The sequence below is a fragment of the Echinops telfairi genome, unplaced genomic scaffold (genome assembly GCF_000313985.2).
Source record: "Echinops telfairi isolate 266 unplaced genomic scaffold, ASM31398v2 ScPeMD7_6;HRSCAF=24_0, whole genome shotgun sequence".
Lineage (NCBI taxonomy): Eukaryota > Metazoa > Chordata > Mammalia > Afrosoricida > Tenrecidae > Echinops > Echinops telfairi.
In genome coordinates, this window is record NW_022103902.1 from 13254083 (window position 1) to 13398261 (window position 144179).

At 41.6% G+C, this 144179-nt stretch overlaps 3 protein-coding genes and 1 long non-coding RNA gene across 6 annotated transcripts in view; 2 read left to right on the forward strand and 2 right to left on the reverse strand.

The window, feature by feature from the left end:
• Positions 1-54756: 54756 nt before the first annotated feature.
• ATG3 (autophagy related 3) lies at positions 54757-88391 on the reverse strand. Its single transcript, XM_004706396.2, has 12 exons — positions 88148-88391; positions 85019-85060; positions 77217-77266; positions 73468-73538; positions 71706-71813; positions 67280-67329; positions 64237-64315; positions 60819-60853; positions 60383-60538; positions 59494-59621; positions 56838-56906; positions 54757-55030 (listed from the first exon to the last, which is right to left on the reverse strand). Exons 1-12 carry the CDS (start codon positions 88217-88219, stop codon positions 54949-54951), a joined length of 942 nt encoding a protein of 313 aa, XP_004706453.1. The 5' UTR covers positions 88220-88391; the 3' UTR covers positions 54757-54948.
• A 399-nt stretch (positions 88392-88790) lies between these two features.
• On the forward strand, positions 88791-110138 carry SLC35A5 (solute carrier family 35 member A5). 3 transcript variants are annotated; one of them, XM_045286163.1, is made up of 8 exons: positions 88791-88958; positions 90541-90671; positions 92419-92567; positions 95348-95446; positions 96529-96662; positions 100194-100261; positions 105456-106236; positions 109114-110138. In XM_045286163.1, the coding sequence occupies exons 3-8, from the start codon at positions 92438-92440 to the stop codon at positions 109180-109182; spliced, it is 1281 nt and encodes a 426-aa protein (XP_045142098.1). In that variant the 5' UTR covers positions 88791-88958; positions 90541-90671; positions 92419-92437; the 3' UTR covers positions 109183-110138. The 3 variants fall into 3 exon arrangements, with proteins under 3 accessions (XP_045142098.1, XP_030740300.1, XP_045142099.1); XM_030884440.2 differs by lacking the exon at positions 90541-90671; XM_045286164.1 differs by lacking the exons at positions 88791-88958; positions 90541-90671 and having other exon boundaries at positions 92490-92572.
• A 2020-nt stretch (positions 110139-112158) lies between these two features.
• LOC123521239 lies at positions 112159-114693 on the forward strand. Its single transcript, XR_006679712.1, has 2 exons — positions 112159-113968; positions 114324-114693. It is a non-coding gene; the product is annotated as an uncharacterized LOC123521239 (long non-coding RNA).
• An 8377-nt stretch (positions 114694-123070) lies between these two features.
• The window catches only part of CCDC80 (coiled-coil domain containing 80), a 38916-nt gene continuing 17807 nt past the window's right edge, over positions 123071-144179 (reverse strand). Inside the window, exons 4-8 of the mRNA XM_004706398.4 lie at positions 134044-134180; positions 131844-131992; positions 128070-128173; positions 124798-124878; positions 123071-123572 (exon numbers count right to left, since the gene is read on the reverse strand). Coding sequence (XP_004706455.1) covers positions 123226-123572; positions 124798-124878; positions 128070-128173; positions 131844-131992; positions 134044-134180 — 818 coding nt within the window. The 3' untranslated portion in view covers positions 123071-123225. The remainder of the gene's footprint in view (positions 123573-124797; positions 124879-128069; positions 128174-131843; positions 131993-134043; positions 134181-144179) is intronic.

Below are 144179 nucleotides of genomic sequence, written 5' to 3' on the forward strand. Positions count from 1 at the left end.
TGCACCCGATGCAACCATCACAAAGCAAGAGACCCGAGAACTAGAAAGGCGAGGCTTCACCACCCATTTATCCCTCCGCCTTTCAACCAGCACCACATGTGATTATCGGCCAGGCTGGCACAATTAACTAACTCAGTGGGGAATATTAGTGAAGCAAATAGTCTGTTTCCTTGGGGATATTGTCTGCGGAAAGGGAAAAGCCACACCCCAAAACCTTTCCTTTGTGTACAAAACCGTCATCTGGGAAACAGAGAGCTCCCTGGATCATCAGAGGAAGAGCCTCCGGTGGAATGAACGCATTTGGAATCCCTGTCTGAAGCAGTGGAGACTAAAACCAGGGGCAGGAAAGGCTGGGGCATGGACACCAGGGGACAGAACAGAGGAGCAGCACGGAGACTCTGACCCTCGGAGGCCGAGCAGCAGGCTGACTTCCTGCCCATGGAGGCAAAGGCCAGGGGACCATGGTGCTGTGAGGCTGAGGACCAGAGAGAGATAGGGCTACTGGCTGAGAAAGAACCCTGCTATGGACCAATCGTTTCATCATTACTGTTACTGCTCCGACTTTGTGGTACCCTCTTAACTTTCCTAAGACATCTCCATGATTGTGAGCACTGTCTGTAGTTTCTGTCGGGCCATTACAAGGAATTGGTGAACCCAGGAGACAAGTAGAGTGCTGTGAGAAGAGCGGTCGGTGTCAGAATAGGTAAAGAAGTATGGAAGGTGGAGGCATGCCTGCCCTCTGCCTTGCGTCAATAGGGAACCCGGAGGAGATTAGAGATAGCCCCTGTGCTGTTTTTGCAACATAGCTTTAGGAAATGTTTGGTTCAGTTTCTCGTGTATGTGAATATAATTGGTTTAGAATATACGATGTATTTTTTTATTATAGGCAACTGTTACTTTGTATGTAAACTACTGGATTGAGATATTCCTGTTATGTCTATCATTTGCCTCCCTAGGTGCTTTGGCGCAAATATAGACAGTGGCAAATGGAGCTGGATATAAAAGGGCTTGATGGTGCATCGTGAAAGCAAAGACTATGTTGTCTTTTGTAGCTCTTGCCTAAGTTGGGCACCCAGGTCTTGTCCAGAGGAGCAAGAACAGCCTTCAGGAGGAGGGACCTGAATAGAAATGGGGGCTAAGGTTCCCAACACAGCCTAACACAAAGATAATCTACCTGGTTAAAATCCAACTCTTACTGCAAGGGCTCCAACCAGCAATTTAGTTGCCTTAATTTGATACTTAATTTTTAGAAGGTATTTGGCAATATCTTGAGCCCATGCTGAAAAGGGAGAACAAGCTAAAGAATTTAAACTGGTTGGGACAGCACTAAGGGTTCACCCTCAAGCACGTCCGAAGTTGAAGCTCATCTCTAAGAGGACTCATATTTACACCGCAAGAGATCATTCACTATTTTAGCCCAAAGATAGTTTCTGTAGTCCAAGGACCAACACTTTGAGATCAAGGGCACAGAGCAAGTCCCTAGGTTCATTTGAAGTCTCAAAGGAAAACGGCATAGAAACAACATAACTGAGACAGGTCTACTGTTTTTCTTCTTCTCCCATTTACGTAGGATGACATAATGCAGCGGGCATGACACCTTCCCGCACTTGAAATAACAAAGTGCACATGGAGCCGGTGCTCAGAGTGAGCATGGAAGAAGGCAGAGGTACATGCCGGGCACTCAATCGGAAACAAAGCAGCGAGGGTCTCTTCCTGTCCGTTCATCCAACCTCACCTTCCTGCACAGCTAACCATCACCCCCAACAAGGAAGGAGCAAGCGTGGGTGGAAGAGGACACAGCTGAAAGTCAATGCTGCCCAGAGACCATCTTCCAGCTCCTTCAGTTCCTCTCTAGGGGGTTGTGCAAAGAGATTGACAGAACACTACAGCTCTGTTACTCTAATTTTTAAAACGCAACTTTTGTTATCATAGTACTCCTCTCTGGATTTCTTTTAGTTGTTTTGTTGTAAGGCTTCTAGTTTTTTTTACTTTTTTCCCTAGGGGGTCTCTCCATTTCTTATGCCCATTTGTTGGAAGTATCTGACTGACCATAATTCTTCTGAATTCTTTGTCTGGTAATTCCAGAAGCTTTTCTTCCTAAAAAAAGGTCCTTTGGGTTTGGGTGTTGTTCACTTGCTTGTGTCGATTTCTCAAGTATTTCTGTGGTCTGACAGTGACTGCTGTCCCTCCTGGTGCAGGTCTCAGGCTTGGGAGTCAGGCTGGGTCATGTGGAGGTAGTTGACTCCACAAGTGGATGAAGGAAAGGGGTGAGAGCAGGCATAACACAAGAATAGGCCTAGGAGGGAAAGAAGAAAGAGAGAAGAAAGAAAAAGAAAGCCCTTTTTAAGGTAATGATAAAAACTATAAAAGTAATTAAAAAGATGCGGTTTTATTGGAAGATGACGTGAACGAGAGAGTGAGACCCTGGGAGTTTGCAGGGTGCATAGCAATGGAATGCGCTGGCCTGGGTGCATGTGAAGGGAGCTGTCATGGCACCTGGGGCAGTTGGAGTTGGCACAAGCAGGGTCTGGGGTGGGCGGCAGTGAGGTAATGCATGGTGTGTGATGGCAGCATGGGCACACCTGCTGGGGCTGGCAGAGTGGGTGTTTGTAGCAACCAGGGGTTGGCAGCCAAGCAGGCACACAGTGACTGGGGCAGATGAGACAGGTGTGAATGGAGGCTGGGTGTCGAAAGGAGTGTGGGTGCATGTGGTGGCCCGGGTCCAAGTCTGCAGTCACAGAGTGCAAGGCGGCCAGTAAGGTAGCTGGGAGAGAGGGCTGGTCGCCTTGTGGGCATGTTCACACTTTCCTCCCCTTTCTCTGCCCATTATCACAGTCTCTGGGATTGAGAGGTTTGGGATTACGTAGCTGTTGTTTTCCAAGGTTGCTGACCACCTGTTTCTGTGTCATAATGTTCTTCTACTGATTGTTATAGGAGGATTTATTCTTCTTGTGTTCAAGTGGCTATCTTGAACTGGAAGGCCTACAATCATCTTTAAATTATCTATAATAATATCTTACTGTAATAATTAGATCAATTAATACATTTAAATGCCACTAATATGGTACTATTGTAATATCAATGCTATTGTTCAATACCTTCTGCATTCTTTTTTTTAAATCATTTTATTGAGGATTCATACAACTCTTATCGCAATCCACACATCCATCCATTGTGTCAAGCACATTTGTACATTTGTTTCCATCATCATTTTCAAAACATTTTCTCTCTACTTGAGTCCTTGGTATCAGCTTCTTATTTTTACCCTTCCCTCCCTCATGAACCCTTGATAATTTATAAAAAATTTTTTTTCATGTCTTACACTGTCTGATATCTCCCTTCACCCACTTTTCTGTTGTCTGTCCCCCTGGGAGGGGGTTATATGTAGATCATTGTGATTGATTCCCCCTTTCTCCCCCCCACCTTCTCCTTACCCTCCTGGTATCACTACTCTCAATATGGGTCCTTGGGGGGGGGTATCTGTCCTGGGTTCCCTGTGTTTCAAGCTCTTATCTGTACCTGTGTACATGCTCTGGTCTAGCCAATTTGTAAGGTAGAATTGGGGTCACAATAGTTGGGAAGGAGAAGGCATTAAAGAACTGGAGGAAAGTTGTATGTTTCAATGGTGCTATACTGCACCCTGATAGTCTCATCTCATCTCTTCTGTAAGGGATGTCCAATTGCCTACAGATGGGCTTTGGGTCTCCACTCCACACTCCCCTTCCTTCACAATGATATGATTTTTTGTCTGGGTCTTTGATGCTTGATACCTGATCCTGTTGACAGCTCATGATCACACAGGCTGGTGTGCGTCTTCCAAATGGACTTTATTGCTTCTCAGCTAGATGGTCGCTTCAAGCCTTTAAGACCCCAAACACTATATCTTTTAATAAGTGGGCATCATCAGCTTTCTTCACCACATTTGCTTATGCACCCACTTTGTCTTCAACAATTGAGTTGGGAAGGTGAGCATCATGGAATGGCAGGTTTATAGAACAAAGTGTTCTTTCATGAATAAAGACCCAATGTCCATCTGCTACCTTAACACTAAACCTATAAATATATGTACATGCCTATATTTAGACCTCTAAAATGCACTTTGCCTCCTAGTTCTTTCCTCTATTTCCTTTTACTTTCTTCTTGACCCACTATCATGTTTGACCTTCATTTGGGTTTCAGTAATGCCTCTCGGTTACATTGCCCTTGATCAAGCCCTACCAGGCCTCTTATGCCCTCCTCAACATTGATTTTAGATCACTTCTTGTTCCCTTGTCCCTGGGTTTGTTAGCACCCACTTCCTTTCTCCCGCCTCCCCCCCTCCCCCTCTCCCATGTCCCATTGCCCCAACGCCAACTGTCCCTCCTGTTGTTTTCTCCAGATTGTTTATTTCCCTGCTCTTATTTAGATAGACATGCAGAGACAATAATAAGCACAAAATCAAGACAGAGCAGAAGAAAACAAAACAACAACAAAACCAATGACAAAAAAAAGCCTATAAATAGTTCAAGGCCTGTTTGTTGACCTTTAGGAGTGTTTTCCGGTGGAATCCAAGGAGTTCCATGCCCTGGCCCCACAGTCTATTTTTGGTATTCCCTGAGGACTTTGTTGCTCTGTTGCCCTTGCTGTTCTGTAGCATCCCCTTAGAGTTTTGCCTCAGTGTGGTGGGGTCAGATCAGGCACAATTCCCAGGGTGTCTCCAATGTTGTCCCCATAGTGCTGTGGGTCAGTGAAGAATGTCATGTCTCGTGGTGGGGCTGGCCCTATGGTCCTTTGTGTGCATTGGCTGCTCTGGGCAGGAATATCATCCTCGGGGCTTGGTGACCCAGGATGTGCTCCACTCTCTTTTCCTCCCCCCTCATTTGCTCCTGTGTGATCTGATCAGACATGCCCCTCTCCCTGAGCTGCAGCTTTAGTGCTGTCCTCTGAAGTAAATTCTTCCGGGGGCGTGGGGGGCGGGGCTATCACGTAGTTGGGATTGGGGCTGGCCCCTCGGACCTCTCTATTGTTTTCTGACTTTCTGCATTCTTTTCAATTAACTTTCTTTGATACGTTCACAAATGTGGATCAAGTCAGTTGGCCAGATAACTGTCTTCCAAATATCTTGACACAGGCAAGTGCAAATTGCCAATGTTGCATCTGGTTATTGAAATATTTCTAATAGATTCTGTCAATTCCTGGAGGTTTTTATATTGAATCTGCCTGAGGGACTAGATCACAGAGTCCGAGAGTATTGATGGTGAAGGACAGAGAGTAGAAGGCCAATGGAAAAGTCCTAGTGAATCTCCAATGAACAGGGGCACTAATCACAACGTTGCATGGTCTTAATTAGTGTTCTCTATTTTATGTATCTGGGTCCTAATGTCCATTGTTATGACTACACAGAACTCACAAACAAAATTCATTATTAAAGGGTTTATAAGAAAGTGAGCAAGTTGTATTGACCGTCAGAAATGCTCAGGGTTGAGTTATCAGGACATATTATAAAGTTCCATCAAATCTGCTAATAAATACCCGAAGAGCACCCCACTGTACTATAAGCCTCAACTGAAAGGCATTCAGCTTAAAGGTCTGGGTCAGCAAACCCAGCTCCCTGAATTAAGTGCCCAGAGGCACCCCACTCCAGTAAGGCTCAGATCAAAGGCACTCAGCTCCACTTCCCTGGGTCAGCAAGCCCAACTTCTCCAATTAAGTGCCCAGTGGCCCTGAACTCTGCAAGCCAGCCTCCTGCACAAAAGCACTCCTCTACCTGCTCCATAGGTTGTGAAGTCCATCATGCTCTGGCCCCTGGTTGTGGTTCTGTACCTCTGCTGTTGTAGCTGTCTTCTGGACCCAGGAGGTTTGTTGTGTGGGAATTTTTGGCTCAGAGGATACACTCCATTCTTGGCTCTTGATAGTAATGAGATCCCTCCACCCTTCTGCTTCTCAGAGGGCTCACATTATACATAGCAGGATGGCACTTCAGGGAATTCTGCCCACAATTACTCACAGATGAACCCTGGCAGTATCTTCCACCACCTTTTTACCAGATCCATGCACAGAAAGATTATTTTGTGGGAGCTGGAGACTTTGGCTAAAAGAGCCACTTTGGATCATTCCCTACCCATGCACGTGTGATAAGAAAGTGAGGGATAAGGAAGGTAGGCATGAGGAGAGAATTGGAGAGTCCAGCCTAGTGCATTCTTTAGCAACTAGCCACTTGGAAGGCAGTCAAGCCCGCATTCAGTGCACCTCTCACACCTGGTGTTTTGCTCAGTCCGCCTTAACCTCTGCCCCCGGCAACACCTCCTCCCTATGCACACATCATCCCACTCCTTGGCATCCTGTACCATGGTCCAGCAGCTGATCCTCGGACATCTCTGAATGGAACTTGCACTGGTGCCAAGCCATTCCTTTTTCCTTTCCTTTTCCTTCTCTCTTCTTCCTTCTCCAATCACCCACCCCTTCCTATTCCTCCTCTTCTTCTTTCATATTTGCTCATTTGATTGGGAAAAAAGTTGTAAACACAGAGGAAGGAACAGTAGTTGGTGGAAAATATAGTCTTGGTGATAGAAATGAAGCTGGAGATCGCATGATAGAGTTGTGCAAAACCAACAACTTGTTCAGAGAAAGTATCTTTTTTTCAACAACACAAAAGGGAACTATACAAATGGACTTGCCCAGATGGAATACACAAAAATCAAATGGACTGCATCTGGGGGAAGATGCAATGGAGAAGTTCAATATCAGCTGCTAAAACTGACCAGGGGCTGACTGTGCAAAGACCATCAATTGGTATGTAAATACCAATTGAAATGTTTGAGCTAACCAAAGAAGCACTGTAAGCACTCACTGGTTTGTGCCAAGAAATTTGGACAACAGCGATTGGGCCAAGTTACTGAATGACATCCATATTTGTGCCTGTGGTAATTACATAATCTGGTATCAATTTAAGGATTCAGACTGAAGGGGTGGAGTCTGGCCTGTCAATCAGGTCATAGCTCGATAAGCTCATTTGGAGGCGCTAAGGAGATAAAGGGCTTGCTGGAGGTGGGACACGTGCTCACTCCCTGAGAATCATCCTGATTGACAAGCCACATGGAGACAGGCTGATGGCAGCCGAGCCTCAGAGTTGGAGAAGCCACATGGAGACCACTGCCAGTGTTGAGATGCTTATAATGCCACTGGATACACAAGACTTCCCACCCACCAGCCTATGATCTTTCTGCATTCAGCATCATTGCATGTATTTCATGAGTCTCAAGAGGATTTTATCAATTGGTATCGGACATATGAGCTAATATTGGACTTATGGACTTGATCTGGACCAGACTGGGATGCTTTCTTAATGTACAATTACTCTTTATATAAAGCTATTTCTTGTACACATCTGAGTGTCGATGAATTTGTTTCTCTAGTCTACCCAGACTAACACATTGCCCATTCCAAAGAAAGGTAACCCAACTCAAAAACGGAACACTATCATTGCTAGCACACAAGAATAAAACATTGCTTAAGATCATCCAACAACGTTGGTTACAGCAGTGCATTTTAAGGCGATGGCTGGAAATCTAGGCCCAATTCAGAAGAGAACAAAGAACAAGAGATATCATTACTGATGTCAATGGCACTTGGCCGAGAGCAGAGAATATCAGAAAGATGTTTACTTGTGTTTCATTGACTTTGCCAAGGCATTCAACTGTATGAATTATAACAAACTATGGATAACCTTGAAAATAATGGGAACTTCAGAGTGCTTCATTATGCTCAAGAGGAGCTTGTGTAACCAGGAGGGAAATAATAAAATGGATACGAGTTAAGTATTTACACTGATACTAGTTTTATAATCACTGACTTATAGGAAAACTGGTGTGGAAATCCTCCAAACTTTTTGCTGCACAAGCCCTCTTTAGAATATTGAAAAGCAAGGATGTTATTTTGAGGACTCAAGTGTGCCAGATGCAAGCCAGGGTGGTTTTCATTGCCTCATATGCATGTGAAATTTGGCATTGAATAAGGAACACCAAGGAAGAATTGATGCATTTGAACTGAAGTTCTGGAGAAGAATATCAAAAATACCATTGTATTAGTCTGGGTACTTTAGAGAAACAAATCCACAGAAAGTCATATGGTATAAGAGAGAGTTTTATATAAAGGTTAAGTGCACATCAAGAAAACACCCCAACCCCGTGCTCCCCAAACCCACAAGTCCAGCATTAACCCATATGTCCAACACCAATCTACAAAGTCCTCCTCCAGCTCACAAAACAGATGCAATGATGCCAACTGCAGGAGGAAAGCTGAGTGTAAACATCTCAGTGCTGGCGTGTCAGATGGCAAGAGTTTGTACCAATGCTATGCTGTTATTCCTCCTCTACCCTTTATTTTTGATTCCTTTGTATTTCCTCCCTCTTGCCAACACTTTTTTTTGGTTTGGTTTTGTCTCTACATTTTATTTTATTTTTAATAGTATTTACATAATAGTATTGTATTACATAATAGTATTTTATTGTGTAAATATCTCATTACTTTTTTTCAAAACCATTTTATTGGGAATTAATATAGATATATCATTCCATAGTTCAACCACACCAGACAATATTGTATGATTGCTACCAGTCAGTTTCAAAATATTCTTTTCATTCCTGAACTCCTTGACATCACCTCGGTTTTACCCCACCCACCCTCCACCACCATTACTATACCCCCTCAGAAACCATTATTCTACTTGCTGTCTCTATCGGTTCATCAATATTGGGTTTCATATACTGAAAAACAGAAAAGCATATAAAAAAATCCAAGAGGGTCACCCCCAATGACATAACACATCTGAGATAAACTCATCTGAGATATGAACAAACAAAAAAATACACAAAATGTTGAAAACCACATCAGGCCTAATATGCATCAGAGGTGGATCAACTGACAAGGTATGTTAGTCCAGGTAGACTAAAGAAGCAAATTCATGCACACTCTCACATGTTATAGGAAAGAGATATATATATATAAAGAGCAGTTGAATTGTGAGAAAACATCCCAGCCCAGTCCAGATCAAGTCCATAAGTCCAATATTAGCCGATCTGTTCCATACCAATCTCTAAACTTCTCTTCAGACTCACGAAGCACATGCAATCACCCCGAATGTAGGAAGATCACAGGCCAGTGGGTGCAAAGTCTTGTGGATCCAGTGGTGGTAGAAGCATCTCAGCACTGGCAGGGGTCTCCACGTGGTTCGTTCAGCTCCCAAGCCACAGGGTCTATCAGTATAGCACTATGTGTCTTATCAGTAGAGCATCTCAGGGAATGAACAGAGAGAGAGATTGTTTCCTGCTTCCAAGGAGGAAATCCCGAAGTTCCCAGAATTCTCAGGAGAAGACCGTACCCACACAGAGGCTTCTTTGGCTATGACCCGATTGACAGACTAGACTCCTCCCCTTCACTCTTAATCCTCTCACGTCCCAAATTTACACCTGGTTATGTAACTACCAGACAAGGTGTCAACCTTTCAAGTCAGGTTTATCCTTTTGACCTTCTTTAGTCATCTCTCCAATGCACGCTGTTCAGTAACCACTTTCCTCCCACCCCTCAAGGATGGACAGAGGGAGATCACCAGAGGCTTATTTCTTAGGTAGAGCCCACAAATGTATTTTGGGCTCCCACTGTTATCCATAGCCTTCTGCAGACTGGATTCTCACAATATAGACTCCGATACTAATCCCTCCTTTGAATTCAGGTTATATGATTTGCAATCTGTCGTTGACTAATGATGGTGGACTTCTTCCATGTGGACTTAGCTGACTTCTCATCTCACTTAGACAGCTCCCTATTTGGAGACAAACCTCTAAGACTCCAAACACGATTTTATCTGATAGCTGGGTATCATCTAATTTATTCACCACATTTTGCTATAGGACCCATATCTTCTGTGTTCCCTTCCTGAAGGTGAGTATCAAGCAGGGCCACGATGCAAGAACGAATTGTTATTTAGTTGGAGTTAGGATTTAGTGTGAGCCCAAAACTCATTCCTGGATTTATGGTGGCTTTTTGGTTGTTGTTTGTTTTTTATCTGCCTTTGGCTCCCTATCAAAACCTCCTTGTTAATTTATGATAGTCTTATCAATCATTCCCCTGGAGCATAATGATCTTCTGTTAGTACTGTCTTTGATTAGCTCCTGGTATTAATTTTTAAATCCCTGTTGAAAGAGGGATATTGGACCAATGTAGGCTAACTCCGTATTGCAGTACCTAAATTATTCACTCGTACAGAATCAATCCTTTCATTGCTGGATGCTATTTACACAAACAAGGAAGGTCAATTGTCAGGGAAATTTACAGTAATATTCACTGAGAATGTCTGTCACAGGATTGCTGGAATCATACATATCTTAATGCAGCACCTAGGGCCTGATGTAGCAAGACCACGCTTGTCTGACCAACAGTTCAACAATCTTGGTACAGTTGTCTTCTGCTTTCTCAGACACCATGACTTTTCTGTCTGAAGTTCACAGATTACAAGTGTGTCTGACTCAGAGTCCTGTTCTCCCAGTGGAATTTCCCTCCTCAGATTTCACTGTGACAGCCTCTGGAGCATGCCGTGTGCCTTGCAGATCCAGGGTTCAATGTCTCAGTGTTCCATGGCACCCTGACTGGGTCCCCAGGATGGACTCAGAAGACCAGACAATGTGACCCATTCAGTGCATACCACCAGGAACAGTCCCCCTCCCAGGGTCCCCAAGAGCATTCAGTCATTCTTCCTCCTACCTGGAGGTCAGTCCTCCCTCCTTTCCTGCCAACAGTCACACATTTGTATTCCCCTAGACACCCACATTTTTGTTTCTATTTTTACCAATTAAGCAATCTGACCCCTACTTATTTCTTTCCACTTTTCTCCATTATTCTGAAACAACTGACTCTCCCCAGTCATCTTCACCAGTCTGACACCTGACCCACTGGTAAACTGATACTATTTACTCAGTACCACTGGATTATGACAGACAGCATTCAATACTCTCTTAGCATGCTCAGCTGCTGTACCTGACCAATAATCAGAGACCTGCACCTGCACCACCCCTGATAGGTATTGAGTGCCCCAGTACTACCAAAATAGCCAAAAGTCTAGCATGTCCAACCCATTGTCTGGACATATTAGAACAACAACAAAAAAGAACAGGGTGAAGTCACCATAAAATCAACAAATCAATACAATCGTACCACAATGTCTTAGTGACTAAACAAGGGCAAATAATAATTTATATATTTGGATTATGGTGTTGGTGAAGAATGTTGACAGTATAATGGATTGCCAGAAGAGCAAACAGGTCTGTCTTGGAAGAGGTACAGCCAGAATGTTCCTAAGAAGCAAGAATGAGGAGACTCCTTACAAATGTTGACCATGTGAGAAGACCAGTCATCTTCCAGGAGCAACCAGTCCCTGGGAAAATGACATGGATTGACAGATGGAGAGGCCCAAACCTAAGAACAATTGTGAGAATGGCTCAGGGCTGGGAATGGTTCCGGATGTTGTCACTATAATTCAGAGCCGACTTGATGGCACCTAACAGCAATGCACAGTGAAAAGAGGGAATGAACGGGGCTATTCCAGAACTTCCAGATGGAATAGAAGTCAAGACAATATCAAGTTAGAATAGACTGCCTTAAACTTGAATGATAATAATAAATATCAGGGTAACTTGGGGGCAGCGAAAAAGAAGGAGGTTGTCAATGAGATTGACACAATGGTAGTGGTTGGGCTAAGGTATCATTGTGAGGGTGGCCCAGGAACAGGAGGTATTTCATTCTGTTCTGCACAGGGTTGCGAGGGGTTGGAACAAACTCGACGGCACCTAATAAGAACAATCTCAAAGAAAATTAATAAACCCACCCCCCTCATTCTCAACAATGTGGTTTGCTTGTTTATTTGTTTCGGGTCTTCTGATGCCTGTTACCTGATCCTGTTGAAACCTCATGATCACAATGGGACATCCCTTAGAGAAGGATCACAAGGAAGGGATGAGTCAACGAGGGCACAGTGTAGCACTGATGAAACACACAATGTGCCTCTACTATCCCCCACTATCAGGACCCTAGTCCTACCTTTCACTCCGGGCTAGACCAGAGCATGTATACTGGTACAGATAAGTGATAAGAGCTCAGGACACATGGAATCTAGGAGCAGGAATGGAGGAGTGATGCCAGGAGGGTAGGGGAAAGGGAGGGACAGGAGGGGAGGAAGGGGGAACCGATCGCAATGATTGACACATCACCACCACCACCATCACCCAGGGGGATGAACTACAGAAACCACGGGGAAGACAGCAGTCAATCAGAGTAAGATTTGAAAATAATACTAATTTATCATTTATCAAGGGGTCACGAGGGTCAGGGGGAGGGGGGGGGAATGAGTAGCTGATATTAAGGGCCCAAATAGAAAGTAAATGTTTAGAAAATAATGATGCAACATATGTACAAATATTCTTGATACAATTGATGTGTGAATTGTTATAAGAGCTGTTAGAGCCCCAATAAAATGATCTTTTAATTAAAAAAGTAAAAAAAATAAATCTCAACATAAAAACATTAAGAAAATGATGCAAAAACCCATCGACAAGATGAACTCTACACAAACTATATGGAATAATTAAATCATTGGCACATCACCAACAAAAACAAGCAAACAAACCAAAGATCACATACATGGCAAAATGAGAGTAGTAAATCTACCAATCAAGAAACGGGGACTAGTAGATCAGACAAGAAAACATGGCCCATAAATAATGCTGTCTGAAAGAGACACACCTCAGACATAAAGACAAAAATAAGATAAAATCAAAGGATAGAAATTTATATATCAAGAAAAATGTAACCAAAAAGGAGGAGTGACAATATTAACTTCTGAAAAATTAGGCTGTAAAACAAAAAACAGTAATAGAGATAATAAAGGACATATTATAATGATCAAAGGGTCAACCTAATAAAATTACCATAATAAATATTTATGCATGCAATGAAAGAACCTGAATCAAACCTTAACAGATTTGAGAGAAATAGAAAACTCCACAATGATTGTACAAATGTGCTTGACACAATGGATGGATGGATGGATGGATTGTGATAAGAGCTGCAAGAGCCTCCAATACATTGATTTTTTTAAAAATCAACAGAAAAAAAATCCTTTCTTCCAGGACGATATTCATTATGCTATTAAGATAAAATTAGAGGAATGTATAATATATATACATATACATATATATAAATTAAACAGCTTCATCGAATCCTCCTTCTTTTGAAGAGATGTCTTTTTGTACAAGTTTGAAATGATACTGTGTGCACTACAGTAGGACATTTTCATCTAAGTTCAGCCTTCCTTCATGGGAACCCCAAACTCCTGTTCAACACTGACAAATTTAGAGTGGGTCAGAGGCATGCTAACACCATGTCACAAAAGTATCCCAGGAGGATTACAGTTTCTGCCCTTTCCCATATTTGGGTTGTCCCATAACGATTCCACATGGTGGTAGACTCTGAATAGTGCACTGGAGACAAGTGAAGGCTGAAATGAGAATCAACAATCTGTCTACCCTGGAGGGAAGCGGGCTAACTCCTGAGGTGATGTGTTTATTACAGTCAGAGTAGAACAGAATGTAAAGGAAGAAGTGATGGGAGTGGAAGTCTAAAGGCTAAACATGGCCTTGTAAATTTCTCTGATATTTTCTACTCCCTACATTTTTTCTATCCTTTTAAATGTCTACTGTGATTTGAACAAAAGCATATCATGTAAATTTGAATTATGGGGCTGGGGAAGAATATTAAAAATATTATGACTGCTAAGAGGACAAACTGATCTGTCTAGAAAGAAGCACATCTGGAGAGTTCTTTGAAGGCAAGGATGGCAAGACTTCACCTCACATATGTTTGAGCTGGGTCCAGACTAGGCAGCGCCCATCTCCTCTCAGGCTCCTCAGGAAGATAGAACTTCAAGGACCCCACTTCCAGCCTCTCGGGAAGATAAATGACCTATTGAAGTATGCATCTTCTGCCCCAACATTCCAAGGAACTTATCTCTCCAGACCAAGGTTGTGCAGCCCCTGTCCCAGAACTCCAGGGAGTAGGTTAGCAAACAACAAAGGCACTTCCCACGGATAGCATCCTAACTCCAGGTCCTGCAGCTGCAAGCTAAAAATCTCCCTTCTTGTTGTCAACGTATACCTCCTTAGCTTGAGCACGATATAGCTCCCACCGCCTCACGGACAAGCTGCAATTTCCCTGACCTAACTCGTTGAGTCTCGGAACCCACCCAGGAGCTCAAGATACTCTTGTCCCTTTCTCTGTTCTCCCTTCCCTCCCAGGAGATCTTTCCCGACCCTAATAAAGCCGCTCTTGACCTCACGTTCTTTGTCTCAATTCGTTCCGTGTCTCAGTTTTGACCTCTCGACATACTTTGGGCATACTGTTAGAAGAGACCATTGCCCAGAGAAGGGCATCGTGCATGGAAAGGAGAGGGGCAGCCAAAAAGAGGAAGGCCCTCAGGGAGATGAATTAACACAGTTGTAGCAACAAAGGTTTGGGCACAGGAACAATTGTGAGGATGTTGCAGGACTGGGCAGTGTTCCATTCTGTTGTGCACAGGGTCAGAATGCATTTGATGGTCCCTAACAACAACAACATACAGGGTAAATTGGTTTTCCATTCAATCATTCAGATTCATTTTGTTTATTGATGTTAATTGCAAGCCCCACAATGTAGCCACACTCTTCCCATTTCCCAGTTGTGTTTACTCTTTCCATTGGTCCTTCTTTCCTATCCATCCTTGCCTTCTGAGCTTATCCTTGGGCTCATTCTGCTCTTTTGATCTCGGACCTTTTGAGCTCCATCAGTTGATTGTTCAAAGGAGTGCATGCACCTGGTGCTATTATTCACCTGATAAGCCTGTCTGTTGTTTGGCTGAAAGTTGAATCAGGAAGAGTGAGTTCAGTTCCAGGCTTGCGGGGTGACACAGGACCTGGACTCAGAGGTTCCACAAATCAGACCAATAAATCCAGTCTTTTTTAAGACATTGAGTTTTGTTCCACATTTTGTCTCATTTTATCCAGAACCTTCTTCTACTGTGACCCCTTTCAGAGAGGTTGGCATGGTTACTAGGCACCAGTTCTGGTCACATGATCCTGGGGGCTGAGGTTTGGACTAATTGTTCCCAGGTGTCTTTAGATTCCATTACACTTCTTCCACTGCCAACACAAATATTTAAGACACCCCTACACCCTGGAGAGCTTTGTTTTGCCAATTTAACTGGATGTTGTCCTTGATTATGGTTCTAATCCTCAAGACCTCATTGTTAGGGAGAGAAGAGGGAACTTTTTCCACTGGAAAACACTCTAAAAATAAAGGAATAGTCAAGAAAAATTTAGCTGATAAACTGCAGTAAAACATACTAACTCAAGGAACCCACAATCAGAGAACTCTTCCCCACCTTGAGCATGCATAGTGGGAAAAGAAATGAACTCGAGAAAACCCATTGTCCACTCTAATAATAAAACCCACACACCCTGTACCATGACAGTTTATCTTTTCCTAGGAGACCACCAATTCAGACATGACCAAAGAAGGCAGTGAGAGATGAACCCCAAACTTTTCAGAAGTGCCCCTCATTCCCCACCTCCCAATAAATATCACGAATATTCCTCCCTTTAGTTATCATACATTTGTAAAACTAGAATAAATACAGCTATCCTGTACCACCCTTGGCTCAGTCTCCACTCTGCAGAGATTGATCCATTCTTTCATCAGAGAGTACTTTTGCTTTGAAATGGATGCTTAGCTGAGGGAGATGCTGTGGCCAAGTGATACTTTTCGGCGTAGCTTGGGCCACTGACTCTCTGATTCTTTGGCTGGAAGTGGAGTGGGAGGCCTTGGTGTCTGGAGGGGAGAACACATGCTAAGGCATTTGGTTATGACTAAGAAGTTTCCAAAGATTTGGTCCCTCTCTGTGTGCTCTACTCTATTTATGAATGTCATTACAGAACATAAAATATACATCTGAAATACCCTACCTATATTAATATTCATGGATGTTGTCCCATTTGTCTTCTTACTATTCAGCTGACATGTTTGTGTATCGATTCAAAGGTTATTGCTGTTACTACTGCAGCAGGATTGAGTATGTTATAGTCTGTACCTCTGTTGCCTTTAATGCCTTGTTCCTCTCAGCGCCTTCCTTTGCCTTGATGGTTGTGTGTGGCACTCCCCCTTATTGTAGATTGCCTTTCCTTTCATCCTTGTTAATATTTGGCTACCTTCCACTGTCGGTGAGAACTGAACTTCTAAGTTCAAGGTCTAGGGTGAAAAACGACTACCAGAAGAGGTTGTCTGCTTCAGTGAGATTTTAAAAGCCTGGGGAACCCTATATAGGGTCATTATCCTGAAAAATCAACTCATTGTCAATGGGTTTACCCTCTAGTTAGTGCTTTATCCACCCTTCTCCTCCCACCCCTGATGTCATGGTTAGGTGCCTCAAGTTGTGTCTGACTCACAATGATCCTATGCCCAACAGAACAAAACATCACCAGGTCCAGCACCACTCTCAACAATGGTTATGCTTGAGGGCATTATTGGACCAAGTTTGTCAATACATCTCCTGAGGTTCTTCTTCTGTTTCCCTGCTCCTCCATTTTATCAAGCACGATTTCCTTCTCCAGAGACCGGTCTCTTCTGATAACATGTCCAAATTTGAGAGGTGAAATCTTGTCATCCTCACTTCCAAGGAGCATTTTGGCTACATTCTTCCATTACAGATGTGTGTTCTTCTAGCAATCCAGGATACTTTCAACATTCTTCACCTGCACCACAGTTCAAATGAATCCATTCTTCTTCCTTAGTCTATGCCCAATTTTCACAGACATGAATGAGGTGAATGAAAATACCATGACTAAGGTCAGGTGCACCTTATTCGTAACATTCTTGTTATTCATCAGGTTAAAGAGGTCTTGTGCAACATATTTGCCCAATGCAATATGCCTGTTGATTTCTTGACTACCACTTCCATGAGGATGGATCTTGGCTCCAAGCAAGATGAAAACCTTCAAGCTTCTCTCTGATTATTATGATGCTACCTATGGTTCCTGGTGTGAAGATTTTCGTTTTCTTTACACTGAGTTGCAGTCTGTACTGAAGGATGAAGTCCTTGATCTTCATCAGTAAATGCTTCAAGTCTTCCTGGCTTTCAGCAAGCAAGGTTGTGCATCTGCATATGAAAGGCTGTTAATAAGCTGAGTTAGTTAATTGTGCCAACCTGGCCGATAATCACATGTAGGGTTAATTGAAAGGCGGAGGGATAAATGGGTGGTGAGCCTCGCCTTTCTAGTTCTTGGATCTCTTGTTTTGTGATGGTCGCACCAGGGTGCAGCTGCCTTAGCAGGTCCCTGCTTCAGCTTGCAAGATTAACTTCCTACAAGACATCCCCAAGGAGAAGCCACATGGACCTATCCCGATGCAGCCTGGGTGCTGGAGCAGCCGTGTGGAGACCCCTGCTAGTGCTGAGATGCTTATTCGTTCACTGACTCAGCTTTCCTCCTGCAGTTGGCATCATTGCCTCTGTTTTGTGAGGTGGAGGACTTTGTGGAGTGGTGTTGGGTGAATGGGTTAATGTTGGACTTGTGGTCTTGGGCAGCATTGGGTTGGGATGTTTTCTCGATGCACAGTTAAGCTTAATATGAAACTCTCTCTTTTACATGCGTTTCTGTGGATTTGTTTCTCTAAAGTACCTAGACTAATACATAAGCCTTACTCTGATCCTGATTCTGCCTAATTCCTTATATAGTTCAGCTTTTCGTATTGTCTGTTTAATGTACAGATCATATATGTATAATGAAATTATACAACCCTGATGCACACCTTTCCTGATTTTAAACCACTCAGTGTATCCAAGCCTACCTCTTTGTCCAAGCAAGAATAAAGGTTTAGTCTTTCTCATTCTTTGCAATGTTATCCATAGTCTATTTTGATCCATGCAATTGAATGCCTTTGCATAGGCAACAAAACACAAGTAAACATCTTTCTGGTGTTCTCTGCTTTCAGCCAAGGTCCATCCAACATCAGCAATGATCTCCCTTATTCCACCTCCTTTTCTGAATCTGGCTTGAATTTCTGAGAACTCCCTATTGAGACACTGCTCCAACCATTATTGAGTATTCTTCAGCAAAACTTTACTTGCATGTTATATTGATACTATTGTATGATAATTTCCACATTCTTGGGGATCACCTTTCTTTGGAATGGGTACAAATATGGATCTCTTCTAGTCAGTTGGCCAGATAGCTGTCTAAACACTTTTCTTAGCACAGACTCGTTGAGTGCTTCCAATGCTACAGCACTTGTTGAAACATTTCATTTGATATTCCATCTACTCATGGAATCTATTTATTACTCACCCCTTGTAACTTTGTTTGTTTTACTGGGAAAACATTTAGTAGTGGTGTCAAGCACTTTTTCTGATTGAATACCTTGTACTCAGCACAATATTCTCCAGGGTCATTCATGCCATGAGGGCTTTACAAAGAATTATCATTCTTTTACACAACATTTTATTCCACTGAGTATATGCTCTATATTTTGTTTATTGATTCATCCATTGATGGGTTCTTACTTAGGTGGTAGTTTCCTTTTTTATTTGCTATCATAATTGTGTTATGAAGAGCACAGGTTAGAAAAAAGAGCATAGGTGTGCATATATATTCATGATACAGGGTAATGGGATTATTGGATGATATAGTATTACTATTTGCAGTTTGTAATGAAGCAGCATACCATTTTCCAGAATGGTTTCACCACTTTTTAGTCTACTTACAAACAGTGTATGAGGGTTTCAATCTCTCTAAACCAGACATGGGGAATCTTCTTTCTGCCAACGGACATTTGGATATTTATAAATGTGGCTAGAATGTACCATTTGCAGGCCACAGTATTTATCAGCTTAAAAACTACCCTGCTATAGTTGGTCATTTTAAAACCAAAGTATAGCAGGCTAATTTTCAAGTTGATAAGAACATACAATTAAGATGACTTCAGCTTCCCACTTTGAAAGGAGCCACTGGGGAAAAAAGCTTCAAACTATTGTCAGATACTGAAGGCCTAATGAATGGAAGCAGAACAATGTCAGAAGCAGTGCCAGAGGTGTTTGAATTGTGACTGGGGAGGAACTGATTTCTCAGCGTGCAGTCGACCAGGGTGATGTGAGTCGGGGACCGTCTGTGGGAGTGGAGCCTTCAGGATCTTCATTTGCTGAGGGGGCAAGGCAAGGGGGGAAAGCTGCGAAACATCTACAAATGATGGGAACTTTGAATGTGTGAAGTATGAATCTAGGAAACCTGGAAGGGTCAAAATGACTCAGAATGCATAAAATCAATATCTTAAGCACAAGGGAGCTACAGTGGGCTGATAGTCACCATTTTGAATCAGGAAGACATATGCTTTACTTTGCCGGGAATAACACAATGAAAAGGAGTGCTGTGGCATCCCTTGTCACAAAGGACATTGCAAAATCCACCATAAAGTGCGATGCTGTCTGTGATAGGATTGTATCCATCCCCCTTCAAGGGATTAAATAGACACCATTGTTATTCAAATTAATGCACCACCCACAAAGGCCAGTGATGAAGGAATTGAAGAAACTACAAACAACTTCAGTCTGAAATTGACCAAACGTGCTATTAAGATGCATTTATAATGCTTGGCAATTGGAATGCAAAATGTGGAAACAAAAAAGAAGGAACCGTAGTTGGAAAATATGGTCTTGGTGATAGATTTGAAGCTAGAGATCGCATGGTGGAATTTTGTGAAACTAACAACTTGTTTAGCGAAAACATCTTTCTTCAACAACACAAAAAGATGACTTTACACCATGAACTTCCCCAGATGGAAGACACAAAATTCAAATGGACTATAGCTGTGAGAAGATGACATGATGGAAAAGGTCAAAATCAGCAGCTAAAACGAGGCTAGCAGTTGACAGTAGAACAGACCATCAATTGATCATATGTATGTTGAGGTTAAAACTGGAGGAAATTAAAAACAAGTCCACCAGAGCCAAAATATGACCTTAAATCTATCCCACCTGAATTTCAAGACCATTTCAAGAAGAGATTTGATGCATTGAACAGGCAGGACATCAAAACCACCGTTCATGAAGAAGGCAGAAAGTCATTAAAAAGACAGAAAAGTGGATGTCAGAAGATACTCTGAAACTTGCTCTTCGTAATACTCATGCACATGGAAAATAGGGTGAAGTCAAAGAGTTGAATAGAAAATTTCAAAGGACAGCTCAAGAAGAGAAAGCCAAATACTGTAATGCAATGTGCAAAGACATAGCATTAGAAAACCAAAAGAGCAGAATATGCTCTACATAACTGAAACTGGAAGAACTCAAGAAAAAAATTCAAGGCTCAAGTTGCAATCTTGAAAGATTCCATGGGCAAAACAATGAATGATACAGGAAACGCCAAGCGAAGATGGAGAGAGTACACAGTCACTGTACCATTTCAGGAGGTAGCATATAAACAAGAACCAGTGAGTGGTACTGAAAAAAATCAGTTCAGGCTGCTCTGGAAGCACTAGCCAAAAGCAAGGCTCCAGGAATGGATGGAAATACCAACAAAGATGTTTGACGCTGATGAAACACTAGAAGTACTCACTGGTCCAGGCCAGGAAAATTGGAAGGCAACTAATTGGCCAACTTACTGAAAGACACAATATTTGTGTCCATTCCAAAGAAAGGTGACCAAACAGAATGCTCAAACTACTAAAGGGTATGATTGATGTCACACGCCAGTAAACTTTTGCTTAAGGTCATCCAACAATGTTTGCAACAGTGCATTGACGGGAACTGCCAGAAGTTCAGGCCCAATTCGGAAGAGGATGTGGAAAAGGGCTATCATTGCTGATGTCAGCTGGATCTTGGTTCAGAGCAGAAAATACCAGAAAGATGTTTAGTTGTGTTTTATTGACCATGCAAAAGCACTAGGCTCTGTGGACTATAGCAAACTGGGGATAACTTGAGAATAATGGGAATTCTGGAACACTTCATGGTGCTCATTTGGAACTTCTACATGGATCAAGAGGCAGTTATAGGACATGGACAAAGACATACTGCAAGGTCTCTAGTAGAAAGAAAACATTTTGGAAATGATGATGGCAACATATGTACAAATGTGCTTGATACAATTGATGTATGGATTGTTATATGAGATATAAGAGCCTCGGATAAAATGATTTATTAAAATTAAAAATATATAAATAAAATCAGGAGTGGTGTGAGTCAGGGTTGTATCTTCTCACCATCCTTGTTCAATTTGTATGCAGAGCAGATAATCAAGAGGCTGACTTATATGAAGAAGAATGTATCACCAGGAGGGGAGGAGGAAGTCTTGTTAACCAACTACAATAGGCAGATGACACACCTTGCTTGCTGAAAGTGAGACTTCCTACTTTTCAGTGACCCTCTGCTTTTTCAAGCATGATGACCTTTTCCAGAGACTAGTCTCTCCTGCTCACAGAATGCCAGGTGATTAGAACAAAGTGTTCTGCGTTGAGGGAGTACTTGAGTAGAGGCCCAATTATGGCTGTGTTATATGAGTCAACATCTCACCATCCCCAATTCTAAGGAGCATTCTAGCTGTACTTCCTCTAAAACAGGTTTGTTTGGTCTTCTGGCAATCTACAGTGCTTTCAATATTGTTTATCAACACCGTAATTCAACAGCATTAATTCTGCGGTAGTCTTCCTGATTCATGGTCTACCTTTCACGTGCATATTGGACATTTAAAAATGCCACGGCTGCAGACCTGTGCTCCTCCCTTTATCACAATATCATACGAGCATCTACCTCATCACACAGACCAGAACCATCTTTATCTCATTCTTCACTGGCCCACACAATCAGCTAACAAGTTAAGCTGACTCAGTATCCAAAATATCTTTCAAGTGTGGTTGGTCCAAGCCACTGCTTAATTCAGGCCTCATTCTATCTCACTATATCGTTATTGCTACTGTGTGACAACTGGCCTTCTACTCTCCAAACTTGGCAATGTCCCCTTCTTTCCAGACTCTAATGCATTCTCCATAACGATCTCACAGTTCCCATTCTTAAAATAAGATTTTCTACTTATAACTCTCCAGCTACTCCCCAAGGACGATCCCCTCCCTTCCTCATTTTTTTTTTAAACGGACTTCTTCAAATACTATTTATAGCCCACATTCTTATATAAACTGACCCTCCAGAAACCCTTGAAAAGGTTCCATGCTGATTTTTTGTGACCATCATCAAACTAGAGGACAACTGAGAATCTGTTCATGCATTTGTCGTCCCCTCTTCTCTGAGAGGCCAGTGGCATGCTTCTGGTCGCTGCAGGAGGAGCTGCCCCCGTGAAGATGACAAGATGACACAGACTCAGCACCAACAGAAGAAGCTTCAGGAAAGCTTCACAACCGATGAGTACTCCCTGGGCACCTACGTCTGAGAGACGGGAAGGCCAACAGGCTTTGAAATGAAGGTCGTGGCTCAAATGTTTCCATGGTTAAGTTGGACCCACTGAAGAAAAACTGGCTCTTACATGTATGCAGTGTGGGAAGGCCTGATTTATGGCCATGCTGAAGTGATGCTCAAGATATTTAACAAGTGATAGTCCTTGGCCACCCAGCCACCCAATCCAGCCACTTGATCTGAAGACAACCAGAAAGAAGCACTGGCCACAAGCAGCTGGTCCAGGCAGCTGAACAACCTGCCATCATGAGCTGAAGAAGGGAGATGATTTGTGAACTATCTTAGCGACTATTGAAAAATGAAAGGTTTGTGTTTATGATTCCTTTGTGACATATAATTATTTATTGTGTTTAAAGACCGCACGCCAGATTATAATTACAATTGTGAGAAAAATCCCAAAGAGGTTTGCTCTCTTTTGAAAAACCCCTAGAATGTTTCTCGAAGTTCAAAATGGCCACATGCACTGAGGGAAATTAGGGGTTCTGTGAGGCAGTAGTATTTTATATCACGTTGATTAAACTAATTACTATAAATCAATGAGAAAAGAACAGATGTTACCAGAAATGCTAGGAATATCTGAGTAAATTAGAAGGTTCACACACAAAGAATGACTATTGTAAAGAGGGAGCATTTTTGTCTTTAGGATAACCCAGAGACTTAATTTTAGGTGTAAAATGAAAGCATCATTCAAGGCTAAATCCTTTCTGCAAAATGAAAATAGACTCACATATACCTTACAAGCAATGCTTAATGGAATATAGATCACAGCCATGGAATTAATATGTAATAGCAGAGGTCAGTTATTTTTCCCTCCTGTGGATACTATCTGATATCGGTCTTCAGCCAACTCCTCCCTACCTAAACACACACACTCATTTGACAAATAGCTGTTGTTGTTGCCATTGTCAACTACCTTGAGTGTCCCTCGGACTCATGGTAATTCCAGACACCATGGAATATCATGCTACTCGGTCCTGCACCTTTCCCATGATTGGTTGTGGATAGGCTTGTTGTAACCCGAAGACTTTTCATTGGCTAATTTTCAGGAGAGCTTGCCAAGTCTATTTTCTCAGTCCCTCTCAATCTGGAAGCCCTGGTGGCTGTGATGAAGTCTACAAACTAGAGTCTCCTTCATGAAAGGCAAGAAGTCTATCAGTGAACTGCCTTAGCAAAAATGGGATTGGAAAGAATTAACCTCACATCAAGGGTTCACATGGTATGATCTATATTTAATTCTCATTACTTAAAAAACAAAGACCAGGAAACAAGAAAGCTGAGAGGCTATTCACAATCACCTATGATTAAAATCCTCTTCTCCCTGAAGTATACCCAATTAAGACCTTTTCTTGCGTCTGCTTTCCAATGGTACAATTCAAAGTAAATTTTTTGAGGCCCAAATTTCTAATATTTAGTGATATGACTATTTCCTGGGCGTTAGAATTTGAAGAGTATCACTTCCATCAATTTGTATTGAGCAATATATGACTTTAGGTCTAGATCTTGTCTTTACCCAGGTTGGAATAATTCTGAAATCCTTTGTCTAAAACAGTCATTTTTGTATTTTCCATAGATGTTTGTAAAAAAAGTTTTCTGAATGTCTGTGTCATATCCTCTTCTGTATATATTTTAAAACAGGACAAGCTGGTGTTTTAAAGGGTCATCAGGTCAAATAACAGATGGACCATTTAAGTCACACCTGGGAAGTCGTCCCCAGGATCACGGCCTCCCATTGTTTGCTACACGTTCAAAACTGCACTGTACCTCATATCATCTATAGGTAGGGGTCTCCTCTGGGCACCATGTTGGCAGGTCAAATGATAAGTGTGACTACTATTTTGTTTAAAATTCTAATTATGCACTAAGCTCTTTGGGGGTTCCAGAGCCTGTATTTACTCATTTGATTCTGACAGCAAACTTATAAGGCGATGGAAAATGTTATTTTATGCATAACTTGAGGAAACAGATTCCTAGAGAAGGAAAAGGGTGAGCACAGTGTTGGGCTCATAATAAACGCCAATGACAGCCTGGAATTATTACAGGGACACCTATGGAAGCATTGCTTTTCCAGGTCACGTGTGTTTTCCATCTGTGCCCAGATCCAGTCACGACGTTTCTATTGTTCTCAATTTAGTGGAAAATATTTGAGTTTTCCTTCTTACACAAGTTTCTGCCTTACCCAAGTTCTCTTCACTGAGAGACAGGTTTTTCTTAATTTTTGTCTTTGAGACACACACACACATAAAATCAAGCATAATTTCTTAATACAGAAGGCTCTTAGGCAGGATATTTAGCGAGAATATTGTCTTTCCCCCCAACCTATTATAGAGACATCCTTGGAGAGAGGCACATAGATCTCATTGTTTTCAAGTCAGAAAAAAATATTCCCATTCAAATGATCTTTAAGTACTTTGAAGCAATACCAGTACAAAGAATGCCATAAATAAGTGCATTAGAGGGAATCCCTATGAGAGCATGGTTACAATGAATGTGATTTCAAGGAACAGAGCCATTAGCTTTGTCTGGAAGAATACATCTCACGAAATGCCCTTTCACAAGCTTGTGTAAATGATTCTATAAATGGAGAAGAGGTTAAAGTTGTCAAGGATTTTCTCTTACTCAGATCCACAACCAATGGTCATGGAAGCAGCAGCCAAGAGATGAAAAGACGTGTTGCACAAGGTCAATCTGCTGCACAAGACCTCTTTAGACTATCGAAAAGCAAGGACGTTACTTTGAGGACTCAGAAGTGACTGACCCAAGCCATGGCATTTTCTACTGCCTCGCGGGCAAGTGAAAGTAGGACACTGAAGGAGGATCAGTGCACTTGAATTGTAGTGCTGCAAGGATCCGTGCATTGAATTGTAGTGCTGGAGAAAAATATTAACAGAAATATAGAAAAAACAAAGAACTATTCACAATACCATGGGCTTCTAAAATGGACACCATTGGTCTTGGGAAACATATAGCCAGCGTGCTTCAAGGATGGCAGAACTTCAGGCTACATACCGGGCTCCTCAAACTTTTTAAACAGGGGCCAGTTCATTGTCCCTCAGACCGTTGGAGGGTCGGACTATAGTTTAAAAAAAAACTATGAACAAATTCCTATGCACACTGGACGAGTCAGCTGCTAAGCAGGACAGGCAGTGGCGCAAAAACACCCAGCAGGCCGGATAAATGTTCTCGGTGGGCCGCATGTGGCCCGCGGGCCATAGTTTGAGGACCCCTGCTTGTCAGGAGAGACCAGTCCCTGTAGAAAGACATGATGCTTGGTAAATTGGAGAGGTAGTGTAAAAGAGGAAGGCACTCAAGGAGATGGACTGACACAGTAACTGCAACAATGGGCTCAGGCATGGGGACAATTGTGAGGCTGGTGCAGGACCCGGCAGTGTTTCAATCTGCTGTGCACAGGGTCACTATGGGCCTGAACCTACTTGATGGCATTTGATAACAACAACAACAACAACAACAAATTGATGATATTAAAACCAGATCAAAGGTTTACTTAATGAGGATAAAACTAGTAAAAACACCATTAACAATTACCTAGCATTTATAATGTGCACTATTATTATGTGCATCACTATGCTATATACCCTTAGTGTTGCATGTATCATATTCACAATAATTTACTATCATAATCTCTATAAATGAGGAAACTGAGGATAATAGAGGGTAAGAATCTTCACCAAGGTTGCACAGTACATGGAAGAGCCAATAAAAGAGCTCAGTCTTCACACCCAAGTTAATTTAGTAGTCACTTAAACACACTCTACCACACACCCATATGCAAGTTTGGGTTGAAGCTGGGGGAAAATGAAAACAAGTTCATAAGAGCCAAAATACAACATTGAGTGTATCGCATATGGATTTTGAGGTCATCTCAAGAACAGATTTTTTGCATTGAACACTAACGACAGAAGCCATGATGAGCTGTGGGAAGACGTCAGGAACACTGTCCACAAAGAAAGCAAAGGGTCAAAAACAAAAACAAGAAAAGACAGGAAAGACAGAAAGATCAGAGTGGATATCGGAACACACTCTGCAAGAAGAAATTGCTCTAAAATCGATTGTGGTAAAGATTGTACAACTCTTCTTGATATGACTGAACAATTGAATTGTATGATATGTGGCTGAAGCTCCAATACACCTGTTACTAAAAAAGGAAAGAAAGCTGTTTCCCATAGTGTTTCCGTTGACTGACTTTTCAGAAATAGATTACCAGACATTTCTCAAACTGCCAACCTTTCAGTTAGCAGACAAACACGTTACCCAGGCGCACCACTTTAGGGACTCCTATAGTGCAACAATAGGATCCTGGAAACCGGAGTAAATGAGAAAACCAAAACTTGGTAGCCATTCAAAGGCCTTCCTCCTTTAGGACATGTGGGTATTTGTGTCAATGTAGGGAAGCAAGTGGCCTCATCGTGAATTAGAAATTGTGCAGAGTGAACAAATTTATGCTATTTTATGCTAGAGGCCAGCTGTTTCCTATTTCCGTCATAGGAACTAACACTCAAATAGGAACCATTCACATGCAACAAAATATGAGCGTGGTGGAGTGCTTGCTATTCAGGCTTCTCAAAGCACACATCCCACTGAACCAGACAGCAAGCTCTTGCTTAGAAACAATACAGCCAGAGTCACTCTGGAGCTCGGCATCACCCTGGCTGCCCAACACCATCCTATTTCACTGAACACACCACTCTTTTCTGGACTTAGCTTTGTGTGGGAAACAAAACAAGCTACTTTTACCATCAGCATGGCAGCTAAAGTATTTTCGGTTTTATAATGATAGCTTTGTATGTAATGATTTATCACACCTCACCTCTTTTCTTACCATCATCGCCTACCTTTTTAAGCAAATCCACCAAGGAAGTGCCTGCTACTCAGGCTGGTGTTATGCCACGCTGTCGTTGGTTTTGTGTCCTAAAATGTCTTCAGGGAGCAAATCTGTTTGGTTTGACACACCATTATCTACTTGGATGAACTTCATATCATACTGACTTTTGCGAATGAAAATAGTCTCTCCAATACACCCTGTGAAATAAAACCAGAAATAATCTAAGCAGGAACCTTAACACAAATACTCCAGATGTCCACATAAGGGATTAGGAATTCAATCCCAAGCATGGATCATGATATCTTCACTTGGAGGTGCGTCTAAGGGAAAGGAAAAATGCTAACATTAATAGGCTTCCTTTCCCTCCTGGATTCTTTGGGGCTGAATCAAGTCACCTAGCCCAGGGGTGAGAAAGGAGGAGGAAGAGGACAAGCAAGAAGAACCCAAATGATGTAGTGAAACAAAGTGAACAGAAAGGCAATAAATAAACTATCAAGGGCTCATGAGGGAGGGAGGAGCGGGGAGGGAGGGGGAAAAATGAGGACCTAATGTCGGGGGTTTAAATGGAGAGAAAATGTTTTGAGAAACGATGTACAAATGCGCTTTACACAATTGATGTGTGTATGGATTGCGATAACAGTTGTATGAGCCCCTAATAAAATGTTAAACAAAAAACAACAAAAAAAATAAAGCAGCTCTCCCCTGACACACTCGCTCTTCTGTTCTTCATGCCCTTTAGCCCCACCTTGACGTTTTTCTTATTTAATGTGGGATTACATGAACCATTTTAACCTTTAAATAAATTGAGGTTGACAGTTTAATCAAACGAAGATCAGGACATTTATGGTAAAATCCCTTGGTAAATATACACGCTCACCCTTCTCAGAGCCTGTGATTATGAAACGTCTTTTCTGTGAACAAGTTGACACACACACACACACACACACACACACACACACACACACACACTCCCCCAAATAATCATCAGTGAAAGACCGAAAACATGGAGAAAATGAGTGACAGGAAATGCTTTCTGAACACATGACCTCATTGGTGGAACAAGATCACTGCTAGCATTGGCAATATTTTCTCTCTAAATGAGCATCTTGAATATCAATTAAAGGAAATTTCCATTTCCAATATTATTTTGACAGTTGTCATCTGGATGAAGTAGAATCGAAACAGGAACTGGACAAAGATAAAATCATCCCAAAGTCGTTTAGCTTAGGATAATCTAGTCATTGTTTTCTACAAGGCTTTTCATAAAAATTAACTTAGTTTATAACCAGAGAAGCTAATTTGATTTACCCAGTACTTGATTATTCAGGTGAGAGAAATTCTTGGCATTTGTGATCACAAACAGAGGGTTTTTTTGGTTTTTTTTAAGTATTTACCTCAGAGGTTGGTGATTTACTTCTAAGGACCAAATCAAGCCATTGTACATCCATAAGGCTAGAAAATAGCTACTATGTATTCAACGAGTCAAAGAAACAATGCACTATGGTTGGAGAGAAAATGATAAATGAAGAATTCCAATGCATTCACAACCAGTATTGTAATTTCATCCCCTCAACCTGTGGTGCTGATATTTAAGATATGCTGTGATGCATCTCAACGCACACAGCCCCTCTACACGCCTTCTCATGAACTTCCAACCCTGATCAAACAAGCATCTCCTCTCTGGGAACTGTTCATATGTTCGAGGTGGAGTGTAAACTTCCTGCAGCTGTTCAAGCAGAGCTCACTCACTGAGGTCAAAAGGCACAAGCCATATGGTAAGGAGTTCAGACTATTGTTTCAAACCTGAAAGCAGTTGGATTAACCTTGTACATGTCAACATAAAAGCTTTGTGATTCACTCCCTTAAAGATTTTTTTCATATTAAAAAAAAAAACCTATGCTTTTAGTTGAAAATTGGGGGTAGGAGGCTAGGTAAAATGCCATGTATGTGTTGGGAGTCCCTGAGTGGTACAATTTAATGCACTTGCAGGCTATCCAAAAGTTTGGAAGTTTCAGTCCCTCCAATGGTACCTCAGAAGGAAAGTCTGGCAACCTGCTTCCAAATGATTCATCACTGAAAACCCCAGTGAGCTCTTGGAAGTCATCTTTAAATGAGAAACAGTTTAGCCTGGTTAGTAAAAACGCCTGCCTTGAGGATCATGCTCTTTAAACAGTTAGGAAATCAACAATAGCTACTCAATAGGTTAGATAAGCAGTTTAAAGGGACAGTGAGTTTATGTTAACGGCAGTGAAATAATTAGGAGAAAAGGGGGCGAGATGGTTGCACAGCTTAAAGAATGGAATCAAAAATCAAATCAATGTCACTGAATTGTAGATGTAGAAATTGTTGAATTGGTATATGCTTTTTTGCTAAAGGTACTTTTACCGCACAAAATAAAATTAAAAATTTGAAAATGCGTATGAAGCACAAGTTTACTCCAACACACATGGGACACCCAGAGGTAGCATTACCTATAAAGCAACTTTTTCAAAGGGTTTTGTTTTTTAGCTTTTAATGTGAGTGTATATATTTCCCTAGTGCATATATTTTGTTACTTTTAGCAGCAGACCCGGCGCTTTTCCTCCTCCACAGCTGGAATTCATGAGAAAGTCCCAACTTAGATAAAATCCTACCTGAGAATCAGGCCCCTATCTTTATTCTAGAAAAGATCATAGAAAAATCTGGCTCAGAAGTCTGGTAGCTCAGCAATGAGTGAGTCTTGGTTTTAGCTCTTACCCCACCCAATAATTAGGTTTCTATCTTGGCTTTTGTTGTATGATCAGAACATTATAACTTTCATTTAAGCATGCAGATGTAAAATGTTCATGATATTCTCTGAAGTCATTTCATGAAACATTTCAGAAACAATTAAAAATGTAAATCTATCTCCCAACTTATGGTGAAATGATAAAAGCTGCAAAGCAAAAGAGAACTTGGCATCCTCAAATTCACTCTATTTTGAGGACAAATGTTTCCATTCACTTACAGGCTCAATTGTTTTCATAAATCAGGAAGCTGACCTGCTCAGCCAGAGGGATCCAAGAACAAGCAACCACAAAACAGGACGCAGGGTTCTGGAGACATCTTGCCATTGACATTGGACAGCATCAATCTCAGTGAGATGAATTTTACTCCTGGGTTGGTTAGTTTGTTTAACACTCAAAAACACATCCACAGATTCTACTAAAAACAGAGTCCAGCATTAAAAATTATTTTCATTCTTTTACTGGAAGTCATCCCTTTGCCAATATTGTTGATAGCAATCGTTTGAATTCGTGACTCTACTTTAGGATTGTCTGAGTTCATTTTGTAAAATAAAAATCCTTCAGTCCCCATTTCCTTTGAGTCAGAAACTGGCAGGGCAGTAACCAGATATCCTTATGAAAACAAAACAAACTTCCCAAGGTGATACAGCTAAATTAAATTGATACTTGTAAATCAATTACGATTTGGAAGAGGACGTGCAATTTTTGAATTGCAAAATATATGGTGACAAATCTTTGCTAGTGGCTAGCTGTGGAACCTTTTGAAGATTTCCACAAATCTTAGTGTCTGTGGTAGACACGGAGATGAACCTCAAACTTTAAACTTTTTAAACAGTTCACTGTCCCTCAGACCGGTTGGAGGGCCGGACTATAATTTAAAAAAAGAACTAGGAACAAATTCCTATGCACACTACACATATTTTATTTTAAAGTAAAAAAACTAACGGGGCAAAAATACCCGATGGGTCGGATAAATGTCCTCGTCAGGCCGCATATGGCCCACGGGCCGTAGTCTGAGGACGCCTGCCTAAGATGCTTCCACAAAACCTTTCTCATCATGGTTCTCCCAGTGTCTTCTCCTTAACACCTGACTTTCTCTCACAGGCATTTTCCTACTTAGATCCTTGCACATTCTACCCTATTTTGGCATCTGCTTTTTGAAGTCTTCTTCAGAGGGTGGATTTAGTTGATAGGAGGCAGTGTTATGTCGTTAGAGGCAGAAACCAGGGGTTGTCCCTCTACATGCCAAGGCCTCCCTTTACAGGAAGTTGGAAGCCAATAAAGGCTAGAGGGCATGCACAAATTCAGGCCTTTGAGACAGGAAGCCAGTACACTTAGGAGGGCCCCAATCTAGGCCAGGTGAGCTTAATTCATCCATGGGGTCCACCAGTACCATTGACCACGCCTCCCAGCGGAGGACCCTGAGAAAGCCAGAATCTGGAGCCCTCCTCCATCTCCCGGCTGCTCCTCAGCCATGCTGCTGTTTCTCCGGCCTCAGGGGCGTCAGGTGGCTGTGCAGTGCCCTGAGAGTGCCGGTGTAAAACCTGAAACTTCCTCTAGAGAGAGAGAGAAAAGAAGTCTCCCTTATCTGTGTTGGAGAGCAGGTTACAAGCAGGAGGGGAGGGTAAAACAATAAAGCGAGCGGTTAGATGGCACGTGTGCAGACAAGGAGGAAAGGGGCAAGAATTGCAGCTGCAGGGGCTCTAAGCCGCCTCCACCCATAAAAAGTCCTTGATCTTTCCTCCTGGTGCTCTGGCAGATGGCTCATTGATCTGGGGCCCTTTGGAGTTAGCCGTCTTGGTCTGATAGGGGCAGACAGGCTTTTTCTAAAGTTGTCCCACTAGTACCTGAGCCAACATTTACGAGTTGAATTCTTCTTCACTACTCCCTTATTCTTAGGTTGTTTTTCAGTGGAATTTTCCAGCTTCCCTGTTCTTTCCCTAACATTCTTCCCTTAGGGAGAGGAGCCTCAGAGTATTTTAGGGTAACGGTTGATGGCTCATCTAGCTGCATCCTGCTGTAGTGGGTGGTAGTGGGTGAGGCTTCTCTCCATCTCCTATCTGGCCCTGGCCTTTGACTGGACATGCTGTTGCGTGTAAAGGAAAGAAATGGCCTGATCCAAGGGGTCCAGTTGAGTGGGGATTAAAGCATAGTTATCTTAGATTTGACCACCTGTATCCAGGTGGGCTTTATTTTCTCATTGTTCCACTCCCGATGAATGCCATGCCTTATTGCTGCAGGGCAGGCATGTGGAGACTGCCCGTGTATTCTTCCCATCTTCTTTCGATGCTTCTTTTGTACGACTCAATATTGTGTCTATAGAATCCTTCACTATTGGAAGCCAAGGCTTGAACTTCTTTTGCTTCAGCTCTTTCAGTTTAAGATAGGCTATGTGTTTTCTGCATTTTTTGTTTTCTACTTCTAGACCTTTGCACATTTCAGGATAATATTTTACTTCATCTGTGGCACTCCCCTTCCCGCCTTGGGATTCCAAGAGGCAGTCAGTTTACCTTGTGTAGCAAGAGCTGTGAGTAATGCCACTTTTTTAAACTTCCTGTGGATATCAGGGGCTGATGGGTTAATAAAATGACTGTTCGCAAATAGAGCTGCCTGGGGGAATGTGAGTGCAAGGTCATATATTTCTGCACTGTCTCTACTGGTCTGCTTTTAGGCACAGTAGCATTTCATGCTTTTCTTGCATGAAGTTCATGGGTTTTATTTGTACAGCTGTCCTTCCTTGTAGTAAACAAGTGTGCACGTGATTCCTTGGGGTGACTCCCACTTTCCCATGTTCTTATCCCTTCTCTGGGTCTTGGCTGGGGACTGCTTGATTTCAAGGGGGAAGGTAAGATGGTGAATGTAGAGGTGGCCTCCATATGTGAGGTAGTTAGTTTATTGTGTCAACCTGGCCGATAAATACATGTGGTATTAACTGAAGGGCAGAGAGATAAATGGCTGGAGAGCCTCGTCTTTCTTGTCTCTTGCTCTTTGATCATCGAACCATTGTGCAGCTGCCTTGCTTGTTCTGTGCCTCAATCTGCAAGCTACACTACCTGTGGGACACCTAACCCATGGACTGTGTCGCTGTAATTTAAGGTTCCTACAAGACCTGCTTCGTCGCACTACTGGAATTTACATCTCTTGAGCTGGGGACTGTTGGACCCTGTCATCTGGCTGACTGTTGGTGACCTGTCTTGCTGTTTGCTGCCTGTGCCCGGATAGCCTGAATTGCTCTACAGAGAACTACCCAGTGGCCCTCAAGACTTGAAGGACTGCCAGTGTCTCACAACTGTCTCATGGGAGTGAGTTGCACTGAGCCATTTGTACTGCTTTATAATTTAATTAACTGTTTATTTCTTATCTATCTGTATAAATATATATATATAATTATTAGCATTCTGGTATTGTTTCTCTAGAGGACACTGCCTAACACAATATGCCTGCTCTTTCATCAGGAGTGCAACAAGGAGGAAGCACAGGTTTCGCCAGGCTAAATCAAAGGCCCAGGTCACATGTTCAAATTCCCTAATGAAGGTAGAAGAATCAACTGAGAAGCTTCCCAGTTTTTCTTTGCAGGCTTCAAGGTAGGTCCCCCTCCTGACCAGGGCACTCCTTGCAAGGGTAATGAGGTTGCCATGAGTGTGTAGTTGGTAGCCCAACAGGTTTGGAGAGGGATTCCATCTGGCAGGACAAGGAGCAAAGAGCTCCATTTCTCAACTTATTGAAATGGTGCTACCCCCTGTGGCTTCCTTTCTAGAAAGCATTTTTCTATACGCCCCTCACATATTTGAGGGCTTTCTTACAAGACAGTCTGGGCATATGAAACCTCTGGCCACTTTATTTCTATTTTACTAAACACATCTGATTGTGAAATGGAGTTAAAGTTTAAACTGTCATTAACTGACCACTTCTCCCCGTCCCATAGTTGATACCCAGGCCAAGTGGGGTTAACAGAAAAACACCACTTTTAAAGCAAGCATTCCAATGGAGAATTGGCAAGAATGGAAGTTCCTTGTCCCCTGATGCCAATGGGGAGAAAAACCAAAGGGTAGGTGGCTTGTCCTGAGCAGCCAATATCAATGAACGGTAACTGGTCATTCCTGGCCTGGCCCTCTCTCATTCCATTCCTGGGGTCTCTGCGCACTACTTCATGGCCACGAATCCTCCTTGGGTGAAGCTCCCCAGTTCTCTGTCAACAGTTGCACACTGTCCAGCTGCCAGCCTCCTCCTTGTGACTTTTGATTCTCCAAGGTTCGTGACTAATGTAGCACTGACCCAGGTTAAGACGGCTTGCCCTGCCGTGAACATCTTTAATACACCTCGCACGATTTACTGATTTACCTGGAAATAGGTTTTGCCCCACAAAGCTTTCAGGGGGGAGAATAGAGCTGGAGAGCTCACACGAAGGAGGCCAGGTCATATTAGGCAGCCCACAGTCTGCCTTACCAAGATTGTTGATGAGAGGATGGGAGCCTCCTATCAGAAGTTTGAGTGCAAGAAGACAGATGGCGCCCTCAGAGATCTGGAGGAGAGGTAAAAGGAAATGCCTGAAGGGGCGCACAGGGGCAAAGGGGACTAGATAGTGCACTCACACCTAGGTTGAGAGACATCGGAGGGAAGCCCATATGTGAGACTGCAGCAAGGAGAAAAGATAAGTCCCAAGTAGCTGAGAGTAAACCTTCACATAAAGTCATGTCTGCACCTGGAGGGATTGCCATTGAGATCAGAGAGACTTCTGTAGGACTTCCTACAGCATCAGATGCTATCCTCTCTGGACGTTCTCGATCCCTCCTCCTCTTCCTCGCCAAAGAATGGGAGAGTCAGTGACCCAATCGCAGTAGAAAAGCCCGATGCGAGCACAGCACCTCGCTTTGTCGCACATTTATTTCAAAGCAAAAGTATGTTCTGAAAGAGGAACGAGTCAGTCTCCAGAGAGTGGAGCCAACCTCGGGTGGTGCAATGCAGAGATGTACATCCCACTTTTTCAAATGTATGATAACAAAAACCCAAAGCAAACTCACGGCTACTGAGTCTATTCTGACTCCCAGTGACTGTAGAGGACTTGGTAGAACTGCCTCTGTGGGTTTCAGAGGCTTAATTTAAAAAAAATTTTTTTTCTATTGGCATATATTTCACATATCATACAATTCAAAAGTTCAATCATATTAATAAAGGCTGGGCAATCATCACCACAATCAATTTTAGAACAATTATGTCTTTCTCATACTCTTTGTCATCAGCTCCCCACCTTCACCCAAACTCCCCCACCACAACCCGCAAGGAACCATCAATGTAGTGACTGTCTCTAGAGCTTTACCCATCTTGGATTTCATATATAGAGAAAGAGAAAAAAGCAAAATACAACAAAAGACCACTGCACATTGCTTGCTAGCAAGGCAATTCACATCCCTGGTCTTTGATCAGAAGAAATTCACTGGAGGCTTAGTCCATGTGAGGACCCTGTGCATGTATTTTGGAATCCCACAGTCATCCATAGCCTTCCACAAACCAAGTGTTGACTATTTAAGCTCTGCTACTATTTGATCATTCACACAGGCTTGGATCACACAGGCTGATGTGCTTCTTCCACATGGGCTCAGTTAACACCTCACTCTTGTTACTCATTCCCTGCAAGCTATGCTTCTTAATAGCCAGGCACCATATAGTTTGTTCACCACACTTTACTATAAGACTCATACTTTCAGTGATCTCTTCAGGAGGGCAAGCATCAAGCAGGGCCATGCCATAAGAATTAATTGTTGTCAGATTGGGGCTACAACTACCTCTAAACTCAAAATCAATTCATATACCATTTTTATGCATAATTCACTTTAGAAACATCATTTTATGTTAGAGAACAAAATCATCCTTCTGAGGCATGTGATAATTATATTGATAGTGCCATTGATTTAGGCAATGGTGGGAATTGAAAACACTGCTGAGATAAGGACATTAGGAAATTGTAGGTGGGCTACAAACCTCAATACACAAGTGATTAGAAACTTTATACAAACAATGGGAGTTGCTGATACAGCAAAACTTCCAGTAATATTCATTCACAAAGGCAGAACCAAGCATACCAGATTGGTACATGTCATAATAAAGCAAGGAGAGCATTAAAATTGTAAGTGTTTGAGAGTCTTGGGCCACCATTCATTGGGCACTGTTAAGCAAGGCAAGAGATCCGTACCAAAGTCCAGCGATCACCGGTTCTATAACCTTGGGGTAGCAGTCATCTGAAGGCATTCAGCCTTCAGACCCAGGCTCTGGGTCTATTCGAGGTAAAGCCAAGGTCATTTAGTGGGCTTTCCACATCAATCGTTCTGGTGTGCACCTCGAAAGACGGGAGTCTAAGGCCCCAGTGGTATGTATTGTCCCACGGTCAAGACTGTAACTCTTTATGGGAGTAAAGAGGGAGTGAGGCCTCATCTCTCTCCCTCAGAGCATCTGGTGGTTTCAAACTGCTGGCCTTGTGGTTAGCAGCCCAGTGCTTGACCATTATGCCACTGAGGCTCCTGTGATAATTAAGGGGAGGAATATGATTATTAAAGGGGAACTTCTGATAAGTTTGGGGTCCATCCCTCCCTTCCCCTTACTTGATCACATCAGAAGAGTCCTGGAAATCTCCAAAGTAATGGTAAACTGTCATGGTGTGATGATGATGATGATGATTATGGGCAATGAGGTTTCTTCGGGTCACTTCTTTTCCCACTGAGCATGCTCAAAGGGGAAGAGAGTTCTCTCATTGCAGGGTCCTAATTAGTAAGTTGTATTGTGCTTTGTCAGCTGAACTCTTTTTGACTACTCCCTTATTCTTAAAGGTGTTTCTCAGTGGAAATTTCCAGCTTCTCTGGTCTTTCCCTAACACTACCACTGAAACCCCAGTGGGCTACAGTCTTCCACAGGACCCAAGGCCACTGTATAAAAAGAAATTCCCTTCACCTTCGTTTCAGATGTGAAGGATTAGAAGAGATCGGTTGCGTCTCTCATTGAGTCATCTTAAGTTCTGTTTTAGGTCACTGAGGCAGTGTGTTCTTCACTTTCTGTGGTGTAACTTGTGGCCTTTGTGTCAATTCTTTGGATAAACAGCTTGAGAAATATTTCCTCTAAGCCCCGAGGAGACGTTTCTTCACCCTAGTTCTTTTGGAAAATCACTTAGGGGCCTCCCACGTAGCTCTCTAACCCAGAGTCATCTCTGCCAGCGGAAAATGTTCCTTTTGTACAAGACATGAGTTGATTGGCATGCCATGGATGAATAAGGATTGGCTGAATTTTAGTCTGATGAAGATTATAATGATGAGGATTGGCCTAAAGAAAGGGGTGAACCACAGAGGTTTTCTTGCTCTCTCATTAAGACAGAGATATTTGCCAAGAGCTGGGCTGGCCAAGATGCAAAGGCACTTGGGAGCTTAGTGATTCCCAAACTGCCACATTATATATAGCTGGCCCAGTCAGGAGTGAAGACTTCACAGTGGAGAGACCTGGTGGCAGAAAGCAGCTAAGAACATTGTGCCAGGTGCTCCACTGACATGCAGTTGGAGTGGAGAAACCCCAATGGCAGAGAACTATCAGGTTCTGAAAAAGAGGTAAACTCTAAATGCCGCATGATGTCATTCTTTACAGACTTGTCCCTTATAATAACATGCCCAAAGTTTGTGAGACAAAGTCTCACCATCTTTGCTTTGAAGGAATATGCTTTCCTATACTTCGTCTAAAGCATTTCTTTTTCTTTTCATTTTTTTAAAGTTTGTCTTCTTTTTTTAAAGATAATTTTATTGGGGGTTCTTACAGCTCTAATCACAATTCATATATCCATCCATTGTGTCAAACACATTTGTACATGTTGCCATCATTTTCAAAGCATTTTCTTTCTACTTGAGCCCTTGGTATCAGCTCATTTTTTATTCTTTATATTCATCAGATTTCTTTATTCTTCTGACAGTTCATAGTATATTCAATATTCTTCACCAACATCATAATTCAATACATCACACCTTCTTACGTCTTCTTGATTCAATGGTTGGCTTTCTTGGGCTGAGACCATTGAAAATACCCTAGTTTACGTCAGACACAGGTTAGTTCTCAAAGTATCATCTTTTTAACACTTTAAATCTGTCATAACACATCATACATAAAAGTAGCACTTACATTTCTACCTCAGGTTTCTTGGGGGAGGGGGACCCCCATATATAGTATATCCCAACAGCAGGCTAGAGACTTGTACAATTATGTGAAACAAAAAGAAGTTTGTACGTATTGAAGACAAAGTCTTGCCATCCTTGCCTCTAAAGATCACTCGGGCCTTTCTTCTTCCAATACAGAGTGGTTTGTCTTTTGGGGACTTGTGATGGTTTTCTCCAGCACCGCAATTCAAAGGCATTTGTTCATCTGTGGTCTTCCTTATTCAGTGACCCACTTGTACGTGCATCTGATGCAATGAAAAATACCGTAGTCCTCACAGTGACATCCTTGCTCTTTAATACTCTAATACGTGTGCAGCAGGTTAGCTCATTGCAACACGTCCTTTGATCTCTTGACTGCTGCTTCCATGAGCACTGATTGTGGATCCAATCAGGACAACATTCTTGACAACTTCAAGTTTTTCTCCATTTTCATGATGTGACCTGTTGATCCAGTTGCGAGGATTTGGGTCTTCTTTACATTGAGCTGTAATCCATACTGAATTCTACAATCCTTGATCTTCATCAGCAAGTGCTTCAAGTCCTCTTCACTTTCAACATCCAAGGTTGTATAACCTGCATATCACAGGTTGTTAATAAGCCTTCCACTGAAGCTGATGCCTCAATCAATTTCATATGATCTAGCTTTGCTGATGCTTGCCTCAGTATACAGATTTAACAAGTATGGTGAGAAGGTTACAACCCTGATGCATACCTTTTTTGATTTTAAACCATGTGGTATTCCCTTGTTCTGTTCACACCACTGCTTCTTGTTCCAGGTACAAGTTCGAATGAGTACAATGAAGTGTTCGGGAATTCCCATTTGTCTCAAAGTTATCCACACAGTCAAATGTCTTTGCATAGTCAAGGAAATATCTTTTTTGCTCTTCTCTACTTTGACCCAAGACCCATCTGGCATCAGCAATGATATCCCTTGTTTCACAGCCTCTTCTGACTTGGCCTGCATTTCTGGCAGTTCCCTGTCAATGAATTGCTGCATTAACTTAACTATAGCTACCATAATCTCTTTTAAAATGCCCTCTGTCTGAAAACAAGACTCTTCACACGGTCAGAGGGGGCTCACCATAGGCTTAATTCATGTGTTGACCCTGCAAAGGAATTTTGGGCTTCCACTGTCATCCACAGCTTTCTGCAAACCAGTTGTTCACAATTTAAGCTCTGATACCATTCCCTTCTTCAGACTTGGATTACTAATTTATTATTTACAATCCTTGGATCACACAGCCTGGTGTGTTTTTTTCCAGGTGAACTTAGTTGATGCCTCGCTTAGATAGCTGCTTCTTTAAAGACAACCCATTAAGACCACAGATGCTAGTCTTTCTGATAGCCAGTGTGCTAGGGCAGGTTGACTAGAGAAACATACATACGCATAAGAAAGAGCGTGCTATCAAGAAGACATTGTATGTCAAGAATACATCCTGGCACAGTCTAACTCAAGTTCACAAGTCTGTTACTAGTCCATAAGTCCTTCCTCCAACTTACACAGCCACATTCAGTGATGCAGGATTCAGGAAGATCACAGATCATTGTGCACAGTCATGTGGATCCAAGTCCATGGAAAACACTGCAGGGCTCCAGCAGCTCTCAGGGTGGCCAGTAAGGAGAAAGGTCAAGGCAAAGAGAGGAGGAGGTTCCCTGGACCCTCCTTATGAAAAGGCCACTCTCACAAAAAGCAACTGTCAGGCTGCTACCTGACTGACAGGTTGAATACCGCCCTATGCTTTTGTATATCTTCAAGTGGACATGAAAATACGTAACTACCACAGCCAGGCACCATCTCATTTCTTTGCCACACTTCGCTGTGGTCCCCGTGTGTTCAGGGATTTCTTCCTGAGGGAGAGCAGCAAGCAGGGCCATGTCATCAGAACAGTTTAGCCATTTAAAAATTCAGTCATCACCACAACCAGCACAACCAGTTCTAGTACCATCAAGTTGACATAAAACCTAGCCAACACTCTTCAATATTTTCCACATTGTGTTGCATTGTCTTCCTTTGAAGAGGGCACAAATATGGATCTCTTGCACTTGGTTGGCCAGGTAACTGTCTTCTACCTTTCTTGGCATAGAGCAGTGAGTACTTCCAGTGAGCACTACAGAGACTTGTTGAAGCGTCACAATTAGTGTTTCATCAATTCCTGGAGCTTGGTTTTACACTAAAGCCTTCAGGGTAACTTTCACTTCTTCCTCCAGTGTTATTGGTTCTTGATCATATGGTACTTCCTAATATGGTTGTTTTACTCAATCTTATTCTGTTTTACATGGCACCTAATTGCAACAACATCTCTGATGGATTTTGTCATTGGGGGTAGCCATCTTGAATTCTTGTTATGTTTTTCTGTTTTTCAGTACATGACACCCAGGACTGATGAACCTATAGACAGCCAGGAGAATAAGGGCTCCTGGGGGATTCGGTGGGGAAAGGGTAGTAAAGGGGAGCTGGTATCAAGGAGTTCAAGAAGAAAGAGAATGGTTAGAGAGTGATTGTGGGAGTCATTATACAATACGGCTGATGGGATTGAACTACAGAAGGATATATCTTTTTATTAGTTCCTAATAAAATGGTTTTGAAATTTTTTTTAAAAGTTGAACATCGAACACTTTTTTGGTACAGTAGCTGCATGTTCCTTCTATCTTCTTTTGATGCTTCCCGTGTTGTCCAGTATTTTTGTTCATAGAATCCTTCAATATTGTAGCGCAAGGCTTAAGTAATAATAAAAATTTTACTTTTCTGTTTAGGAGAGGAAAGAATGGAGAGAGGAAGACAAGAAAGAGGGGGAGTGACAACAAAAGTCCCAGGATCTATCCCAAGATATTGTTAGCCAAAGAGGAAGACAACACTAAGACCACAAAAGACATTTGTGGTCAAATGTCTCTTTGAAAGACATTTATTAAAGGAAACAAAATTAAAATTTTAGAATTTCTATTCTTAGCATGTGTGGTAGTTACATAACCTGTTGTCAATTTGAAGATTAAGAGTGTAGGGGTGGAGTCTAGCCTGTCAATCAGGTGTAGGCAATGTGGCCTCTGTGTGGAAATGGCCTTCTCCCGAGGATTCTGGGAACTTCTGTATTATTCCTCCTTGGAGGTGGGAGACACCCTCTCTTTCTGCTCCCTCCCTGCCAAGACATCCCTGTGGAGAAGACACATGGAGAGAGGCTGATGGAGCCAGACATCTGGATCTGGAGAAGCCAGTGGAGAGCCCTGCCAGCACTGAGATGCTTACAATGCCACTGGATCCACAAGACTTCTCACCCACTGGCCTGTGATCTTCCAGCACTCGGCGTCATTACAAGTTTTTTGTGAGTCTGAAGAGGGCTTTATAGATTGGCATCAGACTTAGGGACTTGATCTGGACTGGACTGGGATGTTTTCTCAGTGTTCACCTGCTCTTGTATATAAGCTTCTTTTTTCTTTCTTCAAAGATTTGACTTAAATTGTATTAGAATACTGTTCTACTGCAATAAAATTGTCTTGAATTCAAATATTTTACTTAGAATAAATAATGTAAGAACAATATTATAGTCAATGTAATTTTAATGGTGTGTCCCTGTTACTTAGGACTTCACATACAAAAATAGAATGCTTCAATATTTCATAAACGCAATAGCAATATAATTTTATGGAACTTATATTTTGCTTATTTACAAAAACTAAGTAATTTTCTGTTTTTAATTTTAGAGGTGTTTCTTCTCCTGCTAAAAATGTCTCTAACACATTGAGCTTTTAATAGATGGAATGGAGTTGCAAATTTCTGCTCAGTAAACAACCCATAAACTTCTTTCTTATACACACATAAGTGTCTATGAATTAGTTTCTCTAGTCTACCCAGACTAACACAGCATGACTCCAGAATTCATTGCTCATTCCAGGAAGCTCGTGGTAGCCATGGCTTGGTTTCTCATTCTCTCCAATCCCTCATATGAAAACAAACAGGGCAAAAGCAAAGTCCTATGAATGACGTACCCTAAAACAAACCACCACGCACTCAAATCCAAATGAAGCCACGGATTCCCATGTGTCCTTAAACACAAGCAGATGAGATGAGCTACCACCAGACATGTTCCTGTAAGGTATCAACATCTGTGTGGAAGGAAGCAGAAGACCACAGCAAGGCATCTGGCAGACTGAAAACAGGATAACCCAAAATAGTCAACAGAAACCTACTGTTAGGCACCGGGGTCAAGATGAGGACAGCAGTGGACCCAAGAAAGAGAAGTGTCCACTCAAGTAGCAGAAAATTACATGGGCTGTGCTGTCAGGGGCTGGAGAAGCCAGTGGCTGTTAATATTCAGGTGGAGCCACCAAGGCTACCTTTTAAGACAGAGTCCTACATTGAGTAGAAGCTATTGCTGTTGTTGGTAGCAACCGTCGAGTGGATTTCGACTCATAGTGACCCTGTGTGACAGAGTAGAATTGCCTCTTAGAGTTTTCTAGGCTGTAAGATTTATGAGCGCTCACCAGGTCTCTCACCAGTGTAGCTGCTGGAGGAGCTTGAACTGATAGACAACCGCTTAACATTTGTGCCACCAGGATGCCTTAGATACTGAAGGGACACCAAAATAAAACATAGCAGATTTAGAAAGATGAGGAAAACAAAGTTTATATAAAACAGGGGAGGAAAACAGTTCCAGGTGTAAGTCATGGTATTTCAAACTATAAAAACAAAACAGAAATTAGACATTGGAAAGCTAACCTGAACCATCCCTACATCTGAAAATCTAAAAACACAATTTTACCTTAAATTAAGAAACAAATTGACCCCATGGGAAGGACTCCACAGAGACCAGCACAGAGGGGTGGTGGAAAAGGCTGTCCTACCCTCCCAGACACTGTGATGCTCAGCCTAAAGATAAGTAGACACACGAATTAAAATTAAAATGCTAACACCTGCTGACAGACTTCCTTTTACCAGTTTGCCCAGACATAAGTTGGAGCAATGGCAGCTTCCCAACTGTAGGGGTCATAGCTCCTTGTGAACAGCCTGGGGCTAATATAAGCACAATAGCCCAAGCCACGGGGAACCCCCTTCTGACCCACCAGCAGCAATACCTCCCTGACAGCAGGGATTGCACAGAGCAGCAGGGATAATGCTACAGGGCAGCCTGGAACAGACACAAATAGTGAATAAGCTAACACTCCACATAAACCAGAAATCTCCAGCCCTACATGCAAGGTTAATCTGAGGTACAGCCCTGCATGGCCCTCTTTTGAGGCACCCCAAAAGCAAATTGAAACCCTAATGAAATATCAATTTACACCCACCATGGCAGCCCAATTAACAAAAAAATTGGAGAGAATGGAACTTGTATACACTGTTGGTGGATCTGTAAATACATATAATCATTATTGAAAATGATCTGGCGATACTTAAAGCAACTTGGAATTGAAATTCCATATGATCCAGCAATACCACTATTAGTCACATACCCCCAAAGGAATAAGAGATGCAACATGAGTGGATATATTCTCTCACATGTTTTTAGCAGCACAGTTCACAATAGCAAGAAAGTCGAAACAGCCCTAGTGTCCAACAGTGGAAGAATGAATTAAAAAGCTATGGTACATACACACAATGGAGTACTATGCAGCCCTGAAAAATAATGATGAAAGCATGAGACACTGCATGACATAGAAGCACCTGGAAACCATTATGCTGAGAGAAGTTAAGTCTCACAAAAGGGCAGATTTTGTGTTAGTCCACTATTTTAAAAAGAAACACCAAGTAAATAAATCTTAGGGACTAAATCCCAAACCAAGGGGTAGAAAGGTAGTCTTCTGGTCATGAACTGTACATCACCCCCTTACATGTACTCCATAAGAGCCACCTTGAAGGAGGAGACCTCACACTGGACAGTCACTCCTTCAAGAAGGGCGGGAGGTTGATGACCATCCACTTGTTGCGATACTATATTGAAATCAACAGGTCCTCTACAGAAGTGAGAGGAGAATCTCACTGGAAAATCAAGCTCAGACCAAGGGAGGGCAGCATCTACATTTTAGAGGAGGCACCAAGATTTTTGAGTGTATGGTGGATAAATGGGGAGAAGCAATTTCACATTGGTAAGGGATGCTAAACAAAAATTACAGGGAACCCAAGGGGAGAATAAAACCAGTTTTATGTTCTTCAGTAGGTACTTTGAGTAAGTTTCCACCCAACCTTCAGGGAACCAGGCCATGGACTAAGCGTAAGAATAACCTTAGATGCTGGTCTTAACAGGGAACATGGTACTCCCCAAGGGCCACACCAGAAGGCCTTGACATGGGAGCCCAACTGAATGAACTGGACCTTACCTCAAAACAATCTGTAGTCCTTGGACTTAGGACTGAAACTCCCTGATGGGAGAGGAATCTAAAGATGTCCTCCTTCCCCAAAGACTGTGTAAAGGGGTTGTTGGGACCTTGGGTGGGACCCCTGGCTTAGTGGGTGTACAATGAAAGGAGACCCAGATCCCCCATACATTTAGTATCTCGATGCTCCCCTTGAAGAAATATAACAGATATCAATCTGATTGGCAAGGATCTGCCCTTGTAAGAAATGTCACAGGAAATTTTCCCCTAACACCACCTCCTGCTCAATAAAAAGAGTTCAATTAATTAAGAAATTAACGTGTGCAAAGCAACAACACATGATGTTTCAGCTCACAGTTGGACAATACACGCATAAAGTCATATCAACAGGACCTTCAACTCTATGAAATTTGATATATTATTGATATTACCAAAACAATTACCTTATACCCCAGGGGGATGATTGACAATGTTTTTCTTTTTTGTTTTGCGTCCCCCCCTTCCTTTTCGTTTGTTTTCTTTGGTTGTTGTTCTTGTTGGTTTGGGTTTTGTCACAATATGGCTGCCAAAGTTAACCAGAATTGTTCATGTCCCATGGAAGAGCAGATGGATTCTGGGATCCAACTTAATTCTAGCCCCAATCCAAGAACAGTTAGTTCGTACAACATGGTGCTGTTCGATACTCACCTTCATAAAATGATCACTGAAGATAAGGGTGCTACAACAAAGTGGGGTGAAGAAAGCAGATGGTGCCCGGCTATCAATTGAAATCATGTTTGGGGTCTTAAGGGCTGTATTCAAGCAGCCATCGATGTGAAGCATAAACTAAGCTCACACAGAAGCACCCAAGCACATGTGATCCAAAGATGACAATGACAAAATCCAAATATGACAACGAGAAAAGTATGGAGGACAGAGGGAACCCGAAATCCATCTGCAGAGCATCTAGTTAAAGTAAGCCTCTGGCATGTCCCCTCTGCCCACAGGCAAGGGACTGGAACAGCCATGTCATCAGACAGAAACCATTGGAAACTTGATTAGGGTGGATCAAACTATGGTATAATATGATACTTGGCTAGTCAACCTCCCTCTTGACCCAACGTAAATGTGCTCAAGGCTTAACTATGTCTTGCTTGGTGGCCTTTTCTTTCTTGCACTTTATTTTTAATCTTTACGTTATTTTTATTACTTTCTTTTTTCTGCTTTGGTTTGTTTTTACTTTTTACTGTTCATGTGAGGCTTCCCAGTTTATGAAACACAGAATGGATAAATAGAATAACTGATGCAATCGTTTATCGGGGACAGGGGACGGGGAGGGCAAGGGCAATAAGGGAGCAAACAATAAATGCAGGAGGGAGGAGGGAGCACTTGAACTGATTGTGGTGATGTAGTTATAAGTCTTTTTAAAAGTGACTTAACAATGGAAGTGTATTTTTTCAAGAAAACTAATAATAAAAAAAGATAATCCAAAGTTGACCAGTGGTTCCGTGGGTAAGGGAGGAAGACATTTTGGTTAAGGGGCATCGAGTTTATATTAATTGTGCTGGAGTAATTTAGAACAGGATATCAATAATGTTGCATAACTAAGTGTAATACATGTCGAAGGTGTTGCATTGGTGAATGTTTTCTTGTGTATACTTTTGCCACAGTTAAAAACAATAATTACACCAATAATGAGTAAAATGAAAAAAATATGCTAAAATTGATTGTGGTAATGACTGTACAATTTTTCTAGATAGTATTGAACAACTGAAGTATATGATATGTGGAAGATATGCCAATCGAAATGTAAAAAAAAATAACATATTCATTAATCTCAAAAAAAGAGAGAAACAAATATATCAAGGTCAAATCCTATACCAAATTATGACGAGACACAAACAAAAGATAGAATGCACTTCCAAAGAGCATGTGCCCCAGAGACATGTCAGCAGAACAGATCAAAAGGAGTTAAAAACTAGGAAAGAAAGTGACACACGTCATAAATAACAGGAAATGATCGAGCACATCAAAATCAGGTGAGAATTCAGGACACAGTTTGGAATTTTTCTTTTAATAGGTGGTAATCGGAAGTTTTTACATCAGAGAAAGTCCACCAAATGAAAATATGATTGAAAGAAAAGAATTTGGCGCCAGATGAACTTGAAGTATGGCGGACAATGAGGAGCAGGACAAACAAAAGACTAGAACCAGAGTGACTGTGCTGTGTGTATGAAGGAACCAGGAGGGTCAAGGAGCCCTCTGGGGAGGATGGGAAAAGACCAGAAGGGAAAGGACAGCAGGTCCTTGGCTGTAGAGGGGCAGGTTGAATGGATGGAGAGGAGGGCACAGTCCTAGCATTTGTCTATGTCAGGCTCCCATGCTACGGCAGGCAGTTCCACAGTTGTATGTTTAAAATTGCAACCATCCATCCAGGTTCTATTTGAGAAAGAGCATTGTGTGAACTAGTGCTTCACAATCTAGCTACAGGGTTGTGAAGAACTGGTTTGTGTTTGTCTCATTTTTCCTTTTCAACTTGCTGTGATCAATGTTTTCATAGATAACCTGATTTCATTGATAAACCTATTATTCTTTGCCTGAGCAAGCACTGGTTTTCCCACTGTTTCCTGTCTGTACAAATACTTTGAAGCATGGTTACAGAACAGAGGCCAATGAGGGATGAGCAAGCTTGGAAGTCTTGAGCGGCAGGCAGTCTGTCCGGTGGGCCTAGGGTTCATTGTTCTCTGGCCACTAGCCTGATATCTTCCTGTTGATCTTGGGTTCATCAGCCCCCACAGCTACTGGAATAAAGAGAAGGCTCCAGTGTAACACCTGACCCATGGAAGTGAACACAGCCTGGCCTTGGACTGGCCTGCTTCTCCAACTGTGTGACACATGTTCTTGATACAAATTTCTCCCTCTATAACAGCAGTTCTCAACCTGTGGATTGCGGCCCCTTTGGGGGTCAAATGACCTTTTCACAAGGGCTGCCCAATTCTTAACAGTAACAAAATTGCAACGATGAAGTAGTAATGAAAATAATTTTATGGTTGGGGGGGGGGGCACCACAACATGAGGAACCATATTAAAGGGTCGCAGCATTAGGAAGGTTGAGAACCACTGCTCTATATACAGTACATGCAAAAGCGTTGCTGATTTTGTTAGAAATCCTATGTAGGTTTCGAAGATTGTAAATCTTTATGGGAATAGGCTCACCTTTCTCCTTGGAAGCAAGTGGTGACTTTGAAGCCCTATGCCTAACCCAGAATACCACCAGGGCTGTTGAACGAAGGCTATACAACAACACACATGGCCCAGGCTCATTTGGAACCAGACCCACTGCCATCCCGTAGATTTCAACTGACCATAACCTACGTACGGTTCCCAAGGCTATGAGTCTTTGGAAGCAGATAGCATCATCTTTCTCCTGCAGAGAAGCTGCTGGAGGGCTTAAACCACCGAGCTTCAGGGCTCCTTATATAAATGAACGGACACATCCATCTACCCATGTCGCATGAATTCAACTGTGTCCCCTCCCAAAATATGTGTCAACTTAGGCTGGGCCATTTTTCTTAGTGATTTGGCAGTTATGTAATAAGGTTATTTGGCAGTTATACAATGTGATCACTCCCCTGGCTTGACCTGTTGTTATCCATCAGTTGTAATGCAGTCAGGGTAGAAAGTAAATATCCTTTCTCTGGTCCCAGCTCTGATTTCTAGGAAGGGGGAAGTTTCCTTGATCTCCAGTAAAGGGAGTCAAAAGGAGATAAAAGGAGAGAATTGAGCAGAGGAGGAGGGATCTGACATGATAAAAGAAGAGCTAGGAGTGGAACACGACCTTTGGATCCAATGTCTCTGTAAGGAGAATGTCCTAGGCTAGGGGAAAAATTAATATTAATGCCAAGATACCTGCAGATCTCCAAGGAAGCTGGATTTATAGATGTTCAAAGGAGACAAAGACTTTTGTCTCGAACCTCCTAAATTGTACAATAATAAAATTATGCTTTGAACCTCCTAAATTGTACAATAATAAAATTCTGTTTGTTAAAGTCATCTGTTTGTCTCTCACAGCAGCACTGGATAAGACACCATAATCAATAGATATACCTATATACGTTTGATGCATAAACAGATATACCTATATATGTTTGATGCTGGTGAGTGATGCCTTAATGGCAGAGCCTGTCTGCAAGTGCAATAGCCAGAGGTTAACAGACAGACAAGTGAGTACATAATACCTTTACAACCCAAACCTACTGTGGCTGTGTGGATTCCCATTATAGCGAAGCTGACTGGACACAGTAGAACTGTCCCATGGGGTTTTCAAATCTTTACTAGATGCCACACCCTCTCTTGCTGTCCAGCTGAGTGTAGGAGCCACCATTTGGCTTGCCAAGTATTTATCCGTAACATCCCCAGCACCCTTACCTTTATTACCAGAACAAGTCATTTCCTGTGGGGCGGGGACAGAGAGCTCTAGTCATGTAATGAAGTCAAAGGCTGCTCTATGCATTTGCACGGAATGAGCTTTCTAATCTTTTTGTGTGGTCAAAGCAAGGAAATCAATGTACTACATCAAAGTGGCTTTCAAACACTCACAGTGTGGGTTCATTTACTGCCCTACTCAAATAGACACACACAACTCTGAAAGGTTTTATGAAACAAATATTTTTTCTCATTCAGATAATGCATGCTAGTTTGAATCCTATTTTATTCTAGTCTGTCGTTTGACATAGAAAAAAATTAGTCACTGTAATGTTGCCTTTGCAACAGCGAATGGAGCAAATATGGAAAAATGGGAATGCTATTTGTGTGGGGCTGGGAGTCAGGGCGGGAGTGGTTGGGGAGGAGGAGAATATAATTAAAACAGGCAAGGTTAAAGTTGGGAGGGAAATTAAAGAGCATCTGTTTTTGAAAGTGTCTTTTCACTTTCAAATTAGTGATTTGTGGAAATAAAATCGGTGGGACACTCTGACATTCCCAAAGAGCCATGTTGAGCTGCGGTAGGGACTGTGTCTGGGGGAGGACCGGAGCCCACCTGTCCGGCATCCATCCCTCACCAACTTCTCTCCTTTAGCAAGGAGGGCCTTGGCCTAGGCTGTGAGGCACTCTAGCTGAGGATAGGAAACGTATAGATTTAAGGAGTTACCAACATCGCGCTGTTCGTCAATAAACAATGGAGAAGAATCTCAAACATTGAAAAGGTTCACTAAAATACTCCATCTCCCTCTTCCATTAGATTGAAACACAGGAGATGAGAGTAATTTTGGCAAATTCTACAAAGCGCCAGGATGTCTATTTCAATCTTGTGCTGCTTTACTGCCCTCTGCTGGACATAGATCATTTGACCTTCTGCGGTCCTAGACGTTCACTCCATTCCTTTTCTGTGGCCAGTTCCTCAGAAGTGGACAGCCTATTCCTTCTTCCTTGTCTGATCTCTGTCTGGAAGTGCTGCTGAAGCGTGTTCACTGTGTGTGACCCTGCTGGCATTTGAAATACTGGTGACATAGCTTCCAGCATCACACAAGCTGACAGACAAGTGATGGCGGTTCTCTCTGACCAGGAATCGAACTTGGGCTGGTGGTGAAAGCATCGAATTCTAGACACTAGGAAGAGCGAAGACGAATCCGTGGGTTTGAATTATGGTAGTGGAGATGAATACTGAAAGAATCACAAACTGCCAGAACAACAAATCTGTCTTGGAAGTAGTCATGCTCCTTAGAGGCAAGGATCGCGAGACTTCGTCCCACAAGACTTTGGGCCAGTCCCTGGAGAAGGACATCATGCGTGGTGAAGCAGAGGGGCAGCGAAAAAGAGGAAGATCCTCAACAAGATGGATTGACATAGTGGCTGGGTCGATGGGTGCAAACATAAGAGCACTTGTGAGGATGGCATACGACCGGACAATGTTTTGTTCCCTGTACCCAGGGTCACTATGAGTCAGAACTCGAGGTACAAAACGCACAAACTAGATGTTCTAGTGGTGGGATGGCAGAAGTAGAAAATAGGCGGCCATCATAGCATCAAAATCAAGCAATATGCTGTTTTTCACATGCACTACTTCATTCAATCGTCCTAACAGCTGGGTCGCTGGAAAATGTTCTCTTCATTTGGTAGATGAGGAACCTGGAGTTCAGACACAACTATCCAACCAAGATCACAAAAAGCTAAATGAGAGGCCTTGGAATTAGCGACTGGCTCTCAGCCCAGCTCTTCGCTACTTCTGTTCATGAAGTAAAACATTTCTATTTATATCACTTGTACTGGAAATGAATCCGGGATGCTATTCCAACATGTCAGCTACCGATTTCTACGAATTAATAACAATGGCATCACAAAAATGAGCTCTATTCTGAAAAGTCCCAAAATTTATCACAGAGGAAAACTTTACTCCTCTGTGATTAGGTGAGAATATTTTCTCAAAGTGTGACCCGAGAACCTTGTACATTAGAATTGCATGAGGTACCCTTCTTTATCTTTTTGCTCATCTATTCTGTGAAAGTGTATTTGAGGCTTGCTTTTCTTTTTTGTTACGTTCCTCTCAGGCATGGGATGATACTGCCTTCATCGGGTAGGTTAGCCCCAGCCACGGCTAGCGCATTTTAACTGAACAGTGGATCTTCCAGCCCGTCGTGATCTGGAAGTGAAAACCCAGATACACTTGTTGCATTTATCAATTACAGCTTTGACGACCAAAAAAGCCAACTGAACCCACTGCCCTCGTCTATTCCAACTTATTGTCTGCAAAGGGTTTCCAGGTTGTAAATCTTTACAACACATCGCCTTTTCTATCTTCTGAGAAGCAGCTAGTGGGTTTGAACCACTGATCTTTCAGTTAGCAGTTCAATGTTTACTTGTCAGCACCAACAGGGCTTTTTGTACCTGAAGCTAATAACTCTTAAAAAACAAGTCGATTCTGATTCACAGTGACCCTTTAGGATAGAGCAGAACTGCTAAGTTTCTGAGGCGCTAACTCATTCTAGGAAGAGACAGTCCATCTTTCTCCTGCACGGTGACTCAGACTCAAAACAGACTTGGGGGTGAACAACCCAAAGGGTAACTTACTTTAAATGAGCCTTACACGTAAGCCTATGGGACAGTCCTGAATGACTGATGTAACCTGCCTCGAGTTGGGGGAAAACTGAGTTGGTCACATTACAGGAACAACTATACATTTCTTCCATATTTCATTTGCAACTTTAAAAGGCATTTGAGATCGTGTAGAGATTTATGGCAGTGCATCAATCGATCTCTTGACTGCTGCTTCCAAGTGCACGGATTGGGGTCCTAAGTAAAATAAAATCTTTGACAACTTTAACCTTCTCCATTTATCATGATGGTCTATTGGTCATGTTATGAAGACTTTTTTACATTGAGTTGTCATCCATACAAGGCTGCAACCCTGGATCTTCTTCAGCAACTGGTTCAAGTCCTCCTTCCGTTCAGCAATCAAGGTTGTATCATTTGCATCATGCAGGTTGTTAATAAAACCTCCTCCCATCCTGGTGCCACATTCTTCTTACCATCCAGTTTATTTGTTCAGCATACTGATTGAATAAGTATGGTGAGAGGATACAACCTTGAGGCACACCTTTCCTTATTTTAAATCACACAGTATTCCTTGTTCTAGTCAGACGACTGCTTCTTAATCCATGTACAGCACAATGAAGTGTTTTGGAATTCCCATTCTTCTGAATGCTATCTCTAGGTGGCTGTAATCCACCCAAAGGCCTTGGCATAATCAATAAAATATAAGCACACAATCAAGAGGCACTGATAATTACTGGCAATTGGAATGTGAAAGTTGGAAACAAAGGGAATGGTAGTTAAAAAAGATGGCCTCAAAGTTCCTCTGCTGCCATCCATAAAAGTTTTCAGCAGCTAATTCCTCTCATAGTGGACAGCCTATTCCTTCTTCATAGTCTGTTCTTAGTTTGGGAGCTCTGCTGAACTCTTCACCTAGGATAACCCTACTAGTATTTGTAATACCAGTGGCACTGCTCCCCGCATCACACAAGCTGCCACAGTACAAGCTGAACAACAAATGGTGGGCTCCATTACATTGGAATCCATGGCAATTTAGAATGACACATGATGAACAAAAGCATTGAAGGCCCTAGATTACACTTCACCACTAGGGGAAATTAACCCATCTCAGAAAGGTGATAATCCCATCCAGTCAAGAAAAAACCATCACAGTGAGGCGCCTCAAAGGCCTTTGTGTGGAGAAATAGTGAGGGCAACAGAGCACAACACGGAGACCATGAAAGAGTGGTGGATGTTTGACCCTTGCAATGAGTAATGCTGAGTGACTTTGGGCAAGAGGCTGGCTTGAAGAATGAGCTAACTTTGGGTCATTTATCAGTGCTGAGGGAGTTTGTAATACTTGCCTGAGGACAGAAGCCAAGGGGCCACCTGGCTGCTAGGCTAAGGACCAGACACAGAAGAATGTGGAATGGCTAGGAAGGCACTGAAGATAAAGAAATGCATCCTTAACACTTCTGATCCTGACTTGTAACATACTAGCTTCCCCAGTAAATCCCATGATTGAGAGTATTGTATTACCTGTGAGGTCTATGTGGCCACTGCTGTGAATTATCAAACCCAAGAGAATAGTGTAGGAGTGCCTTAGGAGGCACTATACTAAGGCAAATAAAGTTGGAGGCTGGAGGCTCTGCTTCAAAGGAATCATCCTTAAACAGATATGGTGCTGGATTCTCCTTCCCCTTTGTGAGGCTATAGAAGTTAGATGTGGCCTCTGTTCCATTTCCACTAGCAGGGAAAATTGCTTTATTCTACCTAGTAACTGAGATAAATGACTACTGACAAGGAGAGGGGGGCTGTCTCCATTGGGGCCCATGGTTGAAAATCTCTACGGGAGAAGCCTCATCTTTATCATCTGGAGTTCTGGGTTTGAACCACCAGCCTTACAGTTAGGAGTCCAATACCTAAACCACAGCCCTACCAACACTCCTCACTAAGATTTAAGTGGAAGAAAAAATGTCAACAATATCTAATATTGGGGATCATTTAAAGGTATTGAAAATATTTCTACCAACAAAGGTGATTATTTTGTTGGCTACATGAGCAAGCAGGATTTCTGAAGTATATTTATTAGAACATTATGAATATGCTTATAGCTCCATACTATGCTTTGTCATGTATTATACCTTGGTTCCACCAAGCATAATTATGGAGATTTTACAATTGGGAGAAAAGAGAATGGCAAATTTTGTACGAAAGTGGCAAAAAATAAAGCCAAACTAAGGTATGTTGAACCTGTTATTAGAAGGGACCGCCCTGAAGGACACACTGAAAGAGCCTCACTGAGCTGGCTGGCACAGTGGCTGCCATATGGGATCAAACATAAAACTTGAGGATGGCACAGAACTGGGCAGTGTTTTGTTCTTTTGTGATACAAGATACCTTCATGTTATAATATTCTACCATGCTATGAAATATTCTATCAGGAAATCACAATATGAGAAATATTCCCGCATCTTTAATAGAAAAAAAGGGACCGTGTTAGTATCAATTTAGTAAAACCACCAAAACTCAGCACAAAGCAAGCGCAAATTGGAGACCTGGAGAGGGTGTGAGAGACGGAGAGAAAAGAAGCAAAGGGAAAGGTCTAGCATGCACTCTATACCTAGTTCTGATACTATGAATTTTATTTCCCTAAAATGTGTTGGAATCCTAAACCCTACATTTGTGGATGCAATACACATCCAATGTAGTATAATACAATCATCTTCCATAATCTAATCAATCCATTATGGCCATACTAGTATGGGATAGGTGCTTAAAAATCTAATTACGTATGTTTTTAAAAGGCCAGAATAGACACAAAGATTCATAAGCACAGGGAAAAGTGGCAGGTAAGGATAAATAAGAAACACCAGGAGCTATGGGACTTGGGAAGGAACCCACCCACATGGCCGAGATCTTCATTTGAACTTTGTCTCCAGAGTCATGAGAAGTTAGTGTCTGGTCTTGAAAGGCACCCACTTGGAACAGTGTTTCTGTTACAGTAGCACCAAGAAATTATGACATGCCATTACACATTTAGTATCTTCCTCCTAAATTTGAACCCAAACCCTTAGCTTTCTACAAGATGCATTTCACTAGAAGAGCTGTTATTTAGGACAACCCTTTTGATTAAGAAACAAGAAAGACAACGGATTTGCACTCATTTTTATTAAACAAATAAGGCTGGTAGTGGAACACTTTTTTTTATTTAATGCATAAACATGTTAAGTCCCTTTATTAGAGAAATTCTGTATACTGATGAATATGGTCAATAGTCACATCTATGGATTAATTCTTTAAAAATCAGAACCAATAATTAGGATAGATTCTATGCTCTCTTCATTACATTGTGAAGTGTCTTGTGTAGTCATATTCTATTGTTGGAATGACAGCTTGTACAAATTTCAAGAATATTAGAAGATACCTGAAGGTAGCTAAGGAAAATAAGATTTTTTTAAAAGTTCAATATTTTAAGGCAACACTGCAATTTTCAATTTTTTATTAAGCAATAACTTCTCAGAAAAATCGTTCCATCCTAATAGATTTTAAGATAAAAATATTAAAGGAAGTATATTACAAAAATTCACTCACACAGATTTGTATCTATTCAAAATGAAGGTCTCTAGCTTTAAGACTGACTACCAACTGCCATTTAATATTTGCACTTGAAACTTGCTACTAAGTAAGAGTTACTATACAAACCAAACCCAGTGTTGTCAGGTCAATTCTAACCCACAGTGACACTGTAAGGAAGAGTAAAACTGCCTCAGTTTTCAGAACGATCGGTCTTTCGGGGAGCAGAGCCCAACTCCTTTTCCTCTGGAGTGACTGCTGACTGCACCTGCCGGCCTTTTGGAGAGCAGTGGGGTATGTAACCGCACCTCTCAGCCCAATACTTGGATATACACATAAGGAGATAGATATTTAAGGGGGAAAAGATCCCTTTACTGCTTAAGTATAATTTAGAGAAAATGGATAGACTAAAGAATATAAAAGCACTGACACAAAAAAGTCAAAAAGCTCACTATCATCAAGTTGATGCAGACTCACGTGACCTTACAGGACCGAGGAGAACTACCCTGGTGAGTGTCCAAGACTAACTCTTTAGGGGAGTAGAAAGCCTCATCCTTCTCCTGCGGAACAGCTGGGGATTTCAAACTACACTTGGAATAAGTAGCAAACTATGCAATTCACTATGCTACCAGTGGAAATCCTCCTTAAAGACTGTTTCTAGTTAGTTCATGTCCTTCTTGCCAAAGAATCTGTTATGTCAGATTGTCTTGAATGAAATATTGTATCTTTTCTACATTCTCAGGTATATTACAACCAGACTTAATTTTCACTGAGAGAACCAACTTAAAGATAAATACAACGATGTATTACAGAATTTCAAGAGCAAATTTGGTTTGCACTATTAAGTTCATATTTGTTTCACCAATAAATCAGATGACATTTTCTCTTAAAGGACAGAGTGGTGAATTACACATGGACCCTTGAGTGTACATATAACACTGAGGAGCATGAACCATCAAGTCTAATACAAACCTAGTATCAAATGAATTCAAAGTATCTGGCATCTGAACAAATTGATTTTAACAAATCCCTGCTACAGGTACATGTACTCAGGGATCCAAGACTTTACTTGGATAGTAACTTTAACGTATTACTCTTATCGAGGTCAGGAAATGAAGTAAAGTAACTATATATTATACAGTATGATCAATCAGGGTGTTATGACCTGGTGGAATTAAGATTCTGACCTATGCTCCATGCGCATTACTTTTTAATTAACCCACCTGCTACACAATCTAACTTTACTTATATGGAAAAAGGAAACAAGGTACTATTCTAAATTGGAAATATCTGTGATAGGGCAGGAATAATCATGATTAGCACAAGTCCTTAATGGACATAGTGGTGAATTACACACAGACCCTTTAGTCTATGTGTAACAGCTATCACAATATAACATTTTCTAAATAAAGTAGAGACTTCCACTAGGGCAGACTTCCAGATCTGAGGGACCAAAAGGGGTCATAGATATTGTCTTTAAGATGACACTCCAACCCAAACCAAACCCACTGCCAAAGAGTCCATGTGGACTCATAGTGACCCCGTGTGGGTTTCCGAAACTGTACAGTTCCCAGACTATACCACTAAGCTTCCCCAAAAGGGGGAAAATCATATCCTAGCGCTAAATTTCCACCAATCATACACCCAGGTAAGGATACATATGAACACCAAGTTCTCCCCCTCCTTCTGCAACTGTTTCAATAATTTTCTTCATCACTTCTGCATGTCTAAAAGCAAAAGAATAATTACTGTATTCAATTAAATCGCAATCATTTGAAAAGCAAGTTTGTGTTTCTGTAGTAATTTACCCTATTAACAGTGAATTCATTTTTAAAATATAACAGTTACATTGTGAAATATACTCTCCCTGCCCCATGCGGGCAGTGTTACTGGGGGAAGGAGCAGGTGCTTTTTTAAAGCTGCAGGATTCACAGTGAACACAATGGACACACAGTCAGCTTTCTTATCAGAACGGGGAGTTAGGCAGTGGAAAACCAGAGAAAAGAAAGCCACGCCAGGGAACATTGCCAACACACTGCACTGCCATCTGAGCTGATTCCCACTCATAAGACAGGAAGAACTACCTCTGTGGGGGACTGTAATTTTATAGGAGTAGAAAGTTTCTTCTTCATGTTGGGGAGCAGCTGAATATGGTAACATCCCAACATGTAAAACTACAACACCAGGGCTCCTCAATTTAGTTCAGGCAGGTTCAAAAAAGATACACAGTAAAACTGGTTAAAAAAAAAAAAAAGAAGAAGAAAGATCGAAACCCTAGGATTCTGACTGCTTAACTATTTAGCTGAGTTGCCCCAAATGACAAACTCAGTCCCGGGAGAAAGATATCGTGCTTGGTAAAGCAGGGGCAGCCCGCAACAGGACGGATGGACGAACACAGTGGCTGCACCAATGAACAACTGTGAGGCTGGCGCAGGACCGGGCAGGGTTGGTTCCGTGCTCCTGTACACAAGGTTCCTATAAGCTGGAACCAACTCGAATGCACCTAATAACAAAGCCCAAATCAAGAGGCTCAAAGGAAAGCTAACTGTATGAGGGAAGAGTGTCTATTTTTTCCCCTTTGCCATAACTGATATGAAAAGATTTGTATATTTTAAATACTTCTATTTAGAAATAAAGTCTTTGTTTGATGTAAGTATTTATCATAAGCTTTTGTCTGATACACGAATCTTTTCAAGGACAGCTGGTACCTCTCCTGTGCTAGAGAAAAGAGCAATACACCATGTCACTGGGCACACAGACTTAGAAAAGAATCCTGCATGCATAGAGAAGGTTATAATGCCTCTTAAAGATTTATTACTATAAAAACTTCGAGACAAAGGCAATCCACTGAGAAGATTAAAGTAGACGTATTCACCTTGGAGATCTGGAAGCATATAACATGGCCCATGGTAAGGCCCAAAATGTCTATTAAGTCTTACTTTATAGACCTCTCGTCAGACTAACATTCTGTCCCTAAGATAAGTCATGTTTGCTAAAATGTTTAAAATTCACTTCAGTTTAAATCATTGTCTCCCTTCAAGTCAGAGGAAAAGTTATACCTCAGAAAGAGACCTGCTTCAGTTAAGCCTAAAACCTCAAGCCATGAGAGGAACCAACAGAAAAGCTCTGAAATATGAATAACTTCCAGATCATAATAGATAATTCAAAACTAAAATTAATGAATGCTGCATTACTTGTCACTGTTAACAACAGTTCCTAAGGGTTCTTGACATAGAAAAGCTAGAGTAATGAACACGGCTTTTTGTAAGGTAGAGCTGCGAAATAAAGATGCCATATAAAGTGAAACAAATAGTAAAGTTTCTGTTTTTCCTTGAAATAGGAAAAGGAGGCAGGAAGGAAAATAAATGTTTCATCTAACTGGTTAACGAAACACTAAAAGTTTCATTTAAAAAAATGCTACCAGTATATAATCAGTAGCTGAAAGCTAACTATTAAAAATAAGTAAAAATGAATTATATGCCAATAAAACTGATAATTTTTTTCAGAAGGTAACACCAAAACAATGAGAATATAACACCATTTAAAACAAGAAAGTTCTTAATAACATATGCACATAGCCTCAGCCTCAATATTAGCAAAAAGAAAATCCCACTGCAATATGGAATTCCAAACAAAGAAAAAGCTAATGCAGGTACAGAACTTCACAATTAACCTAAACTTTGAACCTGGGCAGACTCTGCCTCATGGTGTCGTATTAAGGACTCACACACAGACCAGGAGTGGGCCATAAAAGGGTCTGTTTCTCCACTCTGCTCTCCTTTTTCCTATTATTCCCACAATAAAGAACTAAAGAGTCTATGATGCAATTAGTCTGGGAAGATTATTATTTAGATGAAATATTAAATAATAAAATGGATTTTATTTGTAAGCTTCAGATCTCTTAACTGAAGAATAAAAGAAATGGAAACCCTCATATCACATTGCCCAACAAAAATAACGATCCAGGAAAGCACATCGTCAACTTCATTCTCTACATTTACACTACCACAAATTAGTGTTTCAATCCAAAACAGGCTTTCCCAATCCATTCTTGGAAAATGGGTACAATTCACATCACTCTCTAAATAAACACACATGCATTCTTAACGTATTAAACTTAACTAAGTGAATTTTCCTCCCCCTTTTTCTTATACTTATTTGAGCATAAGAACATTTCTAAGGAAAATAAAAGGGAATTTTATTTGCTTATTAAATAAATCTTTAATGTTAGAGCATTCTATTTATAGCTTCCCAAGAGTAATCCCAAGAAGCAGACAAGATACACATATGAATATACACAAAATATGTACAAACCTGCACGGGTGAACTGAACACATGGGCGGTGGTGGAAGGTGAGGGTGATCTTCAATGGTTACTGTTTTCTTCACATGATCTTGACTGATGTCTTCATACATATGCTCAACTGTTAAGGGTTGCCGTTGCTGAAAGCGCGTGCGCGCACACACACACACACACACACACACATGCACACACACCGTAGAGTTACTGGTAAGAAACTTTTAGCCTAGAATCTCAATGTTTATACTCTCTCTATCCTCCACACCCATATGCATTTTCACTTGCAATTTAGAATTCCATTCTCTTCAGAAACACCAGCTTATTTGAGGAGAAATCCACAGCTCATTTGTATCAAGAGGCATGTAGAAGCAACTTATATGACATAACCACCACTTACTGCAATCAGGATGCCACAAAAAAAACCAGGTTCACAGCTGTCAAAATATTTTATAACTTTATAAATCATTGTTTAGGCCTTTGTTTCCCACATAAGGTATTTCTTTCAACTATTCTTTTTTCAGTTAGATGGGTGAAAAAAGTATTGTCTCAAGGAGAAAAAAAAATCATACAATACAATCAGTGGTAAGTGACTCTATGTACCACAAATGTAACCCCTCAAACAAAATGTATCATAAGCCAGGTTCAATTTCCTTACATTTTTGAGGGATTAAATCAGAAGCCAAGGAATAAATATGCAATGGACTATTTCTGTTTAAATTTTACTGGTATTTCACTCAGCAATTCAGCTTCTTCAAGATATGAATTAAATCTTATGTTAATCATCCAATCAAAATAAGACAAATGATTTATGAAACTTAAAAGAACACAAGGTGCAAGGACATAATAATGGAGGAATTGAGTCCAATGATCTAAAATGTTTATATTAAAACATAATTATTTTTACCTCATCATAACCAAACAACCACAGTCTTGGTGTCCGATAATATTTGTCATAAGTGATGTAAAGGTCATACGTTCTGGTTTGCAAGATAGCGTCTTCACCTCCAATATCAATTTTAGCTTTACAAGCTTCTACGATTTTCCTTGTGTCTAGGGTAGCCTAGCATATTATAGTGAGGAAAAAAATCAGTACATTAAAATTTACATGAAGAAGACATTCTAGAAAATTAGTTTTTCCCCATCAGATATGTGTTTATATATACTTATATATATATTTCTTATAGTCAGATATTCATAAAACTCTAAGGTAAAATCATATATGTTATAATCAACGTGAGCATACAAATAACGACATCTTTGACACACCAAAATGTTATTAGTAAGAACACTAATCCCTGAGTTAATTCATAAGTTAACTTACGAAAATTCAATTGACAAACCTCATCTGTTTCCAACAATCCACTTTCTTCATATTCTGTTATAAAAAACAACAAAAGATTAATCAAGTCCAAGATAATCCCTAAATCAAGTTATATTGCTTCAGATTATTATTTAAACACTGCTTTTGCTTTTGTTTTTTACTGAAGATACCAAATAGATAAAAAAATGAACTAATTCTGTATTGCCAAAATAGTAGATACTTATAAAATATAGACAGAGTCTGTATACTTAAGGTTTAGTCTATGGTTCAATACATCAATGACACAGTAACACCGTAGACTCTAGTACTATACAATATATACAAGATTATTTATGCAATTGCATAAAAAGTGCTTGTTAAAGTCATCTGTGGCCTCCACTTGCTGTAAACAGATGTTTCTACCTTTCCTTGGCCTGTAATATATGCGCTTTCCTCCCAACTCACGGTTGTGCTCCTTTACTCTCTCCATTTCTTCCACATCCCCCTCTGTGACAAGGCAGAAGTCATCAAAGGCTCAGCTGTTGCATCCTCTTACTTAAACTTATTCCCTTAATGAATTAGAGCAGATATCATCTGAAGGCTATGACTCCCAAATATATCCCTAACTTATGAGCTAGATATCCATTGTTTACTTCATGTCTCCACCTGAAAGGGCATCACATACAGGTTATATCAAAACTGAGCTTCTGATTCCTAGATTTTTCTCAGGAATTGGCATCATTCTAGAAGCTCAAGTTAAAAGCTTTGGCATCATACTTGACACCAAGTCTGACTCATATCACAAACCCCATCCTGCAGCAAATCCCTTTGGCTCTACCCTCAGAACACATCCAAAATTTAGCTATTTCTTATCACTTCCAATGTCACCATCTTTGTGACTACTATTTACTGTCTAGAATCCAGTGCTTCCCAAGTAGGTAATACAATTCAAGGAGCCACAAAAGCAGATACCCACACTTTATCCTGCATTATTGGGCTGCAATACAAACGTTTTTAATTGCCAGGGGGGACACTGAATAATTTCTTTTCTGAATAGCGGGAGTAGGACAAATAAATTTAGGAACCTATGGGCCCTAGACAATCACATTAGCCTTCTAATTACTATCACATTCTTCCCTCTTCTGTCTATTCATACTGATGTCAGAGGGATTCTGCTAAAATGTTAAATCATCTCATTCTTCTACTAGAAAATCCTCTAACAGTTTCTCATGTCACTCTAGTTAAAGCTAGGCTCCTGCATGATCTAGTTCTTGTTTACCTCTGACTCTACCTCTTATGACTCTGCTCTCCCTCTGCTTCTAGACAAGAGTAGGTTCTATTCTACACTTTATATAAGCCACCTCAAGGTCTTTGCCTCTTCTCCCAGAGGCCCACATAGCGCATTCACTCATTTCTTTATGAACTTTACTCAAATGACATATTCTCAATGGAGGTCTTTTCTGACCAAGCAATTTAAAAAGAGCAGTACTACTCAATCCTGACCATTCCCTCGATATTTTTTTTTCTATAATAGTTACACCTATCTAACAAAATATATATTTTACGTAGCTACTGCTTTTTGTTTGTCTTCCCCAATTACAAAGCAAACTCCATGAGATCACATCTATTGCTTTATCGCCAGCATCTAACACATAAATACTGAATAACTATAAAAATCTGTGAAGTAAAGAGTGGAAATTAAGCACCTGTTACATGAAGTACACATTAAAATAGATTTGAGCCAGAAGTCCGCATAAAGCAATTCTTTCCCTAACACTATCCAAAGGAAATATGCAAACATGCTGAAAGGCTGTCAGATATCGAGGGAAGCCCTGTGGCTTGTACTCTAAAACAGTGCTTTGCTCAGCGTCCTCCACACCTCCCACCCAGGCCTTGACAGCTGTGCAGCACCCATGGAAAGAGTGTGTATAAGAAGATGATGAGTTCATTTTTTGATAAGTGGGCAACATCCAGGAGACATCGAGTCAGTCTTTGTAATCGCACCACAAGACCTTTTCCTGATGGTCTGGTAAGAGAAGGCAGGAGAACACACTGATAGTCTTCAGCTGTGCGCACTTGTTAAACAGCGTCACTGTGATTGCCAACGGCTGAGTATAAAATGAGCCCCCTAAAAAGCAGAAAGTGGGGAGCTCACTGTTAGCTAGTCAGCAATGCATCTCGGGACATGGAGCCTCCTTGATGCAGAAGCTAGCTGTGACACAGCGGGGGGGCAGAGAGGCAGTGGCAGAAGCAAAAGACAAAGTGGTGGGCTCCCTGACGCACAGGGCAAGTGAGGCTGAGTGCTTTCGGGCAGGATGCTGGCTTGTGAAGTCAAGTGCTCACAGGCAGCACTAGTTCGGAGAGCTGGGATTGCTAACTCATGAAGCTGGAGCAGCTGTGTGAAGACCCCTTCCAGCACCGAGATGTTTACACATTCACTGACTCGTCTTTCCTTCTGCAGTCGGCAACATTGCATCTGTTTTGTGAGATGGAGGACTTTGTGGATTGGTGTTGGACATATGGGTTAAGTTCCCAGAAGCACCCTACTCTAATTAAACCTCAACCAAAAGGCTCATAGCTCCAATTTCATGAGTCAGCAATCCCAGCTCTCCTTAATGTTGGACTTGTGGGTTTGGGCAGACTGGGTTGGGATGTTTTCTTGATGTGCACTTAACCTTTCTATAAAACTCTCTTATACATGAGTTTCTGTGGATTGTTTCTCTAAAGTACCCTAACACAACCTGCATCCTAAGCATTTCCACCTGAGCATTTTAACTTGTTAGCTTCCACAACAAGTCTCTTCTGTGAAGCGTCTCTGTGAGTTTGGCCACTGCAAGAAATTATAGAACCGAAATGAAAAAGTAGAGTGGTGTGAGTCAGAGCAGATACCTTCACCTCTTTTTAAATATCTGAAGTTTTGCATGTATTAAAGTGTACCTTATTAATAAAAAGGTATTAATAGTCATATGTTTATAGACCTGTATGACTCTGCTCTTAAGAGTAGTGGATCTCAATCTTCTGTAGCAGTGGCGCACTAATGCAGTGATTCTCCACTGGTAGTCCTTAGGTTGGCATTTCAGCCTTTCAGGGCAAGAAGGGATTCTACATCGTTTGAAAAGACTCCCGCGCAGAATTACTTTCTTAGTGTTTTACTAGAAAAGTGATATCAAAGAGGAAGAAAACTACTTGTTATGCTCTGAAATAATTAGTTTAAAAGGTGGCTTAATAGTCTCTATCTTGCAGCTTTATCCAGCATTAGAGATTTATGACCAACATTTTTCCTAATAGGATTCATGTTGTCAAGACTATGCTCCAAGTAAAACAGGAGAGTCCAAAACCAAGGTAACTTCCACACTGATTGAATCTGAACAAAGTCCTCTACACTGCTAAAGGTTAGAATTCAGAGCTCATTCTCATCAAACAGAAATACTGTCAAAGAAAACCTAGAAGATTAATACCTTCCATATCTGCAGCTTCCCCTTCCTCCTCTTCTTCTTCCTCACATAACGCTGGGCAATCTTGGTGTTTCATACTGTCCTTTGAAATTAATTTAAATGTCATTGGAATATGTTCATTAACTCAAATACTGAGACACACACCCACACCCCACCACCATGTACTAGCAGGGTAACCACTGTGAACCTAAGAATAAAATAGTTCTTACCTTCAAGAAACATAATACTCTAACAATGGATGACAAGCTCATAAATCGATCATTTACAAGTTTCCCAAAGTGGGTGATACTGCCCCCTGGGAATAGGGGAAGCAGTGGAACAGGGGGACTGCAAAAGCAGATACTTACACTTTACCCTGGATGATGGGCTACAGTATAAAGTTTCTAATGCTGGGGGTGGGGGGCGTGGAGGGGTGCAAAGAGGGTGGCAAAATGGTGGAGTATGCCAACTAAATTTGGTAGCCTGTGATTTAGAGCAATATGCTAAGTGCTGTGACTGAAAACCATAAAAGGAACAGGAGGACTAAGTCATCTAAGCTAATGATTTTAAAATAGTGAACAATTTCCAATAAGAAAAACAATTATTTTTATTAATCAATTCATTAACTTTAGAAGTTCAGTTCAAAGTTATGTATGCTTTCCTACTTATAAAGGATGGAAAAGTTATATTTGCAAATCATAAATTATAAATCAAATTCACTGATCTAATTTCTCAGCAATATTCTACCTGAATTAAGCAAAAGTTGTCAGGCATTACAAGGCGCTGTGGTGGCACAAACTTAAGAACTTGCACTCAGATGCTAACAGAAAGGTCAGAGGTTCAAATTCACCTGCTGCTGTACAGAAGGAAAGACCCAGCGATCTGCTGCTGTTAAGGATTACAGCCTAGGAGACAATGTGGGGCAGTTCCACTCTGTCAGCCACATCCCCATGAGTGGGAATCAGCCAATGCCTGACAGAGAGGACACTGAGAAGTTTGAATCATGGTGGTGACGCTCAGCCTTGATACAGTAAACCCCAGCAGGTATCGACAACAAAGATTAACTCTTGGATGCTGGATCTAGATGCTAAGTATTCTAAGCACTGACTTACAACAAATAATGAATGGATACTGTGTATTAACTAGAATGTAACGATGCAGTCTAGTTGTAAATTAATCTGATTAAGTTGATCATCTTGCAGCAGGGCATGAAACTGTCAATGGAACACAGAGTACTATCTTAACCATTACTACACTTACTTAGGAGTATTACCATACATCTGAGAGAGACAGACAGACAGACACACACACACACTTCCCCTAGCCTAAAGCTCTCACTATTAGGACCTAAATAAATACAAGGGAGCTTCAGAAAGGTCATGGTAAATTCCATTATCTTTTCATTGCATTTTTTATACACATTTTTGAAGCCTATCTTAAAGGCACATTAAATGAGGAGGCTCAAAGAAATCAGCCCTGACAAGAAATAGGCAAACAAGTGCTATGGAAGCAACATAGTCACATGTGATTTCTCTGTAGTCTCTCAGATACTCCCCAAAGTAGAATATCAAAAAGATGAACAGAATCTTAATCCCTAGCAAATAAAATTCTACTGTGAAGAGAAAAAAACAAAAACAAAACCCTTATTTTAGTTTCTAATACTCTCTACTAAGCTTCAGTTAACAATCCCAAGATTCAAATGACAAAAATATATAAAGAATATCTTAAACCTAGTCACAGTTGCAGGCATTGTTTCATAAGGACAATAGGAACACTTATCCTTTTAAGTAATTTATCATTTATGAGATTTGGTTACTAAAATAATCTTAAAAGAGTGAAGGTATTTTGTATTACTTTTCCAAATGATTTCAAACTGAAAACATCAAATTGTTTTCTCGTTAGGATGGAATAGTTTATATAATACTCAGCCTGAATGAACCAAATCCTCCAAGCAGAAAAAATGTTACCCAATTATATAATACTACATTCCCCCCAAATAAACCACATAACAAAAGTTAACTAATTTCGTTTACATTAATTCAGAATGTCATGACAAAATTAAGCTAAAGCTTACATTTAAAATGAAAAACAAATTAAGAAAATATAGAATGATTAAACTGTTTAGCAGAATATTTAAACTACAAATTCTAAATGTCAACATTTTCTTTTATTAGTGTCCACTAATAACAAGAAAAACCCTCCAAAGCATCCACTTATGCATTATCACCTACTAAAGATGCTTGTAAGGAACCTCAATGGAGCTGTGGGTGAGGCTGCTAACTGCAAAGTTGAAGGTTCAAACCCATCAGCTGTTCCACGCAGAAAGATGAGGCTGTCTGCCTCTATAAAACATTATACTCTCGAATACTTCTAGGGTCACTAAGAGATGTTAACGACTCGATTGCATGAGTTTTGAGATGAGAGATAAGGCATCAATTTACTTGATGGTAATGAACCTGATTTAAATATATTTTAAGTAAAAATAATTTTGCTATGGATTAAATTATAACCTCCAAAAATATATGCTGTAAATCTTATGGACACAATCCCACTTGGGATGGGCTTTGTTATGCTAATGAGGCTACATCAGTGCAGGACATTTCTTGAGTCAATCTCTTCTGACATAAGTTAAGAAGCACAAGTGGAGGGGTCTCAAGAGACAAGCCATATATCAACAAGGGCCTTCTCTCGAAGCTGACAGAAAGCAAGCCTTTGGTAGACCTGGTGCCCTGAATTTGGACTTCTATCTTCCTAAACAGAAACATTAAGTGTGTTTCTTAAAGCCAGCTCACAGCATCACTAGATAATCAAGAAAATTTCTTCTTAACTAGCCAAAAATTCAAATTTTAAGACTTCTTAATGGAAAAGAGTACTTTGTATTCGTATCTATAAAAAATGTCTTTCTTTACCTTTTGACAGATTAAGAAAAATAAGGGAAGTAATGGGAAACTGAAGTTTTGGTATGTTCAGTAGAAAGGGAGTGCAGATAGAATAACTGGAATTTAGAAAGGACTCTCATGAAGTAAAATATGAGGTAATCGAAGTTAAAAATATAATTAACCAGTACCTTGCTTTCCAGTGAAATCTCTTTTACTGCTTCTGTTAGTCCTGCAACACCTGTGTAAAAATCAACAGAAAAGAATAGCTAAAATTAAGCTGTCAAACTAACCCGTTTACCTAATTAGAACACCATGAACTCACTCATTGCTGTTGAGTGGATTCTGACTCATAGTAATCCTATAGAGACTTAAATATATCTACATTCACACAGCTTCTCTCAAATGAGTCAGAAACTATTAGCAGGCTCTTTGCAAATTAATTTTACAAGGAACAATCTTAGTCATCTCTCAAATTAATCAGAAACCTACTACTTTAATATTTCCCACTAATGACCTTACTTTAGCATTCCTCCTTTATTTCCCTTGCTTGAATCTCTATCAGGGTACACATCCACTCCCAGAAAGCTACACAATCTGAGAAATTACTTAGTTAAGCCTGTATCAAAATGTTCCCAACACGGGACTGGTTATGCTAACATTGCTTTTTGCTTCAGAAATCTAGGCTAATCCAGGGGATAGTAATACCACCTCACATTTATATAATTCGCTCTACTTTACAATGTGTTTCCACAACTTATTTATTTATTTATGGGAGTTAATACATATATCACTCTATAGTTCAATCACATCAAGCAGTAATGTACAATTGTTACCACAATCAATTTCCAAGTATTCATCGCCTCCCTTTTACTATCGCTCTCTTTACTGTACACTAAGGTGACCAGACATCCCGCTTTTGGCGGGACAGTCCCGATTTTTAACAATTTTTCCTGAGTCCCGCGGCGTTTTAAAAAAGTCCCAATTTTTGGAAAGAATGAATGACAAGCTAGGGTATATGGTCTTCGGCTGCCATGTGGCTATTTCGCCAGGATATGAGTTTTATCAGTGGTGTCCCGCTTTACCAATGTTAACATCTGGTCACCTTACTTACACCCACCTCACCGAAAACCCTTATTCTACTTGTTGTCCCTATAGGTTCATCAATCCTGGATTTCATATACCGAAAAACAGAAAAACATTTAACACAAATTCAAAAGGGTCACCCCCAATGACATAACACATCTAAGATAAACCCCAATATGAACAAACAAAAAACAAAAAAATACAGAAAATGCTGAAAACCAGATCAGGCCTAAACTGACAAGGTTTGAATTATTTAGGTCAAGTTTATCCTTCTGATCTATACTCATTTCTCCAACGCCCTCTGTTTAGTAAGCACTTGTCTCCCACCCCTTTATTGTGGGAAATCACTGGAGACTTATTTCCTATGTAGATCCCACCACTTGGGCTGCCATTGTCATCCATAGCCATCTGCAAACTGGTTCTCACCATTTAGACTCCGATATTATCCCCATCTTCAACTGCAGATTATATGATTTACAATCCTTCGGTGGCTGATGTTGGTGTGCTTCTTCCATGTAGACTTAGTTGACATCTCACTTTGATGGCTGCTTGTTTGGAAATAAGCCTTAAGACCTCAGATGCTATTTTACCTGATAGCTGGGCACCATCTAATTTCTTCACATTTTGCTATAGCGCTCACATCTTTTATGTTCCCTTCCTAAAGGAAAATATCGAGCGGGGCCATGATGTAAAAACTAATTGTTCTAAGTTAGAGTTAGGATTTAGTGTGAGTCCAAACCCATTCCTGGATCTGTTTTCAATCAGCCCCCTGGAGCATAACAATTTTTCGTTGATGTTGTCTTTGAATATCCACAACTCATTTAATTGAGATAACCACTAATTACTAAAGTGGTAGTTAAGTCAATGATTTCTCATTAAGAACTGACTTCTCCAGAGGGTTTGTGCAATGATTTGTTTGAATCCGTTAAGTGAAGAAACTGGGATTCAAACCCATACCTACTGACATTAAGCTCAATACAATCTCATTGAGTAAATACATCAGAACCAAGCTGTTACGCAAGTGCAGCAGCACTAGTTAATATTTCCAATTTAAAATATTTCTTTGTTCTTAGATGAACAAGGATGGGGAAACAGAGTAACTAACTTAAAAAATAAAGTATGCTTAAGTCCTTTGTTAATCTTTCTAAAACCTTGAAATTATACATCCAACATGCCCAAACTAAGGAATGATTAGCTCAGTTTTACAACTGGAAGATGTCAATCCAATGGTTCTTGTTCAAAGCAGTTAGCTCTTAAGTTTTGCTAGAAATTATTGTGTAAGTATGGATAACAGTATAATTGTTAAACCTAATTATTTAACATAGCCAATTGATATCACAAAATGATTCACTGAAATCCTACACAAAGAAACAAAGAATATGGACCTCTCTCATCTGTTAAAATATACTAATGTCCCATTAAATCAGACTGCTCTAAAAGTAGGACACAAGTGGCAAAGAAAAGCTCCCCTTATCTAATGAAAGGAACACCACTGAGGGACTAAAGGAAAAAGCAGCTAAGGAGAGAAGCAGGGATAAAGCAAGGCATCTAAGAGTCTTTTGATTCAATTGGAGGAACTGCTACAATTACATTGGAATATAGCTTAAACCAGTGGTTCTCAACCCTCCTAATGCTGTGACCCTTTAATACAGTTCATGTTGTGGTGACCCCCCCAACCATAAAATTATTTTCATTGCTACTTCATAACTGTCATTTTGCTACTGTTATGAATTGGGTGACCCCTGTGAAAGGGTCACTCTACCCCCAAAGGGGTCATGCATGACCCACAGGATGAGAACCACTAGCTTAAACCTAAGATTTTATAGATCTCTCATAAATATTAGTTATAATTTACTATATAAATCAGGTTTTTTTTTTACTTACTCCCAGAGTCAATGCCGACTCATAGCCACCCCACAGGACAGGGTAAAACAACTGCCCCTTGAGTCTCCAAAGCTATAACTGTTTACATTAGTAAAGCCCAGTCTTTCTCAGAGCTCCTGCTGGTTTAGAACTGCTCACCTTGCAGATCACAGCCCAACCTACAACTATGATGCCACCAGGGGTCCATATATCATGTAAGCTGCAGTATAATGCTATGTGGTTTTCCATATATGAAAGTACTATTTTTCTCGTGTCAATAAGGAAAACCTGTGTTGTTCATTCAATTTCTCATAGATTTCTATAAAGACATTTTAAATATGTTCCTGGATTTGGGAGATTTTTTATGGAATGAGTTACAAGTAGATGAAGTAGTAACTCATTAACTTAACATTAGAAACATAGTACTGTAACCAATGGCTCGTAGCCAGTCAGCAGACAATTTTACTAAAAATGTACTGCTTACACCTTCCAGAAAATTTCATGGGAAAATTACAGCAAGCAGCTGAACGATTTTGGAGGAGGATAGAAGTCACGGTCTAAGAGCACACTACTCAGTGGAAGGAAGGAAGATAGGAATTATTTTGATAATTTGTTGAATTTGTTATCTCCTGTAGTTCTTGACACAGCAACAGTCACACTCATTAAAACCACATATTTCAGATCCAGAGCCAGAGGCCCAAGCTATGTTAAAACAACTAGATAAAAGTTCTGAATCTGGGCCTTCTGTCCATATGAAAATACCTGGCAGCGTCCTTGTCCAAATAGAAGAGAAACAGACCTAAAGAGGTACTTTGTACTATATATATCACTTAGCCCTGTTTTACTGGGATGCTGCTACTGGCATCCAGTGTGCAGAGGTCAGAGAAAGATCGGCATTCTACAATGCCTGAGAAAGCCTCCCACCACATAGCATTATCTGGTCCAAAGTGACAACTGGACCAAAGTGAGAAGCCCTTCCTTACAACTGCTTTAAATACTTGTATCACCTAGTCTAGATAACTTAAGAGGAAAACTTGCTTCCAATAGCCAAGATATAAACGCTGAACATACTTTCTTCATGCAACATTAAGCACTTACAGTTACATTTGTAAACAAATGCTTACGAAAGGCTTTACATTCAGTCAATATGCTCTAACACTTACTTAACAAATTCTATAACAGGAACTATGATATATTGAGAATTCAACAATCTCTGCCTTCATGGAGCTTACAGTATTTAATATCTTTTAATAAGCACTCAATAAGTATTAAGTACTGTTCAATGCCGGGTATTTTAATTGTGTTATCTGGATAAAGTAAATGTTAATAGGATACATTTCTTAGCCTCAAGGAGCTCATGTTCCAGTAGAAGAATGACATATAACCAAGGGACTCTACAGTTATACAGAACGCACACTCAGTATTTCTGATTCGCTTTATTTCTTCTTTATTTAGAAATACAAAAATATGGATATTTTCAAACTACAATTGAAGAATTACAGAAATCTTGCATATTTTATTTTGCCAATATGTCCCCCTACTTCCCTCAGATGAAAGTTACAGGGGACAAAACTGCACAGGCCATGCCCCCTCTGTTTGAGCAACGCTTTTTACTAAAGACTTTAAGACAATTAAAAATGAATATATAGCATCCTGGTCTCCTCTTACCTGCGTTGTGATATGTATCTACCCATCCCCCATCACCATCATCTTCTTCAATGATAGCTTCCAATTCATCTGAATACTCCATCTGTTTGCACCGCTTATAACATGGCACTATTAAAAAATGGCAAATATAGTTACAGCATAAGCCATGCTAATCATAAGTCCATTAGTTTTTCATAGTTTCATCCTACAAAGCTATAACTGCATCAATACATTTCATTTCTAATGAAAGTGATTTATAGTAGTATTCAGTGCAGACACTTAATTATTCAGTTACATTAATGTTCCCCAAAGTATCCGTGTCAGAAGACAGGAGAAAATGGTCTGCTCCGAGTGTTCAATACCTTCCTTACCTGACAGTCTGTGAGAACCCAGGCTGAGGTCAGAGGTGGTGTTATCCAACCCCTGGCTTAGGAATCATACCTTCTTTCAATGGTCTTACACTCACAACAGGGAGGCACCACCTGTCATGCCCAAGGAGGGAGGGAACAAGTGACCTCCTGTTTGCAAAGCTGAAGGAACGTTCAATGTAAAATTCATCATTTAAGTTCCAGTTTTCATAAAAGAGTGCCTTAAAGTCCCCTAACAGCTGAGTTTTATTCTTTCAGACAATACTGCTGCCAAGGCAATGAACAGGTGTCAGTTTTTATAATCCTAACACTGAGAAACTGCAAAGTAAAAGCACCTAACAAAGGATTAACAAATCTGATTTTTTTCTTTTTTAACATTGGAGGGTATAATAATTATCAACTGCAATAAGAAAAAAATATGCAAAAGGTAAGAAAAAATTTGTGTCTCATACATAATTGCTTTCCCTTTCTATACCGGTTATATTTGAAGAGAAATCAATGTACTGCTTTGCTATTAAATGGGGATTATGATAACATTTGGTGCTTTCAAATCAAGTTTATAAAAACAGTGCCTGTTTCAAAAATATTTGTGTGACTATAAGAAATCCTTCAGAGCAGCCCAGGTGGCTTAAAGGTTATGAGTTGGGTTGCAATCCAAAAGGTTAGTAGTTCCAAACCACCAGTTGCTCCAAGGGAGAATGATGGGACTTTCTATTCCTGTAAAGAGTTACAGTCTCAGAAATTCCCAGAACAGTTCTACCTGGTCCTATAGGATCGCTACACGTTAGTATGACTCAATGGCAGAGAGAGCGAAATTTCATTTTCAATGACAAAATGAAAAATATAATCTTTATTTTGGAGATTTTACATGTATAACGTAGTTATCAAGTTCATCTTTTCTTTTCTTTTTTCCACTGTGCAACCCACTTTAGTGCCCAACGCCCATGGGATAGAGCCAGGGAATGGTTCGGGGTTACAGTTCACTCTGGCACGGGACACTATGAGAGGCCCATCAATTTCATCTTTTCATGAAGAATGTATACCTATGAAAAATTAACATCAAGTATCTAAACAGATTATGACATCAACTAAAAAAAAAATCCAATTAGACAAAGGTCAACTTTGTGCTTTGAGCTCTCTTCTTCCAATTATATTAGATGCTTGGGTTTTTTTGGGGGGGTGGGTTGGTGGAAGAGGAGCTGAGGGAGATAAAAGTTAAATGGGAAAAAAACAAAACAAAAACCCCAGCAACAGAAAATACAGGGTTTCATTAAATTTCTAAATTGTTATCTGAGAACCACAATCTGTAAACACAGTTTTAAGTACAGATTAAGACCATTAAATGTTAAAATGTTGTGTTTTTGTTTTAAACAAAACTGTTAACCATTCTCTAATGTGTACAACAGAATTCTTACCATTTTTGGTTACCAAAAATTGTTTGCCTTTTGGTAAGTAGGCCTTCACTTTGGATTCTTCCCCTGTAGCCCTTTGGAAACAATAAAAGGTACACAGAGACACAAACTTTTAGAAGGTAATACGGAATGAAGATATCATCACATCTAAGTCTCAAAACTACCCAACTTGGCTTAGCATTTGCCAAAAAGAATGTTCAGACACTGGAAGGGGCAGGAAAGGAGGGTCATGGACAAAGGCCCAGGGAAGAAGTGGACAGAGCACTGTTACACTGAGGATTTGAAAATGTCATGAAACAAAATGTGTATAAATTGCTGAATGGAACACTGATGATTTGCTCTGTTAAATTTTATGCAAACTACAGTAAAATGTTAAAAAGAAAACAAAATCTACATCATACTTCCAAGAAAACTATTTTACTACTATTTTGGATAGAATGTCATTTAATGATTGACTCGGCATATTTTGGCTCAGAGCACTGAAAAGCATAATTCACCTTTAAAAGCTAAATGCACTAAAATATGTAGCTCTAAGATAATTTGATATTAGACAAAGGGGTTAGAATAATATAGATTGAACAAGTATTATATTTGTCTGCAAATAAAAAAATTCCATTCCCTAGTGTGTATATGCTCATTCATATTTTCAGTCCTAAAGCAATGCTCATCTTCAAGCCAAGAGGCAGGAAAAAATGCTGCATTACATTACATAACAAAGTAGGTTGTTGGCAAGATCCCATTCCTATAACTGTATGAAAATCAGAACTCAGGGATACGAGATCCTTTGAATCACAAAATGATAATGTTGAGAATGATGACTAAAAACAAACTTTTACTGAATACTTAAGTGTCACAAATTAAAATTTTAATCTGTATTTTAAAATTTTAATCCTAATAAAAACTAGCTAATATTAATATCCCCACTTTACAGTTAAGTAAACAAAAGCTTAATAAAGTCAAATTGCCCAGGGTCACAAAACCAAACGGTGGAACCACCAGGAGGAAGCCAGAGACCCCAGGGTACTGCCCTTGACCACTACTCCCTCTGTGGGCCAAAGCCAGTAACAATGCTTCCCACTCTTCTAGGATACCCTGGAATCCCTCAGGAAGCATTTGTTCAAAGATTTTTCTGTTAACTCTATTAGAACTAGCCAGATCTAGGGTGGCATCTGGTGCCTGTCACACAAATATAAAAGCATAAATTTAGTGCTGTTACCTTCTTAAACTTCAGTCCACAGACAGGTTTTAAGCACAAGATAAACCACGAAATTCTCCATTATGATTTGGCAGCCCTGTGGGTTGCTTTAGGCCATTCCCAAGTCATTCCTCACGGTCAAGCAAATGCTATAGGCACTGAGAGGATGTTCTTTAGGGTTCTGGGCCTTGTACACAGGAAAGCATGGCATGGCAAGAACTTGTTTCTACCGCGGACTTGAAATGGATTATTCCTTTGGATCCATAAGGCAGCCAAAAGAACAGGCACTGGAGTAAGATTTAAATGAGTTCTAAATTATAGTAAAATGATTTCAAGCTGCACAATTCATAAACTCTGAATGTCTACTTTAAAAGATCCTGACCACATGTGTACACAATGCCATAAATCATGTCTAAGCTAACCAAATAATTATGGGATTTAACAAAGGAATCAGAATATGCAAAATGTATATCATAAGTGTATACTTATCAATACATATGACATTGTATCATAGAAATAATAGTTATCAAGAAAATCTTAAATTAGTTCAGTTTTTACAAAATTAATCTGTTTTCCATATCTATTTCACTTCATATATATCTAAATTAAGATCAGAATTCAGTATATACATTTTGACTTCGCATATATCTAAATTAAGATCAAAATTCAGTATATACATTTTTAACAAACAATTTAGATAGGGTGGGGTGGGTGGTGGGTAAAGCAACAACCCTTACTAAAATCAGGGAGCGTATACAATACAATCTGTTTTAAATATGGTACTGAGAAACACAGAAGGGGGAAAAGGATGTAATAATACACCTGCCATTTTAGCTTTTAATGATACATAAATATCAATGCCCTATGTGGTAGTTACATAATTTCATGTCAACTTGAAGATATAGAAGAGTGTAGTGGAGTCCAGCCTGTCAATCAGGTCACAACCTGATGGTGACTCCTTGTGGGCGTGGCCTTCTCATAAAGAGGGTGCTGGGAACCTTCCCCTCTCCCTGCATTCACCTTTCCTGCTGGCTGACCTAGATTGCTGCCAGAGCCCTGGAGATACAGTCACTGCCATTGGATTCACAGGACTTTGCATCCACCTGCCTGACCTGTGATCTTCCTGAATTCTGCATCATTCCATGTGGCTGCGTAAGTCAGAAGAGGGATTTATGGACTAATATTGGACTTATGGATTGATCTGGACTGGGCTAGGATGTTTGCTTGATACACAATTACTTCTTGAAATAAAGCTCTTTCTTACACATTTGAGTGGCTCAGGATTTGATTCTTTAGTTAACCTGGCCTACCACACCCTAGAAAATTAAAAATGATTAAAAGCAGGAACAACTGTCTTGGGTATAAGTTAAATATAAAAACTAAGGGAAATAAAAGACCACAGACAGAAAAGAGTGCTAATTCTGGTTTAAAATGATTTAATTATTTAAGATTTTTAAATATTTAAAAACATCAATTAGAACCTTATTAGTTCTAGAATCCCTTGCCCCCAATTTTATAACATTCATTTGTACTCATAAAGAAATTGTTCGGTAGCTGGATAGGGGGGGGTTGTTCCTCTCCATGCCTAGGGGCCCCCTAGAGGAAGATGTAAGAAGCCAGTATACTTGGGTGGGTCCTAATCTAGGCCAGGTGGGCTGAACTAAGCCAAGGGGGTCAACCAGCACCTTCACCACGCCTCCCAAGGGAAGGCCCTAAAAGAGCCTGAACCGAGAGACCTCCCTCCTCCTTTTCCGGCTGTCCCTCGTGCTGCGGTCTCTCTGGCCGCAGGCCTGTGTGAAACCTGAAACGTCTGCTATCCTTTATAAAGCTCACTAAGATCACAAACCAGTTTTGCAGTGAGTTTCTTTCTCGTGCGAAGCCAAGAATTGGGGCATTTTCCACCGGAGGAATTTAACAGAATTACTTAGGATGGGGGTCAGTGGGGTCTGACTGCCTTTAACTAAGCAATGGAGAGGAGAAATCACCGTTATCAGCCTCAGCTGCCATGGGCTGATTTCTATGAGGTGGAGGTAAGACATGCCCCATCTTCCAACCTTCTTTCCAATTGGCACCAGGTGGCTGAGTTGTTATGCATTGGGCTTTTCTAAATACAAGGTCAGCAGTTCGAAACCACCCAGCCACTCCTTAGGCAGAAGACCAGGCTTTCAACTCTGGTAAAGAGTTACAGTCTCGGAAACCCACAGCTCTACCCTGTTTAGGGTTTGCTTTGCATTAAGACTTAACATGGACTTACTTATGGCAGGAGTTTGTTCTGGTTTGGTCCCTCCCACAGCACACTGTACTCTAGCTGGGTTGGATAATTATTCAGACAAAACTCACCATTGTGGGCTTTAATAAGGAAGTTAACAGGTTACAAAATCTCAAGGATGCAATTATTTGCACAGGACACCCAGGCCTCTCTCTGGTCTTTGGCCTCTTGTAATGTTAACAAAGCTCTTTTGGGACATGTCACTCCCCACATAAGCCTCAGCAGGAAGGCACCCAGGAGGGGCTGCAGCCATACTTGTTTCTTTTGTGTCTACTCAAGTGTACTTACCATTGCCATGTTGGACAGTGGTGGACTAAATGATCTCCAGCGGCCACAAACTAGTCAGGGTTTGAAAAGAAAAGTTACGCATCACTACATGTAGCATGGTAAGATACCAAACCAATCACTCTACAAAACTTTGGTCAGATCTTAAACTAGATTTTAAACAGCGTTAAACCTAATTTATTTGTCTGAAAAGTTATTTTTGATTATTGTGAGAGCTACATTCTTAATATTCATACAAATTCAAGTAACTCTTGAAAGAAAACAAGTCTTACTGTTATATTTTAAATATGTTATTTTTATCGGTAGATAAATAATGCTAATAGCATAGAGTATCATACAATCAATGAAGACAAGGCTACAGGACTCTACAAATAAAATGTAGAGAGACTCTTGCTACTGGGTGAAAACTTCTGAAAAAAAGTTTAAGTTGTCAAACTTAAACAAGCCTCTAATGTAAGGTTACCTGATTAGATCACAATGCATGATACTTTTTCTCCTCGTTTCCCCTTAATTTAGATAATGGCCAATTTTAAAGCTTCTTTCAGTCTTAAAGGAACCATTCAAAACAGAGAAATGTAGTGCCAAAGAAGGCAGAAAAAAACTTCGGGGATGATTTTTAAAATATCTGGCTAATTAAGAAATTGACTAAGCAAACAAGCCTTTTTTTGTTTTGCTCCAACAACAGCAAAAAAACCAACATCAACAGATTGAGGTAGGAATAGTGTCCCGTTTTGAGAATTAGGCAAGAGCTAGCTTTATCTGCGGACAGCAACTCAGTTTATTCTTGAGAGCAGAAAGTAAAAGCCTGTTAAACATAATTTTCAATGTCCCAATTCAAGTAAAGTGCACACATACTTTCCCAATTATTTGTATTTCATAACAACTCTCACTTCCCTTGCTTTATTTTGTTCATGAGTTTATTCCACAGCAAAAGTGTTGTAGTATCTTTAATCTTCTAATGCCTCTCAGGAAAAAGCATGTCTTTACACATTAGCAATTTCAGAAAGTAAGTCTATCAAATACAAACTCTGAGAATAACCTCTTTTAGAATAATACATCAACAGGGTTAAGATTTAGCAATATTGTAAGACCGATAGTAGTATTTCCAACAGCAACTTTGTGTTTGTTCTTTTAATAAGCTTTATTATTTAAACTGGTGAGGTAAAACAAAAAGCAAAAATGCTCTTTCCCAAGTTTGAAGCATTTTAGATTTACTGCAACCAGCTGCTACAATTACCACTGCTGTTACAATAAACTAATTTACCACCACCAACAGTAAAAGCATAGCAAAAAAGTAAAAATTCCTCAAAGTTAAAGATACTTCCTCAAAGTCCTAAGATCCCAATACTTCCCCCTCCTCATGCCTGATGGCATTAAAAAAAATTAAAACTACCAAAAGATAATAAAAAAACCCTAAGAGAAAGGAATTGCACAAGCGCCCATCTATCCTCATTAACAATTTACAACGACTACTACTTGTTTATGTTCAAATAAGCTAAATGTAAGATAGAAATGGACTCAAATTTCTACATTATCAATATTGCTTACAACAGCTTTTACTCAGTAATTAAATATTCTCTTGTGAGATTTATCATCAAACAGAAGGGGCTTCAAAAACCTCGTAGAAAATTTCCTTTTAATTCCATTTCCCCACTAATTTTTATCCCCCCTTCATATATAAAATGAGTACCTCCATCAAGATAAGTGATATTAAAAATTTGGTGAGCAACTATTTCTCAAGCTGCCTTCTATGAATAGTACTCTCCTTAATCAAGCCATACACACATCCCACATGAACGCAGTTTTAGCTAATACCCACTGCCATCAAGTTGACTGACTCATTTTTCTCCCACAAAGCAGCCCCTGACCTATACGTTAACAGCCCAAAGCTTAGCCCACGATTCCACCAGCTTTCCTTTATTTCTAGCTAGTTAAAACACTATTAGATTAATGCCGGTTTTAAAAGTTAACTTTTTATCCAATGACCATACACAGCTTCATATTTAACTTCAACTATTTATCAATTAGACATCTCCACAGAGGGCATAAAGTCCAAGCCAGTGTTTCCAAAAGTGGGGGATACCGTACCATGGGGGACACTGGAATGATCCAGGTATCAGGTTGATGGAAGATACCTAATACTTTATCCTGGATTATGAGCTATAGTACAAAAGTTTTCATTACTGAAGGGATGAGTTTTGTTGTTTTTCCCTGAAAAGGGGAAAGTAGGCCAAATAAGTTTGGGAATCTACGATCTAAGGATATAAGAACAGAACACTGTCATCTCTGCTCTTGATTTCAGATGCTTAGTTTTAAGAGTCCACTACTTGTCTGTCCGTTTGTTGTACTGTGGTGGCTTGTGTATTGCTGTGATGCTGGAAGCTATGTCACTGATATTGCAAATGCCAGCAGGGTCACCCAAAGTGAACAGCAGTTTCCAGACTAAGAACAGACTACAAAGAAGGAATCAGCTGTCCACTTTATAGGATAGCTGCTGAAAATATTATGGCTAATCAAAACATTGTCACATACTGAGAGTCTACGAAACAGAAGTAGAACATTGTCCGAGATAATGTCATAAATGAGTGCCTCGGGTCAGAAAGCTCAAATATGACTGAGGCGGAGCTACATTTTCAAAGTAGAGTCATGGAATAAAGTCCATGTGAGAGTAAAGTCTTCTTGACCTCATTTCCTGATGGGGCAAAATTGAAAACGAGAAGAAATGGCTGCAAAAATCTAATAAGAACTTGGAATGTACAAAGTATGAATCTATGAAAATTGGAAGTAAAAAATATAACACATAAAAATCAATATCCCAAGCATTAGTGAGCTAATGCTAAATTAGTGTTGCCAATCTGAACCAGAACATTAGACGGTTTACTATGCTGGAAAAGGCACAATCAAGAGGAAAGGCATTGCACTCATTGTCAAAAAGGGACATGTTCATGATGTATCTTGAAAAAAAATGACTGTACTAGGATTATACCTATCAACCTTCAAGGAAATCCAATCAATACAACTATTATTCAAATTTATGCATCAACCACTAGTTAGTGCTGAAGAAATTGAAGAATTCTAACACCATTTTTAGTCTAAATTAATCAAATATGCAATCAAGATGTACTGATAATTACTGGTAATGCAAAAGTTTCAAACAAAGAGGAAGGAAAAGTAGTTGGAAAATATGGTATTGGTGGTAGAAATGAAACTGGAAATTGCAAGATAGAATTTTGCAAGACCAACTTTTTTTATAGCAAATATCTTTTTCAACAACTCAAATGGCGACTCTACACACGGACTTCCCCAGATGGAACACACAGAAATCAAACTGACTACATCTGTGGGACGACATGATAGAGCAGCTCAACATCAGCAGCTAAAGCCAGGCCAAAGGGCTGACTTGTGGAACAGACCATCAATTGTTCCTATGTAAGTCCAGGTGGATGCTGAAGAAAATGAAAACGAATCCATGAGAACCAAAACACAACCTTGAGCCTAACCCACCTAAATATCAAGAACACCTCAGTAACAGATTTGCTGCACTGCCCACAAATGACAGAAGATAAGCTGTGGAATGACATCAAGAACATCATTCATGAAAGCAAAAGGTCATTAAAGAGAGAAGGAAAAAGAAAAGATTAAAGTAGCTATCAAAAGAGACTCTGAAATTTGCTTATAATCGTAGAGTAGCTAAGCCAGGTGGAAAAAATGATGACATCAAAGAGTTGAACAGAAAATTTCAAAGAGCAGCTTTCGAAAATAAATTATTATATTATAATGACATATGTAAAGACCTAGAGTTAGGAAACCAATAGAGAACTCACTCAGCATATTTGAAAATGAAAGAATCAAGCCTTGAGTTGTAATACTGAAAGACTCTAGGGTCAAAATTAAGCATCAAAAGAAAATAGAAAGAATACAGTCATTATACAAAACAAACTAATAGACATCCCACCATATCAGGAGGTAGTATCTGCGCAAGAACCAACAGTAGTAAAGGAAGAAGTTCAAGCTCCACTGAATGCATTAGCCAAAAACAAAGCTCCAGAAATTGATGGAATAACAATCGAAATGTTTCAACAAGCTGATGAAGCACCGAAAGCACTCATTCATCTATGCCAGGAAATCTGGATAAAAGCTACCTGGCCAACTGAATGGAAGAGATCATATTTGTACCCATTCCAAAGAAAGGTGACCCAACAGAATGATCAAATTATAGAACAATACCAATAATAGCACATACAAGTAAATTTTAAGATCATCCAATAATGGTTGTAGCAGTACCATGGCAGGAGCTTCCAGAGGTTCAGGTTAGATTGAGAAGAGGACATGGAACAAAGGATATCACAGCTGATGCGAGATGGGTCTTGGTTGAACGTAGAGAATACCAGAAAGACGATTACAGTGAACCCTCGTTTATCGCGGTTAATCGGTTCTAGACCCTACCGTGATAAATGAAATTCCACGAAGTAGGATTCCTTATTTGTAAATCAAATATTTTCGTAGTTAGAGCATAGAGGACATGAAAAAACACCCTTTAGTCACCATTACACTCGTATGACCCAATTTATTAAACGAAAAAGGGAAAATACAGTAAAACATTTTGGACATTACAATGATCATTTATTATTTATTATATTATTTATGGCATCAAGCGTGTACAGTATGAGCCAATCAGTGGCAGTAATGACAGAGCATGCGCTATTACGCAAAAACCGCGATAGAGTGAAGACGCGGAAGTCGAGGCGCGAAGTGGCGAGGGTTCACTGTACTTGTGTTTTATTGACAATGCAAAGGCAATTGACCGAGTAGATCTTAAACTATGGATGACCTTGAGAAGAACGGGAACTCCAAAACACGTCATCATGCTCATACAGAACTTGTATATGGACCACGAAGCAGCTGTTTGAATAAGACAAAGGAATACTACACATGGTTTCAAGTCAGGAAAGGTGTGCTTCCTCAGGGTTATATCCTCTCACTATACTTATTCAATCTGTATGCTAAGCTAAGCAAATAAGCAAATAAACTAAGCAAATAAGCTGGATTATAAGAATGTGGCATCAGGAGTGAAAAAGGCTTATTAACTACCCACTATATGCAAATGACACAATCTTGCTTAATGTGCAGAGGACTTAAAAGTAATTGCTGATGAAGATCGGGGATTGAAGCCTTGAGTATGAATTACAACTCAATGTAAAGAAAACCAAATCTTCACAACTAGGCCAATAGGTAACATCATGAGAAATGGACAAAAGGTTGAAGTTGTCAAGGATTTGTCTCGCTTGGATCCACAGTCAATCCACTGCTCATGGAAACAGCAGTCAAGAGATCAAATGACATATTGCATTGGGTAAATCTGCTGCACAAGACCTCTTTAAAGTTCTGAAAAGCAAGGATGTTACTTTGAGGACTAGGGTGTGCCTGACCCAAGCCACAGTACTTTCAATTGCCTCATATGCATGTGAAATTTGATTGTTGAATAAGGAAGACTAAAGAAGAATTAATGCACTTGAATTATGGTGCTGGTGAAGAATACTGAAAGTTCCATGGACTGCCTAAAGACCAAACATCTTGGAAGAAGTACAGCCAGACTGCACAGTAGAGGAAAAGATAGAGAAACTTTGTCTGATGTACTTTGGACATGTTCTCAGAAGAGACCAGTCCCGAAGAAAGACGTCATGTTTGGTAGAATGACCGTGAGAAAGAGGAAGGCCTTTAACCAAACGGACTGACACTGGCTGCAGCAGTGGAAGCACAGCGGGGAAGATGGTACAGGCAGGCAGGGTTTCACTGTTGTGCACGTGGTAGCATGCGTCAGAAGTGACTCGAGACACCTAGCAACGGCAGTTCCAAAAGCCCTGTCTCCATTACAGCTTTGTTTGGCAAGAATTTTCATTTCCTTCAGATCCAATGCCAGTTTCATGAGCACTAAAGGCACTGAACTCATGAAGCCTAAACTATCTCCACAATATCTGTTGGAAACCTAACCTCTATCCCTGACCTCCCATAATGTAATCCATGCATCTGTGGAAGCTCTCCCAATGAAGGGTGGCTCTAGTTCTTTCTATACAGAGTAAAACAGCACACAGACAGGCATGCACTTACTGGGGAAGACTGAATGTATGGCATCCATGGGACCAGGATTGTGATCCTGGACTTGAATCCTCAAGACTAGGAGAAAATAGATTTCTGTTCCTTTAATCCACAAACTTATGGCATTTGTGTTACTGAAGCACTAGATAACTACGATAAGTAGAATATTTAGGCCAAATCTCACATTTTAGATGAGGAAGCTGGCCTAAGCCTGGACAACTTACCATTGCCCAAGTGAGAACAAGAAAAATAAAAGAAGTTCACCTAAAGCAATGGTCTCAACCTTCCTAATGCCGCGACCCTTTGATACAGTTCCTCATGTTGTGGTGGGCCCCCAACCACAAATTTAATTTCATTGCTACTTCATAACTGTAATTTTGCTACTGTTATGAATCAGGCGACCTCTGTGAAAGGGTGGTTCGACCCCCCAAAGGGGTTGCGACCCACAGTTTAAGAACCGCTGATCTAAAGTCAAGTCTTCCAGGTTCTTTCTACACCATTATGTGCCTTTACTAAAATCAAGGATCATTTTATATGTGCTTGGTACCCATCTGGACTGGTTTTGTTTAGCAAAATTTTCTTAGAATTCACTTGGATTTCTAAAACCAAAAAAATTCACTGCCATTGAGTCAATTCTGACTCATAGCACTACCCTATAGGACAGACTAGACCCCTGCAGGTTTCTGAGTGTAACTCTTCATGCTAGTATCTTTCGTCCACAGATTGGCTGGTGGTTTCGAACGACTGACTTTGTGGTTTGCGACTCAACACATAAACCACTATTTCATCACAATCGGAAATTGAAAGACCAGTTAATTCACTGGCTTGCGGTCTTGGAATTTACAGCAGCAGTAAGATCCTATTGTGTGCCGTATTGTAAATTTTTTCTTTCAAAATAATGAATTAAGCTCTATTACCAAAGAGTGGTGTTTTCAGTGAGAGCTTAAATTAACCTCAAATAAATTCTGTTCCATTTTTTAAGAACAAAAATAAGTCTGATACAAACTTAGATACTTATAATAAATACCAGATTCTAAAAAGATATTGTAGCCCAGGATTCTGAATCAATTTTTTTCTCCATTTTTTTTCATGGAAAACAAAGTGAAATTATCTGAATTAAAGAGAACTCTTTGTCTTGTTAGAAGTTTAAAAAAAAAATACAACTAGCCAATAACATAGCTGTTATTTCCAACACTAAGCAGTTTCAAAATAACCTAGTTTATAGAAAATTAGACTGGGAGAAAAGAATCAGTGTTAAGTATGTTACAAAAAACCATATAACCTGAATACTAAGAAAACACTGAATGTCCCACCAGTGGGTGGAGTTTACAACCAGAAAGCCATGAAAACCCATTTGGGGCAAAGAGTCAAGTCTGCGAACATCACAGTGCCCACTGCACAGACTAATCTGACAGAGATGAGCGGAGGGTAAGTGGCCATGGGAATCTTGGCCATGCCTCCACCACCCTTATTTCTAAATACAGAGGAAGTACAGAGCAATGGGAGAAGTGGCAAATCAAGAGGGAAGTAACCTTTCCTTTTATAGCAAGTAGTACATTGTTTAAAGTTCCTAAATATGGTAAATAGAATCCAGTTTTACTTAAAATTGCGACATTCAAAAGCTTTTCTTACAAAGCAGAAAATGCAGGGTTTTAATATAATAATTATTTCTCTAAATTTAATAACCTTAAAATCTATCCAACAATTACCTCTTCTGGGTTGATAGCTCCTGTTTCTTTAAACTTTGATTCCTAAAATTAAAAAAAGAATAAGTGAGTCACATAAATTTCTACTTTTTATTCATTTAAATAAAAAACATCTGTGGAGCAACTATTTGCCTGGCATATGAGGCAGACAAAAAATAAATAAATGAATCTGATCTCAAGGAATAAACAAATCTAATAGGTGAAACGGACATGAAAACAATTATAATAAGGTGTTACAACAAAAGAGCATTGGTGGTGTGGTGGAGCAAGGTGATAGGTATAAAGCCACAAGCCCTTCTGTGGGAGGAAGATGAGGCTTCCTGCTTCCAAAAATATTCAGTCTTATAAACAAGGGCAATTCGGCTGTCTTATAAGGCACTTTAGGTTCACTAGTGAGCCGCAGTCGACTTGATGGCAGTGGATTTGGTTGTGTTTTGTAACAGAACCAGTGTTTTGGGAAAGAATTCAAAGGTTTATACAAACATGACCAAACCAAACTCACTGTCCCTGAGTCATACTGACTCAGAGCAACCCTACAGGTCAAGGTAGAACTACCCCCGGGGGTTTCCAAGGCAGTAACTGTTTATGGGACTAGAAAGCCCTGTCTTTCTCCTGAGGAGTGCTGGTGGTTTCGAACTGGCCACTTTGTGGATGGCAGCCCGACTTGCACTATGTCACACCTTATGGTAATTCTGATCTTATTTTACAAGAGTGAAAATTTTGTAAATTCTTTCCTCTAATGTCAGAATGTTATTTTACTAATATTTTTCTACATTTTAAGTCATATATAAATTGTGATAGTTTACAAAAAAAACAAAAAAATTCATCTTAAGAATATGATCCATTTAAATGTAGTATCACAGTGTGCCAGTCTAAGACCTGGGCATACAGCATTGAGTAAAACAGATAAAATTCATTCTTTCCCTCACAGGGAATTTAACTTCTGGAGGAGGGAAAAATATATTAAACACAGAATGCCATCGAGAAAAATAAAGCAGAGAGCAGCGAGAGAAGGGATGAAGATATCCACTGCCACTGAGTCCATCTCGACTCAAAGCAAGCCTACAGAACAGGGCAGAACTACAACTGTGGGTTTCCCAGCCTGTAAATCTTGACAGTAGAAAACCTCACCTTTCTCCCAAGCACCACCTGGTGGTTTCAAGCTGCTGACCTTGTAGCCCAAGAAGGAACCCACAACTTGAAGTAAGAGCAAAAGAAAATACCCCTAGGCAAAATCTGTATGACAGTAACACAGAGGATCCGCATGGCTTAAACAAGAGTGAACAACGACCAGATATGCGAATGGGGTTTGTGAGGATTATGATGATCATCTTGAGAACGTGGGCTTTTGGCTCTTACTATGGTCTTCAGAAAAAAAGGAAATAAAAGAAATCCTTCATTTTAACTTGTTTCCTTTGTCATACAGCCAAGGAGGCGATGGCGTCTACCTGCTAGGTGTGTGTGCAGTTAACAGCCAACACATAGCCCACTATACCCACGGCTCCTTTTACTTGCTAGGAGGTCATGAGAGTCCTAGATGGAGCACTGCGCATGTAGAGATTTAAGTGTTGGGCTGTGAGCTTGATGGTTGACAGTTCAAAACTACCAGCAACTCTGAGGGGCCGCTATGAGTCAGCATTGACTTGACGGCAGTGAGCAGAGTGAGGTGGTACAGTGGTTTGAGTGTCAGCTGCTAAGAGCAAGGTTGGGAGTTCAAACTTACTCAAGCAGTTTCTCAGGAGAAAGACCAAGCTTTCTGCTCCCATAAAGATTTACAGCTTCAGAAACTCAAAGCAGGAGGGGAGTTTTGACTCCGTTGACAGTAGCTGTGGTTTGGGGGTTTAAGGCGGCCATTACTTCTTTCCTGAATATTTTGTTTTGCATTCTCACCTCTAGCAGAAAAGGATTCTTTCTGTAAACTGTTTCCACAGGAGGGAAAAGTAACGGGTCATTTGCTCTGCTTTCCTGATTTTAAAAGGAACACACTAAATATTTCCTTATTAGTTCAACCTTTCACCTTTTTAATGTAAGGGGTTTTCTCTTGTTCCTCTCTTCTGGAAACTAAGAAATGAAATACGTATATATTATTTAAATTTTGTGTATTTATGTAGAGGTACTATTCTGAAAAGGTAAAACACTTCACACAAACACATTTGTTCAAAAGTCAAAATAATTTTCAACTTTAAGTAGCTTACTGAATAATCTTAATTAAGATGGGTCTCACAGTAAACAAATATAAACAATACAAGAATTGGAATTCTCAATCATATACTTTTTGAAACATGTCTAGTAAGGGGATTATTTGAAAATCAGTCTTAGAAATGCCAAGTATGCTAAAGAATAGGGCAGCAGGAAAGGAAAAACTGTCTACTATTGTTAGCATACTGGCCTAGCTTCTTGAATAAAGAAAACCAACTTTCCAATATTTGATCTCCACATTTTAAACAATTCTGAAGTTTTAACCAAAAACTAAACTTAAAAAATAAAGCAAAATTTTGCCATCCATTTCCTTCACTTTGTCAGAAAGGCAAATAAGCCTATCAATATAAAACACACAAAAAAATGTTTGCATCTGTTATAAAAAGAAATGAATCCACTTCTAGAAATTTAATTCTTGAAATAGCACAACTTTGTTGTAACTAACGTCATATTTTTAAAGCACTGCATTACTGTTGTGTTGTCCACATAATAAAGATGGACAACAAGCAGCAAGGTCAAGTCACTCCTTGGTGCCACTTAAGTTCAACAACTAATTATCACTGTTTTAAAAGCTTGGGAAAGGCGAGGTTTTGCTGCTTAGCAAGGGCGGTAAGAGAGATAATATTACAATTTTCACTTTTGTTTCTCTGAAACTTAAAACAAGTTGGGACGAGAAATTTGATACTTATGGAGGCTTCCCATGAAACTAGAAAGCAAAAAAAAACAAAAAAACAACCCAAGCCGGCGACATGTCATTATTGTAGATGAACTGATTTCATTTTTAAAGAAAAGATAACCAAATGCTCGTTTAGAAAGTTTGAAACGACTTCAGAAGTCACAAGTTGACGTCCTTGCATCCCCCGGGCGCCCAGTCCTCGGCCCGGGCCGACTGAAGCGCGTGCCTGACGGCCCCGGGCCGGCCGGCCCGCTTACCTTGAGCACAGGGGTCAGGTACTCGGCCACTTCCAGCGCCTTGCCCTTCACCGTGTTAATCACATTCTGCATCCTGGGGCCGGAATCGCGGCCGGCCCCGCGACCGAGGGGGAAAGGCAGCCGGCGGACCCGGGACAGGGACCGGGCGGTCACACTGTGTCCCCGCAGCTGGCGCCTCGCTCCGGCGCCCGGCCGCCTCCGCCCCCCGACGGGCAAGGCGAGGACGACGGGGAGGGACGGCCGGCTCTCCGAGGGCGGGAGCCCGCTCGCGGCGAACTCGGCTGCGCTCGGCGGGCGGACCGGGCCCAGCTGTCACCCGGCCGCGAGGGAGGGCGGCGGGGCGCGGGAGAGAGGCGGCGGGCGAGGCGGGCGCACGCGCACCCCTGGCCCGCTTCGGAGCGGTCTTCCACCCGCCTCTTGGCTTCCCTCAAGCCTCTTCCGGCTTCCCCGACTCTCTCACTCTCTTGCCGTAGCTCTGCCGCCCCCTGGGGCTCACGTGACATAGGACGCTCCCGACACGTGACGCGAGAAAGGGGCGGGATCAGTCGGCTTTTCCCCGCCCACCGGAAGCGTAACATCGAATGCGCCTGCGCCGTGGGCTCCGCGCATGCTCTTTCCTCATCAGGACCTTATCGGGCTTTCAGTTCCGGGAAAGTGACTTGATAGCTGAGGCTTTCTGGCCCCTTTCCCTCCCATGACATCTCCGTTTATGGACTCTAAACTCTACTGCTGCTACAGAGATGCTAGGCATTTAATTTTCCCAGCTCTAGGATGTGCGCGCCCCCTCTACAAGCTCCCAGAAGGGACCGAGGTAACCGCGCCCCGGGAGCACAGGACAGCCTGCGGGAGGGGAGGGCGCGCCCCAGTGATTCCCTACTGCGCACGCGTCTCCAGAGGGACACTTTCTTCTGGCGATGCCGCCCGCTATCTTCTTGGTGTCCTGGACCTTAGTGCTTAGTGGAAATGTCAGTAGTGGCATTTTAACCCCATCTCTCCTCTGGCTCTTCATCGGTGATCTGTATCATTCCTAATGGATATACCGGGCGTCTTGGGACAAGTTAACTTGCTTGAGGTTTAGTGCCTTTAACGTGTCAAGAAAGGTTATTAGACTCTTGATTTTTAAGGTCCCTTCTAATACGGGGAGGGTGGAAATGAGCAGTGTTTAAACCATTTGCATTTTGACCTGTCTGTAGCAGAGTCCTTTTTCGGCCTAGAAATTCTCTTTTGAAGCCGAGTTTTCATAAGATGAAAACTAACAATAACAAAATTGTTTATTAAAAAAAGAATACTGAAGAAGTGTTGCGAAAAGGAGCTGAAATACTAGATGCATCAGTAGCTGGTGGACCAGTGAGTTAAGCATTGGGTTGCTCACTCCGCCCGCCCTCACCGTTTTGAACCAACCAGCCACTCCCAGGAGAGAGGAAAAGATTTCCAGTCTCTGAAACACAAGGGAGCCGTTGTACTCTCTCCTGAAGGGTGGCGATGTGTCTGAATTGACTTGATGGCTGACTTTGCTTTTAAAGATAATAATAGAATTGATTGAAAGGTAACAATGAGTCAATCTCAAAGTATTGTCCATGATGAAGGAGGTAATGCTACCTTAGTACCGAGGACTCTACATTCTAAAATGACTACTTCTATTCCAGTCATGGCAATTGTCAGGAGCTCCTGAAGGAGTAGTAGGTAGGAAATTTTCAGCAAGCAGTATGTAGATTGAGGTCATTCTTTATCCCCACCCTTAAAAGAATGGAGTGAACCAACTTGGAAGCTGTAAGTCACAGAGCTAGTTACTGATTGAATATACTGTTGACTCTTGGTGACCTCAGTGGGGCAGAGTAGGTCTTCGTTCTAGACTTTGAATGGCTGATCTTTCAGAAATAGATGCCGAGGCTTTGGGTGGATTCCAACCTCCTACCTCTCGGTTAACAGTCAAGCACATTTTCTGTGTTTACTCAAGGAATACTGCTTCCAGGGCAGCGCTTCTCAATTTCAGTGCCATTGATATTTTGGATTAGAGACTGCTTCTCAGAAGCAAGGATGGTTAGACTTTGTCGTGCTTGTTTTGGACATGTTCTCAGGAGGTTCAAATCCCTAGAGAAGGGTGTTATGCTTCCTAAAGAGGGTCCGTGGAAAGAGTGGATTGACACAGTGACTGCAACCGTTAGCTCAATATCGTGGGCGTGAGGAAGGTGCAGGAGCAAACAACACTTTGCTATTTTGTGTTGTATAGAAGATCTTTATTTGTCAGACCCAACTTAATGGCTCTCAGCAATAACACCACAATGTTTTGATGGGAGTAGCAACTTCCCTGTGCCTTGTAGGATGTTTAGTAACATCCCTGACCTCTACCAATCACACCCAATTGTGATAACCAAAAATGTCTCTGTTGTTAGGTGCCATCAAGTCGGTTCTGACTCATGGTGGGAAACCGAGAACCGGAAGAGAGTGTATGGGAACAAATTCTCTACAGTCATATTTAAAGAATCTGGGAGGCAGACCCTGGTGGAGGAAGGCCTTCATATTTGTGAGTTGGAGATGAATCCCAGTCACATTCTCCTGACTAAAAATCATCCCCATGTCTCCCCTCCCCATAATAGGTTATTTAAAGATGTTCCTATTAAGCACTTGCTGCTCTTTAGTATGCCCAGAGACTATCTGCTGTGCAGACCCTATTGTTCACCCATCCTAGGATCAGCCAACTCCCTTCTGGTAAAGATCATAGATGGCTCCCCTGGAGAAGAGCCCTGGGACACCTCAGGTCATTTCAGGGATGGCCCAGGTTAAGCCGCCATCTTCACTCCAGAACCAGCCACCTTGTTACTTTTTTGCCTTCCTGTCCCATGTAAGCTCCTAGTACCTCCCTTTTCTGTTACTAATGTTCTTGGGGTGGGGGTGGGAGACTTGCTAGCCCAGACTAAACATGGGAGAATACATTAGCTCTCCCTCTCTCTGGTTACAGTCTCCATGGAAGAGGTGAGCCCTTGCATGCCTTGTCTGATATTTCTTTAATTGACCCTTCAATTACACAACCGCACCTTAGGACCTATTCGGTTTTGGAGGTTGGCCCCCCTCAACTCATAGCGATCCGATGCACAGCAAAATGAGACATCACTCACTCCAGTGCAGTCCCCACAGTTGTTCTTATGTTTAAGCCCATCATTGTAGCCACTCACTATGTTAATTCAGCTCATCGAGAATCGTAACCTCTTTCACTACCCCTTTCCTTTCCCAAGCATGATCTTCTTGTCTCTCCTGATAACATGTCCAAAGTACATGAGGTGAAATTTCTCCATCCTTATTTCTTTTTTCCCCCCATCCTTATTTCTAAGGAGCCTTGTGGTGGTACTTCTTCCAAAACAGATTTGATTGTTCTTTTGTCAGTCCATGGTACTTTTAATATTTTTTGCCAGCACCGTAATTCATATGCATTGGTTCTTTTTCAATTTTGCTTACTCAATATCCAATTTTCAAATGCATATGAGGCAATTGAGAATATCATTACTTGGATCAGGCACACCATAATTCTCAAAACAATCCTTGCTTTTCAAAACTTTAAAGATGTTTTGTGTAACAGAGTTACCTAATGCAACGCTTCATTTGATTTCTTAACTGCTGCTTCCATGAGCGTTGATTTTAGATCCAGCAAGACGAAATCCTTGACAACCTCAGTCTTTTCTCCATGTGCCTTCATGCTGTCTCTTTGTCCAGTTGTGAGGATTCTTGTTCCCTTTACATTGAATTGTAATCCATATTGAAGGCTGTCATCCTTGTTCATCATCAGTCATCAGCAAGTGCTTCAAAATGACTCCAGACATTGGCAAATATCCCCTTGGGACAAAATCACACCCAGTTGTCAACTGTTGTTTTAGCAAGTAGTGGTTCCTATGCCTTTATGGATGCCTTCTCCAGAATGCAGAAAAGCTTGCTTTCTTGCAGTTGACCTTACCCGTTCCAGTCTAGTCCTAAAATGTCAGGTTTTTTGTCGGTTCTGCTAATCTGGCCCCACTTTTCTGTCTTTAGAGTCCCCTTTCTAGTTGATTTTATCTTTTTCATCTCCTTTCACTTGTAGTTTCCCATGCATTTTTCTATTCTCTTTTCCTATATAGTTATAACCAGAGAGCTTAAAAAAAAAGTCTTTTCTATTCAGAGATCCATGGTATTTTTTTCAGTGTCCTTAACATTTGCATCTCCCAGGAAACTTTTCCTAAAATTCCTGCATTTTATATAGATATAATGAGATATTTGCTCATGAAAATGTTCTTCTCTCCAAGAAAATTAAAAACCAAAGGAATGGAACACAGGTGCTGTGATCTTCCTGTGCTCTGCTCTCTGTCAACAATGTATACATTCCTGCTGGGAGCTATATTCATTGCTTTAAGCTCAAGTCGAATCCTACTGGTGAAATACTCCGCCAATGAAGGTAAGGTAAGACATGACTATGTATAGCGCACTTCCCACTGTTGTCTCTAATGTCCTCCGATAAAAGGAGATGAAATGAGATCATAATATCCTACTAAGTACCCTACTTCATATGAGTGATAAAGCATATGAAAACTATATTCATTAGGCCATTTAACAAGAAGAATTTGAAGCCAGGGTGAAATTTGGATCACTCAACTACAGAATCATAATCCTTTGACACATATCAGATGGTTACACATGAGTATTGCTTCAATCAACAGGTGTTTCTAGGCCTATAACAATATACATAATTATAGCTTATTTGGAAAGCAGCAGGATAGATCTCTTTGGACGTCTGGCATTTGTGAGGTGCTATATTAATGGGACAATAAAACAGGACAGATCGCCAGCTTTGACAAGTATGTAGGAAATGCTCTCTTTTTAATGTAATAATTTGTATTTAAGTAAATGTCGTTTAATTCCACAAAACTGAGTAGAGTACCTCTTACTCCTTACTGAGGACACACAAAATAATGATATTTGACTCTTAAAAATGAACTTAGGAGTCAGATATGTATTCAAGTCTCTCCGTTAACATTTATCTGCCAGGCACTGGGCTAAGTTACTAGTAGCTTTCAAAGTACGTAAAACAAGGACTTTGCCCTTAAAAGCTCATTTTCTTAAAGGAGACGTTCATGTAAACACACCATGAAAATATAATCAATGCATTAAAGCAGTCAAATCAATCAGGCTTCCTGCTGTTGCGTTGATTCTGACTCATAGTGCCCCGTGGGGAGTCCGAGGCAGGAATCTTTGCAGAAGCAGGCTGACACACCTTGCTTATTGAGTCACTTGTAGTTCACAGTCAACCTTTTATTCGCAAACTAAGTGCTTCACCACTGTACTACTGGAGCTCCTTAAAAATAAACCGGAGGTACCATCATAGGCGAGGGGAGAAAGTAATAATACTCTGTTTTGGAGGGGGTGGTGCAGAGTTCAGAAGGGTCAGGGAACACTTCCCTAGTTAGGTGACATTTGATACACAAGAAGACAAACTAGGCACCAGCTTATCAAAAGGAATTCCAAACTAAACCCTCTCCCGTGAAGTTGATTCTGACTTGCCGTAGCACCCTTTACTAGAACACAGGCTCATCTTTCTCCCCTGGAGCGGCTTGTGGTTTGCTGTTAGCTGCCCCGTGCCTAACCCATAGTATCACCAGGGCTGCTGATACAAAGGAGTAGAGGTGTAATAACGCAGGCTGTGCAGGCAACAGGTAGTTGAGGGTTAAAAATTTGGGCGAGGGTGAAGGTGTGCTTGCTGGACAGGTAGTAGCAATAGTGCAGGGCTTCAAGTAATGCTTGCAGTATGACAAATAGGGGTAATAGCTAGAATGATAGCTGTGGCAGTTGGGTGGAGGATTGACTGAAAAGGAAGAGACTAGAAACAAGATAGCCACCAGGTAAGGTGTTTTTGCCAATTCCTGCCACAGATGATTAAGACTTTGTAGCTTACAGCAGAATGTGGATTGGAGAATACATAGGAGGATGTCCTAAATATGAGGGTTAGCGATTAAAACCTTGGCATAGCTCAAAGATTTCGGGTGTGTATGTTGGGTAAATTGATGGTGTCCCAGCTGAGCTGGGACTATTAGGAGGAAAAGCAATGGGCAGAGTCGGGAGAGGTTACATAGTTTTAGCTGCTAAGTTCCATGAGGCCTGCAGCTCCATCCTTATTCTTTGTGACTCCTGAGTTTACATTCCAGGGGAAAGCAGATAACTGAATAACAACTCGAATACATTGTGACAAAAATGGGTACAGAAGTGTACAGGGTGCTTCAGGAGCAAGGATGAATACAGAGTTGAGTCAGTGGGTCCAGAAGGGCAGGGGAAACTTTAGAAATGAGGAAGAAAGAAGTTCATGGCCAGAGAGAAGGTCAACCAGGCTTTTTTCATCCTTACTTTGCTAGTTTGGGTTTTTGGTACGATGACCAAGAGAAATGAACAAATATTCTCAAAGGAAGGAAAATCCATTCCTATGCATTGGATCTGATAAAGTTTATTCTTGCTTTTGGCAAAATTATGAACTAAGTTGGTTGGAGTAACTGCTAGGACCAAGGTGTGCTAACCAAACCTCACTTCCTAATTAGATTGGCCCGTAAGTTAGAACATAGCTGCCCAAGTATTTCCTCGCAGCCCTAGGGACAGGCAGGGTGCTGGACCAGCTGCCTCTTGCCTTAGCTTCCTTCTTGCACCCCAAAAAAACTTTGATCCCAAGGAAATACTGACATTTTCTCTATGTATCCCAATGTGAAATAAATTGTAAAACTCTGAGTTAAGAAAATAAACTGAGTTGTGTCTTGATTTTGGCAAGGTAGTCACCCAAGAAAAATCATGAGCTGGATAATAATTCAGCTAGATTTTGTAATTAGTTGACAAGCCAGGTCCCATTAATCTACATTAATGGTCAGTGTAGAAACTTGTACTTAACGCCATGACATTTATTTTTCTTAGTTTTCTTTGCCCCTGGCTCTAGCCTTCTCAACAAATTTACCAGCAGCTTGGATGAGAATATGAGAGGTATGTTGATCAAATTCAAGGATAATAAAAAAGTTAAATAGGGTAGTGATAGTTAATACATTAGATGAATTTACTTAGGAATCCAAAAAAGCAAAACCAACTGGGTAAGGTTGAGTAAAACCTATATTGAAATCCAACTTTTAAGTTTAAAAGTATGTGCAAATTATTAACTGTGTGGAATCATTATAGTAAAATAGTTAATAATAATCATTTCTGTTACAGAGAACAAATACGATTATCTTCCAACTACTGTGAATGTTTGCTCAGAACTGGTCAAGCTTGTTTTCTGTGTGCTTGTGTCGTTCTGGGTTATAAAGAAAGGTGAGTCTTGAAATGATACCACATCTCTGTTAAAAACCACAAGATCAAAGTATTTTAGAGGTGAAAATACTTCATTAATTTTACATAGAGGGAAGCAAAAGTGCAATCCGGATGCTATCTCAGAATAATGGTAGGCATCGTTATTAATGCTGGCAGACCAGGATGGCATCGACAGATGTTTAAGCATTGATTTTCTTGTGAGCTCGCAACTCTTTATGACAACCCACATGCTGCAGGTGGACAGACAGGGTGGGTAGGAAGGAGCGGAGCCTGGACTCCACCCCAGGTTTTTCTGTATCTTTACCATTACTCTACCTTGTTTTTATGGTGGATCGCATAACATGTGAGTTTTCTTCCAAGTCAGGATCCATCTCAATCACTCTGCTGTCTTATTTGACAAGTAGCATGTGGAAATATTCCAGTGCCCTTTTCCTGCAGGACACATGGAGTAGCTCACTGGCATTTGAGAGAGTGTTCTGAGGCAGATGACTTATTAAAGTCTCTAAGCTTCAGTTTCCACACATATCAAAAGTGGTGCTAATTCCTCAAATGATTAATTATATAAGGCATCAAGTGTTTGGCAGAATGGATAGCCTCCTACCACAACTACAGATTTTTGTCAAAGTCACTGTTTTGATTCAATTATTTTTTGGAAGTCACTCCAGTAGAGACTGAGACGGTGTATTATTGCGGGAACTTGCCTGCAAGCCATCCTTGGCGGAGACAAGTGTAAACACATTTTGTTTGGAATAAATTCATGAATGTCTGAGCTGGAACTCTGGGAGCATTTTGGACATACCCTCCTGCTATCTCAAGTTAACAGGGATTCAGAGTACTGACATCCTAAATCTGTTCTGGGTTGTCCATGGTGAAGCTCAACAGAGGCATAAAGAAAGACAGTAATAAAGTGCTGTACTGGCATTGATTTCTTAAGCCTAGTAGTTATTTATGGAGGCAAGTGCACAAAGCCACTTCTAAGGAATTGTGTCAGTAATCAGATCTACTTACTTTCACTAAATATATGAGCTTTCCTGTTAGGACTGCTTGCTTATTGCTATATTGCTTTTGTTTTGTTTTTTTAGAAGATCTTCAAAGTCGACATTTTAGATGTGGTTCCTGGAAGCAATTCTTCAATTTTATGAAGTGGTCCATTCCTGCCTTTCTGTATTTCCTGGATAATTTGATTGTGTTCTATGTCTTATCCTATCTTCAGCCTGTAAGTACATATCCAAGAAAAGAACAATGAAATGTTATGAAAAATTGAATTCCATTACCTACACTTCCTTTTTCATCATTTCCCATGCATTCTTAGCTTTCCATTTCCTTCACTGGCTCTCCTGGGGTTTTCCCAGAATCTTCTGCACACGGAATTGCCCATCTGCTTCCCAGATCCTCCCGCTGTCACACATTAATATATGTAACTGTGCTTATGGCTGTCAGATTTGCCCTGTGGGTGCCTGGCACCAAAGCCTCCCTCTGTGACCTTATTCACTCTGCCTAATTGCTGAGCCTCCAACAATGACTTCAGTTTCAAGGCCTTGGGCTCAGACTTCCGAGTATTAGACCATCTGTGTACTTCTCCTTTTCCCCCTTATCTCACCCATTTTTTAAAATTCTAAACTCTTTTTAGACTTTTTATTGTGACTTGGGTGACGATGTACAGAGCAAATCTGATTTCCATTCAACAGTTCATACACATTTTATTCATGCCCTTGTTTGCAGTTTCCACAACGTACCATCATTTGTCTTACTCTCCCTTTCTGGTCCATTTCCATGTCTCCTTTCCTAACCCTTCTGAACTTTGCCACTTTATCAGTACTTTAATATACATTATATATATTCTGTTTGTACAGGGTTAAGTTAAAAAGTACTGTTAATGGGATTCCAATGCATACGGTCATGAGTTTGTGTACCAAACAAAATGTGTTTGGTACTCTTCCCAGTTTCCCACATAATAATGTTTGCTTGCGCTCATGTTTTTTTGTTTGTTTAATAAGTTGTCTGAAGCTAGGAATCACATCCTCTCAAGGATGAGTGCTATTTATAATTCATATGCTAAGATACTTCCATCACTCTCAGCATCCGTTTTCTCAACTGGGAGAGCCATTAGTCATTGGAAGCCACTGCTTGGTCTTCTGCCTTTATTTATTATTCAGTTTGAGGAGTTGCATGTATATCTACTTTTTTCTAATGTATACACTTTCTCCCAATATTTACAAATTCAAACTTTTTTTGCCAAAATGTTTTACATTTTTTAAAAATATATATAAAGGCGTTTTGATTAGGATTAGCTTTTTAGAGGCCTCGGTCCTCCACATAAAGCTAGTAAATACACAGAGGCTGATTCACAAAAGTTGTGGGAAAATGGAATTAAAAGATAATAGAGGGCACCCTTAAAAAAAGGATAATGGAATTTTTTTTCATGACCTTTTTGAAGCCCCGTCACATAAGCAGCTCGCTTTTAGAGTAGGAAGAGGATTGTTCAGTAGCGAAAGAGCACTTCAGCTCAGCACAGCAGAGTGACTCTTTCCCACTACTGTAAAGCTGTGTAACTGGCAAATCCCAACTGCCCTGAGTGTCAGTTGCTGCAGCTTCGATAGAACTAGAACAGTGATACCACACGGGCCCAAGGCAGGAACCTGGGGCAGTTGGCCACTGAAAGTTCCTTTTGCTCTGCGATCCATGTTAGTAGAAGGAGGCTTGGTAGTCTAATAAGTTAAACCTTGGGCTTCTAACCTCAAGAGTTGTTGATTCAAGTGGATTTGCCACTCTACACGAGAAAGGCTAGGCTCCCAGCTCCCATAAGGATTATTAGTGTTTCCTAAAGTGGGCAATTGGGAGTTGAGCGATCAGGGGCAAGTGGGGAGAGACTGCAAAAACAGGTATCCACACTTTAACCCTAGATTATAGGGCCATAGTAAAGTTTTCAATTGCCAGGGAAATGTTTGTTTATTTATTTATTGTGTAAAGGGGGCAGTTGGCCAAATGAGTTTACAGTCACAGAAACCCTAAGTAGCAGTGCCATGTCCTATAGGGTTGCTATGCATTGGAATCAGAGTGTTTGCCCAGCTTTTATTCGCCTCTAAATTATTCTCTCCACCCCCTCCACCTCGCTCCCACCCCCAAATCTGAGCCTCGTCCTACCCAACGACAAACGTACTCATGTCAAATAAACATAGGTTTGTTGTAGTTCTTTGTATGAAGCAAGCTGGTTCAGAATCAGATGTTTTGTGCGCTGCTGGAAGATTGCAGCGTCCTTGTTCTTGCAGGCGTTTACTGTGCTCTTCCTTCCTGACTGTCCGACCACGGGCGTTACACAGTACCAGCCACCACACTAATGGTATTTCTGTGCCTGGGCCCGTGGAGGTGGACTGAAGGAGAGGTGCAGAGGAGGTTGTGGGCAGAGGGCTCTGGTGCTTCATTTTTGCTGCACCACTTGATTTAAGTATTTGACTGGCGTCTTCAGCGCTGATCAGGCCAGCCCGTCTGCTGGTTCGAAGTGACTGTCCTGCCATTGTTAGGTTTGATCACAGCCACCACTTCTGCACTCTTCTGGGCCACGTTTTATTTCCTCTTCACCTGGTCATCTAACGGGGGTGGGGGTGGGGGGGTTATAAAGTAGTGTTCTCTGCAGAGATGCACTGAAAATGGGAATTTCCATACATTTTATTCTAACTCCAATAGTAGATACTTGGAGTTGTTGCTAGATGTTTCCTACACTCTGCTTTTGATGAGCCATGTCTGCTATCATAGGTGATAGAAGTTGTAGGTAGTCTGTAGAAGTTATAGTTATAGATAGTCTTCAGGGTTTAATCATCTTAAAGATGATAGCCAGGTGGAAAGTAAGTGAGAAGTCAGTCGAGCATGTGTTACGTGATTGTGTTAATACTGTTAAATGTAGTTTTGAGGAGCAGTAGTCGAATTCCATTCTTTCTGAGCAACCAAACTCAATTGAGTTCATTCCAACCAGAGCCGCCCTGCAGGACGGAGCAGAACTACCGCTCTGGGTTTCCGAGCCTGTGCATTTCTACATGAGTAGGAAGTCTCGTCTTCCTCCTGCAAAGTGAATGATGGTTCTGAACTGCTGACCTTGTGGTTAGCAGCCCAACCCACCAAGTCTATACCTACTCTGATGAATGCTTTCAGGTGTGAACTATGCTGAATTCACAAAGTAAACTATGAAATCTAGCATAGTACATTCCTAACTGTTTAAAGTTACATGTAAATCAGACTGTCAATGATTAGTTTGGAATTGAGTGACTTCTGTTCAACCAAGAAAATTGATGATCTTTGAAGGTAAAGATGCTCACAAGCCCATGCCTCCATTTTCTTACCAGGTAAGTGGGCCTACCAGTGCCTGACCTCTCTCTGGCCATGGAAGCACAGTCAGAGCTGGACAGAGTGTGCTTCCTGAGTGGGACAGCCCTCAGTGTCTGAGCAGACTGTTAGTTTGAGTACCTTCAGATTGCACATGCAGATTCTTTTCAGGCATTTGCTGGATTTAACTACATTATTTTCAAAGCCTTTGCAATGATTTGGTCATTTCGGAATAAATTCAGCAATCAATAAAAATGAGATTTACTCCTCTAGTGAAATAGCTGCCCAAATAACCCTGCTTTTTTTTTTTTTTTTTTTTTTTTTACAACCAAGCTTTTTGTGTGTGTCCATGAGGTGAACCACCCAGCTGGGAGATTTCTGAGGTCACTGCTTTGTTTGGGTTGTAACTCTGTCTTCCCTTTCTTTCCAGGCCATGGCTGTTCTCTTCTCAAATTTTAGCATTATCACAACAGCTCTTCTGTTCAGGATAGTGCTGAAGTAAGTAACTTGCCGTGGAAGCATAAATTGCACTTTGAAATGGCCCGGCCTCCTTTGAGTTCATACACTCAGAGCACAGCCTTCAGGCTCCGAAGGCCTCCGTTTTAGTCCTGGTTGGGTTGGTGGGTGAAGAAGTTGTTTCTCCCAGCTGGAAAGCTAGCCTGGCTAACTCCTCTGGGATGAGATGTAGGGAAATTTTGAGCATCATGAAAAAGATAGTTGTATGGGTGTATGGGTTATAATTGGTATTTTAAACTTTAGTGCCAGAGTTTCGGGGGGTGGGAGGGGTCACAAGCTTTTGTAGAATCTCTGTGCATTTGGGGGAAGCCACAGGGTTCTTAGAATGAATACATTGGTAACTCGGAAAGGATCAAAACAAAAATACAAATTCACTGCCTTCAAGTACATTCTGACCTTATAGTAGACCTGTCTGCCTGGGTGTCCAGACTGTAACTGTTGACAGGAGTAGAGAGCCCCGGCTTCCGAGCAGTGGTGAGTGGCTTTGAAATGCTGAGCTTATGGCGAGCGCCCGGCTCCTGGCCACTCTGCTAGCAGGCCCCCTCATGAGAGCATGGAGACACATTTGTCATTGCACTCTCGAGGTGAGTGCCTACTGTAAGCTTTCATGGGCTGGATTCACATGAGAAATTTGAGGTAATAACGATAGATTTTTATGTTTTTCAAAATGCCTTCCTCAGCCTTTTCCAGCCCAGGAGGACCACTGCAGACTAGAAACATGTTTAGGGAACTAGGCTCTGCTTGGAAGGAAAGGCCAGGATAGGATTGTCCAGAAAGGGACTGGCGGTGGGGGCGGCACCCGATCTGGATACTTGACTGCCGTTTAACTTGTTCCATGATGATGGTAAAAATAAAAGCACCTTCTTGTCATATTTGTCGTGGCATTTCTCAGTTTTGCACTTGTGTAATTCCTTGTTTAATTGCACTTTTATAATTCCTTGTTTCTCAGTGTGCTTTGTGCGAGTGTGTTTTTATAATGTGTAGAGAAGGAAGAATGGCTTGGCGCACAGGTGTGAACGTCAGTTTCTTAGGTGGATTGATGAGGCCATGTTCTCTGCGCTGGGGAATTTCTGAAACTTTTTTTTTTTTTTGGCCCCAAGGAAACATTCGGTTTAATAGTTAATATGAAAGATGGGGGAAAAGGGAGTGAGTTTCCCATTTTGTCCAGTTCAAATGTTCAAGTACATTGAAACTTGCATTATGCATCATCTTCATTTATAAATTGTGGAAATAATTAGCTAATAATTTAAAGAACACCATTCAACATGATTTGAAGTCTTGGGAAATCACCATGATGATGGTAAAAATAAAAGCACCTTGTCATATTTGTTGTGGTGTTTCTCAGTTTTATACTTGTCTTTGGCTATTGAGAAAGTGAATACGCAATTGAGTGCTTTGATAAAATTAGAAATGGATTTCTAGGGGAAAAAATGACTGCAAGACATAATGCTTGCTAGTAAAGGAGTAAAGGATTAAAAAATGTGATTTTAAAGTAATGAGTTTTCCTATGAATGACAATGTGTGGCTACACATTCAATACATAAGTACTATGTAAAGGCTACAGTATGCAAGTACTGTGTAAAATTACATATTAAAATTAAATTTAGCAAAGAGGAGATAATACTTGAAGTTGGCCAGTAACCCTAGGTATGCCTCATTTTAAAATATCCCCTATTAAAACTCTAACCATTTAACTATTTCTAGTAAGAAAATTCTTAGTTTAACCAAATCAAGTCTATTTGCCCTGTAAATTTTAAATGTTTGCTTTTAATACATAAATGGTATATTTTCTAATTAACATTTTTATGTACTGTTAATCTTAGTGCAATCTTACAGGTGGCTAGTTATGCATTTGCATTGGTTTCAGCATCTCTGAATGAATATTTAACTACATTAAAGGCACAATATAAACTCCATTCTATTTTCACAGGCACTAAGTTAGCTTACTGGGTGGATCTTAATTTTACCAATTCAAAAATCCACTGAGAAGCTGCTCTAAGATAAAGTGTGATAAGTAATACTATTCCCTTTATTATGCTGGACGTGGGGTAGCTATGAGTCAGAGTCCACTCAATGGCAACTAACACCTTTTGTGAGAATGTCTTTGAAGTACTATCTTTTATTCACCTTAAGTCATTTAATATTTGTTCTTTTTTTTATCTTTTTGTTGGTGTGATATATGTTGTTCTATAATTCTTTATGAATAGCTGAATATCTTGCTGTGTGCAATGATATATCGATTATGGGATAGCAGTGTAAGCATTCTAGCACATGTTCTTGTTTGCCATACATAATTCATCTTTCACTTAGATTAGTAAAGCATTTATCTTGGATACTTGCCTCTAACAAAGCCATCAAACACCTTTTCTTATACAGTTAAAGACTATGAGGCTACAGAAGTAGGACAAACTAAATGTCGTGATGAATGCTCAGGTTACTGGCTGGAGGACTTTGGAAGTGGGAAGAAGACAGGGGTCAACCCTGCTGATGTTCTCTTCTTTCCTGGAGAGACACTCGGATGTGCTCATTGCTCACTGAAGCGTGTCCACGGGGACGTAGGAAATGGGGTCGGCACCCTGCAGCCCTGTTTGACGTGGCTTTGAGAAATAATACCCTCCTGACCTTGAAGTTTAGGGCAAAAGGTAACCAAGACAAGCACTCACTTTTACAAAAAGAAAATACTTACGTTTCTCTGATGTCTTCAAAGAGAAGCTTTGGAAAACATCATTTAGAAAATGTTTTGAAGCATACGATAGGTATCTTGGAAAGTTTGAGTCAAATGTGGTTGCTGTCAAACCCCCCAATAAAGGTGGGGTGATCCCTTGTAGTCGTGGCCTGTTCTTCACAGTCATTCACTCGATAAGTCTTTCTAATCTTTGATAACTTTGCTGCCAGCCACCCTGTGCCTGCTGAGAACGGGGTTATGTGGTTGCTGGGGCAGCAGTTGTGCAGGGCTTGCCACTTCTTCGTTCTCAGGATCCTCCGTAGCTTACGCCACCGAGTAGGATCAGCATGCTCGTACTGAACACCATTTATACATCCTTGTGCAAGAAAACTCCTTGAAGTATCAAATCAAAGAGGTACCTTTATTTTAACTTAAAATCTCCAAGTGGACTTTTAGTCAGGCATTCTCTTTGGTGTCAACGTTGCCTTTGAATATGAGTGATGTTTGTGGACTAAAATTCAGTTTTCTTACATGAAGGAACACATTTTGCGTCATCCATTATTTCTGATTGCACTTTTTTGGGGGGGGAGTGGAACAGGCCTTAAAAATACTTTCAAGTAGAATTGTCCGAGCATTTTTATTGTTTTCCCCCTAGTCTTTTGTATTCACTCACCTATACCTAATTCAGAGGAGCCCCGGTGATGTGTAGTGGGTTACACGCTGGGCTACTCCCTACAAGTTCAGCAGTTAGAAAGCACCAGCTCTTCCTTGGGGCTTTACTCCCAGAAGGATTTACAGTCTTGGAAACTCACAGCTCTACTCTCCCATGTGAAGGTAAGTGTGAGTTGAAATCCTCTCAGTGGCAGTGCGTGAGGCATGATTTACAGGCGCAGTAGGCTCAGTGCTCTGTTTGTTAGTAACAACAGTTGGCAATTTGAACCCACCAGCTGCTCTGTCAGAAAAGATGAGGCCGTCAGCAGTTCTATCAGAATCTACTTGAAGGTAGTGAGTATACATAAATTGAGTGTAATACTTTTGTGATTTGTCTTTAATAATTTCTTCTGAACTGCTGAACTTAATTTTTCTACTCATAGTGTATTATTTTAAATAATCATGTATAGCCTATATACACATCTAATATTGAGGTCATGTGGCAAAAACTTCAAGAAATAGATTGTAGAATATATCATTCCTCATTTGTCTGTAACTCACTTATTTTAAAAAAATTAATTGGGCATCCATTTCTTGTCTCTACTTTTGTCCACTCTCATTCCTTTCTGCTGCTTTATATATACCAGATACATATACACCTTCAGAGATTAAACATCTCTTGTGACCTCCTAGCAAAGGCTTATGCTTACCCGCATCACCAAGTTTAGCTCTGGGACTTTGAGAATGACATACACACAGAAGACATGTAGCAGTGGAAGTGTACCCGATGTGCTACTCGATTGGGCTAATCATTTGACAGCGGCACAGTAGCAGACTTTATTGAACCTTGGTGAAAGCAGATACATCTGCCTACTTAGGAAGTTTGAGAGCTCAGAATTATGTTTGAGGGGTGCATTGATCCAGAGGAAGGCCCAAAAGATCATGATTCACCCCTCTTCCTAGTTAGCATCCTGGCTGTTTCCCTTATTGAAGTCCAGAATCCTAAGGATGGAGATTAAGTGTTGATTCCCCCAGATATCTAGAACGTAGTGATTGCTTATTCAATGTAAGTCAACAACAAAGTGGAACAATCATAATACTTTTCTACTGTATCTCATAAGTTTGTTGTTAGCTCCCTCCTTTAAAAAAGCAAGAACATCGTTAGGACTTTGTAAACTATGGAACATTGCCCAAAAGACTTTTTCCCCCCCTCTTGCTTAATCAGCCAGCAGTTTACTGAATAATGAATGTCTTATGGTTAGATCATGGATTCAAGAGCTAGCTTCCTCCCTAAATCTTTTTTGGCTCATGAGAAGCTTAGCTTTGAAGATTTGACAAAACTTTGAAGACTCTTCCTAGCAGGGAGAAGTTCACCGATAGATGTAGAAGATGAAAACCAATGCAAGAATTCACAGGTTCCTAAAGCTCACCCACATACTTTCTGACACATGAGCACCAGGTTAACAATCCTTGATATAACTTACTTTAGAGCAAATAAGTTATAGACAGCACACGATATCATAGACAAATCAAGAATAGGTATTATTTACATGATAAGTGCTGCCCCAGCCGAAGATCGCCTCTGGATGTGAAAAGAAGGCTTAGTGCGTAAAGCCTCGAGGTTGACCAAAAGGCTACAAAGAGAAGTGGCTCTTTGTCTCTAAGGGAGAGCTACTAGAGAAGAAAAGTTACCATGTTTATGAAGCAGCGGAGCCAACTTCTCCTTCAAGCCTGAATTGTGGGGAATGCTAGCAATTCGTTTGTCCAGCTGCACCCTTGAGTGTCTGATTTGTCAGTTGAAATAATTGATAAAGCAAATGGAAACAACGGGAGTAAAATCTTGTGTTCATCTTTGAACAGGCGGCATCTAAACTGGATACAGTGGGCCTCCCTCCTGATCCTGTTTTTGTCTATCGTGGCCCTGACTGCTGGAACCACAACTTCACAGCATGACTTAGCAGGACATGGGTTTCATCATGATGCCTTCTTCCGCCCATCCAATTCCTGCCTGCTCTTCAGAGAGGAGCACCCCAGAAATGGCAATACCACAGCAAAGGAGTGGACTTTTCCGGAAACCGGGTGGAACACCACGGCCAGGGTTTTCAGTCACTTCCGCCTTGGCCTGGGCCATGTTCTTATTATCGTGCAGTGTTTCATTTCCTCCATGGCCAATATCTATAATGAGAAGATACTGAAGGAGGGGGACCAGCTCACGGAAAGCATCTTCATTCAGAACAGCAAGCTCTATTTCTTTGGCGTTCTTTTTAACGCGCTCACCCTGGGCCTGCAAAGCAGGAAACGGGATCAGGTGCAGAACTGTGGATTTTTTTATGGCCACAATGCATTTTCAGTCGCCCTTATATTTGTCACCGCCTTGCAGGGCCTCTCGGTGGCTTTCATCCTCAAGTTCCTGGACAACATGTTCCATGTCTTGATGGCTCAGGTCACCACTGTCATCATCACAACAGTGTCTGTCCTGGTGTTCGACTTCAGGCCCTCCCTGGAGTTTTTCTTGGAGGCCCCGTCAGTCCTCCTCTCAATATTTATTTATAATGCCAGTAAGCCTTCAGGTCTGGAGTACGCACCTAGGCAAGACAGGCTCCGCGATCTGAGCTGCATTCTCCGGGAGCGTTCCAGCGGGGTAAGTTGTGAGGATGCTGCTTTTTTTTTTTTTTTTTTTCCTTAATAAAGAATGCATTGGATGTCGGTGACTGAAAGATAATCCTCCTGTAGTAACTTGAGTGCAGAGCAAAAGAGTAGTATAAATCTGAGCCTCGAGGACCTTAGGAATGTGTGGCATCACAGAGCCAGAAGATGCTTCGCAAGTTACGGTATCTTGGCCTGTCCCCCTAGGTAGAAGCCAACTCAGGCAAAGTGGTTTACCGCTAATAAAAGAACCAGAATTAGATCCATAGGGCCTGACTTCTATTCCACTCTTATTTCCACTTTACCTCAGCTGTAGAGAAAAGCCTCATTCATAAGAAAACGTGATCTTATGCCATTGATAAGTCTTGTTAAGTAAAGAGCCTGGCTCCTGATTCTCCCTGTAGTGACTTGATGGTAAACCAGCATTCTAGAAGAGCAAAGCCTACTGATCTCACCAAGGTCTCTGCAAATGGAAGAGAAAGATTTTGTAGACAAATGCTTATGCTGCGATTCTGAATATCTGCCAATTGCCTAGTTGTTTTTAGAAGGCTCTCTCAGTCATGTTAATAGCAAATTAATTATCACTTGGAGATGCCTTTAGGGAGTGTGTTAGTCCGGGTTGACTAGAGAAACCAATTAATAGACATTCGTATGTGTATAAGAAAGAGCTTTATATAAAGAGTAATTATATATTAAGAAAACATCCCAGCCCAGTCCAGATCAAGTCCAGTAGTCTGGATATAGCCCATATGTATATGATACTAGCCTATAAATTCCTGTCAGACTCCTTCAACCTATGCAATGTCGCTGAATGCAGGAAGATCACAGGCCAGTGGGTGGAAAGTCTCGTGGATCCAGTGGCAGTGGAAGCATCTCAGCAATGGAAGCATCTTAGCGTTAGTTTGAGTCTCTGTGTGGCTCCTCTGGCTCCAGAGTAGCTCCATCAGGCTTGTCATTAGGAAAGTCTCCCAGCAAGTATGTGTCTTGTCTCCAGGGAGAAGACAAGAGCTCCCAGAGTCCGTAGGAGAAGGCCAGACGCTCACACAGAGACCTCATTGGCTGTGACCCGATTGACAGGCTAGACTCCACCCCTGCATAAATTGATAGATTATGTAACTGCCATGGGGAGTTAAATTATATATGTGTTTAAATAAATTATAAGCCATTCCTCTAGCTCTAGATTTCAGTTTACATAAATACACGAAATATGAAATACTGCTTACATAAACATTTCACTCCTTGAGAAAATGAAGCTCTTGCCTGTTACGAGTTCCTAGTAGAGCTTAGTGTAAGGCCCCTGAATTGGTGACACTGCAGTTTTACGACAAAAATTGGATGCTCAGGTGCCAAATTATCTACTCTCAGGAGACATTGTTTTCCCCCAACCGATAGACTGACAGCAATGCTTGCCCTACTTTTTGAGTAAAAGAAAATCAATGTAGGTAAGAAAACAAACAAAAATCACTGCCACGGAGTCGATTGCGACCCATGGAAAGCCTATGGGAGAGACTAAAACGGCCTCTGTGGGTTTCCGACTTTAAATCTTTCCAGGAGTAGACAGCCTGGCCTTCCTCTTCCTCCTGTGGAGCAGCTGGGAATTCAGACCGTTGACCTTGTGGTGGTGAGCAGCTGAACACACTACAGCACCAGACCTTTTAAATCCACACTGCCGTCAACTTCATTCCAACTCACCCTATAGGACAGGGTCCAACTGCTCGCTGCTGGTTTCTGAGACAGAACTCGTTATGAGAGTGGAAAGCTTCATCTTTTCCCCGCAGAGTACCTGGTGGTTTCGAACTGCTGACCCTAATGGTAGCAGCAACCAGAGAGTGCCTGATTTATACCTTTCTCCACCCTTTAATATTTCCCCTTAAAACCAGCAGAGGGTGCTGTTGTTCGTATTGTTGCCTTTGAAACCCAAGTACTGTGCATTTTTTTTATATCAGTGCACTTCTAAAATTAACTTTCAAAAAACTTACATAGTTATTTCATTTGACCAGTTGATATTGAGACAGATAAGCATCACAAAATGTCCATTAGGGACACCATCCAACCACTTGTCCATGGTCCCATTTAAGTTTTGTTTGTTAAAGGAAAAGCAACTCTGCTTTTTATTAATTTCCTCTAATCATTTTAAAGACCCTTTCATAGCACCAGGACCCAGGTGGGATACAGTCAAGTGAGGCAGCGGACATGGTTCTCCTAGGCTTGGGTTTTGGGACTCCATAGAGGGCAAGGTGGGTGGCAGCAAGTGCTGGGCCTCCTCCGCACCTGATGCTCAGGTGGGGGGAAGAATTTTGGCTGAGTGTGCTCCGCCCCCTCCCCTCTCACTTGCTCCTGCTGCACCTGCTTCTGTGGGCCCTTCCTCAGCCTGAGCCAGCAGCTGCATCAGCAGCTGCAGCAATGTCCTTCAGACAAGGATGGTCAGAAGCAGGATCCCTATAAAGTTTTAATATAGCTTTCACATTTTAATAAGAAATACAGGTTTTGCACATGCCAAAATTATATTACATTCTACTTCACTGAGCATATCAAGGGCACTAAGCAACAGATGAAAATAAAAGCTCACTGAGTCGATTCTGACTCAGAGTGACCCTATCAGACAGAGTAGAACTGTTGTTCCCTCTGTGTTTCTAAGGCTGCAAATCTGTTTAGGAGCAGAAAGCCTCATCTTCCTTCTCGGGAACAGCTGGTGAATTTGAACAGCTGCTCTTGTTGTTAGCAGCCCAGTGTGTCGTCCAGTATGCCACCATGGCTCTTTAAGCAGCATGGACTAGTACTCTAATTAAATACAGCCCATGGCATGAATCAGTTATCATTGAGCTTTTATTTAAAAGGGCCTGTCTCTTGTTAATTTTCTGTTTCCTTATAGGATGGAGAAGAACTGGAGAGACTTACAAAACCCAAGAGTGACAATGAGTCAGATGAAGATAATTTCTGATTAATACCCAGCTCTTTGGCAACCTCTGAAAACCTAATTTTCACAGTTTCAGCATTTGACATTGATAAACTAAAGCTGTCTCTAAAATATTCTTTACTTATATCTAACCATTCGTTAAACACTTCCATCCAAGATTTCAAGTACCCTCAGACGGAACAGTTCTAAGGAACTGCCCTAGAATCAACAGGATGACGACTGCAACAATAGCCTACAACGGTGCTTGACAAGTACTTGACAAGATATGCTTGCAGATTGTTTTCCTTGTCTTCCAGCTTCCAAAAAATGTGCAGTCGTGATGCTGTGTCCTCTTGACTATACAACGAGAGAGCAGTTTGTCAGATATTAATAATTACATAGTTCTAGTCTGCATGCCAAACTCTTCCTGTCGGAACATCAAAGCATCACTTAGGTTGTCCTTTGAATATTGAGGCCTTAGACATTCTCATTTTGTAACTGAAAATAAGACTCTTAGTTAAACATTTGGTTGAAGGACCTAAATACTAGGCGACAGCATATAGCTGGGGCTAAGGTAGCCTGGGCAAAATGTTGTCCTAAAGATGCAAGTTCTAGGACTTTATGAGAAATTTGATTTTCAGTTGTCATGTGATGTTTTTCTGCATGAAAAAGCTTCTATTTAAGTGAAAGTTTGTTTGTTTTCTCCTCAGTTGTATATCACAAAATCTTGACCTCACAATTGTTATTATATTTTGGAGAATTACTAAGGCATTTCATTTTATTAATTAAGTTATTGATTAGAACTTGTGGCCATTTATGTCTTTGTGCCATGTCCTGCTCCCCAGAGGAACAGTAAGACTTCTGACTTCAGAATCATAACCAGATTGTCAAACGAGTGCTTTAGAGTTCTTTTTAAAGGGACCACTTCCGAAACAGGGAAGGTAAAGGGATAATGGGTAGGAAAGAGGGAACCGATTACAAGGAACTGTGTGTGACCTCCTCCCTGGGGGACAGACAACCGAAAAGTGGGTGAAGGGAGACGTCGGACAGGGCAAGATATGACAAAATACCCATTTATAAACTATCAAGGGCTCATGAGGGAGGGGGGAGCGGGAAGGGAGGGGAAAAATGAGGACCTAATGTCGGGGGTTTAAGTGGAGAGAAAATTTTTTGAGAAACGATGTACAAATGCGCTTTACACAATTGATGTGTGTATGGATTGGGATAACAGTTGTAGGAGCCCCTAATAAAATGTTTAAAAAAAAAAAGAGCTCAATGCCCAAGGTAGGCTCTTCTTACTAGTAAGGTGGAACATCATTTGGCTTTTAAAAATGGATTGTTACGCTAGCTGTAAGAGCCCCTAATAAAATGATTTATTAAAATAAAAAATATTTTAAATTTTAAAAATAAATAAATAAATAAAGGGACCACTTTACAGGCAAAGAGTTGCCTTCCATTGAAATATGAATGGTGTTATTCCAGAAGCAGTAAAAGAAAGCATTTTAAAGTAGTAATTTTCTGCACTTTATAATGCATGATATTTTCAAGGTGCTTTTGCATGTAGTAAATTGGTTTCATAAGGCAAGACAGGCGATAGACTAAAAAAACCAAACTCACTGCCATCCTTCAATGCCAACTCATAGTGGCCCTATGGGACAGGGTAGAAATGCCCCTGAGAGTTTCCGAGACTGTAACTCTCATGGGAGTAGAAGCCGCCTCTGTCTCTTCTAGAGCAGCTGGTGTTTTCGAACTGCTGACTTTATAGTTAGTTGCCCAATGTTATGCAGCTGAATGGCAATAGGAAAAGAGTTGGCTTTAAGTAGTAGAACCCACAGGGGCACTGTCCGGAAAGTCTTGAATTGCTGCTGACTGGAGGGTTGGTGGTTCAAATCCAGCAGCTACTCTTGGGGAGGAAGATGGGGCTGAGATTGACTGTCAGAAACGCTGTAAGGGCCTCTGTGAGTTGGAAGCAACTTGAGGGCAGAGGGCAGTGGGTTAGGGAGGCTTTCTGTTTACTGGGTACGTCATTGTCATTTTGGATTTTAAGGTATCATTCTAATGCATCTTATAAACCATTTCTTCTCTTCATTTCCTTAATTTTATGGAAATGAATTCAAAATGTAAACAAATGGCTGTCATTTTGATGATGGCTCTAATGATCCTGTAAGACCAAATAGGAAGAACTGGCCCATAGGATTTCCCAGGCAGACTCCTATATCTTTTTTCCCACGGAATGGCTTCTGCATTTGAACCATTGACCTTTTAGTTAGCAGGACACGTACCCACTACTCTATGGTGGGTCTTGAGGTAAAATACTGCAGTTTCATAGGAATTTCAAAATACTGCTCCTGTAAAGGTTTGATTGCCCTCCATTTTGTGGTCTCATTTTAGATTGTGTTGTAAGTCTTAGCCTCAGTGCTTGTAATTAAGGTCCCATTTTGAAGGGAGTTGTCCATTATGCTAATGGGCAGGATTTAGGGTAGGAAGTGTGTGAGTCACTGCCGTACGAGTTACCAGCCTTACCTCTGTTGCCCACCTGTCCGCCGTATTCAAGTCACACCCTTGTACTTACTGCCCTGCTCAGAAGAGGAAGTTCCTGGAGGGTATGGTCTACAGACAATATATATTTGAATGTTCTGGCAAAATTTCATCACTTGTTCTGCACTCTGCATCTGGTTTGTCCTTATGTGATCTCTAGTTCTCCAACCAGCAATCTATCATCTGACCTGATTCACCAGTCTTTATAGCACTGGTTCTCAACTTTCCTAATGCCACGACCCTATAATACAGTTCCTCATGTTGTTGTGACCCCCAAGCATAAAATTATTTTCATTGCTACTTCATAACTATAATTTTGCCACTGTTATGAATCATAATGCCAGTATCTGATATGCAGGATGTATTTTCATTGTTACAAATTAAACATAATTAAATATAATTAATGCATAGTGATTCATCACAAAACAATATGTAATTATATTTTGTGAAATATTTATGTGTTTTCCGCTGGTCTTCGGCGACCCCTGTAAAAGGGTCATTTGACCACCAAAGGGGTCGAGACCCAAAGGTTGAGAACCACTGCTCTTTAGCCTGGTGAGTTAGAAGCATGTCAGTCAGTCTTACCAACTTGGGCTTATCAAGCCCTGGTACCTGTGTGAGTCAGGGAAAGCTTCCAGCCTGATACCTGACCCATGAACTTGGGAGCATTTTCTTGAAGGTTTATGTGTTTTATGAGACATTACAGTGAAGTACAGACCCCCCCCCCAAAAAAAAAAGAAGGACGGGTACAGAGGGGAGGAGGGGGAGCTGATTTAGAGATAATGGTGTGGTGTAGCAATTGTGAGAAAAGGAATCCCCTCCTCGGAATCAGCTCTGTGCTGATCATTATGAAAGATTATTCATTCAAGCTGTGATACCCAAAATGATAGGGTTAGCAAGAAATTAGTGGAATAGGGTTAGTGGAAATTGTGTAATTAAAATAATAATTAAATCTTTATCTTGTGTTATCACTCTGATGTGAGGGTGGGATGTGGAGTTCTGTTAATTTCCAAAAATTGAAACATGTTTTAAAATTTTCTGTAGTGGATCTGGACTTACAGTAAGAAGGCTGTTCACCTCATCAATGGAATTCCTGTCGGAGTTACACAAACCAGGAAGCTTCCATGTATTACAACTCACTTAATGCTAAAGAGAATAAGCTAGAGGAGGGCTTCACCTTTAGGAAAGAAAGCATGCAAGACACTTTTATCTTACTGAACAAAGAGGATTGTGAAAATATTATTTACAAAACTGTCACTGAATATATTCAATAGGCTCCACTAGTCACTAGCGTATGGAGATTGATTTTCTTATTTCTGAATACTTTCTGGGAGGCACCTGTTGTTGCCCCAGCTCACTGCCATCATGTGGATTCTGACTCAGAACTGCCCCTGTTGGGAGTAGAAAGCAAGCCTCCGCATTCTCCTGAGGCACGGCCGCTGGTGGTTTTTCGCTGCTGACCTAGTGGGGAGCAGCACAATGCCTAACTATGCCACCAGAGCTCAAAGTAAAGGTCAGCATTGCTCATTTACCCCTTAATAGAGCTTGAACTGAAATACTTTGACAAGGGAGAGGGGAGTTTCATCATTTTCAAAAGCGATCGGTCTAGTGTGCTAACCCACCACAATTAACCCCAATGTCACCATCATGTATTAGTCAAGGGTAGCCAGTTTGTCCATGTAAGCATACTGTGTTAATTAACTTGAGTGGAGCCATTATGTATTGACCTGTGTGGCCACTTTATAACTATTATAATTCCCTCTGTAACTGCTGACCCATTGCCACTTATTTTTGAAATTGCTGATGTTGTTTGTAAATCCCCGTTTTATTTTAAAATAATTTTATGGAAAATCCCTCATTTTTCCATATATGACACTACCTACTCTTGTGCCTTCTTTATTCCACAATTTAAAAACTCCCCTCTTAAGCACTCAGGGTCAAGGGAGAATTAGGCTGTAGCCACCCCTTGCACCACCTAATAAAGGCTTATTAGCTTCAATTAGAGTTATGTGCGGGTTAATTAATCTTACTCGGGTACAACATGAAATCACATCATCTCAGATGCCCTTGAAGCAAGGGGTTGTATAACTTGGACAGGAAAGCAACTGTCTTATTTTAAAAGTGCTGACTTCTGTTCCGGAGACCAAATTACAGTGAGTTACAGTTGACAATGGTTTTTATTTTTCATGGAAAACTCCAAGCAAGCAGGAGAAAGATGAAGTTGTATGCTCCTCTACAGACTGATCGTCTTCGCAACTCAAGGATCCCTTCGACTCTGTCATAAAGGAGCACGGTGAGTCGCACTTGACTCAGTGTGTTAGTGGTGCTCCCCGGCTAACCACAGGGTAGGCAGCCTGAAATAGCCCATTTGTGCCACAGAAGAAAGGCCTGACAATCTGCTAGGGTAAAGAATGCGGCCGAGAAAACCTTACGTAGCAGTTGTCCGTGACAAGGATGGGGTCACCCAGCGTCAGAGTGGACGCCGGTGGCTTTTGTTTTACAGCATCTTTCAGTCATGCATCAGACCTCCCTGGAGAGTGGCAGGACAGGACGTGGGGGCTACGTTTTCTATCACATGTGTTAAGAAAGAGATTCTTCATTGGCATAGAAGTTAGACGGGTGATTTCTCAATCCCTTCCTATCCTTAGGTTCTCAGCACTTCGGACCCAAAATGAACGAACTGAGTTTTCTCCCCTCTTCTGTTTTGGATGACCTTCGATGAGTTACAAGAAGAACCTGCAGTCCCGACTTGGCACCAATTCTGTCCTGGCTCTAGAACGGAACTGTCCTGGGATGTGCCTGATCCTGAGGGGGCCAGACTGGCTGCTGGTTAGAGTTTGGGAACACAGGATCGAAATCCTTAGCTACACCTTGTTGCCATCAGTCTGTATGAAAGAGGGGACCCTCCGGGTAGAATTACTGTCTGTAACTCAGGATGTGCTGTGTGGGATCTCGGTCACTGTTCAGGTGGACTAGACTAATATTTATTAGACTTATAAATAAATTAGACTAATAGCACTTCGGGGAATCCTATTGCTATACATTTGACAAAATGTAGCCTTGATGCCTTCCTCTTCACTTCAGCCCTTATTTCCCCATGAACTCATCTTTACAGTGGGAAGAAGCAGCAGGCAAAAATCTAACTCAATGGAAAGAATGGGTGTAGTTCCCCCTTCCCAAAGCCTAGAGCACTGTGTCTGACACTTGACCGATGTGTCTGTCCCTTTAAGAGAGCCCTGGTGGTGGAAAGTGTAAATGAAAGGGCAGCAGTTTGAAACCCCCAGCTGCTCCTCAAGAGACAGGACACTTTCTACTCCAATGAAGAGTCTCGGAAACCCACAGGGTAGCTCTAGTCTGTCGTATGGAGTTGGAGTCAAGTGAATGGGAGTGAGTCTAGTTGATGTTTGGCATGAAAACAAAATGCTCACAGATCTCAGTGCTGGTATTTTCCTCTACTTTCCTGTTATTTAAATCTGTACAAACGATCGAAGCATATAGCCTTTGCTTGCAGATTTTATATGAACAGCGAAGTACAAAGCCTAAATACAATTTAAGTCACATGAGTTTAATGTGAAGGTAACGAGCTGTTGAACTGCACTAAATCCCCTAGCATAAGCATGTCTAATAATGAATAAGCATAAATACATTTCAACTAGATACGATGGGAAGAGACTGCCAAATAAACCATAGTAACAAGCACTTTGCCCTGCAGAAATTCTGCTCTCACCAGCTGGTTCGGTTGCCTCAAGCACTATGGTGTCATAGTGCCAAGAGAACAAACCTGCTGATGTTGTCAGAACTGCATTTTGTCCCACTAGGATCTATCAACCCATGTTCCTAACAATCCCATGCGGATGTGGCTTGGGGCAAGCTGCCCTCTCCCACTGGTCTCTAATCCCTGGAAAGGTTTAAAAAAACATCAGCATTTTATTTTATCCCTGAAGCTTTGAAAGAACTCACCACTAAGCCTGAGCTGGACCCTTTTTTCAGGGCACTTTCCCCCTACGTTTTGTATTTCTTGATCTGCTCTTGATTCGTTGCCAATTTAAAAAAAAATCTATTCATCCATTTGAATCTTATTTGCATTAGAATGTATGACTCATTTTCTCATAATTCTTTTTAATTTCCTCTGGTAGTACAGGTCTATTTTATTTCTCATTCTTGGGGTTGTGTATGAATGGTCTCTTTGTATTTCTTAAAAAATAAGTTAGCAATCTGCTTATAATTTATCCAGGTTTCTCTGGGTTTTTTTTCTTTTAAGGTTTATGTTCACTTTCCATCTTCCTGACGTGCATTTATTCTCCACCCTGTTTGTTAATAAGCCTGCTTATGGCTAATAAAATGATTCCTTGGATAGAAACATCTTTGGTCTGTCCCCAGAGGTCTTGAAGTACAGCGGTGCCCTGACCAGGATCAGCATCGGCTCAAAGGCAATGGGTTTGACTTCGTCTCTTTTGAGCCAAGAGCCATGTAATGGAGGGTTTGTCAGTGCCGTGTTTCTCATTTGCAGGCATAATGTGTAGAGAAGGACATCTGTCCTCACTATTTTGGAGCATTTATGGATGTGTCCTTTATGAGAGTTTTTACATATGTTTCACGGTCCTTTCAGCAGAAGGTATACTCTGTTACCTCAAAAGTTATTATTGCAAGGTTTCTGTCACTTTTTTATATTCTTCCCACGTTACTCTTCTATTCACCGTTGTGTGTTTGGGTGTAGAACGTTTTGTGCAGCTTACATTGTAATGTGATATGTACAGCAAAACCCCCATTGTCAAGTCAATTGTGGCTCAGAGTGACCTTTATAGGATAGCGTGGAACTGTTCTTGAGGGCTTCCAAGCTTGTCAGTGTTTAGTAGAAAGCTTTATTGTTCTCTCCTGGAGCCCCTCGTGGTTTCGAACTGCTGACCTTGCACTTAGCAACCCAACTTACAACCCACTGCACCACCAGGGCTGTGTCAAATATAGATGTGGTTTCTAAGGCTGGTAATTTAGTACAGAGGCGGACTGATTCTTCTTCATCCTGAGGAGCAACTGGTGGTTTGAACAGCTGATCTTTTGATTAGTAGCCAGCAGTTTTTGAATATTTTTGTATGTTTTATACATAAGTATTCACATACTTTGGACTCCTCTCCGCAGCCCCCCACCCCCCACCCCCAACCGCCCCATGAATTCTGGGAGGGCAGGTGGGACTGGGCTCCATCTGGCATTGAAAACATTGTCCTGCATGGGAATTCTCAGACATGGATAATCAAAGGAGCTTCAGGTGGGGGTGGATATAAAACGGTAATCCCCAGGCTCCTCCCCAGTCCTACCAATCATTCTCTGAGAGGGCCACCAACATCGGTGAGATGGAGGCTCCGATGAATGCGTCTACGGAGCCTTCCAGCAGTACTTCCCAGACGTGTGTGTCTGGGAGATGGCGGTACAGTCTCGTCTCCACCAGCACCCTCATTCAGTGCTTCGGTTCTTCGTCAGTCTTCCTTTTTGATTGCTTCGCTTTCCTGTGGAGATGAGGCAGTGAAACATACCCTGACTTGGGTCAGATGCACCTTAGTCATCGAGGGGAAATTTGCTTGTAATCTTTTTATCTGCTCCTATTGCAGTAGGTTTTCCCATGTGAAATGCCATTTGAATCCTTCACTGCTGCTTCCATGGGCCTTGATTGTAGCTTCAAGTAAAATGAAATCCTTGGCAACTCCCAACGTCTCTCTGTAACTCACGATGTTGCTGATTGGTCCACCTGTGAGAATTGTTGCCTTCTTGATGCGGCTGCGTAACCTTCACCGAAGGCTGTCGTCGCTGACGATCATCGTTGAGTTCAAGTTCTCTTCACTTTCATTAAGCAAGGCTATGTTCTCAGCATATCCCAGGTGGTTCAAGAGCCGTTTTCAAAAGTCCATATTGGTTGAAACAAACTGTCCCCCCAAAATAGGGGTAACCCTAATTCCTATCTATAATGAGAGGGTTATCTGTGTTTGGTTTGTTTGTTTGGTTTTTCATATTGGGGTTTATCTCAGATGCCTTTTGTCACTTTGGGATAACCCTCTTGAATTTTTGTTACCTGTTTTCCAGTATATGAAACCCAGGATTGATGCACCTGCAGAGACAAGTAGAATAAGCGTTCCTGAGGGGTACATTGGGGAGGGAGGGGAAGAGGGGAGCTGATGGCAAGTAGTTCCAGAAAAAGGGAATGTGGTAGCAATTGTACAATACTGCCTGATGTGATTGAACTCTGGAAGAATATGATATCTGTATTAGCTCCCAATAAAATGGTTTGGGAAAATAAATAAAAGTTATGTTTACTCTTAAAAAAAAAAAGGAGGGAACAACACAAACCACAGGTCCAACCACTAGTAAAGCACAGACCCGTGAGCTGGCAGCTCGGTCACAGCGAACCCTTATTTGGGCAATAGGCCATATTGGGTTACTTATCTTTCTTACCACCCACTTTCTCAAAGTTGGGGATGGTCAACAGTCACATGTTTCTCAAAGGTCAAAGTTTCCATTCTAATGTTTTCTTCTATAAATTCATTGCTTTGTGTTTCACAGTCCCTGTAGGTACATTGTAGGAAAGAGGTGAAGTCCATGAACGAATCAGAAGTTAAGAAGCTCCGAGGAAAAGCAGTGCCTGTTCTGGGAGCATCAAAAAGCCACCACTGGTGACAGTGGAGCCAATACGAGGTGTCTGGTCAAATGACATGGCCCTGAAAGGACAGGCAGTTTAATCATGCTCACTCTCTAATAGGCTTTAGGAATATCACTCATCATCTCTTCCTTTCCCCTCATTTCTCTCACCTGCATGAACCAATCATCGGGCATACCTACTATCTTATAATTAGTGGTACGCACGATTGTCCTCTTCCATCTTGTGAGCTTCTGCGCAGAGAACTGTCTTTTTAGTTTCATGTTTCCATTCCTAATCTCTAACAGAGAACATAGAAAAGGGTGGAAATACAGTAAATGTTCCATATGTTTTGAATCTGACCTGTAAATTAATATCTTTGAACTAGAATAATCAGATAATGTGTTCTTTGCTGACATCAAGGCTTTTTAGTTGTCTTGACTTGAGGGCCGGAGGCTTTCGGCTTCTTAGAGTTACAGGCTTAGAAGCCCACAGGGGCACCTCTACCCTGTCCTGTAGGTTGGCTCTGCGTTGAAGTCGACTCATTGGAAGTGCGTGTTGATTTCTGGTCGTGCCTTTGGACCAGGGCTTGAACATTTGTTTCCTACCCCTCACGACTGGTCCTACCTGGTTCTCCAAAGACAGCTCGTGGTGAAAAGCAAGCCAAAGGTAGGAAGGAGCTGAAGGAGCAGGAGCTGAATGATGGTGAGGCTGAAGCAGGGGTCACTTTGCTCCTGTCACGTTTTCTGGCAAGGAAAGTGGGGCTTGTTGACCGGAGCACTGGCAATCTTCCAGAAACGTCCTGCCAAGCTTTGCTACGCCTCTCTCCAGCTTCAAGCCTCTCTTTCTGAACTGTGGATATTCTTGGAAAGAGTAACACCTCTAGCCTATCAGTTCCACCTAATCAGCGGTAGGAATCTGAGAACCCTAATGAATTGTGGGAGAGATGCCTGGGAAAGGAAAGAGGGGGATGGGGGTGGGGGGTGGGGTGGGCACAGCCTGGGTTCTGAGGATGGAAGAGGAAAGCCAAAGAAAACTTTACCTACATTATCCCATCTCTTCAGTCTGCCCTCTTTGGTGCATGTATCAACAGATTTATGGACAGACGACGTTCCTTTTGCATTCTCGAAGAAAACTGAGCATGTAGGGTCTTTGCAGCCCAGCCAGTTTGCCCAAGCTTCAGGATATCAGAGAGGTATCGCACGTATAGTCATCAAATTTGGAAATAATGTTGAATAATATGGCTCATTGGAGGTCTTTCTGAGTGTTCATGCTGTCCACAGGCCTTGCCAACCTAAATGCCCACGGAAACTGCAGTTTGCCTATGAGGGAGCTGAGTGGGGTTTCTGTGGGGCAGAGGTGATGGCCCACTGAGTTTCAGCCAAGGCAATGCTGCAAAGAATCCAGTGAAGTTATTTGATACCATTCTTCTCTTCCACAAACGTCGGGAACTATGAAGTCTGAGCTCTCTAAGAAATGGGTAGAAGTTCAATCATCTAAAACCTTTGAGCCCATATCACACATCACTGAGTCAGACAAGAGCTTAGATATTTTGGCCTCCCCTTTTATGTTAAAGGAGAAGAACTGAGACCAGAGGTAAAGCGGCTCAGCGCAGGTCACACAGATAAGTGACAGAGCAAGGGCCCCGCACCCTGTTTTTCTGACACTCAACCTAGTGGCCTTTTCATGACTCTCATCAAATTCTATTACCCCTAATCCTTTGCCCCTTACCATCCAATCTGGACACATGGGTCCTTCATATCCTGAGCAGATCTAAGAGAAAGCCTGACTTCAACACCCTTGCACGAGTTCTTAGAGAATTGATGAGAGGAAGATAGCATGTCCCTATGCTGCACCTTAACATCAAGTTATGAATGCTCAGATTCATGCCTGCCCGCCTGCACACCACCCTTTATGTTGCACAGATCAACCACGCAGCAGAAAGGCGGAAAGATAAGCAATCTGGCAGGCCGAGGGGTGATGGGAGTGAGGGTGGGGGGGGGAAGGGGGCAGAGGTCCTTGTTAAGAGGCTATTTTTCTGGAATCTCTACGTATTAAACACCAAGATAGATCAATCAGGGACACACTTTCCCACTGAGGCCATGAGCCCTGGTCTTGAACCGATTTTGATCCTCAAGGCTCCTAGAAGCTGAGAAGGCATGGACTTGGTTAGTAATATTTTCCAGGAAAGGAGACCAGCTAGACTCTGCCAATTCCATTGCATATGACCTTCGCCTATGATGCAGAGAAGAGTCCTGCCCAAATACTATTCAATTTATAGCCCGAGGAGACCTGGTGAACAGCGTCCTTGGACACAGAAGAAGGGATCTGTGACAAGCCCCAATCGGCAAGGCCTCTCCTACTATTGTCTCCCAATTTCACACAAACCTACTAGATGCGTTTCTTCCTAAATACCATTATGTCAGAAACTCCATTTTCTTTCTTTAAAAAAAAAAAAACTTTTTAGAAAGGAAATGTTTATTAATAGAAAGTCAATACTTAGCCTTCAAACCATCTACTCTAAATGCCCAAAAGACAGAGATTCAACTACCTAATTCTCCAGTCTCCCTACTTTCTATGGTATCAATTGCATTTTTCCAGAGTAAAGAGTTTGAGGACATTTATCAATTATATTTCCCTTTGACTATTCCTTTGCCAAGGTGTGGCTTATTATGTGGCCAGTTGCAACCCAAAGCAACCGTATGCACAATAGAACAAAACACTGCTCAGTCGTGGGACATCCTCACGATTGTTCCGGTTTGAGCCAATTGTTCAGCTATTGTGCCAATCCATCCAATTGCAGGCTTCCCTCTTTTTCCCCAGCCCTCAACTTTACCAAGCATGATGTCCTTCTCCAGGGACTGGCCTCTCCTGACAACAAACATTCCCAAACCATGTAAGATGAAGTCTCACCATCCTTGCCTCGAAGGAGCACTCTGGCCGTATTTCTTCCAAGACAGACGTGTTTGTCCTTCTGGCAGGCCGTAGTACTTTCAATCGTTTTTTCCAGCATCACAATTCAAATAAATGTACTCTTCTTTGGTCTTCCTTATTCAATGTCAAACTCTTAACATGCATATAAGGTGATTGAAAATACCAGGGCTTTGGCTGGCGCCCCTTAGTCCTCAAAGTAACATCCTTGCTTTTCAATACTCTGAAAAGGTCTTGTGCAGCAGAGTCACACAATGCAATGTGCCTTTGATCTCTTGACGGCTGCTTCTATAAGCATTGATGGTGATTCCAAGCAAGACAAAGTCCTTGACAACATCAATTTTTTTTCTCCATTGAGTGGTTTATTTTACAGCCCTTCAAAGAATGAAAATGCCGCTTCTTGCCCCACTCATTAGAAGATGAGAGTTCAGATGCATTATTGGTAATGATCTCCATGTCAGTGAAACAGGCTGCAGAAATAGTCTCACCTTTGAAAAAGCTGTGGTGTGTCTGATTGTAGGAACTAGCATATTAATATTGTTCAATAAAGCTTCCATTATCCCAATTCAATTGGTTTCCATTGATACGGAGCTCCTTCTTTATTGTATTTCCTGAAATCAAGATGACTTGGGCCTTATTTTAAAATTGTCACACCTATTTTCAGAAGCAACAGTAAACAAATCCACTCATGATGATTTTGAACTGCATCTCACCTTTGTAGGAAACTCAGAGCCATCTACATCAGTGGTTCTCAACTTTCCTAATGCCTGACCCTTTCATACAGGTCCTCCTGTGTGGTGACCCCTCAACCATAAAATTATTTTCATTGCTACTTCATCACTGTCATTTTGCTACTGTTATGAATCAGACGACCCTTGTGAAAGGGTCATTCGACCCCCAAAGGGGTCGCAACCCACAGGTTGAGAACTGCTGCTCTACATCAACCTGGTTGTCCTGCCTCACACCTCCAGCAGAGGTGTCCAAGGATGAAAGGGCTGTAGGGCAGAGAGAAGGGGCGAAGTAGGGAGAGCAAAATGGTGTGGATCCTTGCTAGAGCTCTCAAAGGATCAGATTCTAGAGAGGATTTTGGGGTTACTTTTTGCAGCTCCTGATGGATCTCTGGGTAGACACTGAAGATAATAGAATGAGGGTAGGAAGGAGCTGCGCGATCAAAGCTGGGTTCTGTCCTCTCTTTGGCATTTGGTGGTCATTGTCCTGGGACCCCTATAGTATCAGTTTCAAGAAAGAAGTTGACGATACAAAGCCGAGTTATCGCCATCATTGTTAACAGCTCAGATGGCCCAAAGGTCCAGAAACTCTCTGATCTCACATTTATCTTTTCTTAAGGCATTAAGATACAAATGGTCTCTCACCCATCTTTTCTAAAGACATATAATTAATCATAGTTTCCACTTATCAATAAATTCTAAAATGAAGAAAACATTAAAAAAAGGAACATACTAAAACCAAACTCACTGCCATCAAGTTGATTCCGACTTACAGTGACCCGAGAAGACAGTGTAGACCTGTCCCTGTGGGTTTCTGAGACTGCAAATCTTTACCGAAGCAGCCTACTTCATCTTTTGCACAGCAGCAGATGAGTTTGAAAGACCACCTTTTCCATTAGCAGCCTGATGCTTAACCCACTGTGCCAGTAGGGTTTCTTTAAAGAGAAGTGGATGAGTGCTTGTTTTAGTCTTTTGTCTATCAAATGGTGTCCACTACAGGAAAAGGAATGACTGTTTTCAGTGCAATTATTAGCACCAGATTCCTTCCACTTAGAGAAATAAGCAATTCTGTTAAATGTTTTTATGATTTAAAGCTTCAATAATAAGTCAGGAGTAAGCAAAAGTTTGCTATTTATTTAGTCTTAGAAGAACACAGAGAAAAAGGCAGGGCACGTGGGCAGTGTGGAAGAACTTCATGAAGCAGGCCACAGGTGGCTTCAGCAGCTGCAGGGGACAATGGCTGGGGCTAGGATTACATATTTCTTCTGTTCAGTATGGGTACCCATGGTGGTAACTCTCATGATGGCGGTAGTCATCCTGGTAACCATCCTGGTATCCTTGATGGTAACTATGGTAACCATATCCTGCATACTCATCTTCCGGACAGCGCATCCCCAGTGACTGCTGAATGGCCATTTCCTGTCTCCGGAGTTGCATTGAATCAATTAAATCGTACACGATCACCATGGACCACATTGGGGAAGGATACCAGGACTTCACATTTCCGTCTTTTCCAACTAGAAGCATAGAGAAGTACTCTGGGCTCACTTGAAAATAATTACGTATATCTTTCACCAAATGGGCAGGTACGTCTTCACGATCAACAACAGAGCTCCCTAAGACAAAATGAGAAAACTGTAAGAACAGAGTCTCATCTCTGTAATCCAAAACCCAATTAAATAATATGCGGCTTTTTCTACTAGGAATTAAATGTTCCTGCTATTCTGAAGTATAATTAGTATTACCCTGTAGAGAACATGATGCTTCTATAGGAATATCATCAAATATAAAACCAGTCCCTTGATTTAATCCTGCTAAGATTAATATCTTTAAATGTTATTGCAAACAAAAACCAAATGGTCTCTATTTCTAAAGTATTTCCAATTAGCTTACTTGCCACTTTTTTTGCAATTACATTTTTTACTTATGATATTTATTTTATAGCAAAAGGTAGACCATCCTAGGCATAGATGATCGATTCAAATTTATTTAAACTATGATTAGTAAGAAGAAACTGGGAGGGGTAAGAGAGGAGACACTTCCTGGGGTCCACTTGTGCCAAGGGTTATACACAATCATCTCCAGCCAAGAACTTCCTCTTAGGAGGAAGGGCTGGATTTGCATTCTGAAACTGTTCATTGTTAGTGATTTTCTGTCAGCTTCTCTGAGCCTGCAGTATATGTTCTCATCTATTAAACAGAAATACATGAGCTTTGAACCAGTACCTCATAAAACTATGGTGAAAATTAAATGAGATACAGATTTAAAAATGCATTGTCACCCATAAAGCCCTATACAGATAGCAAGCATTATTGTAATTAAGAAAATGACACTTTGTATCCATTTAAAGAGATTTTGTATTGAAATCATTATTAGTCCTTGCTGTCTACCTCTCCTTTCCTTCCTTCATACTTTATACACACACACACACACACACACACACACACGCCTTGTACACACACATACATTGTACATATACTTGGAACACACACAGTTTATACACACACAAGTACATACACTTTGTACACTCACTTTTTACACATACACCATACACACATTGTATACACACTTTGTACACACAGTTTGCACATGCAATGTGTGCACATACTTTGTATATCCACCATGTGTACACACACTTCGTACACACACAATGTATACACACACACTTTGCATACACATACTTTGTACACACTTTGTACCCCTACACACTCATACAATGGTGAAAGGGGGGGTTTGGTAAAATGTGGTCACCTGAGAGGTTCAGTCAACATTTATATAGAACAAAACAATTTCACAGAAGTTACCCCTACTTCATACTGTTTCTAAATAATTGCACGTTACCATTAATGGGGAACAGTTCGAGAACTCCTCCAATTTCCTCGCCAGTGCCTAAAAGCTTCAGAATGGTTATGTGGCGCAAACCTGAGAGAAGAGAAAACCACAGAATCAGGGGAAATGGCTCCAGGCCTCCTTTTACTTCCAAGGACCTGCGGTCTCACAATTGTTAAGTCTCCTACATTTAGAAAGAACATAGAACATAAGCTAAGTAAAACAATTCATTTTGTGTGTGTGTGTGTTTATGGTTTTTTACCATAAGAAAAGGAAGAAGATACTTTTGCAGATTTGGGGATGAACAGTAGGGCCAGATTGTTATTTGTTTTTCTAGATTAATAGAGAAGTATTTGCTTTTAAATGATGATCCCCACCCTATTAGATAATAGACAAAATGAAGTCATTGGAATGTTAAAATGTCCACAGTACTCTTAAGTGGATTAGTGTTGTTGCTTTTTTCAAGGTAAATCTGAAATCATAACAGGTTTTATGGATAATAGCTTGCTCTTAAAGATTAGACTAAAGACCTTATCTATTGCGATGTTAAAGCTGTAGTCCCACAAACGCTGGTTGACTTAAAGCGCAGGGCCCTGTAACTTCTTCAGAGGACTCAAACGGAAAGGGCTAAGCAAGCACTGCTTGTCCTCCTAATCTCAGCTCAAGTTTCAGGACACGAGGGAAGGTCAGGCTTTGCTAGCTGGTGGGCATTCTTTTGAAGATGAAGCACACCTGAGAGGATCCAGGAGGAAAAAAATAGGAGGATGGGGAAGGGGATATCAAATCATCATATCAAAATTTCAAGTTTTAGACAAAGTTCCAGCCTACACAAGCTAGTAATTTGGAACTAATTACTACCAAAAACTACATAAAAACTTACATGAACACTGAAGGTGTTTATTGTCCAGCGAGAAAACGGAAAGCTGCAAGGGGATAGCCCTTTTTAGTAGGAGCTAAAATCTAGGCTATTCATTAGGAAACAAAATAAAAACACTTTTGTCTTTAATCTTGTTCCATAAAAGTAAAGGACCTTGTTCTCAGTGTAATGAGTCATGTTTTTGAAAGGGAACATCATGTATGTAAGCATTCCTGGAAACAGGACTTTTCCCATTTCTTACATATTGCAAGAAAGTTTGCTGGCTTGGATGTCATAGAGGTCTAGGTTAAGGGACAGTGACAGGGCTTGGAACTGATTCAAGCTGGTCTACTCATGTCTGATTCAGGGAAGTTGGTATAGACCTAACATTGTAAAACGGGAGGGCACTGGAACACTAACCAGATGGGAATAAATGTGGGTTGAAACCCTGCAATGAGCGCTTGACGTGGGAAACGGTCTTCCTGCCAGGACTGTGGAGAAGGACACACATTCAGAGGGATGCATTTGGCCACCATCTTTGAGCCCGCATCACCATTTCTGACTCTGATAATCAAGAGATTTGGTCGCTATGCAACGCGCACACTGTCCTTATTTTCTAAGAGGGTGGTAAGGTTGCTAGCAGTGTATTAACCTGTAATCCTAATGTTTCCCTCTGTTTATTGTTCTGGTATACCTACATGTATACCAGATGGGCTCTGTTCCAGTTGTACTGTGTCTGCTATGGCTGAAGAACCAGCTGGAAACCTTGAAATCAACAAGTGAGAATGTTATCTGCTCGAAGAATTTTTCTCTTCCTTAGCACCATTGGTGACTATAAATAACTCAAAGCAGAGTTCATAATATTGGCACAGTCAATTCTTAAGTAAGGTCTTAATATTTAACCTTGATAGTAGGACTCTAAATAACTATTCATGAATTTTCTAGGTGTTCTTACCATTATAAGTTTTTATATTCATATGAGTTATTTCACACAAAGCCCCAAGCGGTGGGATTGATTATAAAATTTATCCCTCACTTTGTACTTTTTTCCATTCAAGCACAATGCAATTAATAAATGATTCATCTTTTTAATAGAATCATCTATGTTCTAACTATGAAATTATGATCTTTGACATTTAGCTATATTTAAAAATGTTTCTGTAGTGATTCTATCAACATATCTTAATTGAGATTTCAGTTGTGACTTCCAGTTTGGAAATTGCCCTTTCTACATTTTGCCATTGAACTTATTAATAACTTTTCATGTACTGTGGATTTTCCTATATCAGCTCTATATTAGCTTTTTTCAGGCCACTCCAATAATAATGTCTGACAGTAAAAGCATGCATTAATTTTCAAAATACCGAGAAAGTATTTTGAAAATACATATATATTCTGATGACCCATTTATCTTAAACATAAGATTCTGTTTAACAAATGTTGTTGTCTTCCTGGTGCTCAGTTATAGATCAGGGCAAGGCAGCACAGTGTAAAACTCAAAACCAAATTCACGGTCATCAAGTCGATTCAAAGTGACTCTATTGTGACCCTCTGGGGCTGAGTAGAACGACCCGTGTGGGTTTCTAAGCCTGTACATCTTGATGGCAGTAGAAAACCTCATCATTTTCCCTTGGGTCTGTGGGCAGTTTCAAACTGCTGACCTTGCAGTTAGCGTTAGCAGCGCAATGTGTAACCCACTGTGGCACCAGGGTTCCTGACATGTAGTATAGTGTGCTTCATTTTAATACATTAACTCCAGAAGTCATTTCAACAGAAAAGTGGGGGGAGAGAGATGTCGGACAGGGCAAGATATGACAAAATAATAATTTATAAATTATCAAGGGTTCATGAGGGAGGGGTGTGGTGAGGGAGGGGAAAAAATGAGGAGCTGATGCCAGAGGCTTAGGTGGAGAGCAAATGTTTTGAGAATATTGAGGGCAATGAATGTAGAAATGTGCTTTACACAATTGATGTATGGATGGATTGTGAAGAGTTGTATGAGCCCCTAATAAAATGATTAAAAAAATAAAATGAGGTTTCACCAGTGGAGAAGTACCCAATGACGATGACTAAGAAAGTAAGACTAGAGCCCTTTCATGATCTTGAGACCAGATTTGAAAAACAAATATGAAGACAACACAGATTACTTCAAAGTAAAATAGCAGTTATTTTCTAACACTTCGTTGAAGAAGCTAAATAACAGGGGAGAATATTACATATCCACATATACATATGTGTGTATGTGTGTGTGTGTGTGTATCCAATTGACTAAGGCTGTAGCATGAGAGCAACACTATGATCAACATACTAAGGGTGTGTCTGGAAATTCTGTCCGGACTCTGGCACATTTGAATGCCCTAAAGCATCTGTGTTCCATTTTAAAACTGACCAGAGAGAGCGTGGTGTGGGGAAGCAGCTTCCCACTCACCAAAATTGCATGCCTGACCACTGAGGGCAGAGAGCTGCTGTGAATAGGCCCAGTCTTCATCGTTGGGCGCCGAGATCACCAACAAGCGCCTCCTCCATCGGAACCTGGAAAAGAAGCATAGTCTAGTCCCCGCTCCAAACGATAGAGGCCAGTGTGAGAACGTAGCTGTCTGTTTTTCCCGTGTCCAGAATTAAAAAACAAAACCCTACACCGGTCCTTGGAAATCTTCCTCAGCTTCCCAAGCCCATTCAACTGTCCTGCCACACGTAGTTCACTGTTCCTCTTGTGACCACTCCGTTCCCTACGTGGGCATTTCTAGGCTGAGTCAGGCATGAGTCAGAGGTACTTAGGGCCAGCTGAAGTTCTCAGCTGCAATGGAGGCTGGCCCAGGCTGCATCTTAACTTATAGCCACAGCAATAAAGAAAGAAGGGCGCCAAGGAGGACTCAAGTTCTCGAAGAGCTCCCACTGGGATCTGGAAGGAGTCACGAAAGGGGCGTAGGAACAGAGGCTACAGTGGAAACAGAGGGTTGGATTTTAAGGACACGGCAGTGTCAGGCAGAAGGAGCATGGCTCAGTGAGTGAACAACGCTCCGGGAAAAACAAAACCCCTGCGTCTTCTCCAGGAGCCTAAGATTCTTCAAGAGACGATCACGGGTTCTGAAATGTACCCTCCCTTCAAGACGATGAATTCTTACTTCTACATCAGGTGTCACTGGGCTGCTTCTGACTCACGACCAAACCCTACGTGTCTCCGAGTAGCACGCTCCCTAACATCCTCAATGGCTATGGTTTCTCCCAAGCCAATTGTCAGACCCTTCTCCTGAGTTGGAAGGCAGTTGGGTTCATTCGTGGCTTCTCCCTCTTCCAGCCTCAGAGTGAACATGAGCACTTTGAACTCCCAAGAAAAAGTCCTTCTGGGGGAACAGCGGCTACGGTGAGTGAGAGAAAATAAGTCTAATGAAATACAACCTCCGAATTGAGGCCTGTTTGCCAAGAATTGCTTGCTGTAACGTTCCATCTCCTTCCTCTGCTTGTTTTTCTTCAAAGGGGAGAGAAATGAAAACCCCCACTGAGAATAGGCAGATGGATGTGCATGGGCACAGATGGTCTCCTGTGCTTTCCCTTGCTAACTTAGGAGAGGTGCCAGACCAGCTAGGACACTCCTGCCTGCCTCCGCCCATCCTGGGCGACTGAGCAGTAGGGCACACTGAAGGAAGCTATTTTGGGTGAGGTATAGTTTGGCTTGTTTACCTCTGTCCACCCCCGACTGAGAGTGGGCTGGGGCCTCCGACTCCTCAGCCAAGAGAAGGCCTATCCCCCACCCTTAAAGCCATGATTCTTTCTCCTACAGACTTCCCACCAAGACACGAGGCCCCTGCTCAGCACACCAGGGACCACCGGCTCCAGGGGATGACTGCCACAGGATATGTGCGTGTAGCTCCTGTCCATACTTTGGACAAATTGCTTTTCTGCCACCTTAGTTTCTCAGTAAATGAAACGTTGACAATCAATGCAGGCATTTACTTCTCTTAGCTGGCATTCCCCAATCAGTGGGCATTTGATACCACCCTTTGGGGTTTTCTGTCTCAGGGAAAGGTAATTACAGTCTGCGTAAAATGAGCACTGCAATAAGCCAGACTGGTTTCAAGCCCTCAAGGATCTGGTCAGCGGGAGCCAGGCTACACAGAACCACCGTCAACTCAATGAGTTTAAAGGAAAATTCCCCTTTGGAAACAGATTTATTTGCAGAGCTATCAATTTAAACTTTGCCCCTTCATTTCTCTTTGCTTGCATTTTAATCCTAGGGTGTTACGAAGTCTCCTTTTCCTTACTTCTTTCTTGCTAACAAAGTTGTCTAAGGCAAAGTTTAATAATTCCTATCCAATATTAATAACAGCATACATTTACTCATTACTTCCCATGTGCTAGATTCCAGGTTAAGCACATTCCCTCTAGTATTGCATCCCACTTCACAACAGCCTGATGATAGACATCGAAAGTGAAAACCCAATTCACTGCTGACCAAACTCGACAATGACTCCGAGGGACCCTCTAAGGCAAGGTAGAACTGCCCCTGGGGAACTTCTGAGACAGTAACTAATCATGGGGGTGGAAAGCCTTGTCTTTCTTCTAAGGAGAGACCGGTGGTTCCTAACTGTTGACCTTACAGTCAGCAGTCCCACAGTTAACCACGGTGTCACCGGGGAACCTTACAAAGAGACCCATCCTCACTTTGCAAATGAGAACATGGAAGCCCAGCCAGGTTAAAGTAATGAGTTCAAGGGCACCCAGCTAATACCTGGAGAAACCAGGAATCCAACTTGAGGGCTACCCTACTCATGCCTTAAGCAATACACTAATCCACTTTAAACTTTAAGATCAAGAATAATTGTCAGAAAAATTATTTTCTATGTTGTACCCTCAAATCAGGCACAGCCACGAGATATCCAGATTTTAATCATATACCATGGGAATGCCCGTATGTTGTTACACCCATACTAGGTAACACAAGAAGCATGCTCCTGAAAGAGTAATGAATGTAGCCGTCGATGGACTTTCAAACTTCCAGACAATGTATGGATAATAAATTTTTACCCATGGTCGGACTTTCTTCTTTTCTTTTCCAAAAACCTTTAGACGCCATGGATGCAGATCTATCTGAGAATCCAAGAGTGGAGCTTTGATGGCAGGTTATTTGAGACGTGCAGGATTCCCACAGCTGCCGAGGTGCACACCCCACCCTGAAACCAACAATAAACGCTGTGCTCTATGACCTGAGCATCCAGCGTCTTCAGGATTTCAAAGTATCCACGTTGTAATAAATCTCAGTCTTCTGTTCCGTCTAGTTTAGTAAGAAGGTGTCTCGTGTATTTGCGTGTGTCTTTGTGTTAATCACACAATGCTTGATTCTCTTAGCTCACATCTGGAGAATGTGTTTTTGCAGAGACAAGTGAGGAGGTTCTCTCTGCAGTGTTACTCTCTGAACACGCGCCTGCCTCGCAGTAGATGCTCCGGCTCTGCACGCCCCCTCCCCACAGCCTCATAGTACAGTTGAAGCAGTGTTTACACAGAGATCTCTGTGAGTTTATTTGTTGAGGGTGGACTGTCCCCAGTTTTTCACCTCCGAGGGCCCCTGAGGCCCTGTGGAATGATGGCCCAACAGAGGGGAGGGATGCAGAAAGGAGGAAGGAAGTAGAGTGAGTATTATTTTATACTTTTGAGTTTGCTTCTCCCCGACAGGCACTGGAAAATCCATTTCTGGAAAATGCTTTTCAGTAAATCCCCTGGGGATTTGAGGAGGAGCTGGGTCTAGAAGATGTTCCCCGCAGCACGGGAAGGAGGGGGAAATCAAGAACAGCGTGAAAAGTCTCGTGTGGAATGAGAAGGGAGCTGAGAACTCCATGCAGCCAATTAAAAGCCTGTAGACAAAGATGGCCCAACATACTGGCTACATACGTCAACTCGCCCAAGGAAGATGGGAATTCTATATCTGTGTTCAACGAAACCAAAGCAGAAAGGCGAGCTGACGAAAAGACCTCTCCAAATTCACCAGAAGAACAGTCAGGCTTGGAACGGAACCCAACCATCTTCCCACCAGAGCAGCCTCCAGCAGGAGAAGATGGCTCATTAGCTGGCGTGTCACGGAAGGAGGCAGGCTTCTCTTCCAGGAAGGTCACTGTCTGAGAACACGCATTTCCATGGTCATTTCATTTGCTAGCCCAGAGCACCCTCTCCCGCCTCCTTATTGCCCACAAAGAGGGAGGTCACTCACCTGGATAGAAAGTTCTCCAGTGACTGTTTCTTGTCCTCCTTGCAAGCAATGCCTTCCTTCTTCTGCTTCTCCATGTCTTTGATTCGAGACTGGAAAGTATCGATGAAATCGAACACAGACTTCATGGCTATTGGCACTTCGTAGTATTGCTGTTGATGAAAGAAGAGAAAGCATATGATGTGTAAGTGAGTTTGTGCCCTATGTTCACAAGAGAGAGCATTTGGGAGAGGTCAGGGAACGTCTGCAGGAATCTGAGAACGCAAGATGGGAATTCCCACTGGGCTATGACCTTTCTCCTACAGTAGTTATAACAGTTGCTGAGTGCCATGAAGTGTACCCCTAACTCACAGCGACCCCTTGGACAATAAAACCAAGCACTGCCCAGTCCTGTGCTCTCCCGGCGATCGGCTGGGGGTCAGATCGTTGTGATCCACGGGGTGCTCACTGGCTCTGGAAGCAACTTTGGATCCTGTCCAGCATCGCAGAGACGCACACGCCTCTGGTGACTTCATTATCACTGGGCATCAGGTGGGATTAGAAGGAGTCTCCTACGTGGAAGGTAAGCATGCAACCACTAAGCCACTGCAGCCACACCAAAAAACGTACTGCCGTTGAGTTGACTCAGACTCACAGCGACTCCAGAGGACGGGGTAGAATGGTCCCTGGGGGCGTCTGAGACTCCTTCTTCACAGGAATAGAAAGCCTCTGCTTTCTACCTCAGAGGGATGCCGACTTACAAAGTGCTGAGCTTGCATTTAGCAGCGCGACACATCAGCACTAGCCCCCCACCCCCACCCCCCGGGAATCCACTGCAGTCATTGCTTCTAAAGTTTTGAGGTTCTACAACCTTGAACCAGTGACCACTTTTCACAAGATTTTCATCTCCACTGTGCTCTTCTCATTGGGCCTGGCCCACGTCTTTCTCCCCATACAAGTCCTAGATTCACTTTATTATACCTCTGAGGCTAAGCTGGTACCGGGTCACCACAGAGAAGGAGGTGAGAAACACTGTGTTTAACACAAGACACCAAGTGGGAAACCACGCTAGAGACTGACCTGAGCAGCGAGGGAGTCTGTATGCGCTCTATTCTTCCCAAAGATCCTTCTATTGAGCGAGCACATTGGATTGTATCGGTGTGCTGATCTCAGAAACAACGAAAGGACACTGAGATTCACGTTCCTGGATTGCAGCTGTGTAGATTTGCGACTGGAACCTAAAATGGGCTTCAGGGATGCCTACACATAACTGGCAGACAGCAGGGTAGCCAGGGCTTAGAGCAGTGCCCACAATGAGCATGCAGTCAATCCTAGAGTGCTAGCTGGCAGAGGCCAGAGAGATCACCCAGGCGAACCTCTCCCACCAGAGAAGGGCACAACACAAAGGCTGAAGGAATTAATGAAGGGGATTCTCACCAGAGGCAGAAAAACACTGCAAGTTTAACCAACTATGCTTATAGCCCAGGCAGGCATTTTCCTAAAGATTCTCATGTGAGCTGGGTTTATTCGCAGTGTGCTCTAATGGTTTAGGCAGTTATAGTAACTCCAAATTAACAATAAAAAAGAAAGAAAACAATAATAATTCTAGTATTCACCTTAGAGGCTTGAGTTAAAAGGCACAAAATGGTTAGCCAGAGGCCACGGTTTAAAGGAAAACAGTGAATAATGTTAGTCATCTCTGTTATTAGTTTATGATTATGTCTCCATTGCAGAGTTATGAATGATTCAGAACCTTTGTTCCTAAACATAGGAAGAAAGTGGGTGTGAAAACCTACGGTGTTTGTCCATGTCGGAGCAGTAGGTAAATTTCCAGACCCTTCCCAAATTTGGCCAACATTAAATATGGTTTTCCTAAAGGCAGAGGCCAAATATACTTTGCCTTTCATCCTCAGAGGCTGGCACATCATAGCCGTGCACCGGTGTCTGATGAACACATGGCATTGACATTAGAGAAGAATTTCGCGAGTCAAATAGCTGGGCCCTGGGAGCTCAGACCAACCTCATCTTTTGGTCAGAGCACATTTCTGAACACAGATTTTGTAGAACAACCTAAAATACCAGGATCTTTTCAAGAGCTTCCAGTTCATGAAATAATTTGTGCAACTTGCTTTTATGATTAATAAACACCCTGACCTAAAACATCCAACCAGAGTCTCACACATCTAAGGAGTGGCACTGCACTGTGCAGAATGGGAACCTGTACCTTAGCTCTCAGGTCCACATCGGTCAGCACCATGAAGAAGTCATTGTAGGTCATTCCATACTCTTTCCTCAGCTCGCTGATGAGATGCTGGTCTACCAAGTCTTCATCATCCACCACACGCATGGGTCTCTTGTTATCTTAAGGCAAAAAGAATGGGAATAAAGGTGAGTGTGGAAAGGCATCCATTGATAGGGAATGAATGTGTGGCCCCTCTGGCATCCTTTTGGTGTTCATCTGATTAGCTTTCATTCATTTCACATAGCTGGTTCATCTTGTGTTTAAGCAAAACATTCTAAAGTGAATAAATAAATCAAAGGATAAATCCATTTGATTAAAATAGATCATCAAGGCCCCGGGTCTGCTCAGCTCGGCCTTAGGGAATCAAAAGAAGGAGAACATCAGTGAAGGTTTCTGAGTAATCCCTGCAGGGAGACCGCGACTCACCCCCCAGAGCAGCCATCACACTACCTGCCCAAGAATTGTACCCTGAGCATTCTTTCAGCTTTGTACCCGTTGGCTTGTGATCCACGTGATCGGCAGTTCAAAACCACCAGCAGCTCTTCGGGAGAAAGACTGGGCTTTCTGCTCCTGTAAACAGTCACCGAATTGGAAACCCACAGGGGGTCGCTGTGTGTCAGCATTGATTCGATGGCCATGAGAGTGTTTTAATTATAATCCTGAGTCTAAAATCTGTGGGTTTTCTTTTAATTATAGGATTCGCTTTGGGTCTCAGTAAGCCACATCACTGCTTTGGGGGAGCAAAAGTCTATGTTCATATTTCTTCCCAGGTTCACTTGGACTCCAGGACAAGTCAAATGATTCATAGTACAAATCTTAGAAGCAAATACAATCTCACACAAAGCGTTGCTGAATCGGTGCAACACATACACCATGAAGTGTTTGTTTGCGTCTAATCTTCAGGCTCGAACATATATCATCACAATTTAGTATAGTTCCTGAACGTGTCACCGTGCTATTGGGAAGCATGAAAAGCAAGGTCATTGTAGCTTTGTGTGACCATTCCTATGGCTAGAATGGATCTTAAAATGTTCCAAGGAGGGACAGAGCGGCTTAATTTACTTCTTCCCTCCCATGCAGGCCACAGTGTTTCCCCCAGTCCTATAAAAACTTGTGTCTGCAAAGGAATATGACGTATTAAAAACAAATATGAAAAACTGAAATTAGCAAACATGTGACAAGAAGAATGTTGTTTACGGGAACCTGTCGGTTAGCGCCAACATGGCTGCCCAGTGAAGAGTACGACAGCGGAAGCAACCACAATGTTGTGATGCTCAGGTGATAGGTTGCATATCATTTTCTTTTCTTGGAAAAAAAAGAAAAAGGACCGTTGTAACTGGACTATTGCTTTGGTTGGTTTGATCAGGATTGCTGAAGGTATGGAAACAAGGATTTGGTTTCCCTCATGGAGCGGAAAGAAGGAACAGAGACTTTTCCTCCCCAAAGGCAGACGAGGTTTTGTGGATGTTGTCCAAAGTCCTCGCTCAGCGCAGAGCCCCCAGAAGGGTGAAATACTTTCTGCCAAATGAGAAATCCCGTGTTGCACAAATACAAGCAAAGTCGCGTTTCAAACATAAAACAAAATACAAATGAAGGGAATTTCGGGATTTGTGTGTCTATTTTAGAGTACATCTCACTGAGTGTCAAAATAAGTTGCAGAATATTGCATACAATGACTTTATTCTTGATTTAAAAAGAGTTGAAAAGAATATGCATTCAAGAGCTATGCATCACAGAAAAGGCCCAGAAAGACACCCAGCTAATAACTATTGGCCTCTGGGGAGGGAGCGGGACATGAGGAGATAGGTAAGGTCCACTGGATACATGGCTACTCAATTTTAGCACGAGCATATTTTACTTTGTGATTAATAACAATGACAATAATAATTGTTTCAGTTATGACTCATGATAACCCCATTGTTCCATAGGATAGTTTGTATTGCTCTATGTAGTGTTGTTATGAGTTGAAACGGATTCGATGGCACCGAGCAGTGACCGGGTGAAATCACAAAAAACATTTAATGTCTAGGATGGGTGGAAGAAAGCTAGATATAGTATCAGATTTTTTAAAAAGGCCCCAGCTTGCACCCTTCTGGATACCTATGCCAATTTTGCTCAGTAATGGGGCAATTTCCTGTGATGATGAATGCGTTACTTGTTCAGACTGCAATTCTTAGATACAGGTCAATTGAGTTAGTGTGGTAGTTACAGTAATTTCAGGTGGGCATGGCCTTCTCATGAGGGTTCTGGGAACTTCCTCTCTCTCTCCCTGGAGGTGGGCCACACCCTCTCTCTGCTTCCCCTCCTGCTGTTCAGACACTTGGAGAGCTGGGGGAGCCACATGGAGACCCGCACCAGAGCTGAGATGCTTCCACCAGAACTGGATCCGCAAGACTTTCCACCCACCAGGCCTGTGATCTTCCTGCATGCGGTATCATTGCATGTGCTGTGTGAGTCTGAAGAGGAATTCATGGAGTCGTATTGGACAGATGAACTAACATCAGACTTGTGGACTTGATCTGGACTGGGTTGGAATGTTTTCTCAATATACAATTTCTCTTTGATATAAAGCTCTCTCTTACACAGAGTGTCTCTGGATTCGTTTCTCTGTTCAACCCAGACGAACAAACCATTCGGAAGAGCATTCTGACCGTAACATCACTCAAAGTATCTCTAAGTCGCACTTTGTGTTCCTCACACCAATCCTCATTAGCCTCCTGTCTCAAATCTGAGTCCATTTTCCAAGGAAATCAACTTATGACAGGCCCCAGCAAAGCGCACAACTTGTCTGAGTTCTCTCTGGTAGTTGATAGTAGAGTGAGGGCTACAGCTCAGATACCATGGCCTTACTCCAGTCCTACCATGGGGCCACGGGACCCCTGGACCTAGCCATGGCCCACCTGCGCAGTATGCCGGCTGTCATCGCCTTTGTCTTCCTTGTGCTCAGTGGGGTCTCCTTTGCCCGTGAGAACTCTCAGCCGCAGCACGGGCCGCCCTGTGCAAGTGGGTATTTGTCATCGACATCCTCGCGGTCTGTGGCACCTTCAGCTACGAAAGTTTGGGGCTGTCTCCGCAGACACGCTAGTGGCTGCCCTGCAGCCCGCTGCCAGCCACGCCTCCAAGTCCTCAAGGAGCGGCAGCACCTCGACACACCTCAACTGTGCCCCCGAGAGCAGTGCCATGATCTGAGGTCTGGGCAGGGGGGAGCTGGCACGTCCCCCACGGCTCCCAACCCCATCTACTTTGCATTTATTTTATACCAAAAACACTTCTGACAGTATTACGATGGGAGGCAGGCTTCCTCCCTCATAGAGGTAGCGGCCATCCTCATCCATCTGTGCCATGGAGTGACCCTGCCCTGGGGCCACCCCACCACTCTCTGCTACATCAAAATGTCTCACCTTCTAAAAGCGGAGAGGACTTGGGACCATGATCTAAGGCAAGCTTTCTTCTTACCAGGACAGAGCAAGAAACACATTTTATGGTCCGGTGTCTCCTTTCAAGCAAAATATTTTTCTGAAATGCTTCAGCCAAACATTAGACACAAACGCCTGCATTCCCAGACTACAGAAATTTCTGCATCTCAAATGAATGTTTGTGTGGAGTGGGAGAACCTGCCAAAGCATCGCAGAGAATGTGCTGATCAACCTTTGATCTAACCAGGAAGGGGTGACTCTATAACAAGCCATAGTATACACCAGACTGGATTCTGAGAAAGCAACATGGTCCAAAGCCAGCTCCCATCTCCAGCTGCCTCTGCTGCCACAGGGCTCTGTTACACTCTGCATCCTGTCCAAATCCTGTCTGGATGGATACAACGGTTGATGCTGTCCTTCAAAACAACAGGCAGTTGGGAGCTTTCTTGTTAAAAATGTATCTAACTTCTGCTAAAACTCTCTATGCTTCATCAAGGGCTGCAGAACTTAGAATAAAAAAAATGCATATCCAGAAACAGCCTATAAACTGTCCGCATACTCCTAACTCTGCTACAATGATTAATAGTTGAAAGCCAGTTGGTAGCATTTGGTCATTCCTCACCGCCTGTCGTTATCATGGGAGGTGAATGTCAGGGAGGGTGAACTCTGTCATTTGCTGGTAAGGACCTACTTCAGAGTGAACTTGAGATGTTTGCCTAGGTCCCCCCATCCTTAAGAACCCCAAGCCTATAAGAGGTCAAATTCAAAGAGTAGTACTTTCTTTAAGTATTTGTTTTTCCACATCTGGCTCAGCTATTGCCACTACAGAAAAGTTCAAGTTCAGCTATAAATTACTAGCACCAACTGTGTGCCAGGTGGTGTGTTCAAAGCTTCCAGATGCTTCATCTCTGTGAAATCATGGTATCTCCCAATCCTGAATCCTAAATCCAGGTCATTCCACCAGTGCCCTTGGGTTATGTCAGCTTCTTGCATGACTTCAAGAAAATTTTCAAAGTCTGACCCCTATCCACTGTCATCACAATCACCTGGAGTACTTGTTAAGACTGCAATTCTTAGATACAGATCAATTGAGATAGAATTGCTGGTGGGGAGATATAGTGTGGTGGTTACACTAATTTCATGTCAACTTGAAGAGATATAAAAGTGTAGGGGTAGAATTTAGCCTATCAGGTCACAGCCTGATGGGTCCCCTGGCTGGGTATGACCTTCTCATCAGAAGGGCCCTCCCAACCCCTTACCCCCCACTCTTCCTTCACCTTCCTGCTGGCAAGCCACTCTGAGACCTGCCAGAGCACTGTGATGAACTGCACCATTGGATCCACATGACCTTGCACCCACCAGCCTGTGATCCTCCTGCCCTCTGCGTCAGTGCCTGTGGCTGTGTGAGTCTGAAGAAGGATTATGAACTACTGTCAGACGTATGGACTTGAGTTGGACTGGGCTGGGATGTTTTCCTGATACATAAAGCTTCTTGATAATAAAGTTCTTTCTTATACATATATGAGTGTCATTGAACTTGTTTCTCTAGTCAGCCCCACCTCACACACCTTGGGAGCTGCATTTTAGAATTTCTTGCGTGGTTCTTATGTACTTCAGAATTTAGAGCTACTGACATACAGGATAAAACCCAGCGCTCTTTGTTATTGCATGCAAGCCCCCCTATGACCTGGACCCAGTCTAGATTAACTAGTTTACCTCGCTCTTCTTCCATTATTCTCCAACTCTCTGTTTTCAGTCTTTAGAAACACACGCTCACTTTCCTGGAATACTATCTCTGCCTTGTCTGCAAAGGGACTCCTAATTCCCTGACAACTTGTCTTCATCTCACCTTTGCACCCGTATCATTATTGCAGTCTTCTGTGACCATGCTTATCACTTTGTATTGGCGGTGATTACGAATATACCTGTCTTTGTTCCACGCACCTCCATAGCAGCTATTAAAATGTATTTGCTTTGGGTTGGGAACAGCTACCTCCTAATGGCTTAGTCTGCATGTGATCTGCTGCCTTCCATTTTAATTTCTGAGCTGGTCATTGCCCTGTCGCCCACAACATTGTGGGCTACGTGATCAGACAGAGCCTTCCGTGCTGCTGTTCTCACTGTGCACCTAGAGGAAGCACCTTGTCAATCCGAGAAGAGCGTCTCCTGACCTGGTGCCTTTTTGCCCTACAGAGTGAAGCCACCAAAGCTGAACGTTATTGCAAATGTATTCAAATAACATAGTCTCAGGTGTTCCTGGACTTTCCTTGGCCCATCTGGTTCACATTAAATCTGTTGTCCTGATATTAAGAATCTTCTAGATTTGGACATTAAATCACCTCACTCAACCTCTATTCTAGTTCTATCCTAGACTGAGCTTTCTGCTCTCGATCAAACCAAGCTGCCCATCAGAATAACCTGACCGTGCTCTAAAATCTGGATTTCTGAGCTCTATCCCCAAGCTAATGAGTTGGTGTCTTGGGTGGCGAGAGAAATTGGGAATCTGAAATTTTAATCTAATTTATATAAAGAGCTCCTATAAATTGAATGAAACAGACCCATGACCAAATAGAAAGATAGGCAAAGAGCACTAAAAAAAAAGAGAGAGAGATTTAAAGGCTCCTTAAACATATGGAAAGATGATCAACCCTACTCTAAAACAGAGAAATGCAGACCAGCATTACCTTACAACTAAGATACCTTTTTTTTTTTCACTTGTCATATGGGTTGAAAATTTGATCACATACTCTATTGGAGAGGTTTGGGGAAATAAGTAATTTTATGCTTCACTGAAGGGATTGTAAAATGGCATAATTTCTGAGAAGACTCATACTAGATTTATTTTCCATTTGTTGTAGGAGGGCCTACTTTTTAGAATCTATATTAAAGATACATCCAGATACACACAGTGACCTATGTACAAGGTTACTATTGGTGAAACAGTTTCTAATACTGAAATACGTAAGAGAGCCCTCCTGTCTATCAGCAAACTCAGTCACAGCGATCAACTTTGATCCGTAGTGACCATATAGGGTAGAATAGAAATGCCTCAGTGGGTTTCCCGGGCTGTCAATCTTTATGGGAGCAGAGAGCCTCTCCTTTCTCCAGCAGAATCACTGCTGGGTTTTAACTTCTGACCTTGTGTTTGGCGGTCCAATGCATACCCACTGCACCACCAAGGCTCCTTCTATCACTACAACTTACTGCTATCTTAACAAGCCTCCCTGTAGAGCAGGGTAGCGCTTCCTCTGCTGGTCTCCAAGACTGGTAGTCTTCACACGAGTAGAAAGCCTCATCTTTTTCTCCTGGAGCAGCTGGTGGGTTGGAACTGCTGACCCTCTGGGTAGCAGCCCCACACGTAACCATTAAGTTACCAGGGCTCCTTCTAACCACAAGGGACTAGTGGACTAAACTGTGGTTCAATTTCACAATGGTTCAATTAAAAAATGACAAAGATCTCCCTATATGGATAGGGAAAGACCTCCAGTGAATGTTTCAAGTAAAAAGAGCAAGGTGGAGACCAGCACACATGGTACACTGTGTTTTATGTAAATGGAGTCCCTTGGCAGTTCAGCATTCAGCTGCCGTCTGCAAGGCTGGTGGTAAGAACCCACACAGAGGGGCCTCAGCAGGCAGACGTGGCTGTCTGCGTCCTAAAGGTCACATCAACTCACACCCTCCCTGCTGTCCACTGGAGTCCTACTCACAGCTCTGAGAAAGCCAAGGAGCAGCTCTGCTCTGGACCTCTGGGTTCCCAGAAGTTGGAATTGACTTGACAGCGACTATCCACCAGAACAACAAAGCTTTCGTAGAACTATAAGGGGAATAGAGTTCCTTGTATTTATTCATATTTGTATAAAGAAACACTAAAGGAACATAGGAAGACAAGGAATCAAGCAAATGATTATCTAATGGGGTAGTAAGGGAGTAAGGAGAGAAAGCAAGAGTATGCCTTTTGATGGAGCTTTGATTTTTGAATCCAGAAAACATACCATCTATCTAAATAATGAAATAAAAAGGGCTTTATGGAGCTATCACGTACCAAAAATGTATTCCTTCTTTAAGACCTCTCCATCAAATCAACCCAAGTTTCAGCATTCTCTATCGAAAAACACTTCATCCGAAGACTATCGCTAGAAGACATGCACACCTCGTCCACATCACTGGACCGCCTGCTTTGGACAGGTTATATTTTTAGGCACCATGATTGTCCTGACACTGAGATGCTTGATGTTAGAGGCAGCCAGGGCACTGGACTAGTAGGACGGAGCACTTTGGATGTTTCTCTAGTCTGTAAGCATAGAATGATTGGTAAGGAAAGACTGAGTAAAACAGAGACAACAGCTAGTGTCTAAACAAGTGAGCACACACCCAGCCTCGCCTCCCATTTAAGGCTGGTGAGCTCAAGAGAAGGCGACTGCCATGCAATGTCCCCCCGACAAAAGCAGGCGGTGGGTGCAAAAAGCTTGCTTTTCAGGTCAGCTCTGGAGGGAAAGCCACATTTCTGAACTGTTAGGATCCTTCTGATTTCTAGGTTTGTCCACAAAGAATCTTGCTCTTCAAGGGGATCAAAGACCAAAGAGAGATTTTGGGCAGCCACAGTAAAAATGCACTCTATCCTTCTCACTTATAAAGGACCTTTAAAATCCAAACTATGGCTTCCTCACTAAGCCTATTCAGGCATCCTCCCCACACCCTCCTCATTGCCTCCTTGTTCCACTTCCATCCTTGTTTCTTCCTCTCTTAGCAATTAATTACCGTAAACGCTCCTTCCTTCTAAGGAGCTGTCAAAGACTGTCCTTTGCTCCCGAAGGCATTCTGGACATGTCCTAGCCCTTAATTTGTGGCCAAATACCAATGCCAAGATGCTTTTCATCTCTGTATTTTGCTAAGAAAGAAACATACTTAATAAATTCTCACCCTACTTCCTGGTTCATTCCATTATGCAATGCCTATAGCCAGAAACTTCGTTCTATCAGTCTATAGAAAGGACTTTGCTTATAATTCCTCTTTCACATAAACACACACACACACACACACACACACACACACACACGCCAGAATCCCTATCTCAGATGTATATTTAAAATACCACTAACAATTAAGAATGTATTTATATCTTATACAAGTTTAAACCCTTGCAGAGAATCTACACTGTGCTGGGTAAGCCAGGCGTCCTATCTCTCATTTGCGGAGCCACACATAACTTGCTTTAGACAAATGTTGATATTTGGGGGTAAGTTTCCCAGTGTGTAAAGGTATATCCTCAATGCTCTCAATACTTGAGCAAGTGGACCACCTGGCAAGTCCTGGCCTCACGGCAGCTGGATGTGGGACACTACTTTCAAGGCCCTGCAAGTTTGGAAGAGTAGAGAGCGCTTGATTTATTTGTCAAGAAGGTAATGCCATTGAGATCCTTCCAGCTGAATGCTGGTCCAGATCGAAGCTGGGTTCCCTGAGACCAGGATTCACGCCAAGTCTTCTTTTCCCATGGCTGACTCTCAGCCTTGGCTCCACTTTTTCCCGCAGGCTAACCTGGGACGTGACACGAGGAAAGAAAGGCCTTCCAGGAATTAGATGAGAAGCAAGACAAAAGGCCGCCAAACACAGTCCAAACCATCACTCAGTGAGGCAAACACCCAGATCACAGTACCCGGTTCCCAAGAAGGCAGAAGAGAAAGTGTCCACCCCTTTACAACTCATAGTTAATCCAGATGTTCCGAAAACAGCAGGAATGTGCTACGTTTTTTTTTTTGCCAAGGCACCACCAAAGGCTTATAATATTAGGAAACTATGGAAGCTGAAGTGGGAGACAGAATGACTTTCCCAAACTTCTCTGAAATAAGGGATGAGAAGACATTGTGTAAAGGCTGCTGGGTAACACACCGCACGCCAGGAACACCTGGTTGGGCTGGTGTTCCTAACCAGTCAGTGCCAGTGTCGTGCTGGATTAAATATTTATTTCCTCTCCAGACATCTGGGATAGAATTAACCTCACTGGCTCATGTTACTATTTGAAAATCCAGAAAGCAAATGGTTTGAATCCCCGTTAACCACTAAACATTTGGCTACGTAGTGTTTGTCTCTTGGGCTTCAATTTTATCACCCTGTGTAACAACACAGCCTGACCTGAAGAGGGAGTTATTTGGGCTCCTGGGTCAACATTCTGTCACGGGGGGAAGCAAGTACAGCGGTAAGGGGCTCTTGTCTCTGGACACCACAAACAGGCATGTGATCAGCTACCAGCCAACCGGTTGGCAGTTTGAATTATGCAGAGGATGCAGGAAGACCCCGCCCTCTGCTTCGACAGGTCACCACCGTGAAAGCCCCGCGAATTCGGTTTGGTTGTCCCTATGACTGCTTGTTGGCCTCTAGATGCCGGTCAAACCAATTGGGGGTGGTGATGATGACAACAATAGTGCCATTCAACCAATGAACACCTGCCACGCAACAGGCATTTCCATATACTATCTCCTGCCATGGTCACCACAGCCTCCGAAATAGACACTATTGTCCCCTCAGCTGAGACTTGCCTAAGATCGAAGAGCAAGTAAGTTGTGGCTCTGGATCTGAACTCTCACTTTGGCTCTAGATCCGCCCTTCTACCTTTAGTGTGAATGAATGACTTTGACTCTTGCTGTTAAGGACACACTTTCTTTTTGGCTTTCTTCCCCAAACATTCACAGAGCACAAGGATACAGG

Excerpts from the sequence above, each read along its gene's own strand:
- ATG3 (XM_004706396.2), bottom strand. The coding sequence starts at position 88,219 with ATGCAGAATGTGATTAACACGGTGAAGGGCAAGGCGCTGGAAGTGGCC. Across the intron at positions 85,061-88,147 it reads ACCTGACCCCTGTGCTCAAG|GAATCAAAGTTTAAAGAAAC; the intron begins GTAAGCGGGCCG and ends TTTTAATTTTAG. Across the intron at positions 60,854-64,236 it reads GGAAGCTGCAGATATGGAAG|AATATGAAGAAAGTGGATTG; the intron begins GTATTAATCTTC and ends TTTTTATAACAG.
- SLC35A5 (XM_045286163.1), top strand. The coding sequence starts at position 92,438 with ATGGAACACAGGTGCTGTGATCTTCCTGTGCTCTGCTCTCTGTCAACA. Across the intron at positions 95,447-96,528 it reads GTTCTGGGTTATAAAGAAAG|AAGATCTTCAAAGTCGACAT; the intron begins GTGAGTCTTGAA and ends TTGTTTTTTTAG. Across the intron at positions 100,262-105,455 it reads CTGTTCAGGATAGTGCTGAA|GCGGCATCTAAACTGGATAC; the intron begins GTAAGTAACTTG and ends ATCTTTGAACAG.